General features: G+C 44.2%; 1 protein-coding gene across 1 annotated transcript; it reads left to right on the forward strand.

Moving 5' to 3' along the window:
• The first annotated feature begins 24,796 nt into the window (after positions 1-24,796).
• On the forward strand, positions 24,797-109,851 carry ARHGAP31 (Rho GTPase activating protein 31). The gene is made up of 12 exons (XM_033146528.1): positions 24,797-24,917; positions 79,609-79,711; positions 80,714-80,858; positions 86,869-86,951; positions 88,302-88,409; positions 91,895-92,040; positions 93,754-93,952; positions 96,304-96,428; positions 97,427-97,486; positions 98,781-99,401; positions 100,804-101,093; positions 104,763-109,851. Exons 1-12 carry the CDS (start codon positions 24,818-24,820, stop codon positions 107,181-107,183), a joined length of 4,401 nt encoding a protein of 1,466 aa, XP_033002419.1. The 5' UTR covers positions 24,797-24,817; the 3' UTR covers positions 107,184-109,851.
• Positions 109,852-112,604: the final 2,753 nt, after the last annotated feature.

Raw genomic sequence — 112,604 nt, forward strand, 5'->3', positions numbered from 1 at the left:
ATGACACAGGGCTGAGGACCACGGAGGAGAGCTGCAGGTTTCCAATGACCCAGTTAGCGAAAGATGGAGCCTTTTGAAAGCACAGTAATTTGATAGAGAGAACCTACTAAGGAGAAGGAAATCAGATTCTGAAGCAGATGTCCGATTCAATATTATCTTCCATAGACACAAAATCAAAGATGGGGGGAAAGCCCTGGACTGAGTCTCCTTCTGAATACGTAAGCTCCTTTTCACTGCCCTTGCTGCTGTAGCTAACACAGATAAATGTGACAAGTAAATCTTTGTGCTTAGCTTCATGGCAGAAAAAGCTTTCGTTTCACAAAAGGAAAGAGGATGAAGAAAAAGCTGGCTGTTTTTAAATGGACAACAGCAGGGGCACCAGGAGGAAAAGTCACTGCTCTGTGTAGCAACCCGAGCATGGACTACGAGTTAGGAATGGGTACACTGTGCCAGGACCCAGGAGTCCTGACTATTAGCTCATCCTATGGCTCTTGGCTCACAGGTCCTGGTTCAGCCCAGACAACTGTGTGTAGGTTGGCCCAGCGCTGACACACAGAGACTGAGTAAAGCAGGGTGACATCCCATAGCCTGGGTAGGGAGTTTCCGATTTTACATTGGAAGCTTTTTGCAGCGGCCTTTCAAATTTATTTTGTATTTTGAGGGCAGGATAATTCCCCACACTTTCTTATTGCGTTGAGATTAGAAAACCAGTACAGCATCCTGGTGGACCTGCATCCTGGTGGACCTGCGGGCCACTCACAATTGCTCTTTTAAATCTCTGGGGCACTTTTTAATCCCATGTTTGAACACAAATCTCTGGGGCACTTTTCAATCCCATGTTTGAACACCTGAGTTGGCACATCATATCGTGTGTGCTGTGGCAGCAGCTGGGACAGTCCATCTTAAGTGCCCATCTTCTTATGCAGCAAATCCTAGCATTGCAAAGCTCATGTGCACTTGGTCAAAAGGCCCAGAAGCAATACAATGCTCACCCACCCCAGTTACCACAATAACTCTGCATTGTAGGACACTGATGATTTTACAGATGGGATATCATGGAGGGAAAAGATTCCCTTGCGTATTAAAAGACATGCCCTGCATTCTACTACTGCTGCACTTAAGAGGGATTAGTTTCGTGTCATTGAAAAGACACTATCCAAACCACCAATCTTTTATTATAAGCCACATTTTCTTTTTCTTTTTTAAAGTGCCAGTGTGGTAGTGGTTGGAATGTTGCACTAGGATTTGGGAGACTAGAGGATAATTTGCACTTGACCCTGAAGTTCATTGGGTGACCTTGGGCTAGTAAATTATCTCTCAGTTTAGTCTACCTTACAGGATTGTTGTAAGGTTAGGTAAGAGGGGGCAGGAGTATTTGGTGCTCCTTCGAGGAAAGGAAGCATGTAAAGAAATTGTATAGCTACATATAGAAAGGTTGCCATCTAATTTTATTTAAGGTTCAAGGAAAAAGCAAGGAGATTCAACTAAAATATACAAAAAGCTTACCACCACTCTGTTTTCTAGTCAAGATTGCTGTCACTGGCAGTGAAGATTCTGGGGGTTCCTTCCAAACTACTGCTTTGCTTTTTTGTGGGTGTCTTCTGTTCTGTGATGTTTCCCCAATGCTACCTCATTCTTGCTGCCTAGAGGGGCAGTACCAGCTGCAGTACAGATCACATGTTTAGAGCCCATTTTTATATACAAGGCTTACCTGCTTCATGCCATCTATATACACATTCTATTGGTCTAAACCACTGAGCCTCTTGGGCTTGCTCATGGGAAGGTTGGCGATTCAAATCCATGTGACAGGGTGAGCTCCCGTTGCTCTATCCCAGCTCCTGCCTACCTAGCAGTTCGAAAGCATGCCTGTGCAAGTAGATAAATAGGTACCGCTGCGGCAGGAAGGTAAACGGCGTTTCCGTGTGCTCTGGTTTCCATCACGGTGTTCTGTTGCACCAGAAGTGGTTTAGTCATGCTGGCCACATGACCTGGAAAGCTGCCTGCGGATGAATGCCGGCTCCCTTGGCCTGAAAGTGAGATGAGTGCTGCAACCCCATAGTCGCCTTTGCCCAGACTTAACCATCCAGGGGTCCTTTACTTTTACATTTTTTACACATTCTGTTGGTTGGGGGTCACATCAGATGTAGAGAATCCTGTGCAAAAGTCCACACTTGGGAAGATAACATATTGCCAAAAGAAGCCCCACACTACTTTGATCTTGCATTTTGCTGATATTGCAGCTGCGCAAAAAAAAAAGGTTTTAAACACAATATCAGCACTTCCTCAGCACTTTCTGTACTGAGATGTGTTGATATTGTTACAGACATTGGCCAATAAGTGCTTGCCCTCGTTTGATTTTCTCCTTTTCATAGTGAACCATGTTAAAGACTGCAGAGCCGGCATTTTCTGTTGTACGGCAGAAACAGTATGTGTTGTTTTTTTTGTAGTACAATGCCACCAGCATCACTATCAAACCACCTTGCTCTGTAAAAAAAATTACATTTGTTTTCATCCTAACTGAACTTATTACGAAATCAACCAGTGGAGAGAAGGTCAGGGCCAAAGCAGAAATTTCTCAACAGAAGCTATAATTTGATTTATTTCTCCATAGCCTATTGTGTCTCCAACAATATGGTTCAGCTAGTTTTCACCCAGCTGCTGCACTTTACAAAGCTGGCGAAGGAGAACAATTCTAAGGTGATTGTTTTGGGTGAAGTTACCTGATCAGCAAATCACCAAAGGCAGTTCTAGTGTGCTCCTGTTACAGAGTTCATGAGTTGGACTCCTAGCATACCGGGGGTGGGGGGTGGGGAGGGTGTTTTGAAAATTAGCAAATCAAACATGAGACTTCATTTTCTTTAATATATTTTTGAGTTCAAAAGTATGTCCTTTTAGAACTCTGACTCCAATTAATTCACTTTGGCAAACTCAAGACTGTTTAACTAAATGTCAGTGACTCTGACTGCACTTAATTTGATTCTCCCACTTTAATAAAATCAAAGAGAACCTTTTGTCTTTAATGGACACGTATGCACAAAATTGAATTATTTGAAGGTATTGAGTGCAGCCTGGGCAAGCCACAGGTTATTTAAACAAAGGTTCATAACCCAAACTTCATGAATACCAAATAACATATCACAAATTCATGAATGCATCACATGAATTATAAACATGTATGCAAGAAAAGCTGTGTTTAAAATTTAACCAGTAGTCCATTATAATACATTTAGAAGTAATGAACTGATCAAATATTTGCAGATTGTGAGTCCCTTTCAAAATATCACAACATTTTTCCCCTGTCTCCTATTCGTTTTAAACAACAAGCCTAGCTACAGGTTCTAGGGGTATTGCTATTGTTTAGTTTTGTTAACGCTTAATTTCTCCAGTGACAATTGTGCCTCTAACATATTTCTTCACCAGATGGGTGACAAAAAATTTCAGTTCATTGTCTCAATCTAGTTAGCATCTAAATCTGGCATTGTTGTTGTTCAGTCGTTCAGTCGTGTCCAACTCTTTGTGACCCCATGGACCAGAGCATGCCAGGCACCCCTATCCTCCACTGCCTCCTGCAGTTTGGCCAAATTCATGCCAGTCGCTTCGAGAACACTGTCCAACCATCTCATCCTCTGTCGTCCCCTTCTCCTTGTGCCCTCCATCTTTCCCAACATCAGGGTCTTTTCCAGGGAGTCTTCTCTTCTCATGAGGTGGCCAAAGTATTGGAGCCTCATCTGGCATGGAACCCCTCAAATTTTCAGCCAGGGACAAACACTGTCAAAACTCCAAAAGCAAACACCCTAGTCATTAGGAAAACTTAGCCCCAGATGCTAAAGTTGCATTATCTGAGCCAATTTGGACAGTCAGTGGCATTTTGTCACCCACCCCTCAGTGGTGACACCTGGGGCGGCCCATGCCCACCACACAACCCTTCCTACTCCCCTGGTTGGAGTGTGAGAAGAGGGAACCAGAGATGGAAGCAAGCAGGTAGGAGGGCTAATGGGTAGGTGGGCAGGTGGCCCAAGTAAGCGGACAGACCAAGAGAGTGAGAGACCAGCTACGTGAGCCAGACAAGCAGGCAGGTGAGCAGTGATGCTTTAGTGAGGTCTAAGAGGAGTGGGAGGGTTTTTTGGGTAGGCTCGGGGAGGAGGGTTCAGCAAGGTGTAAAGGGCAAGGGGTGGCCGGTAGATGGAGTTGGCGAGTAAAGCAAGCACGACCACAGACCTTCCAAGTGCCCCTATTTTCCAGGAACATCCCTGATTTAGAGAAGCCGTCCCAGTTTCTGATTTGATCCCGGAATGTCCCACTTTTCCTTAGGACGTCCTTATTTTCATTCGATGTAATGTTGGAGGGTATGGAGCTAACCTTTGCATTCACACATTGCTTCTCTCCATAAATTTCTTAGCAAGTTTGGCAGACCAGACAAAATGAATCTCCACCCACCCACAGGTGCATTCCAGAAGTGTTTCTTGTTGTGACTAACTCTGAATACTGGTTGCTTCCCAGTGATCTCCAGGCCACCCAGAGCCTTAAGGGGAACTAAAAGAGGGAAACTTCTTGCATAATAAACCAGCTCAGCTCACAGCAAGCCCTGAGGCGATCTGTCCATAACAACATTGTATTCTGAGAAGCAACTGCCTCAGCCGGTTTCATCCATGTTTCTGAACTGTTTCATGTTCAAAGCAGGTAGGCCCAGTTCATGGTGACTCTTTGAAATTTATCACAATTCATTTTTTTCCTGGGGAGATTTCTGAAATTTTCTTCCCCTCCCTACTTCACATAGAAGAAGGTTGCTTTGCAGAATTTCCTTAGTGTATTATTCATAATTTTTTTGGTAGTGTAGCCGTTGTGCCTCCCCCCACCTTGCCACAATGCCCCATAAGAAGATTTGCTCCAGAGCAGTGGTCCCTAGAGTTTCCCCCTCATGGTACACTTTAAAGATGTTGAGGGTCCTGACAGACCACTTAATGATTTTTCTGGCAGTTGTAAACAAATTGCAATGTTCTGTGCCGGGTGGTGGATGATTTCAGTTGCATTTAACTGCTTCTTTTGTTTATTTTTCAAATGTTATTTCATTGTATTGTAGTTTGCATTCTGCAGAATTCAAACGGTAGTGCAATATGATAAAGTACAGTACAGTGTAAGAACTAAAAGAAGAAGAAGAAAAAATACAACCAAAGAGCAATTGATGCGCAGCCTTCTGTCTTCAACAACAAATCCACAGACACACCATGGACCACCTGAATGGAGCTATGCTACTCCCTCTGCTGCTGGTGGACCCAACCCAATGGAAATGGATGGAGAATTTCTCCTCTCTTTGAAGAAATCTGGTGAAATACATAGATCCCCCAATTTCTCTGTCCACAAATAAGGTGGGGAATTTTGAAAGGACATTTGTCTACAGCTGTAGCACAGGGTTTGTTTCACAGCATCTTCCGTGGCTAATTTCCCATGCTCCATGTGCAATCCCTACAGCGCTTGTTGCCACTAGGTGTCAACCTCTGCCCCAGTTTCCCAGTCTCCCTCAAGGAGCATCTTAGGAAGAGTCTTCCTGCTTCTGTTGTTGCCCTTTCAGTGAAAGGGCTGATTCCGTTATATTATCCCAGCAGAAAGTGTTTGACATGGTCAAATGGCTTTAGTTATGGCTGCCAGTGCCATTTCTGTGCAGGCTACAAAAATAATAATAATTTAATCATGCCCCTGCTCACCTCAGCCAGCCATTCCTCAATTACGCTCTGCAGTGGGTTCTGTTGATGCCTCCAGTTAAATTCCCTTCCCTACTCCAGCAAAATAAGAGGCAGGGGACATTGTAGAGTCTGCAGCCCAGAGTTGTTGGACAGAACGAACACACAGAACGTCAGCTGCTCCTGCAAGCACTGGAAACACACGGATCCTGGGAGCATTTTAAAAAGATTCGCACCTCATAATTAAATTTTGAGAGAATTTCCAAGTTAAGTGGAGTTTGGAGAGAGAGACTTTAAAAAATAGACAAAGACAGGGGACAGATCTGTGGCATCTATTATTGCCGTTGTCATTATATTATTATTATATATTATATTATTGAATGCCTAGATAGCTCAGTTGGTTAGACTGTGGTGCTGATAATGCCAAGGTTGTAGGTTTGATCCCCATATGGGACAGCTGCATATTTCTGGATTGGAAGGGGGTTGACTAGATGATCCCCAGGATCCCTTCCAACTCCACAGTTCTATGAGTCTTTACTAAGTGAGTGTCTGAACATAGGTACTTATCAAGGATTCAATAGTGCTGAGCCCATAGGGGTTCCTTTGCAGACTGAGCACTGGGCACTTAATTTAAATAAAAAGCTGGCATCAGGCTGTGTGACTTAAGTACACCTTCTCCCCATTCACATGTTGTAGGGCAGTTTGATAGTGAAGACAGAGCAGGGAGAACTTCAACAAAACAAAACAAAGCAAAACAAACCCGGGCGTTTTCTGCTTAAGGGAGATGCACTAGACTATGTGGAATAACAATTGCTTGATGTCATTCAAACTTAGTGAAAAGAAACCCAGATGCGTGCTCAACAAACAGGTCATCTGGAAGAGCCCTATGTGTGCACATGCTTTAGGTGTGCCAAATTGTGTACACACAGGTGGTAAAAGAAGACATAGATGACTGAACCAGGCAGAAGGCCTTCTCGGTGGTGGCGCCCGCCCTGTGGAACGCCCTCCCACCAGATGCCAAAGAAATAAACGACTATCTGACTTTTAGAAAACATCTGAAGGCAGCCCTATTTAGGGAAGCTTTTAATATTTGATGAATTATTTTATTTTAATATTTTGCTGGAAGCCACCCAGAGTGGTTGGGGAAACCCAGCCAGATAGGCGGGATATAACCAACAAATTATTATTATTATTATTATTATTATTATTATTATTATTATTATTATTAACCATGGATATTTCCAGTTTTGTAACAAATGAATGTCACCTCCATACATTTGAAGCACTCTTATACCACTGGGAGCTGTAGTTTGTGAAGGGTACTGAGAACTCTGTGAGGCTAGCACACTTAACAAACTACAGTTCCCAATAGTCTCCATGGCTGCTCAGGTGTTAGGGTTGGTGCTTTAAACCAGTGTTTTTCAACCTTTTTTGGGCAAAGGCACACTTGTTTCATGAAAAAAATCACGAGGCACACCACCATTAGAAAACGTTAAAAAATTTAACTCTGTGCCTATATTGACTATATATAAAGTAATTTTTCAATTTTTCCCACGGCACACCAGGCAACATCTCGTGGCACACTAGTGGTTGAAAAACACTGCTTTAAACACATGGCTGGCGTGAATGTGACCTCAGTGAGGTCTGAGAGGAACACTTGGGAGACATAGTCCAACTGCGAGCTTCTTTGCTCATATTCTAGCAATAGTTAGTTCTCAAACTCTGTCCCTTGCTTGACCTTTGTCCTTTCTGTCCTACTTAGATTACAACAATCTCAGGATAGGGTCCTGCCACTTTTGTCTCATGTACAAAATCCTTCACACTGTCAGCACTAAATGGCGAGGGTGGCAGTAAGCAGCAAGACTGCATTCTCACCAAGTGTCATATTGTGCTACCATGTGGACAAAATGTGGTGTGGATGAGCCCAGCGCATAAAATACAGGATGAAACGGATACCTGACAGGAGACTGGATGGGCTATGGAAGTTGCTGCTTACAACTGATGCAAGTGGCCTTTGCATCTGCAAAGGGCACCTTTTTGTGGGGGGAAAACTCGCAACATCACAGCTTTTGCTTGGTTATTGGGGGATCCAGATGCCTGTCCTCAAAGCTGCAAGAAAATATCACTTACCCAATGGTTGCTTAGGAAACATCTGCTTCTCTTACATTCCACTACACACATTGCCCCTTATCTCTCTTTCCATCCCTGTCTCATCTATTAAACTGTAGGCACTGTTGATAATAATAATAATGAGTTTGGCCAAACTGCGAGAGGCAGTGAAGGATAGGCGTGCCTGGCGTGCTCTGGTCCATGGGGTCACGAAGAGTCGGACACGACTGAACGACGGAACAACAACAATAATAATTAGTATACCTGAAGGAGCGTCTCCACCCCCTCATTCAGCCTTGATACTGAGGTCCAGCTCTGAGGGTCTTCTGGCAGTTCCCTCACCGTGAGAAGTAAAGTTACAGGGAACCAGGCAGAGGGCCTTCTCAGTAGTGGCACCCACCCTGTGGAACGCCCTCCCATTAGATTTCAAGGAGACAAGAATCCCTCATTCCTAACTCCAATTTTATTTTATTTTTAAAACTGAATGAAGAGTAGGATATAAGAAACAAAGGGAAAATAGAATGGAATTTTAAGAAAATCAGTGTTAAGAGGCTTGCTGTCCTGCATTAGTAGGCTAGCTTTGACTTTTACAAACCCCAAATGGGCCAGGACTTGGGTATCCAGAGTGCCAGGAGAAAACTGTCCCGGTCTTTTATATTTCAAAGGGTCTTTAAATAAATATTTATTTAACATTTGTTTTTAACATCTGGCTTTATCATTTACAACCTTAGCTTGTTTTTTGTATTGTGTTTTAAGGTCTCTCTCTCTCTCTCTTTGCTTTTTGTATTGGTTTTAACTCTTTACTAGGTTTTAAATGAATTGGTTTAAAAACTGCCTTGAGGGCTTTGGAAGTCAAAAGATGTGATATATTTAAATATAATAGTAGACATAGGGAGGGTGTGCGCGCCTCCCAATTACTTCAACAGCGATCCATTTAGGATTGGTAACTGCCGTCATCTGCGGATATTCAACTGCTCAAAAATGTGCCAGTGCAAACTTTCTCAGAGAGAGAATTTCTAAATGCTGAGAGGATTTATAGAAACCAGCTAATAGCGTTACACACAAGGGTACATTCATCGAGAAAAAAACAACCAGTTAAATCTAACTGGAGGCCAGCTTAAACAGGAAATGGCCAGCATTCAGCAGTCCCACGCACGCACACACACACACACAGGGGAAAAAAATGCTCCTGTGAGTAATTTCAAATAAAAAGCACAAGGAAAATCATACACAATCCCGTTCCAAATAATCAGTAGCAGGAGGATGCCAATATTGGTGAATCAACACATTAATGCAACTTTTTTCTGGACTTTTCGGAAGCAGAAAGAGAGTGATAAAGTATGGAACTAATACTGCAATCTTGCTTCCCATTTTATTTGTTATTAATCAATCAATCAATCAAATTTCCATCTTGCTCTTCTTCCCAAAGGAGCACAGGGTGGCTGACAACAGCATGATACAATAATATTTTATTTTTTTTAAGATTTAAAAATATTAAAGATGTCTAAAAACATTTTAAGACAGTCATATATCCTCATAGCCAATAATGTCGAAGTATATTTCAGCAATCCAATACCTTGGTGAACAGGACTGTTTTTAAATTCCTCCTGAATGTTCATAATGAGAAAGTCAGATGCACCTCAACAGGGAGGGCATTTCATAAATATAGAGCCACTACAGAGAAGGCTCTGTCACGTTCAGTGCACACTAGTGCAATTATCGCAGAAATCTCACACATCAGGGAAGGGAGAGGCAGGAGGGTGCCAGCATGGTTAATTGGCAGAGGCAAGAAAAGGGGCAAGTAAGCTTCTGACGTGTTGCCAAATTAGCAGAAGGTACACAAACTTGAGGGATGTGGGTGGCACTGTGGGTTAAACCACAGAGCCTAGGGCTTGCTGATCAGAAGGTCGGCAGTTCGAATCCCTGCGATGGGGTGAGCTCCTGTTGCTCGGTCCCAGCTCCTGCCCACCTAGCAGTTCGAAAGCACGTCAAAGTGCAAGTAGATAAATAGGTGGGAAGGTAAACGGCGTTTCCGTGTGCTGCTCTGGTTCACCAGAAATGTCTTAGTCATGCTGGCCACATGACCCGGAAGTTGTACGCCGGCTCCCTTGGCCAGTAACGCGAGATGAGCACCGCAACCCCAGAGTCGGACACGACTGGACCCAATGGTCAGGGGTTCCTTTACTTTTACCTTTACACAAACCTGGGCGAAAGAAATGCAAACAAAACAATATAAGATGCAAAAGGACTCTCCAAATCTGAATAATTCTTATTATATGTATATTTTATGCATATCCATTCCAGGTTTTCTAAAGTAGCCAGCACATAAATAGATACATAGAATAATGCACAGAACTGTATAAAAAAAACCTGTGCATGAATGCTTCATTACTTATGAAGCTGAAATAAAGCAGTACTCTTTAATACAGCTATGTATTATACATTGAGTATACATATTACGCCATATATATTTTAGCTGGTTTTTATATACCGGTAATTAGTTGGCTTAGCAATACGAAAGTGACTCAGACATAAGCGGGCACTCAGTGCAAGAGGTCTGATATGGACAAAACCCAGCCGGGTCAGATCCATCACATTCTGTATATAAAGTTAACCATGTTAGTTAATAGAAACCCTGCAGACATCAGTATGAAATAAGCCCTACCCTCCGCAGCAGGAGAAAATAAGCTTGCTCCATCTTCCATGTGACAGCCCTTGAGGTATTTGAAGATGGCTATCAAATCTCCTCTTGGTCTCAGGGTCATATGACATGATATGAGGCAGCTTCCTGTCTCTATCACATTTTCTTTACTTGGCTCTAAAATAATATCCAGAAAAGCAACAAGAAAGCTCAGAACTGAAGCTAGGGAAAAATAACAAACCTATTTGTCCCATCCCTGCACCCCCCCTCAGCCTTAGGATGTCAGGAGCCAATCATGGCTTATTGTTATCACCTGATTTCTTATGTGTATTAGTGTTTTGCTAAGATGTTTGCTTTTCTCCCAGGGTATTTTGGGGGGGGGGGAGTTGAGGGGTGTTTTTTTGTTTTGTTTTTTTGTAAGTCATCACTATTGTGCTCTATACATTGTCTCTTGAGACCCACCCAAGGACAGCTTGAAAAGTTCAGACACTGACTGCAGTAAGAGTATTATTGGCACAGAAATGGAAGCAGGAAGAGCTACCGACGAAAGAGGAATGGCAGATGAAATTGATGGACTACGCAGAATTGGATAAGATGACAGGGAGAATTCGAAACCAGCGGGACCAGAAATTCTTGAAAGATGGGAGTAAATATACGAGTTATCTGAAAGACAATTGTAACCAACGGACTACACTTGTAGGACTACAAGAAGTTTCGTAAGGAGAACTATATGAAATATTGCAGAAAAGATTTTTGAGAATTGATTTTAAGTGATGGATTATTAAAAGTAACAGTTAGGATAAGAAATGTAAGATTAAGAGATGAGGTTTGAAAATCATTAGATGCGGTTGATGGAAGTCTCAGGCTAAAATAGCCAGAATGTTGTATAAGATGAGATGAGATGTTCTGTTTGGAAAATATATGTAAAAACTAATAAAAATGTATATTAAAACAAGAAAAGTTCAGACACTGGAAGCACTGAATCAGGAAAAGGTGAGGAGGCACTCTGGCACAGGCAAAAGTGTGCAGTGTCTGCACAGTGCTTAGCTGGGCATTGAAAAGCAGCTATTCATAACAGCACTGAACTTGAGGTCCGCCACAGACATAGACATGATTCAAGGCTTGGGTGTACTGAAGAAGAGAGTCAGACTTTCAGACTTCTTCCGTGCTCTTAAATGTGGTATTCTAGACCAGATTAAAAGAAAGGGAAGACTCTCAATTAATCGAGTCTTCCCTTAAAGAGGGCACGTATTCCGGTGAGACCTGGCAACCAAACCCCTGTGTTGTGGGTGGGAGTGATTGACAGCAACAACACCCAACCAGTAGGTCCCTCAATGCAGGGTTCAATCTGACCAATGGGACGCAAGCTAAACGGATCGAGGGACCTATAAATACCCATGCATGTGACCCAGAGCTTCCTCTTTCGGTGCGTGCATTCGGGACACCCACCCACCTCTCCCTACTTTTAGGGCTTGTGCGCTTGACCTTGCTATGCTGTTGTGTGTCGTCTGTCATTGGGACAGGGGCACGTCAGGAATTCCCCCTACTTGGCTGATTGGCTGTACCCATTTGGGTTTTCCCTGCCGTGTAGCAAATCGTCACAACTTGTAAGGTTGCAGATAGGCTCTGGTTCAGGTGATAGGGATGGGAGAACCTCTCGCCATCCCTATGTGAAGGGTATTCTGTTAAAGGAATCCAGGGACTCAATGGTTTGGTCAACCCCTGAGAGGGGGTTCTGCCCGTGCCTGAGTCCAGGGGGACATTTGGGTGGCGGATAGAGCATGTCCCCGGCTTTCCGCTTATCCAGGTGTTCACCCTTGTCTGACCTATGCTGGAACCCTGGGTCAGCGCTATCTGCGGAGCAGGGAGCTAGTTGAACCAGAGCCTATGCAACCACTCAATTGCTGTAATCAATAAAGTTGTGGCCTAAATTCTGCCAAAAACCAAACCAAAATTTGAGTCATGTCTGAATTTATTTGGGGTGAGGTTAAAAGGTCTGAACACGCAATTATTATTTTTTTGTGTGTGGAGGGAATTCCTACCCACTGCCTCCTGTTTCTGTACCGATTCTTCTTCCTTTCTTCAGCAGTATTTCCGAGAAGAGAGTTTCAAATGGCCTGAGTGAGTATCTTTCACAGAAAAACACGTGTGTTTGAGGGGACATGAAGTGCTGTGGAAGTTCTGTCAGTGGTCTTGCCCCCATGAAGTCCCAAGACGGGTTACAACAGCACAGCATACAGTTATAAAAACAGACATAGCCATTACGGTCCGAAAACTGTTCCAAGTGGAACAGAAGAGCATACTTAACATTTCAATCCTATTTCATACTACCTTGGGGGTTGCAGAAAGCTGTCCGAGGTTTGGCAGCTGACAGCTCCGCCATCAAGGCTGGCTGTTTTCCAAGCAATTCTTTCAGGTCTCATTGTTTGGTAGGAAACAAACAAGGGGAACAGCATTGGGTGGGCACATACGAGGGACTAAAAATAGAGAGGCAGCTTCAGGGAGCCAAGCTTCTCGGCTGCAGCTTCCTCCACAGATAAAACCCCACTGCTTTTTTTTTTTTTTAAAGGAAGCTCTGAAGCAGACTCAAGCAGAGCCCCAAACAGCTGCAAACCCAGCCCAGCTATCTTGTAGAGGTTGACTGTGAAGAAAGGCAAGAGCAACACATGATGTAGAGGGTAGATCCACACCGCACATTTAAAGTACCACCCAGTGCACATTTAAAGCACATGCCTTGCCCCCGAAGAATCCTGGGAACTGTTGTTTCCCACACACAGATCTGCAACCAACAGTATTCTTAAACTACAGTTCCCAGGATTCTTTGGGGCATGTCATGTGGTTTATATGTGCATTGGGTGTTCTTTAAAGGTGTGGTGTGGATATGCCCAACTAATTTTTTTTTTTGGCACTCTTTTGTGGAAATGCCACCTCAGCCATAGATACACTGGTGCAAGTCCTCCATTCAGTCCCCCCAAATGGGGCATGGCGAGAGTGGGACTTACTCATTCCAAACTCTGCTCAGCTCAGTCACATGATCTAGCAACTCAGCAGAAGTTGCACTGGCCGAAAGGGTGGAGCAAATCAAGCTCTGTTTTAAAGGCTCAGACTTAGGCCAGTTTAGCTGGAATAGGGGTGCGTTACACTAGGATAATTTACCTCAGCAATACATTATACCAGCTGCCCATAGTTTGTATTGCTCTGCCCATCATACTTGAGAGTAGATTGGTAGAGATTGACAGCAGCTTCCTTAGTCCTACCTGGAGATACCAAGGATTGAACCTTGGGTATTTTTGGTATGCAAAGTATGTTCTCTACCACTGAACTACAGCCCTGTTGTGATGTAGGGGGAAGGGCTAATATTTTGTATGATGACCAAGGCAGGAAGAAGAGTGAAATGATCCACCCAGGGGTGGCAAACCTGTTCTATGTCTCTCAAAAACTTAATGGGCGGCCAAGCTGAGGCACATTTAGCCCTGCCTGTGGATTTATTTTGTTTTGTCACGATCCAAGCAGTTTATTGTGGTGACATTCCCCACAGAATAAAACGGGAGTGCTTCAGCCCTCCTTGTGTGCAAGAAATCAGCTGGAGGCTTTCACCCCAAACTTGATACCATTCTGGGAAACAGGAAAATGGTTTCAGCTGGAGAAGACGGGAATGCACCTTGAACGCAGAGAATCATAGAATCATAGAGTTGGAAGAGACCACAAGGGCCATCCAGTCCAACCCCCTGCCAAGCAGGAAACACCATCAAAGCATTCCTGACAGATGGCTGTCAAGCCTCCGCTTAAAGACCTCCAAAGAAGGAGACTCCACCACACTCCTTGGTAGCAAATTCCACTGTCGAACAGCTCTTACTGTCAGGAAGTTCTTCCTAATGTTTAGGTGGAATCTTCTTTCTTGTAGTTTGAATCCATTGCCCCGTGTCCGCTTCTCTGGAGCAGCAGAAAACAACCTTTCACCCTCCTCTATATGATATCCTTTTATATATTTGAACATGGCTATCATATCCCCCCTTAACCTTCTCTTCTCCAGGCTAAACATACCCAGCTCCCTAAGCCGTTCCTCATAAGGCATAGTTTCCAGGCCTTTGACCATTTTGGTTGCCCTCCTCTGGACACGTTCCAGCTTGTCAGTATCCTTGAACTGTGGTGCCCAGAACTGGACACAGTATTCCAGGTGAGGTCTGACCAGAGCGGAATACAGTGGTACTATTACTTCCCTTTATCTAGATGCTATACTTCTATTGATGCAGCCCAGAATTGCATTGGCTTTTTTAGCTGCTGCATCACACTGTTGACTCATTTCAACAGAGGTATCCCTTCCTGTTACTGAGCACCTGGGCTTTGATAGGGAAGGGAGGGGCCTCAGCCAGGAAGGAGAAACAGATAGTCATCTTATGTAGAACCTCAAGGTGGCCAACACGGTGCCCTCCAGATGTTTCTAAAGTACAATTTCCATCAGCCCTACCCAGCATGGCCAATTGCAAAGGATGCTGGGAGTTGTAGTCCATCCCCAACCAGAGGGCACCATGATGGCTACCTCTGTGTAGCTTACTCTTCACTGTTCCAAACCCTCCAAGTGTCCCTATTTTCCAGGGATGTCGCTGATTTAGAGAAGCTGTCCCAGTTTCTGATTCGACCCCGGAATGTCCCACTTTTCCTCAGGATGTCCCTATTTTCATTGGAGAAATGTTGGAGGTTATAGAGCTGTCTGAAGGCAATTCTGTGTAGAGAAGATTTTTTTTAATGTTCTATTAAGTTTTTTTTATATGTTGGAAGCTGCCCAGAGTGACTGGTGCAACCCAGTAAGATGTGCGGTGTATAAATAGTAAAAATATCATTGTGGAATGGGACGCCCCTGTTTTCATTGGAGAAATGTTGCATACTGTTAAAGGATTGAAATGCCTGTTCCTGCAAGGAGAAGTGAGCCTGCTTACATGCATCACTTAAAAACAACTTCAACTGCCTCTGCTTTCATGCTTTGAAGGCACAGTAACACTTTTTTCACGAGGGTTATTAAAACTACAGTGGACCACTGAGGAAGACTAAGGCAGCCGAAACATTAGACATGAGAGTGTGTTATGAAGGAAGTTACTCATATTGATTTGCCTTAGAGGGCTGCCCATGGCTGTTTGCTTTCCATGCAGCAATTTGTGTATATTTACTGCTGAGTGGATTATAGGTAGCTCGTTTGCTTTTTAATTTTTGTTGTTATAAGAACTTTTTTTTAATGGATTCTTAAGTGTAGTTTTGCATTTGCTTAACATTGTTTATCCCTATTTGTTCCCTGTAGTTTGATGCCCTGGTGATACGCACAGGCCAGGTTCGCACACATCACTAAGCCGAACGATGGCTGAGCGTGAGCAGGCAAATGCTTGGAATCATGGAGAGGAGGATCACAGGTGAATCTGAATTGGACACTGAATTGCCAGTTTAGACATGAGCATCGGCTGAAATGGCTATGAAAAGTTGCATGTAAAAGATGGGTGCGTTTCAGATCTTTCAAAAATCGCAAGCTGCATTCAGAATAAAACTGGAAAGCGAAAAATAAAAAAGCCACAATCAGTCTGGTGATTTCCCCCAAAGGACTAATGCGGCTGCCTTACTGAGGCAAAGAGGGAGCAATTGGGGTGAAAAGGAATTAACAGCCTTTATAAAGTCATAAGAGGGGTGTTTAGAAACTGTTGTGCGTCTCTAAAATCTTTATTGTTGTGCTAATTTGGAACATGAAAAGGGTTTGAGGGTGCACATTTGGATTAAAATCACTGCACTTGTTATAAATTGTATCTGGTTTTTAAAAAATCCACCCCAGCACGGTATAGATACTTGGACTGTGCAAAGCACACACCGCCCATTTTATTGAAAGCCTAAGCATTTGCGTAAAGCTAGAGGCATAGGTGGAATTAATCAACAACACAGAGAAAATAGAAGCAATTCCTTAAGTGAGAGACAGTGTGGCATATTAGCTCGAGCAGGGGTAGCCCTTCAGCTGCTGCTGAACTACAACAGTGGTGATGCTCGCTGAAGCCGATGGGAGTTGGTGCCCTGCAACATCGGGCTGCCCCTCAGCTAGAGACTTGGGCTTGATTGTGGAAAACACAGGCTTCAGTCCCCTCCCGGTATCTGTCAAGGATGCTCCCCAGCCAAAGGAATGCACATGGCAGACAGTTGCTTAGACTAAGCATTAGGAGGATCTTTAGAATGTTATTTGTAAACCACTGAGAGGGTTTCTGACGGGTAGGTTCACCCCTCACAGAGTTACAAGTCCCAGCAACCCTTGACAAGCTACAGTAACCAGAATTCTTTGGAATGGGGGAATTTGTTCAGAATGTGGTTTAAATGTACGGTGTGTACACAGTGTGGTCCCTTCACTGGTGTGGGTTTGGACTAGAAGATGGCCTTCGATGTCATATCCTCCACTATGAGCCGTTTAACCTTGAACTGTGATGTGGCCAGTTTAAGAAGATTCCATTACGTAAGCCTTATAGCAGAAAACTGCTTTGTCCCTAAACTGCTTTGTTGCTACTGGGAATGGCAATATTTCACCTGTTGTTGACTTTCACTTGGATTTTATACAGTAAGCCCACAACTTATTTGCATTTAACTTGTGTGCATTCAGTTTTACGTGCTTGGCAAAATAACGGGGGGGGGGAGAATAACTAAAAGGGGGGGAAAGCATCCCGTAAACAAAGACGTTGACAACCCCACCCGCCATTGAACCAAATGTGTTTTGGCTATATGCGATTTTGGCTTTAGGTGAGGTCCCCTTGTAAATTGCAGAGTTACTGAAGATAAGTCGTTCTTTGTCTTTTGTGTGCGACAGATATTTCCCCAATCCCAAATATTCCTTTAGTTTGTAGGAAGTAAAGTTGCCTAGATGTAGGAGGCGTTTTAAGGACCCAGGTGGCACTGTGGGTTAAACCACAGAGTCTAGGGCTTGCTGATCAGAAGGTTGGCGGTTCGAATCCCCGCGACGGGGTGAGCTCCCATTGCTCGGTACCAGCTCCTGCCCACCTAGCAGTTTGAAAGCACATTAAAGAGCAAGTAGATAAATAGGGACTGCTCCAGTGGGAAGGTAAACGGCGTTTCCGTGCACTGCTCTGGTTCGCCAGAAGCGGCTTTGTCATGCTGGCCACATGACCCAGAAGCTGTCTGCGGACAAACGCCGGCTCCCTTGGCCTATAGAGCGAGATGAGCGCCGCAACCCCAGAGTCGGACACGACTGGACCTAATGGTCAGGGCTCCCCTTTACCTTTACCTAGGATGCGTTTGAGAACCCACAGACAATGCCGATTTTAATTTACTCACACTTGTCATCCTGTGGTAGAAGCTGTAATGTGATTCGGGAGTTGACAGGAAACTGAATAAGGTGTGTAGGGGTGTGTGAGTGTGTATAGGCGGAAAAGAAAGTTGGGGGCGAGGTTGAAAGAGGGAGGTCATGTGGAAGGGTCTAACAATGAACTGTGTGTGTGACAGGAAAACAATCCTCGCAGCAGAGCTATATTTAGGGGAGTTCTCTCTTCTTTTTCCTGTAGCCTGGCCCCTCCCACTTCTTTTCCTCAGCCTGGGAGGTAGGTGAAGACTTAACAAGTCATAGATGGATATGAGTAAACATCGAATGCTTCATGCTGTAAAGGAAAAACGACAGGGGAAAGGAGGATGACGCTGCCCCAAAATAGGTTTGGGAGAGTGCCTTCCCTAGGCTCCAGAGGGGAAAGTCAGATGCCAAATTTTGCTCAGTTTTGTTCAAAACAGATCATCAGGCCTGCTTCCCTGTAGATACCTAGGCTGGCAGATTGGCTTATTGGGTCAGACTGCTGCAATTATTAGGGGGTGTGGTGTGGATATGCCCAACTTTTTTTTTTTTTTGCACTCTTTTGTGGAAATGCCATCTCAGCCATAGCGACACTGGTGTAAGTCCTCCATTCAGTCCCCCAAAAGGGGGCATGGCGAGAGTGGGACTTACTCATTCCAAACTCTGCTCAGCTCAGTCACATGATCTAGCAACTCAGCAATTATTAGGGTAGCTTGGTGCCAGGTTGTGTTCCTACGATTAATTCACTCCAAACTGCAGCATTGCAGCCCATAGTCTTGGCTTCTACCTTAGCAAGTTACTGATCCAAAGCCTCCAACATTTATCCTATGAAAATAGGGATGTCTCATTCCATAATGATAATTTTGCTATTTCTACCCCACATATCTTACTAGTTTGTCCCAGCCACTCTGAGCAGCTTTTGGGGACTGACTGCTTTTAATGAGATGACTGGCACTGTGCTCTTTTTACTGTAATTATTTGTGTGTTGTTAATATATATATTTTAATGTATACACACTTTTAATTCTATCAATGTTTAATTGTTTTTTCCTATGTTTGAAGCTGTTCTTATTTTTATCTGCAAGCATCCTTGACTCTCTGTCAGGAAAAAAGGCGGGGCGTAAATAAATACATAATAACAATAACAATAGCAATAATAAATTCTGGTTCATGGGTAGTTCCATGGTCCATACAAAAGACCCTTGGCATTTGACATTCATGAGTTAATTTAGCCTTTTGATAAAAGTAGGCATTCTCTCAGCTGTTTATGAATGTGAAGGGCATCCGAGATATGCTTATTTAACTGGCTTGAGGGTTTTTTTGTGCCACCTGAAAACAAAACAAAACACTTTCTTATCCACAAATTGGACCTTAGGCTGGTTTGAAAACAGAGGCGATACTGGTGATTATTAGCTTTATTCAGAGGCAGACATCATTTGCCAAGTTACCGGTAATTGTACTTTAGGTCCCATCATTTTTAGTGTGACATACATTAGTTGTGAGTAATTTTACACTGATTTCAGTGGTATCAAGTGGGACTAACTTGATTTGGATCAAACCTTTTGACCTTTCAGGTCAGATATTTGACCACTATGCTGATACATTGACAAACCAGCTTTCGGAACTCTTGATGATCTGGTTTGGCAGGTGGGCGGGGCCAAGCCCCTGATGTCACTGTGATGTCAGGTGATCTGTTTTCCTTTGTCTGTGTGGCATGAAATGAAACTGTTGCGGACAAAGGCACAAAATGCCGGTGATCAGCTGATTGCCAACAACTGCAAAACCTTGCAAGCAACATCAGGACAGTAAGTTCCTCTGTATTTGAGAGGGATTGCTCCCTAGTGAGTGTTTTATGAGTGTAGTTTTACAGAGCAATCTTCTACTCCAGTTCTATACACTGGGTGGCAAAACATCACCACTTCGCCTGTAGAAAAGCTACTGCATTCTGTGTGTGCCCTGTTCACCTCAGGAAGGGAGCGGGAAGACACACAACCAGAAAATGGTATACAGAAGGCAAGTGTATCCAGCGTATCTCACACTCAGGGTTCGAAACTCCCATTGTTCTAGGCACATTTTGCGACAGGGAATTTCATTAGTGCAAACAGTCTCTGAGTTCTGGGCACAGTACTGCGCCTAAGATTTCAGATTAAAACTGCAGAGTGACAGGAAAGGAGGACCTTTTTTCTGCTTCTCCACTTCCAGCTACTCTCTGAAGACTGCAGAAGAGACCCTCTTAAGAATATTGGGTGGGTGGGCAGGGGAAGGACTAGACCAGGGGTCAGCAACCTTTTCCAGCTGTGGGCCGGTCCACCATCCCTCAGACCATGTGGTGGGCCGGACTATATTTTTTTTTGGGGGGGGGGGGAATGAACGAATTCCTATGCCTCACAAATAACCCAGAGATGCATTTTAAATAAAAGCACACATTCTACTCATGTAAAAACACCAGGCAGGCCCCGCAAATAACCCAGAGATGCATTTTAAATAAAATGACACGTTCTACTCATGTAAAAACACACTGATTACCGTACCGTCCGTGGGCCGGATTGAGAAGGCGATTGGGCTGCATCCGGCCCACGGGCCTTAGGTTGCCTACCCCTGGACTGGACCATGTGAAAAATGAACGTAATATTTTAGCTGCAGTTCATTCATTTTCAGCTTTGTATTCTTGTTATAAAAAGCACGCCTAGACATTCTGTTGCTGCGCCCATAACCTAGGCTTAAGGTGCCATTTAGCTCCTAGCTTTTATATCTCAGTTCCTAACATTTCTTGCCCTCTGTTGGATTCTACGGCCTCTCAGTCATAGTGTAGGATTGCACCATATACTACCCAGTTTGTAAAAGCACTGGTTGGGCTAAAAAACAGCTTTTTATATATATGCCATTTCCAAATGCTTAAGATGGCTCTAGCCTTGTGGAATAGCCTTCAATCCCAATGTTATGGTGATGTGATTCAACAAGAGTTTGTTTGTTCTTTATTGTGTTTACCACTGTTGGTGCACATTCCTTTTCAGGCTCCCACCAACCCCGCAAGCCCTTAGTGATTTTACATGCACACACCCATATCAAATTAGCAATTTGGAGACATGAGCAATCTGTTTCCATAGAGCCTTATTAACTGTCGCACTTAACTTTGGAAAACTTAATGCTTTAAAAGAACTACTCTTTTCTTCATCACTTCCCCCCAGTTTGTCAATGAAACCTAACTCCTGTCTCCTGTAATTTTAAGATGGCTATCAGTCTTTTTTCACGTGGTAGTAAAGCAAGAACCCCAATATTAGGTACAAACAAGTGGGGCGAAATGTTGCAGTGCAAAACGCTGCAGAATGCCATCCATCCTTCTCTGCCCTTTTCACAAATATTCCATTCCATGTCCATCCACACAAGTAATCAGCATTATGTGTGGCTGCTGAGCATGTACATTGGGCTACTTTTGGTGTCTGTTTGTCCCTCCTTAGATTTCCCCTTCCAGTCCTTTGGTGATGCTGTTTTAACTAAGTAAGGACCAGCATTTGGACAACTGGGAACACAATTACTATATACAAATACTGTAAAGCCCTCCCTGCAGCAAAACATTGCATGGGTATGGTTGGTGGTTTCTTAGTTTGCCAAGATGCAGCAATTCTCTCTCTCTCTCTCTCTCTCTCTATCTCTCTCTCTCTCTCTCTCTCTCTCTCCATGGTGGGAAGTAAGATTTATTTGCTGTCTTACAAAAGCAAGTCTCTGTCTGGCTGCTATTATTTATTTCTTTTTTAAAAGAAAAAGCTTGGAGCAATATCTGCTTCTTAGGGCTCTTTTGTCTGAATCCGACGTCTGGCCTTTTTGAAGTTTATTCCTGATCAGTTACAGTACAAGAGAGACTTCCCACTAGAATGCTGTTTCACCATCTTTGGTGAAACAACCATCAGTGTTGACATTGTATGTCATAAGGTCCGCGAGGACTCATGTGATTGCCCAACATGGTTGATTTAAGAAGCTCAAAATACCCAGACTCTGACATGTTTTGCGCAAAAAAACCAAAAACCCAAGGAAGATGGTAGCAATGGTGGAAACCCCAAAATTCTATGTTGCCAGATGTTTAGTTTGCAGAGTGCCTTACTGCCACCCTATCTCTGACTTCTGAGGAGTGATTAACAGGAAAAGAAAATGTGTCTGTAGAGTCATACCTGTCTGTGAGCATGAAGATTGCAAAGATGAATAAGAAGACGGTTCATGTAACATGTATATATATATATATATATATATATATATATATATATATTAAAAGGTTTGGATGTCTTAATGATAACATTTCAAGCATTTGGTATCTTGGTAGTTTGGACATTGTAAGCTGCCTTGGTTTTAATTTATAAACACAGATGGGATAGAAAAATAATTGGACTAGTAGTAAACAATGCAGCTTGTAAGACAAGACTCTTTGCCTTCATGCCCACAGTTATGAAATGAAGGCTCTGATGCTTGGCCCCACCTATTGAAATGTTTTCCTGCATTCTTCAGTTAAAAAAATAAATACAGAAATGCATTGTTATGAGTTTGGGGTGTGAGTGTTAAGCTGTATGACAGATGTCTCTGATCCCTGGATCTAGCAAGTGTTAAAAGGTAATCAAGCCTTCTAATTCCTAGATATAGTCAAGCTAGCTTCCTGGTGACGTGATGGGTAATTAAGGGGCTCAGCATGAGATGGCAAAGACAGTGGTACCTTGCTTCTCAAACGCCTTGGTTCTCAAAGACCGAAAACCCAGAAGTAAGTGTTCCGGTTTTCAAATGTTTTTCGGAAGCCGAATGTCTGCGCCTTGATTTTTGAACATTTCAGAAGTCAAACGGACTTCCCGAACGGATTAAGTTTGGCGCTTTGTTTTTGCTACTTATTTTGCATTTTTGTTTTTGAGGCTTTTTTTGGTTAATTTTTTATGACTATGTGAAACCCAGTTCAGCTATTGATTGATTGATTGATTGATTGTGTGACTGCGAAAATGGATAAAAGCCCCCCATCCAAACAATGGCTATCATCAATGCAGGTAAGTTTTTTTTTTTTTTTTTAAATATTTTTATCATCTACAATACTGTTTTATTTATTTTATAGTGCAGAACATTGATTATTGCTTTCATTTTATGGATCAATGGACTCATTAGATAGTAAAATTCATGTTGTTAAATTGCTGTTTTAGGGGTGGCTTTTAAAAGTCTGGAACGAATTAATCCATTTTGCATTACTTTTATGGGAAAGCGCGCCTTGGTTTTGGAACGCTTTGGTTTTGAAACGGACTTCCAGAACAGATTAAGTTTGAGAACCAAGCTACTGCTGTAGGTGGGACCCCCTTACTCAACAGAAAAAGCCAGAGTTGAGAGCAGAGAGTAAGTAGTGATGTGAGCTGGCTGAAAAGCAAGCTGGAGAGAGAGAGTCAGAGCAATGTTTGGTTTCTGTTTGAATCCAAGGCTGCAGCTATGGAATAAATAAGACCTTTTGGGGGTGTTGATGCTGTGAACCCCTCCACCATAGGCTCATGTGTAAATAAACCATATATCATAAAGACACCACAGTTTCTGCCGTGCCTCATTCCCAGAGGAAACACAAACCCTGGTTAAGCACCAGGAACCCCTGGAATCTTGCACCGCTCGGAGGTTGTGCTGGCGTGCAACAATATAATATTATTGTTTGGGTGCCGAACATGCTTTAGAAAAGTGAGGATGAAAGCTGTGCAGTAATATCCATACTTTTTAGAGGGTAGCAGATTGCTTCTTGCTAACTGATAATTTTTTTACACTGCATCCATACTGCGGAGGGGCAGGCTGTGAGGTAACTGATGGCTGGTTTCTGATCTGAAGGAGTGTTGCGGCTGGGGGAGGCACTGGCCATTTACCTTTCTCTTCGCTTGTGCCACAACTCTTTTTGCTTGCCCGATCCCCTTTTGCACACTACTCTGCCACACGCAGGAGAGAGAAGAGCACTCTGTCCAAAGTATGAAGTAAGATGCGGTGCTGTGGCAAAACAACAACAACAACCCAATTAGTAGAGCTGGGCATTTATTGAAACCAGTTATGCTCTTTCTCCCCCCCCCTCTAGCCCCTCCCTAGGCCTTTTTCAGAGCTGACCATTTGTGGAACAGGAAACGTCAGAGCTCCGAGCTGCTGCGGCCCGACTCAGTGAAATTATTTCCTTTCAGGCTGTCCCGTTACCTTTTAGTTGGCAGGACGTCCCCGCCTCTCCCTGCTCTGAACAGCCCCCTTCACTCTCTGCCTCTTCCCCCACTCCTACATCTCTCTCTCTCTCTCTCTCTCTCTCTCTCTCTCTCTCTCCACTGCCAAAAAAGTCCATCCTCCGCCCCCTCCTCAGCTAACTTCCTTCCAGCATTTCCTGAGCTGGATAATCCCAGGATTTGTAAAAACAGGGGAAAGGGGAGAGCGAGAGTGAGGGCGCTAACTTAGGGAACTCAGCCCTTGTTTCTCCTAACATTGTCCAGTGGCTGCAGGGGTGGGGGGAACACCAGGGGTGTAAAAAGTAGTTGACTTGGCTTTCTCTCTGTCATTTTGCTCTTTCCCCTCCTCCTCCTCTGTCTTTTTACAAGTTCATGGAAGAATCATTTTGCGATCTCTACTGCCTGAAGGACCCAGCTTGATATACATTCGATTGCCGGCTTGGATTGGTTCTGGAGGTTCCTGGGACCTGACAGCGAAGGAAGAGAGAACTTGAGCTAACATCTGCCCCATTGCTACCAGTCTCCCTGGAGGCATTCCTTCACCACCACCACCCACCTCCCTCTTTGGAGAAGCCTCCTGAACTTGGGCTATGATCTCTCTGCTGCTGCCTGCTGGAGATCTCCGCATTGTCCTGACCTCTCCCTTCTGCAACAGAAGCAGCCGCAGCAGCAGCAGCAGCTTCACATCTGGTGGGGATTAATGTGGAGACGTCCAGCTGGAAGTTCTTCTGGACTTTCGATGTGGCTGACCGGAAGCGGGACACGGGCGACGGCGAGGGTCTGAGGGAGTGGGGGAGCTTTGCACTTGTCTGGTGCAAAGCGAGGGGGGTGGGGGGAAAAGAAGGAGGGGGGGCAAACGCTCTTTTCGGAACCAACTCATGAAGAACAAGGGAGGAAAGCCGAAAGTCAAGAGGAAAGGAGCCACAAACGTCTTCGGCTGTGATCTGACAGACTATCTGGAGAGCACTGGACAAGATGGTAATATTTATTTATTATTATTATTTTTTTAAAAAAAACCCCCACCAAAACCAAGGCCTTATTCTTGCTTTGTCTAGAGATGGGTCTATTGCAGTGCTTTTTGAATGGGAGGATTAATTGTCTACAGAAATAAAGCAGGGAATGATTATCTGGTGTGGATAGGACTTTAGTGCCTTGTTCTGTCAGTGGCCAACTAGCAATGTGCTTAGTTCAGGGAAACGTTTTGCTGTGTGTGAGAGAGGAAGATTAACGATTTGCCACCAAGTCTCTTAACTTGAAGCACACAGAGAAAGGATACTTTTCAGTTACTCAGAGGTGGGGTGTGTGAGCACGAGGCTTCAAGATTGCTCCTTAGGATGTGGCCCTTCCATGTTCCGCAAGACTTTCCCTGCCCCCAGCCGCAGGATGCCACAGAATCAATGGAAACGGGAGACGGACAACAGTTCTCAGAATAAAGGTTGTAATGAAGATGTAACGGTGGCTCTTAGGCCCAAGCAGGGCTCTCCCCAAATTTTCTCACTTGTAAGACAAGGATGTGGGAGAAGGATCCGACAAAGCGGGAGCACAGAAGCTGGTGTTTCTTACTAGAAACCTACACCCTTTGCCTACAATCCTTTTTCTCAGACGAGCATATGATGTGTCAGACCGTGGGAGGTGGCAGTGCCAATCTGCTTTTCAAGCGGACGAGATAGGAGATAGGAGAGAGAAGCAGAGAACATTTCTTAAAAGTGGGCTGGGTGACGCAAAACATATTGCCGGGTCTTTGGAAGGTAGAAGGATTCCTCCCACCTTCTTCTTGGAAACTAATATTTGATGAGAAATTGCTCAGGATTCTTCCCCTCCTCTGCCATCTGCATCCACATGACGTTCCCAGTTTAGATTTATTTGGTTTCCTAAATCTCAGACTTTCCGGGCGAGGCGGCTCCTGGAGCAACATTATTAGGGTGTTTATTCAATAAATGTGGTGACAGTCATTACAGATGCCTCAGAAAGGAAGTGTATTCATAATAAACTAAGGGACTTTGCTGTTACTCAGTGTTGTGGGCTGCCAGAGTACATGACGTTGTTCTCGTGTTTCCACTCTTACACAGGCACATTATACAGAACATGTGTTCCCTCCCCCCCAGATCAGTCCATCAAGCTAAGCTTAATTCATTTGACAAATGGTCATGGCATTTGTGTCGTTGTGTACATTGCAACTGGTGCCCAAATGCAGCCACTTTTAGGTTGCTGTTTTTCTTGTTTGGCTGTCCATAGCAATGCTTCAGGCCCATTCATCGAGGAACCTGAAGGATGAACTGTAGGTTCCCCAAGTTTTCCCGTCAGGGACCCACAAAATCAAGCTTTGTCCACCAGCCATTTTAAATGTGGTATTACGTGATTTGCCTGCCTACTGCGCTCTTCATCTGAGGTCTTGCTTCAACTCGGGATTAGAGTCAGGGTCTTTTCAGTTGTGGTCCCTGGACAGCAACAACAGCAACACCCACACAGCAACACCCCAGCCCCATCAGCCAGCAAGGAATGATGGGAGGTGTAGTCCAGCTACATCTGGAGAGCTCAACATTGCTACCTTTTGTGTGTGGGTAGCAGTAAGCTAGATAGGCCAAAGGCAGCTTTCTATGTGAGTATTTTCTAGCTGGCTATGGTTTTTAGTTCTCCGTTGTTGTTTTGTTTGTTTGCTTATTGTTATAATGCATTTCTTTAATGGTTGTAAGCTGCCCTTGGGGCTAAACACAGGGAGAAAAGTGTCTTAATAAATAAATGTATTGTTTACTGTGTGACGCCCACCTCCTCCCGCCCTGGGTCTTTGCAGTCTCAGAAGGGCAGCCGATACAGAAGATTTACTGGTCCCTTGTGGGCCACCATACATGGCTTTGTGGGTCTCCAGTTGCGCTGCCTTGTTCTCGATTCAATGTAGCCAGGAAAACAGGAACAAGAAGGCAGCTTTTATTTATTTTGAAGAAAGGCGTGATGGGATCCTGTATATTCTCCAGCGACTGCAGACTTTGTCATCTGCGTCTTTTGCAAGATGGCTCGGTCTACCAGCATGGTCTGTTGTGAGGAGCAAAAATGGGCAAAAGTGAATTCCTTTTCATGTTTGCTGAAAGGCATGTCCCATTGGCCAGCAGTGTGTGATCTAGTAATGAAAGACTCCATTGTTACAGGAGCCATTAGAAGGATGTGAGTTAGATCATAGGGTGTAGGTTAAATCTTAACGATAACAAGCAGCAGAAGAGATGTGGGAGTTTTTATTCCTTTGTTCTGCGGCAAGGCAAGGAGGTGGAATAATATTAAAGCCAAATCTGCTCTCTAGGTAGCTGTGAGGGCAGGCGGGGGTCAGATGTCACTAGCATGAGACTTGGAAGCCTCCAAATTACCCTAATTGGAGCCCTTGAGTTGAAATGGTGTCATTTGTGATGGGCAACCATCTATCGGGGGAACGCGTTTGTTCAGACCCTCCCCACCAATGGGAGCCAAGCAATAACCTTGAAAGTGGGAGCGTTCTACCTGTTATAGTTATTCACTTTGCCTCCTGTGTGGAAAGGGTGGACAATACAGATGGATCGGGCCACTACTGGTTTGTTTGTTTTTTTTGTAAAAAAAAGGTTTTAGGATTCCTTTGAGATTTTGTTTCTTCAAGGAGCAAACATTTGATATGGGGCTAGAGCAGAGGTTCCCAATTAGCTAAGCACTGCAAACCCCCTATTTCTCAAAAGCCAAGCCATGGACCCCCTACTTTATCTCTGCGGTAGTTTTTGTTAATGTGAATGGTGCCACAGACCCACCAATTGGACCACCCTTTGGGAACCACTGGGCTAGAGTGTTTCCTCTTCTTATTCAGAGTAAAGCATCCAGATGTGGGGCTCTGTAAGGAAGAGGTGGGGAACCTGTGACCTTCCAGATGTTGAACTGGCATCACCCCTGACTATTAGCTCTGCTGGCTGAGCCTGGAGGAAGTTGTAGTCCAACAACATATGGAGAGTCACCCCCTTACTTCTTGTGAAAGTGAGTTTCATACTGAAGAGGTACTTTCTTTTGCCTCTCCTGAGTCTTCCACTCAAACCAGTTTCTCCCCTTGATTGAGTTGTGCACTGATACTTCCAGCTCTCATTACAACTTAGGGAAGGGCACTTACTAGTTTGATGGCTGGGAGAGAGATCCCGACTAAAACAAATATCTAGATGCAGTCACAGGAAGTGGTTTGGCAGCTCTATACAGCTTTCTTCCTTCTAGGTCATCTCTTAGCAGTCACCCTTGGCTTATGTAAAGCGGCAAGGGGGGCGGGAGGAGACTGGGTTGCTAGAACTGCTTACTTTGGTCTGAGATGTCAATCTAACCTCATGCCTGCTCTGCCGCTGAAGAGCACAAATGTTGCTTTTGCCCCTGCTGCAGAGGCTGATGGGCTTTTCCACGGTGAAACTGTTTGAGGCAAAAGTGGGGCTAAACACAGACTTGTTTCTCCTGCTCTGATGATTGGCAGGTGAAGGAGAAGCGCGACCAGCAGGCTTGTGGAGGCTCTCGGAACAACTGAATGGCGCACAGTCATCTGAGCTGTGCTTCCCATGAAACTACCTGCCTGCTATCATGACTTGCTCTCCTGGAATTTGAGCCTCCCATAGGAAAATAGTTTGTTCCTCCTGAATTGCATCCAGACAATCACCACGTTTCACTTTTCTTTGTTTTTCTACCTCTCTTTTTTCTTTCATGTGCATCTGTGGGGTGCACAGAGATTTCTCATGTGATCTGTGCAGGGAAAGGGGCAATTTCCTCCTCATTGCTGCCAAGCCCAGCACTGAGATGGGAAGCAAAATTACACCCTCTCTGCTCTTCAGATAATAGTCCTGAAGAGTAAAGGTAAAGGGATCCCTGACCATTAGGTCCAGTCATGGATGACTCTGGGGTTGTGGTGCTCACCTCTCTTTACTGGCCGAGGGATCCGGCGTACAGCTTCTGGGTCATGTGGCCGGCATGACTAAGCCGCTTCTGGCGAACCAGAGCAGCGCACTTTCCCGCTGGAGCGGTCCCTATTTATCTACTTGCAGTTTGATGTGCTTTCGAACTGCTAGGTTGGCAGGAACTGGGACCAAGCAACGGGAGCTCACCCCATCACGGGGATTCGAACCGCCGACCTTCTGATCGGCAAGCCCTAGGCTCTGTAGTTTAACCCACAGCGCGTCCCACGTCCTGAAGAGTAGAGAGGGCATTATTTTCCTTACCATCACAGTGCTGGGCTGAGTGCAGAGCATTAAATGTCTCTTCACCCAGCCCTGCACCATGATGTTGCCCGCCCTTATGAATAGCCAAGGAAAGCCTCTCCTCCTCCTCCTCATTCTCCTTCTTTCCTCTTTCTTGAGCATTCCAATGTTTCCCACATCCTGGGAATGACTAGATAGTTGCTAGGAGAAGAAGAAGGAGAAGGAGAAGGAGAAGGGGAAGGGGAAGGGGAAGGGGAAGGGGAAGGGGAAGGGGAAGGGGAAGGGGAAGTGTTCCAACCTGCAATTTTCAAGTGCCCAGGGAACAATGGAGCTATGCTCCCTGCTGCAGCTGACACACTGGTTCAGGAGCCTGAATACTTTATGTTTAAGGTGTTGCCACTGCTGATGCCTCTACACTCCACCCTGGTAAAATGGGTGAGGATCTGGTGGCCCAGCAGAAAAGTCTAGTTGGGCCAGAATGGCCCACGGGCTGATGGTTCCACACTTCTTCTGTAAAACATGTTCTTACTACATGAAGCTCAGCCCTGCCACATATTGGCTGCTAGCAGTGTGTACCAACAGAGAACGCAGCCACTCACCTGGCTGTTCATACATTACAAAACGTATGAGTTACAAAAGGAAGAAGAGAAACCAATGAATGTGAAAGGGGGCTTCAAAAGTGGAAGAGCCAGAGGTTGGGAAATCTAGAGCGCCTCGAGAAGAGCTTTCTTTCCCCTCCTTTTTCCTTCCTTGTAGGAAGTGGCTTTTAAGCTGGCACCAAGTACTTGCTGCTAGCAAGCTTGGCTTTGAAGTGTAGTTTGGGGTGTTGTGCAGTGTGAAAAGGAGTGTGCACACAACTCACCACAAGCCAGCCTTTTCTTTTTTGCACTTCTGGTGCAAATTATGTGCAAGACAGCAGCTGTGCTGGTAGCCATGTGTCTTGCCCATGGAGGAATGTTAAAATACGCCCCCCACACACACACACAACAGCAGAAGGGTCAAAGGGAGGCATACTGGTTATGCCACAAGTGAATCCACTCTCTCATTTTCTTTAAAACCATGTGAACTCCCAGAGGTGTTTCCCCTCACTATTTTAGGGATTTCTTACGGCGACTTAAAATTTTATGATGATGAAAACACCTTGGCACCTCTTCCCCACTGCTTTCTCCTTTAAATGAAAAAAGGAAATTTCTCAGCTCCTTTGCATCCCTTGTGGTAGCAGATACTTTCTCAAGCTTTCTTTTGCAACCGGAGATGGAAACTTTGTCAGTTCCTTTTTTTTAAAAAAAACCCCAAACAAAAACAAAATGTTATTAATCCCTGACATCAGCAATGTAAACTGGAATTCCTTGTTCTGCAGCTTACACTGGAAACAGCGCATTTTTTTTCTTGGGCTGCCTTGTCCGCTCAGAGCCAAGCCCACAATTTCTTCCTCAAGCAAAGGGAACACTTACTTAACTCTCTGGGCATTTATGCTAAGTCAGGCTTTTAGAATTTGGTGGTTGGATGATGACTGAGCAAACAGACACACACACAGTCCCATCCTATTCATGTTGGCTCAGAAGTAAATCTCATTTTGCATAGCCTGCAGCTGCACTGCTGTGTGCATTTACTTGAGAGTAAACTTCATTAGACACAGGGGGTCTTCTTTCTGGCTAACATTAATAGATTCCCATTGTATAGTTTTGAAACCCAACACTGAATGTAAACTGAGCTCAGCCTGAAACAGTTTAATGAAACATCAAGGAAGAGAAGGAAGAGGCATTCACAGCCACAAATAGAAAATGGGATACCAGCCAGATTTTAGCACTGCCAAAAAGGATCCAGGGTCTTTGATGGATCACAAACTGAAGGCAAGGCAACAAGGTTACACTGTCTTGTAAAACGGCAAATGGCATTTATCACATAAGCTTTTTTGTTAGATAAATGAACTCCTTTATAAGGTACGGGAGTCTGCATTGTAACTTTATTTCACTGGACAGAGAATCGTTATGTTTTGAAAAATCATACAATTAAAATTTTTATTTTTATTTTTTAAAAATACTGTAAAAAACTATTTCTCTTGAGAATTTTCCAGTTGACATGAATGTTACTCCAGCCAACAACCTTTCCTGAGTAGGCTGGACAAATCTTGACAGTTTCGGATTTCTTATTTTTCTAGTCGTAAGTTCAGTTTGCATTTTTTTAAAAAAACTTATTAAAATTTGTCAGCGTTTTAGTGCAAAATTATATTAAATACGCATTTTTGCAAACAAAATTAGACCAATTTATGCATTTATGTTATTTTCACCATATATACATTTTTAAGGCACACTTTCCTCTTCATTTACATATTTTTGCACACATTATTTGGTTGTCAGATTGCATCACAAAATTCACAGAAGTGCAAATTTCAAAGTATCACTGTGCTTCGGTTCTCATATTGTTTCAGAAGTGCGAGTTGGGCAGTTTTGCATTAGAATTTGAACCAAACCAAATTTCTCCTTCACCCATACTCCTAAGTATCCTCTCCTGTGCTGTGGAGCCCAAAGGACACCCTGGTTTTCTGGAGAACTTTGGTCAATGAACCCAGTTCAACAACGCCTGGGATGCAAGTGGTCGAAAGCTCACAGCGAACACAACTGAAGATAAATTAGAGTACAGTAAGCCCACAACCTATGCTGGGGTTATGTTCTGGGGAAGGCCAAAATTGTGTATAGTTAAAACACATTGGGTGCAATGGTGGGTGGGACAGCGAATGTCTTTTTTTCCTGGAAGCCCACCCCTTTTCCAGCCCCCTTTCTATTTGTTTCTATATTTTTTGCCAAGCATGTAAAGCTGGCAAAAGCCCATAAATTGTGGCTTTACTGTACATACTTGTGCCTCTTGTGTGGTGGTGATGGCACTGGAGAAAGCTTGCCCCTCCGCTACTATTGCATCCTCAAGTAGCCACCCAGCAGAGCTGTTTAGAGCAGTTAGTGGGCTGGTGAAGTCTGGCCCTAAATTGGGATTATCTGGATGGTCAGAAGCCTTCAGTTCACAGACTCGCAATGTGCTTGAGGATAAACTCATTCAACGCTGCCCCAGTCTCGCTGCCGTAGTCAGTACGGTTTCAGAGGAGGCGTCTTGAGCACCATCTAAGCATGCTGTAGGAGAACTGTTTTGGCCATTGTGGCCCCCATACTGACTAAGGACAAGACCACGAAGAATAATTTTCTATTCCTGAGAACAGACTCTCTCACTCACATATAGAAGAAAGAATGCAAAGGTTCTGTTGGCATAATTATAAAGTACTGTGCCAAGATAAATCAGGGGCATTGGCCAACTGCCACATGTATTGGGGAGGGGGTGCACCAAACCTTTTCTTCCCCAGTGCTACAAATCCCTTAACATTAGGGAATGGACACCATAGCTCAGTGGTAACTGCATGCAAAAGGTTCCAGGTTCTATTCCTGGCATCTCCAGGCACGGCTGGGAAAGACCTCTGTTTGACATCCTGGAGAGCTGTAGACCACCCTTCCCCAATTAAAAAAAGGTAAAGGTAAAGGACCCCTGAAAGTTAAGTCCAGTCGCGAATGACTCTGGGGTTGAGGTGCTCATCTCGCTTTATTGGCCAAGGGAGCCAATGTTTGTCCACAGACTGTTTTTCTGGGTCATGTGGCCAGCATGACTAAGCCACTTCTGGTGAACCAGAGCAGCGCACGGAAACACAGTTTACCTTCCTGCCGGAGCGGTACCTATTTATCTACTTGCACTTTGACGTGCTTTCAAACTGCTAGGTTGGCAGCAGCTGGGACCAAGCAACGGGAGCTCACCCCGTCGTGGGGATTCAAGCCGCCGACCTTCCGATTGGCAAGCCCTAGGCTCAGTGGTTTAGACCACAGCGCTACCCACGTCCCAATCAGGTGCTCTCCATATGCTTGGGACTGCAACTCCCATCAAGGGATGGTGGCAGTGTAGGACAGTATTGAGCTAGATGGATAATTGGCATGACTCAATATAAAACAGCTTCCTATGTACCACCACAAATTATTTATATGCCACCCATCTAACTGTGTTGTCCCAGCCACTGGGCAGCTTCCAACAAATTATAAAACATCAAACTTAAAAACTTCTTGATACAGTTGTTTATCTTCTTGACATCTGATGGCAGGGCATTCCACAGGGTAGGCACCACCACTGAGAAGGCCCTCTACCTGGTCCCCTGTAACCTCCCTTCTCTCAGTGAGGGAACCACCAGAAGGTCCTTGGTGCTGGACCCCAGTGTCCGGGCTGAATGATGGGAGTGGAGATGCTCCTTCAGGTATACAGGGCCGAGGCTGCTTAGCGCTTTAAAGCTCAGCACCAACAGTCCCCTGTGCGACTGATAACATGATGAAAATGTTAAAGGTGCCCTTTGTTTTTGTTTTACATATGAGGAGCATAACACTTAGTGCCAGAGAAATGTAGAATCCTGCCCAGGTCTCCAGCTATTCCTTCACAAACGTTCCTTGGGAGAGATCTTGAAATCTGGGCATTGGGCACACGTGAGAAGGAAACTGGGTTTTCATGCTGTTTGCTGCATAGTTTGTACTTTTGTTCTTTGTTCTGCCGAACAGTGATACTTTCTGTGGAGTCTGCATTTTGATTTGAGGAGAAGCTTTCTTTGAGCCAAACTCCAAGCCTGCTGTCCAGATGTGAATTTGGGTTGTCTCTATCGTGGCTCCCCCCCTCCCCTAACTGCATGCTCGCTCATGCCTGTATTTTCATAAACTTTTCGTGTGAATGTGAGATGTTCTTCTCTGGATACATACTGTATTTGTACGAGGGAGTGAGTGCATTTTGAAATTTTCCTTGTGTACATACATCATTGTTGTATTGGGTTGTTACACAAATAAGGACAGAGAGACTTAAATTTAGCAGGTAGCCCAAAGTGCACTTAGCACAGTTACAACACACGTAGCAAAAATGTTTTTATCAGGCAATCATACCAGGCGACTGAATAGGAAAGTAACACACCAAAATAAAGCCACATGTCTTCAGACATTTTTCCGCCCCTCTCTTACACACAGAGCTTCAATTAACTTCCTGTCTGGAGCCAGGTATGTAAAGCTTTGGAGAAGCAGGGTTGGCCGAGCAGCAGACCCCTGCTGCTCTTTCTCTCTTAGTCTGTCCCTGACTTAAAGCTGAATTTGATGTGTGCATATTGATAACATCCCAAAACCTGGAGACCAAGTCCTATAAGGAACAGCTGAGGCAGCTGAGTCCTATGAGGAGAAGAGGCAATTCAGAGGTGATGGGATAACCGTCTCCAGAGATTTGAAGGGCTGTCACATAACAGGACTCTCTCCCTCCTGTAGTTTCCAGCAACTGGTATTCAGAAGCAAACTTCCTACACCAGTATGAGGCAAGAGCTGACTGGTCACCTGGCAGGGATGCAGTAGTGGCAGATTTCCTGTATTGGAAGCGGGTTTGTCCAGGTGACCTTTGAGGAACCTGCCAGCTATCAGTCTTTGATCTGTATGATTCCATGCCGATTACCTCTCCTGCTCCCCAATTCATACTGTGGGCAGTACAGTGGTACCTCGGGTTACAGATGCTTCAGGTTACAGACGCTTCGGGTTACAGACTCCGCTAACCCAGAAATAGTACCTCGGGTTAAGAACTTTGCTTCAGGATGAGAACAGAAATTGTGTGGCGGCAGTGGGAGGCCCCATTAGCTAAAGTGGTACCTCAGGTTAAGAACAGTTTCAAGTTAAGAACAGACCTCCAGAACGAAATAAGTTCTTAACCCGAGGTACCACTGTATAGTGGCGGAATATTTTTTGCATTATAGTGCTACAGCACCAGGCTCCACACAAGCTATGCAGCATGTGGCACAATCAGCCCTAAAACCTCTTATGTAGCACGCAGTGGTGGTGTTTCAGGCTAGGGGCACTTCTCCTGCAGCACGTTGTCCAGCCAGGCCTAGACCGGAGGGCCATGACATGGGCCTAGAATGGGTGAGAGTTCAGGGGAAATTGAAGGCAGAGGGTGCACACCTACATTTGTGCATAACCTGATCCTAATCTCAGCTCCACTCATTCCCAGATACTTTAAAGTTTAAGGAACATAGCTCAGTCAGTAGAGCATAGAATCATAGCATCGTAGAGTTAGAGGGGACCTAAAGGTCATGAGACTCTTAGAGTCATGAGTTTGAGCCCTACGTTTGGCAAACAAATCCTGCATTGTTGGACTTGGGGCTAGATGAGGCTTATGGTCCCTTCCAGCTTTACAATTCTGTGATTCTAGGAGTGATAGGCTCAAGTCCACCCAGTGAGCATCATGGCTGAGTGGGGATTTGAACTTGGGTCTCCCAGGTCCTAGTCTGACACTCTAACCAAAACAGCAAATGATTGCTGTAGTAGCTTGGTTTCTTTGGCTTCTCTTTTATTTAATATTCAAACTAAAATTTTCTTGCATATTTGGGTTTCTATCAGATATGCAGAACACCCTCCTCCCCCATGCTTGTGAGACCAGTTTTGCCACCTTGCTGGTCACCATGGTGCCACCCGCTTCACTGTTAGAGGGAACGCGATGTGATGAGCAAAATGCCCAGGCAAATGAGTCCTTATTTATAGAATGTAGCAGGCTGCAAATAGCGGCGTATACTGAAATAAGCATGGTCTGTAGGCGTATACTGCAGTAGATGATGGCATACGTGCAAAATATCTCTGTAAGTTCATATATGTGGCTTTTTTTCTTGCGGGGCAAAAAACAAACAAATGAAAAAAACCTGGCTTGGCTGTTTGAGCTTTTAATAAACTGAAATTGCCTAGCTGAGTGTTTGCTAAAGTTGGAGGCTCAGGATAGTTTTAGGCATTCTGGCACTCTAAGCTGGGCTTGCTGTGAGCCAGAGTTCCCTGCAGTTCATTCCTGGTAACTGTATTTGTGCTGTGGAACAATGCTAAACCAATAAAGAGAGTGCATCTGAGCATACAATCATAGAATTGTAGAGTTGGGAAAACCCTGGGGGTTATCTGGCCCACCCCCCCCTGCAATGCAGGAATCTCAACTAAAGCACAAGATTTTATTATATTCTCCCTCCCTCCCCCTCCCTCCCCCCCTCCCCCCTAGCCCTATTTGCATATCTTTTGACCGGAAGGAGACAAAATGTGTGCACAATACCCATATTAAGAAGCTACAAATATTTATATGACTATGTAGGTGTGACTGAATGTGAACTTAGTAATGCATTATAATAAGTGACAAGTTACAGGTAGGTAGCCATGTTGGTCTGCAATGGTCGAAACCAAAGTAAAAAAAAAAAAAAAATTCCTTCCAGTAGCACCTTAGAGACCAACTAAGTTTGTTATTGGTATGAGCTTTCGTGTGCATACACACTTCTTCAGATACACTGAAACAGAAGTTTTATTTGCAGCATTCGGTCTTTACTTTCTGCTGCACTAAGAGGCACCCACTTTTTAAAAATGTGCCCCTAAGCAGCCACCTAGATTTGCCTTGTACTGCGGGCAGCGCTCAGAAGGCAAATGTGAGGAAAAGTTATTTGGAAATAAAATTCTCTGCAAGACTGAAGTTCATAAAAATGAACCTACTCAACAATTACTACTACTACTACTACTACTACTACTATACCACCACTACTACTTTACTTAGCTGAGAAGGTGGCAGCAGGGTGGTGGGTGGTGGTTGCATATGTAACTGACAAGGGTTGGCCAATTAGCACTGTCCACAGCCTTGCTCTGAAAAAGGGGGAGGTGGCTTTATGACTCACACTAGGAGCAGCCAATCAGTGCTGTGCAAAGCCGGCTTCTCCCGAAAGCCTGAAGCACGGGTTTCCCTTGTGGGCTGTACGTGTGCTTGAAATATGGTGGTTGTGTTTCCACAGCAGCCTTCTGGCTAAAATTATGTGCATCTGTCTGCCCTCTTAGCAATATGTAGCACATCAGAGCGTGTGTTATCCCCTGATGTACACAGAGCAGTATGCCTGGTCACCTGGAGGGACTGGCCCAAGGCAATCAGAGATGTACAGCTATTTACAGGCCCGCTATAATTAGTGCATGAGAAGAACTGCTTGGCGATATTCAGAGATATCAGGCATTCAGTTTGGGGGAGTGGGGACTTCAGCGCTTTTCTCAATATCCACAGGTGCATGAAATCCACCCTTCAGTCTTTGCAGAGCGGCAGAGAACAAGAATCTATAACAGCACACTGTGCCTCTTTCCCTCCCTCCACCCGCCCCCTTGTCTTTCGCTAACATCTCCTCTGGAGATTCAGCAATTTGGTTACCTCAAAGGGAAAACTGACAAGCCCTGTCAATCAGAGCCATGTATTAACACTGATATCACTGGGAGCGGAAGCCATATGTTTGCTCTTGTTCCTTTGCTGTCCCTTCTCGTCTGAGATTATGTTTTCATTATTTCCTCAATCTGCTGCTTGTTTCCTGGGAGCTGCGGCTTATTGTCGCTGCAGCCGAACATTCGTGGTGCTATCACAGCTCTCGGCTTTGTTTCTGCGTTTCCTTTAGCAAACTTAAAACAGCAGCAACAGCAACACAAAACGATTCACTCTGCTGCATATCCTGTTTTACATTTTCCCTCTGCAGTCCTTGTGTGAGGCACACATCTCATTCAAATGCCCTGGGCCCCCTTCTCCTCTTCCCAGGCTGCTAAACAAATCACATGTTTTCGGCGGCATATTCTCCAAATCAGATTTTACAAGGATACAATTTTTTTGCAAAGGGAAGGCATTTCCACCCCCATCTTTTCAACGGTTTCTTACAGCAGATACATGCTGAGTTGGGGTGGGTGGGTGTGTATTCTGGAGCATGCAGTATATTTCAGCTGTAAAAAGTACAGACGTTGTAGATGAGTGAAGGCAGATACATGAGGCAGAGAAGTACAGTAATGGAATACTTTGTGGCCTGATTTCATTCTCCAGCCTAGACTTCAAAGCGATTCATGGTTTTACCCTGGAGAGGCTGCGAATGCAACTTATTTTTATTTATCACTATTATTATCAGCGTGGAGTGCCCGGCACTGCCTGTGAATTTCTAGAAACCAAAACAACAACAACATTGTGATTTTGAAATGGATAGTGTGTAATTTGTGAGCCAAAAAATTAGGTGAAATCACACCGAAGTCATGTTTGGGTCTGCCATATTGATTCAAAATGGCTCTCCGAACCCACACGCCGATGCACACCCTCACCCCCAGTTCAGCATCCCTCATACTGAGTACGATGACAATATCTCAAGAGGCAGCAGAACCTTTGCTAAAAAAAAAAACTGGTGGAGTCACACCAAAGTCATGTTTTGGTCCACCATCGTGATTCAAAATGGCTCCAGGCACCGAAATGTCAACAGCTACCTCCTCTTCTTCACTTGAACATGACTAGAAGCCTGGCACAATCAGGAAGGTCCATAGCTCAGTGACAGAGCAGTTGCTTTGCATTCAGAAGATCCAGGCTCTGTCCTTCTCATCTCCAGGTAGGGCTGGGATATAACCCTGCTTGAAATCCCAGAGAGTTGCTGCAAGTCAGGGTAGACAGTACTAAGCTAGATAGGCCAATGGTTTGACTCAGTATAAAGCAGCTTCCTGTGTTTCTATGGACCCTGGTAAAACAGAGGCTTCTACTTGTGCTCAATAGGAACATGAATGGAAACTCCTGTGTAGCTTCCCAGATTGAACACAGGAAGATTGGGGACTGAGCAGACAGGGACACGCCTGGTGGTGTGTGCAGCCCTATGCTTCCTACTTGTATTCATATTTCCTGTTCAGGTATAGTACCCATGTTATCTGCCATGAGCTTTAGTCAGGAACCCAGTCAGTGATGTGAATATTCCTGTTATTCTGAAACCTGTTTTTTTAAAAAAAACAACAACAAAAGAAATCTATACAATATTCACTGGTACTTCTGGCATAGTAACTTTTTCTTCTCCAGGGTAACTGCGCTTTACTGTCATAGTAGTTTGGGTGCCAAACACGCTATCTCCTTATTCTTCCACAACCCCTGCACCCCTCTCCATTCTCTGATATTTTGCATTTTCCTTGGCAATTAATAGCCCATTGATGCAAAAGTTAGAAAGGATTAGCATAAAGAAAATGTAAAACTGTTTTGCACTTCATTAAAAAAGCAGCCATTTAGTTTTCATATTTAACTGACTAAAACTCCCCATAATGAACTCAGCATAAATGCATCAGATTTTCCAGACTGCTAAACCTGTCACTGGGGAATTGCTTTGCAGATGTTTTCTTTAAACAGGGTCCAGCATGAAGTGGAATCCAAAGATTCTCATCTGCAGATTTGGTCCGAGAGCCATCTAAGGGCCCGAGTGAAAGGGATGAAAGAGAACCTTCAATGGATCTCCCCATTCCATAAAACAAGTGTTTTATCAGTTCAGAAGATACCGTGTATTCTGTGGTTCCTGAGCAACTTGTATTATATCATGCCAACACCCCCCCCCCATTAAATGGATGTCTTGGCTCAGTAAATAAATATTTAGTAGTTGGTCTCCACAGTCCAGTTAAGATGGAATGCTCTGCCAAGATGGATGGATTTGCCAATTTAATGAAAACAAATTAGGTATTCCAACTTGACTGGGATATGGATCAAGCTGCATGGGAATTCAAGTTATGTGGGTGCTATGATCTTTTGCTGCCAAGAGCTGCTTTTATCATTATTATATGCCCAAAATTACTGCTTGCGTGTGTGCTGTATGAGCAGTTTCCACAATGAGCAGCCTTCCCCAACATGGTGCCCTGCAAGCATCAAGGAAGGGTGACACAGAACAGTGCATGAGTCTGCTCTTAGGACACCTCCAGATGGCCTGTTTATTGAGCGGTCCTTTTTTGCTTGCAAGGACATTGGCCGATGTTGACTATGCAATGAGTGTTCATTCTGATTTGTTTGTGCAGAGGTTAGATGGCATTTTGTCAAAGCAAGTGTCATCCCACACTTTCTAGTGACTTTCCCTATCACTTTCCTTAATTTTTTTTTTTTGGGGGGGGGAAGCAGATTAGTTGCATCAAAGCTCCTAATTATCTATAATTGCGCAACCTGAATTTGCTAGCATGTGTTTGAATCCCACCCCAAAACACCCTTAGTCACCAAATGTGCTGAAACTTTGCAATGGATTCTTGAATAAGGGGCTCTTGAGTCCTAAATCCAATGGACGAGTAGCCCACCTCTCTGTTAATTCTGCAGCAGCACACACACAGATGGTGGTTTTTAAGTTACTGACCTTAGCGGTTTTTAATAACAATTGAAACGTTCCTTTTCACTAGCAGCTATATTAAAAGATGTTTTCCTTTCTTGAGCACCCCACTGTATGAAATAACAAGGAATGGCAGTTTGTGAAGTGGGGAATTCCAGTGTTCCTGATGGGAGAGGCTGGCCATCGTGCTCGTATTTCACTTTTATTCTCAATTTAAGAGAAATAAATGGTACAGCAGCTATTTAAATGCGGCACGCTTCAAAGACTTGAGCCGTGGTCAATATGTCATGCTTCACAAACTTGTTCGGGCTTCCACCAAAGCACACGCACACACACACACACACGTACGTGAATTTCAGGCAAACAATGTGCGATGCCTGCACCACCCTCCCCTCCCAATTAGTCGTGGATTTGTTTTCTTCTCTGCTGTAATGTGATCCTGGGCATGCCTGCATCTAATACAGAGAGTTCAGATGCTCCTTTGGAGATGCTTTGTTATATACACCATGCTCTGCAGAGGCGAGAGGGGAGGCAGGCAGGAGGAATGTCTGTCCTGCTGTTGGATTCTCAGCTGCCTGCTGAGGCTCGGAACTCTGCCTTTGCATCTGAGCAGAGTTAACTTCCATTCATCCTCAGCTCCCCCCCCGCCCCCCAATACCACACAACTGCCCTCCTCCCCTCTCTCACTCCTTGCCCTCTTCCATGTTCAAGGCTGAGCAGCTCCAGCCGCCTTCAGAGATACCGTTATCCAATATGGTGTTTCAGACCAGCGGCATCTGTCGGACTTATCAACAGAATCAGGGAGTTTTAGCCATTCTCTTTAAATAATACATGCACCTTAAAACAACAACAACAACAACAACAACAACAACAACAACAACAACCAGACAAAATTACTTTTTAGTTCTTGGGCTAAGTCGCTGCTCTCTCAATTATGACTCCGTCAGTCGAGGTGTTTTTGGAGTAGGGCTGCCCCTATGATAGAATCATAGAAGGGACCCCAAGGGTCATCTAGTTCAACCCGTGTTCTGGAGGGGAAATCTAGGCAGGATGCTGACACTCAGCCACAAAAGTAGAGTGGTACCTTGGTTCCTGAACGGCTTAGTTGTTGAACAAATCGGTTCCCGAATGCCGCAAACCCGGAGGTAAGTGTTCCAGTTTGCGAACGCTTTTCGGAAGCTGGGTGTTATGTATTGAAGTTCTCACCCTAGGCCACTAGGGGTGTGTGTATATAGTTCATTCTGCTGCAGTTTTCACTCAGGTCCGCATATGCAAAAGAAGGATTGTAAAGTGACGTTCAGGGATTGGTTAATTGCGGAAAGTTGTTACTGTTGCTTTGTAGCTGAGTTCTATATAAGCAGGCTGCTGAGGCCTTCAGCTCACTTCTGTTCCAGCCTGAGAATAAACAAGAGCTGCTTGGAAATCACTGTGTCATCTGCTGTGTCCACCCACAACTTAACACTGAACATCTGGCACGGCTTCCAATTGAGTGCAGGAAGCTACTGCAGCCAGTTGGAAGCCACGCCTTTGTTTTCGAATGGTTTTGGGAGTCGAACGGACTCCCGGAACAGATTAAGTTCGAGAACCAAGGTACCACTGTAGTTGTATAGCAGGATTGGGGGTCTTTTCAGGTTATCATTCCTTAGCACAACAAACATGCTGGTCATTTTGTATGTTGGGGGGGGGTGAGGATCTGAAATGAGCACCCCTTTAGTGAAAATCTGAAGGAAAATTGGAACCTCTTACTTGGGAGAAACACCCTAGGAATCTTGGAAGGTACTGTCCCCAGAGATCCCCCTGAAGAGGCATCTGGAAATTGCAGTTTTCTGAGGAAAATAGGGGGTTCCCAAACTTTCATCAACTTTCAGAACCCTTAACAACCCGCAGCTCCCAGAATTCTTTGGGGGAAGCCATGACTGTTTAAAGTGAGGGAACCATAATGCTTTAGATGCATTGTATGAATGTGGCCTTAGTTATCATGTTTCACAGTGGGCAAAATGGAGGCTTGTACTTTCATGGTTTAAACATTTTAAAATAAAATACTGAAGTTTTGCCTAAGAGTGATATTTACTTGACCAAGTGATAAAGAGGTGTTGCGCAAGACATCTGTTCAAAATAACACTGATAATTAAAAGCCCTGACCTAACTGGGTTATTAAAATCTGAGTGTGCAACTGTTGGAAATAGGCATTTGGCTGCAGAAACAAAATGGCTAGGCTGTGCTCAGGTAAGGAGATGATGGAAGTAGATGTCAGAGCCTGTCCACTGAAACACCACCACATGTGACAAACCACCAACCAGAAAAGATGTGCTTATGAGCTTACACACCAACTGTGATTGCAGATGCGTAACAGGCTAGTTCTACTTAACCGGGTTTTGCGTGGCCAGGCAGAGTCCCCCCGAAGCCCGGGCAGCCCCTGAGGGAAATAACAACACGTGACAACGTTCTATGGGATTAAATCGGCCACAACTTTATTAATATTCAGATGTAGGGAGACCTTGGCTCAGGCATTGGGTGTTTATCCTTCCCAGCCCCCCAGGTGGGGTTCTGGGTAATTTTAGGGTTATCCAGCATGTGTGGGGAGTGGGCTAGCTCTGCAGAACATATGTTCAAGCAGATAGCCCGCCCCCCTTTTCGCCGCCGCTGGAGGGGGAGGGCAGTGACGACCTCAGGGCGCATGGTCAGAGCCTCCCCCTGAGACCCCTTTAATGGGAACCCTGTTATCGATGCCGCAATGGGGGCGGGGTGACCGCCCCCCCAATTTTGTAGATGACTAAAGGATTCCGCCCAAGGCCTGCAACCGCCAAAGTTATGATGAATTGCTACGGGAAAGGCAAAACCTGCCAAATGCAGGGGAAGTCCTTTCCGGCCCTTCAACAGCTACCTTGACATAGCAGCACCTGCATGCCTGTGTGGCTGTGGAAAAAGAATGTAGTTAACTTGCGACATAAACACCAGTTGAGGGAGTGGAGGGTGGGGAAGCTCTGAATCCAACGGCCGCTTCCCAGGTATGACTCAAGTTCTATTGTGCGTACTGTATAATCCCTCCTTCTACCTGGCCAACCCCCCCTGGCAACACCTCCCCAGCCGGGATTGGGCGGCTGCTGGAGTAGGTGGAGTCCACAGGTATCCAACCTGGGAAGGTGGTGCCAGGCCCAACTGCCAGGAGCTGCTCCGTGATCCAAGGGGGCTACTCGTGACCATGCAAAATGCACACCCCATTTGATGTGGGGAATGTCCATTCTGCAGTATGAGGATAACTGGGTTGAATGTTGAAAAAGTATGGGCTGGCATTTTGATGATGACATCATGAGGATGTAACACACCGTGAGTTGCCCTGATTCCAAACTAAACTTCTATCTGGAAGCACCGGAAGCCAAAGTTTCCCCAAGAATTGCAGTGGCTCAAGGAACAGAGCTTCAGCTCAGCTCTTGGAGCCCATAATTCCCATGCATCCACCCAGTGAATGGTGACCTTGATGTCTTTGCCATCACAAGAGTACAATATTTTTCCCCTCTTCTGCAGGTTGGAAACTGAAGCCAGATAACATTTATTGGAGTGTAAAGTGACTCAGAGCGAGAGACAAAATGGTTTGATGAGGCATTGAAAGAGGGATAGAAAATCAGCCTGGTCATTAGAAAACGAGAGGTCATTTCAAGCACGGGGGCAGATGTAAAAAGAAGACATGAATTCCAAATGTGCTAATGCTGACAGGAATCTTTCTGAATGCTGTAGAATACTCACACTCACACACACACACCTCTAATACATAATTTCTCCTTCCTGAGGCTGCTGTTTTCATCTCAGTACAATTACTGGCCAGGCCAAATCTTCTGTGAGGTTCTTGTGCCAAGGGCAGATCTAACAGGAGAAATGAGAGTGACAGGTTGACTGTGTCAATGTCTGCTGCTGTCATTTTCTGAGGAATCAGGTGCCTGCCAGAGACTGTTTTAGTGTTTATGTATGTGCTGTCTGGAGATGAAAGAGCAAGATATATGAGGCGTGGGATTTGGATGAGGAGACTCAAGACAGCAGAGACAGGTTTCAGTATGGACTTTCAAAGCTAGGACCAAACAGTGGCCTTTTCCATCCAGGCCACATTGTTTTGGATAAAGCCGCATCACTTCACATTGCCAGTGGAAACAGCGACTTCAAATGGCAGCCAGCCCCCTCCTTGACACTATCAATTAGGGAGCTTCAAAGGAGGAGAAGGAGCTATCTAATCTGCAGACAGGAAGGTGGCGAATTCTAATTAGGTCTAAATTTTGTCCCACTTAAATAGCAGGCTGCCACTCACTCTGTCAGAAGAATCAGCATAAGGGAGATTAATGACCCCACTCCGACATGCACACACAAAGATGGCAGCGCCGTAATCTGGAGGCTATGAAGCGAGCAGCGCTAGTTATACAAGCCACGGCTGGTTGGTCCTTGGATGGGTGTTCTCTAAGGAAAAGCAGGAAATAGGATGTTGATGACTCAGAATCTTTCTCCTTAGCATAATGAGAGCATTCGGAGGTGAGAATGTCCCTTTGCTGTAGGGAAAACTATAATAAGCATTTGCAATCAATTAAACAAACTCTCCGAAAGTATGTCTTTCAATAATGTTTTTTCCTGATAAGCTTCTGGTAAGCTTTAAAATCTTTATAATTATTTGTAAGGGCAAACAGAAATAATTAACAAGAAAGAGATTAGTCCTAATATGTTTTCTGTTCCTTGCGGCCCACCCACCCCTCTGCTGCACATTTCATCCTCCTTCTAAGACGGCTATCAATAGTGTGATATCTAGATTGACAGAAAGGGAAAGAGATAAAACAAATGGAAAAGAAAATGACAGTATGGGAAAAGGGAAGAATGGTAAGTAAAACAGAAAGGGAAGCTGGCAATAAGGTCTGCAGGCAACTAGTCCTTAAGAATTAGGTTCCAAAATGCTTCACAGATCTGTATCTGAAGATTTGGGAGAGAAATTCTCTATATCTATCCCAGTAGCCTGAAAGGAAATGCAGGGTTATCCATCCCATTCAGTGCTAGCTGGTGCCCATTGGATCTGGTAGGGTGGAAGACAGGCAGACCTACAGTAGATGGAGCCAGAGCCAATGATAGGTGGACCCACCCAGTTCATTTTCTCCTTATCCTCTTTCCTGCTGAGTTCTACAAGGGCAGCACTTAGACCAGAGTTTCCCACACCTGGATCTCCAGCTGTTTTATGGACTACAACTCCCATCATCCTGAGCTACCAGGACCAGTGGTCAGGGATGGTGGGAACTGTAGTTCAAAAACAGCTGGAAACCCAAGTGTGGGAAAACCTGACTTAGACTAATGAGGAGGAACCTGATAGGCAGTGCCACCCCCTAAGGTGGTGGTAAGTAAGAAGGAGGGAGGTGGGGAGTGACTTAGAGCAGACTTAGAGCCCCCTGTGCCCTAATGAACCAGTCTCCACTGGGCCCATTGCAAGCAAACAACATTTTCATGGGTATTTATTTATCCAAGCAAAAACGGTCAAAAGCCAAGGCATCTGTTGCAACTGAACCCAGTGTTCATCATGGGGACTATTGCTGGAATTATAACAAAGCAGCTAAGAGATTCAGCTATAAATTAAGAACCCCGTAATTCAAATCTTACTTCCGGGATGGACTCACAGAGTGGCTTTAGCCATGGCACTGTTACGTATAATTGTTTAATTGCACACTGAAATGGAGAATGCCTGTATGTATATTACTCGGGGTTTAACTGGAAATTTCCACTGAAGCTAAAGAAGAGCAAAAGGAGCTCTCTTTAACTGAGTCGATACTTAACTGTTGTTGCTCTCTGCTAGCACTCACGTGAGTGTTTCACCTTAGATCATGTGAGGGTATTCAATTGCAGATCGCCATCTTGTAGGGAGTTGCCTGTTGAGTGTTTCTCAAGCGGCTAAGACAAAGGATGCGATAATGAGGTCTCTCCTAAAGGGAAAACTTCTCCAGGCTGTAATGGAGGCTGTGGAGAAAGGCAGACCTCTGATTTTAGATCCATGTGGAGTATTTTATAAGAAGCTGACATGCACATGATTGTATGGAATTATTTGGATATATCATTGATGTTTTGTGCCTGTTTTTTTTAAAGTTCTGGTTAGTAAATCTTTGAACAATACTTATGGTTCTGGACAACGTTTTATTCCAGTTTTTATGCATCCAATTGCTTCAAGCTGTGCAATATTAATATCTGCAATGGGAACTCTCTCAGCATCCTGTCCCCACTCTGTCTGCAATATGGGGATGATAATAATATCACAATCTACCTTTACAGTGTTTGCTGCCTGCTGGTGTACTGTGCGCTAAACATTTTTGACACTCAGAAAAGCACTACATAAATGTGAAGTACTGTGTTGTTAGCTATTAATTTCTGTAGCCCGGCCTGTGAAGTGCTATCCAGCTCTCCACTTCCAAAATTCACGTTCTGATTGTAGGAGCCAGTTAACATGCTTATGCTGTTTCTTGCCCCATTTTGTGAGGAAGCAGATCAAGCCCAGTGAGACTAAATGAATGAGAAATGCTTCAAGGGAGATGAAACTGCAAGGCTTATAGATTTGCCAAGAAAAGTTTGAAAATGAAATTAATACTGGCATAGATAGACATAATGACTTGGTTCAGAAATAATTAGAATGAGCTTTGTGCTTCTCTGTGTCCTCCCCTCCCACTCCAAAGGGATAGTTGTGCTGCTGCAAAAAGAACAGGGAGTATTGTGGCACCTTAAAAGACTAACCGGTTTATTCTGGCATAAGCTATCATATGCATGAAGCCACATCAGATGCATAAAGGGTTACACTGAATGATATATAGTCACAGTGAGGTCATAGGGAAATGCAATCCAGAAAAGTACAGACAGTAATTAACAGAGAGTTATATCCAATGAAGGCATCCAATTAGCGCAAGGTCTTCTGCCTGTGCAATGGGACTTTCTTAACCTCTCCTCTCTCCTTATGCTCCCCAATCTTTTATGAGGTTTTCCCAGTGATACTTCACATAACAGTTCTTGGTAACACAGACATTCTGGCACTGGTAAGCAAATCAACACATACAGTAAAAAATACTCTGTCTTGGTTCAGTTCACAGTTGATAGCACTGAACTTGATGTCTCGTAATTCAGCACTTTAACATCGCAGTCTCACTTTGCCAGAAAATTTGAAATTGCAATTTTCACAAGGCCAGCGGTGAAAGATTTCAAGCTCACAGGCAACTCTGTAAGGGCTTATCCAAACTTACCTTTCCTCCACTCTTCCCAGGCATGGCTTGAGATTTAAAGCTCCATGTCTGAGCACACCCTTTCTTTTGCCCCAAGTTTTCCTCACAAAAACCTCACCCTTTAAAGCTGAATAGGACCTAATGTCTCCATTTGCTCCGATTCAGCTTTGAAGAGCAGCCTTTCAGGGGGAAAGCTTGGGGCAAAAAAACCCATGCTTGGACACAGAGCATCAAAAGTGCAGAAAGAGCAGGACAAAAGATAAGTTAGAAGTCAGGATGGAGCAAAGGAACTACAACGTGGAACTGCTGAAATATGATTTGCCAAGGGGTTTGATGCTTTTGTTTGTGGACTGAACCTGGATGAAGGATTCTCTGCATGCTGAGTTTTGGGGAAAGGCAGAAACTGAGAAATGGTCTCTTTGCAGCAAAAATTGAGAGAGGGTCAAAAAAGCAGCGAGAGGGACTTGCATTGCTACTGACATTTTCCAAAGTTCTCACCACAGGAGAGGCCAACCCTCCACCCACCCAACCCTTCATCCTCTGCATAAGTTGATGACACACACACACACACACACACACACACACACACACAATATGATTGGATCATAAGTCATGCAAAAGTCTGTGCAGCCTTTGGTGAATTTGCTGTGGATTTTGAGTGCCGGGCTTCCGGCTAGCAAATCAGATGCCTCTGAAGCAGAGAAATAGAGCATATTTCATAGCGGCATTCCTTCTGCAGCATCAACAGGAGCTCTGGTTACATGTATAATCCCCCTCTTTATTATCTGGAAACAGGAGGAGATAGGGCCTTCTCTGACCTGCTCCTTCCTTTAGCGGTTTGCATGTTAATTAGCTCAGCTCTACAGCAGGAGCACACAGACCTACAGAGCGTCAATTCAGTAACTAAACAATGTCCAATTATCCCAGCTTAGGGAGCAAGGAGCAGGCTGCTGGCGCGTGGACACTGCAAACGCAGCCAAATGGCTCCTTGAACTCGCTTGGCTTGGGCCAGCAATGCCGCTTGGGGGGAATTTGAGACGTGTCAGCAATTTCAGCTGAGCCCCCCCCCCCCAAGCTACCAAAAGCAGAATTGCCAGACGTGTTAGGAGCATCTTCGCTCCCAGCTAAAGCACAGCTATCCCTGAGAACTGAGCCGAAGTGATGGAAGGGGTAGCAACAAACTTGGATCAGGCTTTTCCAGCCAACAGCAGTTGGGGTTTTAAGCCTATGCTAAGTTTTAGAAGAAGACTCCGACTGTACTATGCACTTAAAGCAGCACGATGCCACTTTGAACAGCCATGGCTTCCCTCAAAGAATCCTGGGAACTGTAGTTTGTTAAGAGTGCTGAACGTTCTTAGAAGACCCCTTATTCCCCTCACAGAACTACAATTCCCAGAGTCCCTGTGAAGATGGATTGATTGTTAAACCACTCTAGGAATGGCAGTTCTGCAAGGGGGATAGGGAGGTCTCCCAACAACTCTCAGCACCTTTTACAAACTAAAGGAATCCATGACTGTTTAAAGTAGTATGATACTGCTTTAAATGTATAGTGCAGATGAAGTCTGATACTGGTATGGATGGGGTTTTGACATTCAGGTTGCTTTCAGGTGACCTAAACATTCATTCTGATTTGTTTGTGGGGAGTTGATATGATGTTGCATCAAGCAAGCGTTAAGCTTTATGGTGCATTCTCCTGACACTTTCCATATCATAGTCCCCACTTCCCCTGATTTTTTTTTTTTTTTTGAGGGGGTTTGTTGCACAGGAGTAGCAAATCTGAATTTGCTCGTTCCCTGAAAACTGAATCCCTCCTGAAAACAGTGACAGCCTGGAAGTTGCAAACTCTATGCAGTCGATTTTTAAACGATTATCTGTACAGACTCCCACATCTCTCAAACTGGTCCCTTTCTAAGCTTTTTCTGCCATCAGGGAATGCCTCCCTTTGCAAAACACCAGTGGTAGCACAAGAGAGAGAAAAAGCATAGGGCAGCCAAGAGGGGAAACTTGCATTAGATTTTCTGAAAGAGAAATAACGGTATTTTTCAAATTAACTTCCCCACATAAGCATACATTTCTCGATAATGAAGTCCTGTTGATTCGGATTGCGTTAACTAAGCAAGCACACTTAGGAAACCGTAGTCTTGTTTTAATTTTCATCTGATGATTCATCTATAATGTAAACATGAAAAGTGCTTTTTCTAGTAACTCGAGGCCTCCAGCAACTGGGGTGGGTTGGGAGCTACTTGTTTGAGGCGGAGGGAGTCTTTCTGCCCTCAGGGACTGCCTGTGTCCCCCATCTAAAAATGGCCTTCTGTTTATCTGGGGGGGGGGGAGTGGAGAAACTTCCTGACCATGGTGTGAACCCTGCTGTTCCATGTGAGAGGAATTCTGAAATGGGGCAAATGGATATTAAAGTTTGTTTTTGTGCCAATTTGGCAGGAAGGCGAGAGTGGATTAAAAATTAAGTAATTAAATAATTCAAGTGGGAGTGCTACCTCATTCCCCCTCGTCCCCATCACCCTCCTCTCTGTTGCTTGGCAACGGGGCCTTCCAGCAGCTGATCGTCCCCACAATCCCACAATTCATGGCTGCCCAGCTTAGCCAAAAGGCAGCCTATGACTGAGGCAGAAAGTCCTAATGGATCCCGGCATGGCTGTAAACATCTAATTAAAAAAGTAAATAATTGAGAATTTGCTTCCATTCAACAATATACTGAAATACTGTTGCTTTGAGACCAGGGATGATCTCGCCATACCTTATAAGAAGGGCCAGTCATGGCTTTAAAATAAAGTTTTTAAGAACGCTAGAAGAGCCTGCTGAATCAGGGCATTAGCCTATCGAGTTTAGCATCCTTTTCCTACAGTGGCCAACCAGATGCCGGGGGAAGCCCACAAGCAACAGCTGACTGCAACAGTACCCTCTCCTTCCTGGGGTTTCCAGCAACTGGTATTCAGAAACATGCTGTCTCGAACAGTGCGGGAAGAACATATCCATCAGGTTTCGTGGCCATAAATTGTCTAGTCCTCTTTTAAAGCTGTCCAAGTTGGTGGCCCTCATTGCTCTCATGGCTGTCCAGGCATGTATGTGTATACGTGTGTGTGTGTGTGTGTGTGTGTGTGTGTTCAGAGGAGAGAGCTGAATTTTCATTAAAGTACAATTTGTTGTTTTTTTTAATAAAAATTTATTGGAATTTCCACATAAAGAAAGCAACAAATAAGCAACATCCATTCTACAAATAAAAACAAACACATCAAACAATACAAATAACATTGAAATAAAAACTAATACATACCTCACACCCTGACACTGGAACACACCAATTCTTAATTATGATCTTATTTCAAATCTTATTAAAGGGGGACTTCCCCCGCTCTCTCTTCTGCGTTCAATTCTAATTTACTTTAGTAACTTTGTAACTAGTTTAACAATCATACAGCATTATTCTTAATCTTCAAATAAACATCTTATGCATCTTATATCCTTCCACTTATTAATATCACATAAAATCCTATTCCAAATTTTAACTTCTTACAACTTTTTTTTCTCTTAACATAGTAAAGCTATTGCTGTTATTACTTCTAATTCCTACCTTAAAAATAAAAATTATAATCAACACATTATCATAAAAGCCTAAATATTTCTTCCCTTCTCCAAATCACTTATTACCCTCTGACGTCGGAGTACCATGGCTAGCCTTCCTAATAAATCTCATAAATTCTTTTACCCCACCCCCCTCCTCACCGCTTTCCCTCTTCCCATTTCAATCTCCCACCAGTCTTCCCCCCAACATTTTCCCAGTCCAGATCTTCCTTCCCCCACACCAATTTCTTCTTTCCAAATGTCACCTTTTCCTTGTTCCAGAATGTCACTTTTCCCTTGATACTTTAGGCATTAAAGTACAATTTGCGGCAATTGAACCAATGACTTTTGAACACATCTATTAAAATAGTGCCTTTCTTTGTAAATAAAAATGCTCAGTAGCATACAAGCTAACTTCAACTGGTCATTAAAAAAATTAAAATGCTTGATATGTGGACTTTTGATGCACATTTCATGAAAAAGAAACCCCAACAAACCTGTGTTGCCTTAGCTTTATCACTGATCATTTCAAGGGACTGGCTGTATCGTTCTAAGGTTTTACTCAGCACAGGATTTCATACCACCTCTCTTCCAAATTAATGCGGAGAATTTCTAAAACTACTTGTACAACTGGTGTATGTGTGCAGTTTGTTGCAGCTTTCATTTCCTTCCGTTTTTGTCTCCGCCCCCTCTACGCTCTGCATAGGTAAATAAAACAGCATTTGCATGGACAGGCGGAGTCCCCCAAGCCCCAGGCGACCCCTGAGCGGAATAATGACACAAGACAATGTGCTATGGGATTAAAATTGGCCACAACTTTATTAAGATTCAGATGTAGGGAGACCTTGGCTCAGGCAATGGGCATTTATCCTTCCCAGCCCCCAGCCGGGGCTCTGGAGAACATATGTTCAAGCAGAGAGCCCACCCCCCTCCCCGTTCGCCGTTGCTGGAGGGGGAGGGCAATGACAACCTCTCTGCATATGGTCAATGCCTCCCCCCTAGACCCCTTTAACGGGGAACCCTGGTATTGCCGTTGCATTGGGGGCATGGGGTCAATGCCCCACCCCCCACCCCATTTAGGAAGATGACTAAAGGATTCCGCCCAAGGCCTGAAACCACCAAAGTTGTGACGAATTGCTATGGGAAAGGCAAAACCTGCCAATGCAAGGAAATTCCTTTCTGGCCCTTCAACAGCTGCCTTGACATAGCAGTGCCTGCGTACCTGTGGAGAAGAGGTTAACCTGCAAAATAAGTGTTAATTGAGGGAGTGGAGGGTGGGAGAAGCTCTGGAGCCCGACTGCCGTTTCCCAGGTAAGCTACGCCTTCTATTGTGTGGGCTGGATGGTCCCTCCCCTTACCTGGCCAATCCCCCCGGCAATGCTTCCCCCAGGCGGGATTGGGCACTGGCTGAGGTAGGTGGAGACCACAGGTATCCAACCTGGGGAAGGCAGCACCAGCCTGAACTGGCAGGAGCCACTCTGGGATCCAAGGGGGCTGTGCGCAACCATGCAAAAGTTGCTCCCCATTTAATGTGGGGCACGGTCATTAAAGTCACACAAGTGCGTGATCCGAAGGGCATGCCATCTAAGATGGGCATACAAGCACATGCCGATTGGTTTTTTTTATACTTGTTCTTTATCCATGCCCACAGATGTTTGTGTGTGTCGCTAAGGTAGTGGGGTGAAAAGAAGGAAATTAAACCTGCAGAGAAAGGGTGCACATGGAGCAGTTTCTACAAATTCTAGAATGGTGAATTCTACTGGGAAGAGTTTTCACGAGAAGCAGCTCCTGTTTTCACAGGGAGCAGCTTTCCTTATCAGGAAGGGCTGGAAGCATTTGGGACTTTTCCGTTTAGAGAAAAGACAAGTAAGAGGCGAAATGACAGACATTTGTGAAATTATGCCTGCCATGGAGAAAGTGGATGGAGAAAAGCTTCTCTCCATTTCCCGTCACATGGTAACTCACAGGCATCCAGTGAAACTGAATGTTTGATGATTCAGGACAAAGACAAGAAATACTGCATAGCTCTGTTGGTTAGAGCATGGTGCTGGTAATGCCAAGGTTGCAAGTTCGATCCTCATACGGGACAGCTGCATATTCCTGCATCGCCGGGGGTAGGGCAATCCTCAGGGTCCCTTCCAACTCTGCAATTCTATGGTTCTATGCAATGCATAGTTAAATTTTGGAACTCACTCCCACTGGAGGCAGTGATGACCACCAACTTAGATTATGGGTATCGGACGGATTCATAGAGGGCAGGGCTATCAGTGGCTACATGGCTATACTGTACTCTGCCTCCACAGTCAGAGGCAGTCTGCTTCCGAACACCAGTTGCTGGAGAGCTAAAAGCTAAAAGAGAAGGGAAAACTGGACACAGGGTTGCTCTTATCACTAGCATCTAGTAGCATCTAGCTCTCTCCCCTCGAATTCTCAGATTCACTCTCCTTTTACATTCAGCATTGGAGAGGAGCTTATGGGAAGCCGACTGGGACAGACTTAATAAAGACCTCCTAATGGAATCCTTTTTCACCTTCTGGCAGTCAGTGACTGCTCTGAAGCATGACAAGGACAGAGCATATTTTAACTCAAAGAACTGCAAGATGCTTCACAGCAACCTGGCCTATAACATTAAAAAGAAAACCCTCCCAAGTGTCTTAAGTGAAATAGCAGAAGGAAATTCTTGAATTTGGGTTGAGATGCTTAGTATTTATTATTTTAAACTCTATTTATAAGTCACCCATCATTACGTAGTAATGACACTGAACAACAGTGTTTCAATGTTTTATCCCCCCCTCTCTCTAACATGCACACCACTTCAGTGCCTTTATACTGTGAAGCTGTCAATGAATTTGTTCTTTTAAAAAATGAAAAATAAAATAAAAATAACACACTAAGCCAACCACTAAGCAATTCCAAAAACCAGTACGTACAAACAATTGCAGGTGAGCAGACAAAGCCTTTGACCATTTACAACCAACCAACCAAAAGCCTGAGAAGTTTTAACCAGGAGTCGGACACTTAATAAAGTTGTAGCCACCTGAGCCTCCAGGAGAAAGTGCCTTCCACAGCCAGGGTGCCACTGGAGGGAAGGCCCTGACTTGTGTCACTGCATAGGGAGCCTCACCTGCAAGTGATCAAGACCCTGCTTGCTCAGGGTGGCCTATACAGAAAAAGGCACTTCAACAAGTATATATTATAAGCCTAAACTAACACCATAAATTGGGCCTGATAACATTTAGGCAGCCAGGACAGATCCTGCTGAACACAAGTGTGTGCCAAAATATCCGTCAGCACTGTCAAGGCAGCATTATGTTTGCCTCACCTCTTGCGAATAGGGAAGGTTTTCAGTGAGCGATATCTGGTTTTTGTCCACTTTACAATATTAAGGGCTCCATAGTGATAAAGGGGCTGTGGTTCAGTGACTCATCCAGATGGGTTGGTGCTGCTGAGTCACCCAGAGCAGTTCCTGGATTTTTCTTCGAAATCTCCTGCCTAACCACTAGGACCAAGTTGAGTCATTAGTGGCAAAAGCGGATGAAATCCCAAACAGTCAAGCAAGCAGGGCTGATGGAGAGGGGTGAGAAATCTGAAGACTAGTTGAAGAAGAAATGAAAGTGGGAAGAAACCGAGCGTGAACAATCTGGCCAGACAAAATGCTAGAGAACCAACCAGATGTTGTTGTGCGGTGGCGGAGAGGAAGAGCCTGATTTTGTCTTGTTTTAAAGCGAGGCATGGAAGGCCTCGTATTAGATTTGCGAAGTTTGTAGATCAAATCCCTGAAAATAGACCCCAATCTGTTAAGAATATGGAGAAGATCAGAGCTTAGTTGCTTGCAACTATTTTGCAGTGCTGTGTCTAGAACTTGCATTGATAAAATACTGCCTCTAAGCATATAAAGACCAGGATATCTTAAGGAACCTTCCCCCCACACTTTGATCATGGGCACAGTTTCTGCTCCAATTACAACAGTCTTCAGAAACCAGAAGAGTGGTTCCAAGGAACAGGGCCTTCTCAGTAATGGCACCTTCCCCATGGAATTCTGTTAGCTGTTTGAGCATTGGAAAACCATGATTTGCACTCAGTAGGACTACTTCCTGGGAGAACACCTAGGCAGATTAGTGACCGGTGCATGTATTATTTTGGGTTATGGACTTTTAAGAACGGACAGGAGTTGCACATGCTTAGTGAGGTTTTTGTCTTCAGAGGGCTTCTGGAGTTTTATTCACTGTTGTTGTTGTTGTTGTTGTTGTTGTTGTTGTTGTTGTTGTTGTTGACATCAGGCCCAGCTGAAGTGTAAGCTTAATCCATAGGGGGTGGTGTTGGTCAGTGAGGAGCTGTGCGCCTGTATAATGCTGCTCCTGTCACCATCCCCCAGTCAGTACGGAGAGCATGAGACCTGCCTTTTCCTCATTTGCTGTGTAGATGAGTACTGTTCCCACTGACTGTCTCTAGAAAAATGGCTGTTTTCCAATGAATAGATAAAAATAATAAATTGCTGTTTACATGCAACAGAGAAGTAAAGGACTAGCTTTTATTACAGCAAAATCCATCATTTGAAATAGCTGTCGAATTTTAAATATGATTCTGGCTCCAAGACTCCTTAAAGTTTGACATTGTTTTGAATGCTGGAAGTATGCAGTGCTGTGGAATTTCTTTCATTAAATGCATCAAGTGTAAATCTTTCAACATATGAGGAAGCTGAAGCGAGATCTTTGCATTTTTTCCTGCAACATCTTCTCTACGTCTCTCTCTTTCTCTCTCTATATCTAACTGCAATAGTTTTTAATGTGTCTATGATGCTGACAAACAAATAAAAAGGTGGGGTTTTTTCCCACAGTTGCAGGATACACACCAGAGATCTGTTTAGAGTAGGCAAAATATACTCCCTCCCCTCCCCCCCGCCAACCACGACATGCATTTCAGGGCATAGAAAACCATGTGTTTCTGGATTAGCAGAGGATTTGCGTGGTTTCAAGGTCGTAACCTTTTCTCTTTTTTTAGCAGCTATCCCGCCCTTACCCTAAGTGTCTGTGCATTTTTAGGTCTTAATAAGAGACAGGAAAAAGATCTCCAAACAGTTGGCCTTTAATCAGAGAAAATGCATCAGTCAGCCTCTGTCAGCTGGGGCCTTTCCAGAGTTCAAAAATCAGCACACACAACAGATGCTCCTTTCACGTTGTAATGGAGGGGGACAAGCCCAGATCTGCCTGCACCAAGGCAGTTTTCTTGTATTCTGCTGGCAGCATAATGACCCAAAGTACAGAGGCAGCCATGTGAGAGAGACTGTTTATTTGTGGATGTTGAAGCAGTTGGCAACCTATCCGGTTTCAGAAGCGTTTAAGACAGTATGCAACCTTTCCTGTACAACAGAGCTCTCCAAACTGTGTGTCGCGACACGTTAGCATGTCGGCTCCAGTACGTAGCTGTGTCACGCGAACGCTCCCCACGCTCCTGCCGGGGCTGGAAAGGGGTTAGTTTAACCTCCAGTTTGCTAGAAAAACCGAATTACTGTGTCACGAAATGATGCAAAACTGAATTACTGTGTCACGAAATGATGCAAAACTGAATTACTGTGTCGCGAAATGATGCAAAACTGAATTACTGTGTCACGAAATGATGCATGTCTAAAAAGTGTGTCACCAGCAGTATAGGACGGTACGCAAGTTTAATAAATAATAACAACCCCCTTCAATGCAGGAATCTCACCTAAAGCATCCATGGCAGATGGCCATCCAACCTCTTCTTTAAAAACCTCCAATGAAGGAGAGCCCATCACTTCTGAGGGAGTCCATTCCACTGTCAAACAGCTCTTACCACCAGAAAGTTCGTCCTGGTGCTTAGATCAAATCTCACTCTGTTATAAATGAACTAATTGCTGTAGGGAAGCTGCTGTCTCACAGCATCAGCTCCCATCTCATCTCTTAAGAGAGGGGTAATAACACTGAGAGATTTCACTATTTTGGGTTCCATGATCACTGCAGATGGTGACAGCAGTCACGAAATTAGAAGTCGCCTGCTTCTTGGGAGAAAAGCAATGACAAACCTAGACAGCATCTTAAAAAGCAAAGACATCACCTTGCCGACAAAGGTCCGTATAGTTAAAGCTATGGTTTTCCCAGTAGTAATGTACGGAAGTGAGAGCTGGACCATCAAGAAGGCTGATCGCCGAAGAATTGATGCTTTTGAATTATGGTGCTGGAGGAGACTCTTGAGAGTCCCATGGACTGCAAGAAGATCAAACCTATCCATTCTCAAAGAAATCGGCCCTGAGTGCTCACTAGAAGGACAGATCCTGAAGTTGAGGCTCCAGTACTTTGGCCACCTCATGAGAAGAGAAGACTCCCTGGAAAAGACCCTGATGTTGGGAAAGATGGAGGGCACAAGGAGAAGGGGACGACAGAGGATGAGATGGTTGGACAGTGTTCTCGAAGCTACTAACATGAGTTTGGCCAAACTGTGGGAGGCAGTGAAGGATAGGCGTGCTTGGCGTGCTCTGGTCCATGGGGTCACGAAGAGTCGGACACGACTGAACGACTGAACAACAACAACAACAACAGTAACACTAACACTGACCTGCCTCATAAGGTTGTTGTGAGAACAGGGACACATGAGAGAGAATCTCAAAAGGAGCTTCTCCTGTGTGGTTTGCAGAGGGATAAACATTTTGATTCAGTAGCTTCACTACACATACAGTCTTCCCTGGAACCTGGGATCTACACATATAGTATATGCATTGCTGCTGTAGACACCCATTCTAATGCATGGATGTTAGGATTGGGGCCCGGGGGGACCTGTGCAGCCCACACTGTTTCTTGAATGCATGAGCCCTTCGTCATTTGAGTATCATATGAAGGGGACTAATATCAGTAGGGCTACTGGCACCATCATCCCAGAAAGAAAAGTACCGGTAGTTGGATGTTTTGTAACATTAGATTTTATGGGGAGAGGGAAGGAATCACAGGGATGCAGTTTAGGTGGCAGCAATGACCCTTTATGTGTAAAACCAGGTGGGTTCCACCCCCCCTTTTTTGCACTGCGATTAATTGCAAGGCTTGTTTTACTTTTTGAGGGGAGGAATGTCCAGAATATTGAATAAATTCTTCACCGACTGTGCCTGTCAAATTGTGGCACTCTTAGGTCTTGCATGGTGGGGGAAGAGAAAATTCCTGACCTAACTTCCCTTAAGAGCTGAAGTACACACAGCGTACTTCCTTCTTGAGCACTGCATTCAGGCATATGTTCTGAATGCACAAAGTTGATGTATAAAATGTAAAACTTTACAGGCTTTAAATGTCACCCACTAAGCATATAATAGATGTTCTCTGGATTTTTATTAGCTGTTGTATTCTCTCAGCCAGCGTGGCTTCTTTGAGGTGATTTATGGCGCAGTCTTGGGTCACAGGCAGCAATGCCAGATTCATAAATTCCTGGGATTTCCTCAACTATTGTGTTGTCTTTTACAACCTCAGGGTTCATTTCTTGGTCCACTTCTGTGCTTATTTGTTATATTTATTCAGCAGTTGGGAAGCGGCACCAATAGCAGCACCTGTCAGGGACAATTCAGGAAGAGCAGATAGCTAGCTCCTTCCTTCTGAATCCTCTAGTTCAGCCTTTCTCAACCATGGGTCCCCAGATGTTTTTGGCCTACAACTCCCATCATCCCTAGGTAGCAGGACCAGTGGTCAGGGATGGTGGGAGTTGTAGGCCAAACAAGGTTGAGAAAGGCTGCTCTAGTTCCTGATCTGGTATTCCTTGCCTTGATTTCCAGCACTGTTTTGAAAAAAAGAGAAAGGGGGCCTCCAGTCTTAAAAATACATTTAGACACCTTGTGTACCAACTTCTGAAAGAAAACACTGCTTCGTTCCAAGATACTGTGATGGCTTCTAGGATAGATTTAGTTATGTCCCCAAATTTTCTCAGTTATCTGATTCAGTTTACCGATTATTGGGACATACAAGTGGGGAGACTTGCTGTTGCTGTCAGGTCCCTGACAGACTCCAGGCAACTTACTAATGAAAATAAGAACTGCTTAAAAAGTAGAGAGCAAAAATAATTTTTTTAAAAAATTAAACATTGATAAAATTTAAACTATAGACATATATAAAATATATTAACACTTCCTATAGGCTTCCTATTGGCATGTGGTTGGCCACTCTGATAATAGGATATAGGACTAGATGAGCCTTTCATCTTATCCAGAGGATCTCTTCCTAGGTTCAGTGCAGCTTGTAATGCTCACATGTATTACAAATTGAATGCCGATATCTGTGGGATAACCAACCTCATCTAACCAACATGCCGAAGTCTAATTAATGCACGAAGGGGTTAATACCATAGAGTAATCTGTCCTGCTAGGCTTAGCTATGTCCACCTCCCCTGATGAGGAACTAGGTAATCAAGCCTTTGGTCTCCTTCCTGTCTACCTGAGACTGTGAACTAGGTGACCGAGACCACCTGACACAAATAGCCCTTTGTTCAATGAGTATGTTTTCTGGTTGAGCCAGCTAGTTGCCTTGATTGCTTCTTGCTGCAGTTAGAAGAGTTAAATTTCCAGCTGGATCTTCTTCTTAGCTGATGTCATGTGATGGATACAGGGTTTATGAACAATGAATGAAGATCTGGAGTAGATTAACAGCCAGATAAAACCTTGGCAAGAAACAGTCAAGGCAACTGATCGGCCCAAAGAGAGCAGATACCGGTACTAAATACATAAAAGACTGGTGGATTGGGCACTCTGGTTGCATAGCCAACAGCAATTAACAATACTTACATCAAAAGCAAGGATATATATATATATATGCGCACACATCTGCAGCACAGGTTTGGGTGCCTGTTCTGGGTGAAGTTAGTTTCATCTTCAGTATTCAATATGACTTTTTAAAAGGACTAGACAAATGCTTGGAAGCTAGGCCTATCAGTGGCAATTTTCTGTGACAGCTAAAATGTCTACTTAATATCTAGGAAGGTTTTGGGTCCTGATCCAATTCCACTGGAGTTTCCTAAAGCTGTTCTGGACTGGTGAGCCATTTCTTGGCAGCTCTGTTTACAATAATTGATAAAACTGGCTTAATGCTGGGCTCTTGGACCAATGCAATGCTGGTACCATTATTTAAGAAGGTGGCCACTCACTACCGAGCAATTACCGCCCTATCAGCCTCCTCTCTATTATAGGAAAACTCTATGCCAGACATTTGGTCAATAAACTTATAATATGGATGTCTGAGCACAGTATTTTGCAGCCCGAGCAGATAGGTTTCTGCAATGGGACAGCTAAAATGCAAGTCTGTATTCAGCAGAAGTATAGCCTACCCCTGATTTCTCAGAGTTGGGGGCCAGCTAAAAGGGATGGCTGTCCCCACCTTGCTTTGCTTGTGTGCTTCTAGTTTGGCCACTAGACTAGGTTACTCTAAGTTCTTATCCCACACTGAAATCTAAACTTTTTTCTTGTTCCTGAGTGTCCATATTTGTGTAGCAGTTAAATTTCTCCTTAACTAATCCTATCTAGCAGATACAGGGCAAACATCTACAAAAAAAATGCAAATAGTACACCCACAAAACATTTCCTACAAACACATGGTCTGTGTGCATACCATATACAGTATTTTAAGCCCATGACTGTCACCGAAGAATCCTGGGAACAGTAGTTTGTCAAGGGATCTGAGGATTGCAGCTTTGTGATGGGTAAACTATAGTTCTCAGGAATCTTTAGAGGAAGCCGTATGCTTTCAGTGTGTGGTGTATACGCAGCCTAAGTCTCCTTCTCCTCCTTTTTCTATTGCACACCTATTTTTTGCATTTACTTTCGTTGCTCCTTTAAGTTTTAGGTCTTCACAGCTTCAGCCCTCTGCATAAACAGCTTGGTATCCTGTTTTGCTTTTCTCCCTGTAACTGCAACTAGACAGAACACTGGGTTAAAGGATTCAAGGATTTTTCCATTAATAATCCTCACACCCGTTTCCTGGCCAGTATGCTGTTTAAGAAGGGATTGAGGTAATTCATTCAAGGGTAGGGAACAGTACTAATAAGTAAGGAGAAAATCTGAGAGTGCCAGCAAAAGGAAAAACTGAGTTTCTCTGGTAATTGCTGGTCTATTTTTGTGGAACGTTTTTTTTAAAGCGTGTATGTACTTTCTCTAACAAGGAACAAGAATGGCATGGCTTCCTGGCCTTGAGTGAAGTTTTGTCCTGTAGGATCTGAGGATGCTGTCAGGGCCCTGATCAGCAGAATTCCTTTCTGTACAAAACCTGTTAAGTGGTGTTACTGAACATGAAACACTGACATTGTATCCAGTGCAGAACAAAACACAAAAATATCAGTGGAAGGCTGTCAGTTGTTCAGAATTAAATTGCCCTACCTCTTTCCCAGTATAGCAGAGGAGGAGGGAGGTATGCATGTGTGGGAGGGAACACAGTGCAGGAATTCTGTGTGTGTACCCACAACAAAATAGCATATGCAGGGATGGAAACAGGATGGAGACCTTTAAGCCCACTGGATCTGAAATATCTTCTACTAGGACCAACTAGTGATGTCAGCATCCCCTTTCCTCTTTGTAGACACAAGTGGTTCTCAAGCACATATAACTGTATTTTGGGGCCTATGTTTTGGTGATACTTAGGAGATCATAGGGCTGTTTACAGTAGCTGACATCATGTTAAAGAGCAGACAAATTTAGATTCTTTTGTAAAAATTTCCTCCTCAAAATGGTTACAAATTCTTTTTGTTTTTCCAGCATTTATAATTTCTATGTCTATATATCAGTAAGGTTTTATAGTCATCCTGAATTTTTAAAAATAATAATTGGAAGTGCCAATTTCCAAATAATGAAAAGCAAGACAGGGATGGGTAGCTGGCTGCCTATGAATGCGATTTTTCCCAGTGAATAATTTTGATCTGGCCAGTGGTAACTCTGGCAAATGAAATTTTTGCCATAGCTTCATGTATAATGGAAATAAAAGTTTTCAAAAGAGATCCTCTTTTAGCTTTGCAATACTGTCATTCATACCTACTAGAAGCAATGAGACATTGATTCTGCCTAGATGTTATGGGAAACCTTGGTTCTGAGATGAATGAGCAATGGCAGGTTTATCCCCTGCCTTCCAATTCTACAAGAAGATTGAAAGCTTTTGCTTTTAGTTTAAACCAGGGGTTGTCAACCTGGTCCCTACCGCCCACTAGTGGGCGTTTCAGGATTCTAGGTGGGTGGTGGGGGGTTCTATGGCACAAGCTGAATCCTCCTTCCATTGAGCACTGGTGGGTGGTAAGGAAATGTTACCATCAAGAAAGATGCATTAGTGGGCAGTAGGTATAAAAAGGTTGACTACCCCTGGTTTTAACTAACCATAGTTTAAAGCTATGGTTCAAAAAGCAGTTTAAAAGCACACCAGTGCAAATAGATAAATATGCACCGCTGTGGCAGGAAGGTAAACAGCATTTCTGTGTGCTCTGGCTTCCGTCTCAGTGTTTTGTTGTGTCAGTAGCGATTTAATCATGCTGGCCACATGACCCAGAAAGCTGTCTGTGGACAAAAGCCGGCTCCCTCAGCCTGAAGCGAGATGCATGCTGTACCCCATAGTTGCCTTTGACTGGACTTAACCGTCCAGGGGTCTTTTAACATTACCTAGTTCTCTTGAGAACAAGTCAACATGTAACCATGGTTTCAGATCTTAGCTTGTTCTGAAACCATTGTTTAAACCAGGGGTCCCCAAACTAAGGCCCTGGGGCCGGATGCAGCCCAATCACCTTCTCAATCCAGCCCGCGGATGGTTCAGGAATCAGCATATTTTTTACATGAGTAGAATGTGTCCGTTTATTTAAAATGCATCTCTGGGTTATTTGTGGGGCATAGGAATTTGTTCATTCCCCCCCCCCAAAAAAAATATAGTCCAGCCCCCCACAAGGTCTGAGGGACAGTGGACCGGCCCCCTGCTGAAAAAGTGTGCTGACCCCTGGTTTAAACAATCCACAGTTCTTCAAGCTCAGATGTTGTGGGCAACTGTGGATAGTTTGAAACCAAAAGCTTGTCTGCTTCATGAAAGAAGAGAGGAGCCAGCAAGCCTGTAGCCTCACAATGGCTGTTCACATAGTGGGAAGCCATCATTTCCTGTTTTGTATGAACCAAGCAATTGTATATGTTTCATATACTTTTATCATATTGCTTTCATGATGAGGGATAGTTCAGTTGGTTTAACATGAAACTCTTAATCTCAGGGTTGTGAGTTTGAGCCCACATTGGGCAAAGGATTCCTTTACTGAACGGGGTTGGACTAGATGGTACTTGTGGTCCCTTCCAACTTTACAATTCTATGATTAGGTGTGGTTGGAAAGCTGGGTGGGTAATATGGTTGTTACATAAAATAATGATCCAGTTCTGTGAGCCAATGTAAATCCATCGTTGTCAAATGCTGGGTCTGTTAGAACAATTTACTAGCAGATTGGTAGAGTTAGAAACTCATAAACCCCTTGCACAGCATCTAGTGGGCTTTTCTGTCTCACAGTTTTGCTTGATAAGCATAGTAATGCATCTCCCGCCGAGAAGGGCAAATCAGCGCTTGTAATGTCATAGTTTAAAAGGTTCTTGAGGAGTTGGCAGCCTGGCAAAAATTAAGAGTTGCTTTGCTGGAGCATACAGAGTTCATCGAGTTCAGCATTCTGTTTCTAATAGCAACCACCGAGAAGCTTAAAAGCAATGAAAGTGATTCCATTCCCTGTTGTTTATCTCTAGTTGCTTTTTCGTAGTGTTGGCACATAAGTCCTGCCTATTGTACATAGATTTATTGACATAGTAGATCTCTCTCTTGCTGAAGTTTGTCTTCAGCCTTGGCATCAAAAGTTGGCATGATTGGGCACATGTTGATGTTCCTGGGACTTAGAAGGAGACATCAGGTGAGGCCCTGGGGTGATTGTGCAGTCAAGTCCAACCCCACTCACCCAAACACTGTGGACCACCACCTGGCATTGCAAAGGCCATTGGGACCATACCATGTGCTGCTGCTTGCTACCACCAGCCATTCACCCATCAGAGCTGAGTGGTGGCTTTGTTTCCTCCCACCCAAAAGCACCACCATCCTCACTTCCGGGCATAGCAGGTGAGTGACAGGCAGTGGCAGCGAGCAGCAGTGCTACCTGGGGATCTCCAGGGTTGCAGTCACTCACCCTAGCGTTTTTGGGTGTGAACTGAGCTGCTGGTGGGCTCTGCTGTAGGCAGTTCCTTCTTGGGTTGCCCAAAATGCCATGCCCAGCCCCAAGAACAGCAGTTTGGGCAATCTAAGAGGATGACGGCTCACAACAGATCAGAGCAAAGGCCTGGCTCCCATTCAAACAATGTCATCACATCTGCCAACCAGATAAATACATCTCAAAGAAGTGTGTGAAAAGCCATAGCAGAGGACCAGAGGTCTAGAGAGGCATCTCAGTCACCACTGGCAGTTTTTGAGGTTCCCTCTCCACTTAGGTTTCTCCCTCTAAAGATGTGCCATACATCTGCTAGCCTCGGGGCTCTCCCAAGTCTGCTGATTCCAGCCTCTTATGGATAGAGGGCAGTGATGGATGAATCTGTCCATTTCTGTTTTGCTCAGTTTCTCATTTTTCCAGTCTTTAGTTCAGTTCTCCATATTTCCACATCAGTTTGCATTTTTTAAAGCAAAAAAGTTTTCATCAAGAGCTTGGACAGCTGAGTTGGTTAGAGCATGGTGCTGATAATGCCAAGGTTGCAGGTTCAGTCCCTGTGGGATGTCTGTTTAGGGAAGCTTTTAATGTTTGATGGATTGTTGTATTTTAATATTTTGTTGGAAGCCGCACAGAGTGGCTGGGGAGGCCCAGCCAGATGCCGGGGTATAAACAATAAATTATTATTATTATTATTATTATTATTATTATTATTATTCCTGCATTGCAGTGGGTTGGACTGCATGATCCTCAGGGTCCCTTCTAACTCCTCTATGATTCATCAGCATTCTTGTACAGATTCTCCTAAGATGTGTATGTTCCTATGCAATTTGGCCTAATATGCAATTTTCGCAAAGCAGTTCCGTATATTACTTTCACAGATATATGCAATCTATGCACAGTTTAACCCAAATGCATGCGTTTTTGTACATGTCACTTGGCTGGAGAACTGCTCTGCAAAATTCAGAGAAGTGCAAATTTCAAAGGATGCCTTGTTTCGGTTCTCATATTCTTTCAAAAAGTGCAAATGAGGTATATTCGCCTGCAAATGCAAACTGATTCACATTTCTCCCCCAACCCTACTGGCTGGTCCATGTTGGGTACATAAGATACAGCACTTACAGCCTGAACATCAGCAATAGGTGAAATAATAGGTGACTGTTCCATGTTGGCATCAGTCTTTTTTAGGACCTGCTTATAATAACCATGGGAACTTTAGAATTCAGTATTTCCCAAACATGGATCTCCAACTGTTTTTGGACTATAACTCCCATCACCCCTAGCTAGCAAGACCAGCGGTCAGGGATTGCAGTCTGAAAACAGCTGGAGACCCAAGTTTGGGAAACACTGGCTTAGATGATAGACAGGGTTGTTTTGGGGATAAAAAAGGGGGGAGAACTATGTACGCTTGGAGGAGAGGTGGGATTTAGATGCATGCATGTAGAATTAATAAACAAAAATAGTTTCAGGTCCTCTGGCTTAGATGCCTGGTGTCCCAAGCCTCACCAAAGTAAGGGGGAAATTAGATGTTGGTGGAGATGTGTGGCAAGCTCTGAAAAGGCTTCTGCTCTTAAGTTTTCAACCAATGTAATAGAACAACTGGATAATAACTTTGTGTGTCATTTAAAGTCTAGCCAGGTTGGAGTACTGCAGTCAATTTTACCTTTCTACCATATATCAGGAGTAATACAGTACTTCAAGCACCTGTTAGGGAAGCTAAAGAAATGCGGTGCATTTTGACATGGGGCAGAAGATGATGAAGGAACCTGCAATGGGTTTTATCAAGTGCGTGTTCCTTTTCAGCCTTAGAAGCCTTCAGAACCACTTCTAATTCAGTTAGTGTGAAGATTGATGTATCGTTTGCATCCACACTTGGCATCCCAATTGCCTCTCTCAATTTACCTTGCACTTCATGATTGATTTCCTTGTCTGCTTTTGTTCATGAAATCAGCAGTAGCCCTATCACCAGTAATTGCACACTCTCGCTTTCCCCAGGCTGGGATAGACCATTAGTCATTTGGAATTTCTGTTGGGCCTGCTTGCTTGAACAGGTCACGTCAATTGTTTTAACAGCTTAAAGCCATCTCTTTATTCTGATGGAACCTAGATGCTGGATATGTACTTCTGTAATGACTTTGGATACTTCTGGTGTTTTACCAACTAAATTCATAGTTGCATGTTGGGGTGGCGGCAGACCTTAGTTTTTTCAAAGGGTTCAAGGCACTTTGAACATGGTGTGTATCTACACTCATCCCACTTTTCCCACTTCTGTGCAAAAAATCCTGAATTGTTCCAAAAGTGTAAAGCCACAGAATCACATTTTGCATGCTTTGAGACTTCTGAAATATTGCTATTGCAGATGCAAACATGTGTAGGTGAACGTTATTCTGCACACTTTTCAACGTGGCAACATGGACACTAAAAGCATGGCAATGTATGGCCTTGCTCCCTGCAGAACTGTGCATGTACTTTTAAAGCCACAGAATTGACTGGCAGCCTTTAGAATGGTCAGATAACCTATGGCCTTCCAGATATCCTTGGACTCCAACTCCCATCAACCAATGCTCAGGAGTGATGGGAGCTGTAACCCAACAGCAACCGGGGGGGGGGCAAATACTCAAAACAGTGATTCCCAATTGGTAACCCTCCCAGGTGTCCATTGCACCATTCACACAACAAAAACTGCCACAGACATATCATAGTATTCAAAAGTAGGGGACCTATGGCTTGGCTTTTGAAAAACAAGGCTTCATACTTCTTAGCTAATTGGGAACCACTAGAGAATTAGTCATGCTAGTAAAAAAACAACCATACATGTAACACTAACCCTTTGGCTGGCAACTCTGTTATTCCTGTATTCTGTAATAGCGAGGAATCAATAACTATAACCAGTCTTTGATGTAGACTCTGCATCACAGGAAATCACTCGTAAGCACGGGTATCACAGAGATATAGCTGTTCTGTTCTGGATATATTATCCTTTTCCCTTAACAGGGGGGAGCCATCAATTTCCTGTGAAAATGTAAGGCAAGTCAAACCTACCTACTATTTCCACTATTTCCTTTCATTATTTATTTATCTCCTCTGCAGGCAAATGGCTCTCATGGAAAAGGTTACATATGCTAACAGGAAGTTCCATTGCTTTAAGAGGAAGTGGGACCTGACATCAACAGGAAGCCCTGGGCAGCCCAGCTACTGCTGCTTTAAAGAGAGAGAGCTCTCTGAAACAATGTCTGCCAGCAATTTAGAGCTAGCTAGCAGGAAATGAATATACGCTGCTGTGTGTGGTAGAGAGGAAATGATAAGCGCTACCTGGTCTGACATGGAGCAGAGATAGAGGAGAGAGAAAAAGGCCTTGTTTTCCCTTATGATAGATCTTGTGCCTGCGTTCTGCGAAATGGAAAACAAAACAAGGAACAAATCACAGAACATAGCAGTGTCCAGGGGAAAGCAGGGATTTCAGTGGGAGAAAAGCTGGGCTTCATACTTCCAAGTATTAGGTATTCAAATTCTACAGTGAAAGTTTTAGTATAGATATGTTTCAGAATGGTATATTTAAAGGTCTGGCTATGCATGTAATTGAATGGGGAAATACTGCTTTTCTTAAATTTCCAGAACTATAATTTTCCCTGTTCACTTTTGCTGCTTTGTATGTGCATTTCCATTTACAGTGGTGCCCCGCTAGACGAATGCCTCGCTAGACGAAAAACTCGCTAGACGAACGGCATTCGTCTAGTGGAAGCTGCCCCGCAAGACGAAAAAGTCAATGGGGCTGCTTCGCAAGACGAAAAATTTTCATCTTTTTTTTTCGTTTAGCGGAGTGCGGCTGTCATTGCCGTTTCGCTAGACGAAAAAACCGCTAGACGAAAAAATTCGTACAACGAATTATTTTCGTCTAGCGGGGCACCACTGTATTTTTTTGCTGCTTCTTTCTGTGATAGCCTTGGAAGTTTAAAATGAACTCAAGTATCATTCTGAAATTTTATCAGAGCAAGCCTTCCTAAGTTCTGTAATGATGCATATCAATGGGATAATGCATGTGGGAGATCTGGTGGGAGGGAGGTACAGCAACGATGGGTCACTATGGTGACTTAACCGAAAGGAAGCAATGTACATGCAATGATAAAAAGAGGAAGTGGTCTGTTAAGAGTGCTTGACACAAACAGGTGATGTAAGCAGAGGCTGAACTTAGGCAAAGGAATCAGTTAGTGGAAAGGAGCAGACATTTTGGGGAGAGCGTCCATAGAGCTCTCCCCAGCACAGTTCCTTTAGGCCTGCTTCATAGCCTGCCAATTCTGACTCTAATATATCTGAAATGTGCCCCAGATGCACCCAGTGTGAGTGTGATGTGATGACCCAAAATGTAGCATCCAGGCTAATGTGTAGCACAGTCATCAGCATGTAAAGTACGCCCCACTGAGCTTGATGGAGCTGAAACCCCTTGGAATCATGCCTAGGGTTGCACTTTCATGGTAAAAATTTCTTCTCATTTATATATTTATTATTCATTTACGAAAAGCGCATCAGCCACACTCTTCATTGTGAACAATTTCAGAGCAAGTTTCAAGTTAAAATGTAGAGCGTCTACATAAAACACTAGAAACCCCAGGGCAAATAAAAATACAGCCGGAATAACAACAACAAGTGATTTGTCACTAAATACCCATGAAACCTAGTAGGATGTCACCAGGAGCAAAATCCAGCACATCCTGGTTCAGGATGGGACAGGGCTAAAAGCAGATTTACCTTGTTTGCATACAGATTAAGAGGAGAAATGTGCACAATTCATTAATGGGTTGCAAAGTGGCCTGAGGGATCCTTCTCCAACTCTGTCTTCCTGGTTCCCTTCAAAAGCAACTGCAGTGGCCTACAAGTGCCTAGCTAGTGCTGCCACCACCACCACACACGTTCAGAACGATGTTATAGCAAGTGCCTCTGGGAACAAGAGGACTTGATGACATGCCATCGTTCCCGGAGGGAGTTGACGGGGAGGACATGGCTGCCCCCATGACCTTTCTGCCGGAGACTCTGAGAAGGAGGTTAATCCCCTGAATCTTCCGGTCAAGAAAGAGATGGGTAAATCTGTCAAACATGGGCTCTCATATTTCCAATCTTCAGTTCTCCACATTTGCACATCACATTGCTTTTTTAAAAAAAAAGCCTTCATGAACATTCACCAGCATTTTGATATGAAATTCTCCTCATATAGACATGCTTGTATGCAATTTTGTCCAGCCCCACATTTGTGCAAAGGCATTTCCCCTTTTCACGAATGTATGCCCTTTCATACACACTTTACCCCATATATGCATTTTTGTACCCGTTGCTTGCTTGGAGAACAGCATGGCAAAATTGGGAGGTGCGCGAATTTTGAAGAATGGCTACCTCTGGGTCCTCAGATTGTTTTGAAAAGTGCAGATCAGGTAGATTTGCCTTTGGATTTGAACGGCATCGAATTTCTCCCCTATTGCTAGGGCAAGCCCTGAGAGCCAATAAAGTACTTGAAAATGTCTGCTGGTCATTATTAGACTTGTGCTTTAAAAGAACTTTGCTGGTGGAGCAGCAAGAATTCTAACACTTGCCATCTAAGTATTGGGATAAACGGCTCAATTTCCTTTACAGAAAGCCTCGCGGTGTTGTAGCAACTTGTCCAACAAAAATGAAGTGGGAAAGTGCAGGCGACTGATGCAATAGTACCTGCTACATAGATAGTCCAGGATCACAGCAGTGTCGACCTGTCTGTTCATCTTCCAAGCAGCCAGAGTGGAAGTGAGCGTGGAAGTTTTAAAAGGGAGATTCATTTTTAAATCCGTTTGATGTGGGTTAGCTATCTCCCTGTTCAAACACAGGTGCCTGGGACTTCCAGCAGCCCAGCCATCCTAGCCAAAGTAAACATTGGCAGAGGAGGGCTGCTCCATGTTATTTTCCCCCCATTTCTTTTAGAAACTAAATGCAGTGCTGGTGAAAGGTGTTGGTTTGACAGCTGTGGAGAACGAAGGCCTTTGTCTACATATGGCACTGTGGAGCAGACATCCGCTCGCACTGTTCTGTTGACATGTCTCATCCTCTCATCTCAGTGGGTCTGTCTAAAAGGAAAACGGGACATATCCAGTCCTTAGTAGTCTCTCATCTGCCCCATAGGGACCTTTGCTATGTATCTTCCTCCCAAGTGTGTGCGAATCTACAGTAGGTAAACATACACCATAAACAGGCACACCAAATAGCTGAAATGCACCACCTTTTATGGGGCAACTCTGAAGGCCTTTCCAAATAATTTGTTCTAGTACAAAAAGGCATAGTTGTCTATAGGTCACCAGTTCCCTGCTTCATGCAATATACAGTACCTGATTTGCCTCATTATAGAATTCTGCACTTTTTAAATGCATTGCACACTGTGGGGTGTGCTGTCTTAGTATAAGACCAAAGGTAAATTTTCATGACAATTCTTGGTTAAACTGTCCAAGGACCTCCAAATTAGGAAGTAAATATGTGAAGTTTCCAGCTCTAGCTGATGCAATATTTATTGCTTGCAACAAATTCCTGTTTTGTTCAGAAAGAAAGAAAGAAAGAAAGAAAGAAAGAAAGAAACTACAACAAGGAAGTTGCTACATGTGCAGTAAAATGGATGTATATCATCTTGGTGCAGTAAACTGCATAAGAAAATGTGGAGATAACATTTTGTTTGGAAGCCTGCTTCCTAGTTTCTCCTACAAGGTTCTCGTCCCAAGGTTATCATCAATGGGCAATAAAGGTTTGATTTATGTCCTACTGTAAGTGTGGGTGTGGGTGTTTAGATTTTGGATGAGAGAGCTACAAGGATGTAGGCCTGATTTCTCAAGCAGGGCTTGTTACTCAAAGATGGCACACCAATTGGTAGTAGTAAGTGGAGGTATACTTCATAACCAATAAAAGTTTTTTTGCACAAAAGCCACATTGACTTAGAGCACATTATAATATAATTTGAAATGTCAAGGCAGGTGCAATATTGCAGATGGGAGACATGAAGACTAGAAACTTCTTCTGAAACTAAAAGCTGATTTATACATATATGCAACAAAATACCAAGGAGACAAGAACGACTGTATGCTGCCGAGCTCTGGCTTAGGTGGTATAATTTTCCATGCTTTGCTGGAATTGCTTAACATTAAATGTAAGAAACCTGGATCCTAATGAGATCATTCAGATGCTTAATATTTTGCACATAGTTTATATGCTTAATATTTTGCTCAGCTGCCCAGCCAGGGCCTAATCAAATGCAAACTCAAATAGGCATGTCAGAGAAGTCTAATGAAAACTGAAAAGGAAGTAAGGGGAAATTGCTGCAGTTTATGCGTTTGTGTGTGTGTGTGTGTGTGTGTGTCTACAGTCAGGATAGAAATTGGTCAAGCAAATATGATCAGTATTCATTCACAGCATCATAATTGTTGTTGTTGTTTCTAAGTCCACAAATGATATACATTACTTTTTAAAACAATGTTTTGACATTTCCTTTACACTGAGAGGAGTATGACCTGGGCAACCCAGCCAGATGGGCGGAGTATAAATAATAAAATTATTGTTGTTATTATTATGCCTACATTGCAGGAGTCGGACTAAATGACCTTTGGGATCACCTCCAATATTACAATTCTATTGTTCTATGACTTACATTCCCCTTCATGGATCACTGCCTTGTCGTGGCGAAGGGGCTTGAATTACTCAGGCAAGCTATGGACAGGTCAAGATGGACAGGTCATAGCGGAGAGTTTGGACCAAACGTGATCCACCTGGAGAAGGAACTGGCAAGCCGCTCCAGTATCCCTGCCAAGAAAACTCCATGGACAAAGACAACAGGCATATAAAAGATATGACGCTGGAAGATGAGCCCCTCAGGTCGGAAGGCGTCCAACTTGCTACTGGGGAAGAGCGGAGGACAAGTACAAGTAGATCCAGAGCTGATGAAGTGGCTGGGCCAAAGCCGAAAGGACGCTCAGTTGTGGATATGCCTGGAAGCGAAAGCGAAAGGAAAGTCCAATGCTGTAAAGAAAAGTATTGCATAGGAACCTGGAATGTAAGAACCATGAACCTTGGTAAGCTGGATGTGGTAAAAAATGAGATGGCAAGAATAAACATTGACATCCTAGGCATCAGTGAACTAAAATGGACAGGAATGGGTGAATTCAGTTCGGATGACTATCATATCTACTACTGTGGGCAGGAATCCCGTAAAAGAAATGGAGTGGCCCTCATAGTCAACAAAAGAGTGGCGAAAGCTGTACTGGGATGCAACTTCAAAAATGATAGAATGATCTCGATACGAATCCAAGGCAGTCCTTTTAACATCACGGTAATCCAAGTTTATGCACCAACTACCAGTGCTGAAGAAACCGAAATTGATCAATTCTATGAAGACTTACAACACCTTATAGAAATGACACCAAAGAAGGATGTTCTTCTCATTATAGGGGATTGGAATGCTAAAGTAGGAAGTCAAGAGATAAAAGGAACAACTGGCAAGTTTGGCCTTGGAGATCAAAATGAAGCAGGGCAAAGGCTAATAGAGTTCTGTCAAGAGAACAAGCTGGTCATCACAAACACTCTTTTCCAACAACACAAGAGACGACTCTACACATGGACATCACCAGATGGGCAACATCGAAATCAGATTGATTATATTCTCTGCAGCCAAAGATGGAGAAGCTCTATACACTCAGCAAAAACAAGACCTGGAGCTGACTGTGGCTCAGATCATCAGCTCCTTATAGCAAAATTCCAGCTTAAACTGAAGAAAGTAGGAAAAACCACTGGGCCAGTAAGATTCAATCTAAATCAAATTCCTTATGAATACACAGTTGAAGTGAAGAACAGGTTCAAGGATTTAGATTTGGTGGATAGAGTACCTGAAGAACTGTGGATGGAGGCTCGTAACATTATACAGGAGACAGCAACGAAAACCATCCCAATGAAAAAGAAATGCAAGAAAGCAAAGTGGCTGACCAATGAGGCCTTACAAATAGCGGGGGAGAGAAGACAAGCAAAATGCGAAGGAGATCGTGAAAGATACAGGAAATTGAATGCAGATTTCCAAAGAATAGCAAGGAGAGACAAGAGGGCCTTTCTAAACGAGCAATGCAAAGAAATAGAGGAAAATAACAGAATGGGAAAAACCAGAGATTTATTCAAGAAAATTGGAGATATGAAAGGAACATTTCGTACAAAGATTACCACAATTAAGGACAAAAGTGGAAAGGACCTAACAGAAGCAGAAGACATCAAGAAGAGGTGGCAAGAATACACAGAGGAATTATACCAGAAAGATAGGGAGGTCTCATACACCCCAGGAAATGTGGTTGCTGACCTTGAGCCAGACATCCTGGAGAGTGAAGTCAAATGGGCCTTAGAAAGCCTTGCTAACAACAAGGCCAGTGGAAGTGATGATATTCCAGCTGAACTATTTAAAATTTTAAAAGAGGATGCTGTTAAGGTGCTGCACTCAATATGCCAGCAAGTTTGGAAAACTCAGCAGTGGCCAGAGGATTGGAGAAGATCAGTCTACATCCCAATCCCAAAGAAGGGCAGTGCCAAAAAATGCTCCAACTACCGCACAATTGCACTCATTTCACACGCTAGCAAGGTTATGCTTAAAATTCTACAAGGCAGGCTTAAGCAGTATGTGGACCGAGAACTCCCAGAAGTGCAAGCTGGATTTCGAAGGGGCAGAGGAACCAGAGACCAAATTGCAAACATGCGCTGGATTATGGAGAAAGCCAGAGAGTTCCAGAAAAACATCTACTTCTGCTTCATTGATTATGCAAAAGCATTTGACTGTGTCGACCACAGCAAACTATGGCAAGTTCTTAAAGAAATGGGAGTGCCTGATCACCTCATCCATCTCCTGAGAAATCTGTATGTGGGACAAGAAGCTACAGTTAGAACTGGATATGGAACAACTGATTGGTTCAAAATTGGGAAAGGAGTACGACAAGGCTGTATATTGTCTCCCTGCTTATTTAACTTATATGCAGAATACATCATGCGAAAGGCGGGACTGGATGAATCCCCAACCGGAATTAAGATTGCCGGAAAAAATATCAACAACCTCAGATATGCTGATGATACTACCTTGATGGCAGAAAGTGAGGAAGAATTGAAGAACCTTTTAATGAGGGTGAAAGAAGAGAGCGCAAAATATGGTCTGAAGCTCAACATCAAAAAAACTAAGATCATGGCCACTGGTCCCATCACCTCCTGGCAAATAGAAGGGGAAGAAATGGAGGCAGTGAGAGATTTCACTTTCTTGGGTTCCATGATCACTGCAGATGGTGACAGCAGTCACGAAATCAGAAGACGCCTGCTTCTTGGGAGAAAAGCAATGACAAACCTAGACAGCATCTTAAAAAGCAAAGACATCACCTTGCCGACAAAGGTCCGTATAGTTAAAGCTATGGTTTTCCCAGTAGTAATGTACGGAAGTGAGAGCTGGACCATAAAGAAGGCTGATCGCCGTAGAATTGATGCTTTTCAATTAAGGTGCTGGAGGAGACTCTTGAGAGTCCCGTGGACTGCAAGAAGATCAAACCTATCCATTCTCAAAGAAATCAGCCCAGAGTACTCACTAGAAGGACAGATCCTGAAGTTGAGGCTCCAGTACTTTGGCCACCTCATGAGAAGAGAAGAATCCCTAGAAAAGACCCTGATGTTGGGAAAGATGGAGGGCACAAGGAGAAGGGGACGACAGAGGATGAGATGGTTGGACAGTGTTCTTGAAGCTACTAACATGAGTTTGGCCAAACTGCGAGAGGCAGTGAAGGATAGGCGTGCCTGGCGTACTCTGGTCCATGGGGTCACGAAGAGTCGGACACGACTGAACGACTGAACAACAACATGACTTACATTAAATAGCAGACAGCAATAGGAATAATGTAGTATTTGGCAAGAACCAAACTGCAGCTGAACGGAAGTAGCACCGATGGTGATGAATGCAGTTCAGAACAGAAATTGCAGCCTCCTTACATCCCTGCACTCTGAGCTTCTAGAAACTGGCAATTCAAAACAGATTTCTAGCAGCTTACAGAAAGTGCTTTTATTTTTTTGGATATAGGAGGGCAACAAGTGAAAAATGCTATCTAACATTGTTAAGCAGGGGACTGAAATATTAAATGCACCCATACCACAAAGGAGATGGGAAGAAGATTGACAAGAGTGGGAAATGTTCAGGTTTAACAGGACATATTAATGATACATAATAGCCTAGATGGGGGGGGGTGTTTCCAAGACACTTGGTCAACTTTTTGATTTGTTTTTAATAAAAGAAAGAAATGTTATAATCTTAGCATGTTTTCATTGCAACTCATTTCCCCCCTCCCTCCCAGCTGATGCCTGGGGTCCACACTCTCTCTTTCTTCTACATATGGTTTCTATTGTAATTGTAAAATGAGGACATTTTGGCTGCCTGGCACAACTAGCAGAAACTGTGTGACACCAGTTGCCTCTTCCAACTTCCAAGCCTTGAATATGGTTTCAATTATAGACATGAGAAGATTGGGACATCCATCTCCATCCCTTTCCCTCCCCACTGCCTACATATGCTTTCCTCCTCCTTCTTCTCCCCCCCCCCCCAAGAAACAACTGAAAAGTTCTTATTCAAAGTTCAAGAATTTTCCATTTACATTTCCACACGTATCATGTGCGGATCTTGTTGCAAATGGATGTGAGTTTCGTTTTCTTTTTGCACAGGACCTCTGCAGACTAATCAGAAGTAAATTATCTCAGGACCTACCATGTAGTGATTACCATCTTAACCCCACCTCCTGCTAGCACTACCTAATGTGTCAGAGAGCAAAGCTACTTCTGGATTTCGGCTCCCCTGAAAGAGAATGTTTTTTGTATTCTTCGTTCGTACAATCAATGCACTGAGGAGCTGGGCTCTGCAGGAAATTGATGCATAGCCCTTTCATCTCCAGGGACCTGAGGTCAGGACTGTAATTTTTGGTCAGAAGCAAAAACGAGTCCCTGGTGGATTTTTTTTCTTTTTGACATCACAAAACCACTGCATAGTCTGACAAAATAGGCTGTTTTCTGTAGAGTTCAAGGACTGGGAGAGCAGGAAATGGTGTGTGTGGAGCTAGGCGAGGGAGTGAGCTGTTGTGGTGTGGGAAGTGTAGAGCTGGAATGCCAAATTTGGCATTGCAGGTCAAGGCTGTGGCAAACTAGAAAGAAGATGGGTAAAGGATGATGAAAGCAAAGTAAATTGGCACCAGAACCAGAACGACAAAGATCTCTCTAGTTGGGTTGGAGGGGAGCAGCAACCATGATGTGGAAAGTGTCGAATTGGGGAAAGGAGAATACAATTTTTTTTTGTGTGACGCCATTCTAACCCACCCAAAACTTGTGGTTCCAGAATGCTTCAAAGATGGGCCACCTTCACATCAGGCATTTAAAGTGCTATGATACCACTTTAAACGGTCATGGCTTCCCCCAAAGCATTCTGGGAGGTGTAGTTACAATTCTCAGGACTCCCTGGGGAAAAGGTTTGATCGTTAAAGCTCTAGTATTGTAGCTATCTGAGAACAGGGATCTTCTAAACAACTCTTAGCACCCTCAACAAACAACAGCTCTGATCATTCTTTGGGGGCAGTGGCTTCTAGCTGGTTGCCCAGGAAAATATAAAGACAAGGAAAAGTTTCTTACAGTCTTTTTTATTTCAATCTTTACAGAGAGAGGCTTCTTGGATAATGGTGTTGTCCTAAGTGAATCTCTACCCCCACCCCCGTCTCTCCCGCTTCCTCATTCGTCAATCTCATCAACTCTCTTACGGGTGCTGCTAAGTGCCCTCTGTCTTCAAGCTCTTTGCTCTCCTACTTTTAAGGCTCGCCGGGTTCTGGGAGATGGTGGGTCTGGAATATTTTCTAATGACAACGTGTCAGCCAGGTGTTGCTCTGGCTCTCTCATGATTTCCCAACTTTTCCCCTCATCTGCCTCTGAGCTATGACCTCCCTCAAACCCCTGTTGTAATTCTATACTGTCTTCCTCTTCCTCCTCCCTGGAAGGGTCAGGATGAGGAGGTGGTCTCCACCATTCCTCCTGTGCCCAGTCCCTGACAGGTATCATTGCATTTTAAGTGGTATCATAGCATTTTAAATATATGGTGTGAATGCGGCCACAGTACCCTTGCCTCCGTAACGAGGCCTAGTGTAGCCTATAGGTTGTGCCAGGCACCTCCTGTGTCCCTTGATGCCAAGATTAGTCCCTGCAATTTTGCTGCAAAAGCCAATATCATGTCCTTTCCCCATTCCACTTACAGAAGGCAACAGGACTGGCAGCTGAATCTTACTTCTAGGTTGGTGACAGGATACTTTCTTCCACTGAACCTGAAACAGCAGGATAGTTCAGGGCTCCAGACCAGGGTTTGTGGCATATTTAAGTGTGCCCCCCTAACAGAGATCAAGTTAGGAAATCTGGCTGGTTTTTACTGAATGGGAAAAGAGGAAAATGCAAGCATCTGAAAGAAAACTCAAGGAAGGAATTTGTATATTTCACCTGGCTCTTACCCTGGTTCTGTTTGTAGGGTGAATGAAAATAGCCTCCTTAAACAGGTTTGTGTGAGGTTTGTTCACACTGTTTGAGGGTATTGTTGACCTAAGTTGGTTCTTAAGAGAATATGTGTTCTGCATAAGATAAAATAAAGAGGTTCCAGTATTCGGTGTAATCCCCTTTCCTGCCTCGAATTTACACTCTCACCGAGTAGTCCTGTAAGGAAAGAAATGATTTGCAACGATTTCAGATTTGTGACTGTTATTTTTCTTTCTCGATAGCCACATTATTCGGATGACAGGTTTATGGGCAGTAGAAAACTGTCGCATGTAGATCCTGTCAGTTTATAAAATGTACTTTTCAGGATTTCTGAGCTCTTAATCTGTAACTGTTTTATCTTCAATGGAGCTGACCTACTCCATTTGTTTCGTTGAAGTCTGAAATAAGAAGCTAAGGTCTACAGCTGCAAGATTATTGTTTACCAGCAGGATATAATTTAAGGATGATTTTATCTAGCAGTTCCCCCCCCTCCAAGCATATCCCAAGACCTTTGACTCAAATGAACAACCTGAACTCATTTCTGTCCTGCCTGTGGCACAGATGTGGGAAAACACAGATTTTATGCAGACAGCATAAACCACATGCGAGAAGAAACGATGTGAGCATCCATATTGCACCATCCATACTTCACATCATGCTAGATCCCATATTTGTAGCTGTGTGGCAAAGCAAGGGTGCCAGCGCTGTTTGGGGATTGGGCCATCTTACCCCCTCACATACAATTTGCATAGGCTTTGTAACATAAGCAAATTTGTGTCCTCTTTCGCAGGTGGAGTGGAGGATCCAAATATAAACCAGCAGCCATGCATGTAATAGAATGCCTAAATGTGGATGGGTGAAGCTTTCCCCATAATTGTATTTCCTTTTTAGAAAAGGCTTAGCCTGTTGAATTTCTGCCTATCACACAGCTGCTAAAGGCTCAAGAGCTATGCTTTCCCCAAATGCCAACCGTAAACCAAAGCCTAGGTTGCCATTCTGTGCGGCTTCACCTGGTAGCAAGCCCTATTAAACACAAACAGAATTACTTCTGAGTGGACGTGTATACCACCGTACTGCAGGTTAATTAGACAGGGAATTCGTAATGAGTGCCTGGAGACATAAGCCTCTTTGCAAAGTTTTCACGTTTTTATTTTGGTATTAATTCATATTTATGTATGATGGACAGGTGCAAGTGTGGATATCTCCTTAGATTTTACAGTTGTTGGTTCAATGCATGTGTATGTGTGTATGGAATAGTGTATAAGAGACAGGGGAATGAGTAGGCTTCTGTAAATAAAGTATATTGCTGGAACCCTCAGTTGGTTAATCTGTTTCAAATTGAACGTTTTCTTCATTTTTACCTCAGTATTTGGTTAAATAGGAAATAATAGTTTTGTTGCAAGATAGTTTTGCTTGTTTACCCCATGATATGATTGTTTAGTTGTCTATTGGACCTGCTTATATGATTTTGTTATTTTGTATATTTTTTTCTGGGTTTATTTCTATTACTTTAATAAAAAAAAATTGATGAAACGTGGGCTATAAATACTGCAAATAAATACCCCCCCCCTTTATTGGAAGCCACTCAGAAATTGCTCTGTTCTTGGGTGGCATACGAATGCAACAAATAATAAAGATTTATGTTCTTTACTCATCAGCTTTTGCCCATTGTAAATGATCATATTATGGCATAAAAGGTAATTCAAGATGAGGACCCCAGGGAAAGACCTCCATTTTGTGCTTAATTCTTTCTTTCTTTCTTTCTTTCTTTCTTTCTTTCTTTCTTTCTTTCTTTCTTTCTTTCTTTCTAGTTCCCCCTGTACTGAAGAGCTGCGCAGAGTTCATAGAGACGCACGGAATTGTGGACGGAATCTACCGGCTTTCTGGAGTGACGTCCAACATCCAGAAACTGAGGTGAGGTGAATAAGAGAACCAAATGCAAGAAAGTCCCAGTGTCAAACATCCATTGCGTTAGAACAGCATATGAACATGCCTGGACTGAGGGTGGCTCGCTTTCGGTGGATAGATAGCAACCCGGCTATGGCAAGCCAACTCCAGAGCAGCCTTAAAGCTCACGATAAACAAGTTTATAACAAGAGCTAAGTCATTTGAACTTTACAGGGCACTTGCAATGCAGATTAGCAATGTGTCCAACTTTTTGAGAAGCCCTCCTGTGCAGATGGACTCTGGATCATAGAGCGAGGGCTTTGAGAAAACTCATCCCTTCCTTCAAAGCTCATTTTGTTATTTTTGAAGATCTACCTGAGGTTTATCCTCATGGCTTCTGTGTTCTATAGGCATTAGGCTATGGGAGTAAGTCTTGCCCCACTCCTTTCCCCCTTATAGTATAACTAAGGCCTGTATATGTACGTTACAGGTTAAACCCTCACTCTTGCAAGTTTCCTGCTGCAGGAAAGGGGGTGAATGGATGATGATAGACGGTGCTGACTTGCTTATGAATATATTCAGCTAGGTCTCTCTCCATTCCTCTTAAAATAAAAATGGCGTGGGGAGAAAGAACACAAATTGAACGGGCTGTTCCTGCAAAGGCGCTTGTGTACAGCGTGTGTAATTGGGCCTTCTGTGAACCAGCCCTAAAACCATTGCAAAATTATGGCCACCAGCTCTGCGGTGGCTTATCGTAGATAATCTTCATGCAAATGGCAGTTAAAACATGGAAATGATGTCTAACTAGCATATGCAGAATCCATACAGCCCTCAAGGTTATGATAGGTTTCCATGGTGATCCTCGGTGCTGAGCAGGTTCCCCGTCACTGAGGTAATACATTATCAGATCTTTGCTGCCCAATCAGTACACCTTTTTTTAGCCTTTGTCTGGGCAGAAATCAAGATGCAAATTGATTCCATCTCTTGCTCGTTAAACCCACTGTACCTCCTCCATCTCTGTTGTTTCAGGCAAGAGTTTGGATCAGATCAATGCCCAGACCTGACAAGGGAAGTTTACCTCCAGGATATTCACTGTGTGGGCTCACTCTGCAAGTTATACTTCAGGGAGCTACCGAATCCCCTCCTCACGTATGAGCTCTACAAGAAATTCACGGTGAGATGTTTCCTGCTATGTCTCCGTTCCTGATAGGCCTCTTCCACTCTTTGGCCCACACCACAATTTTATCACCTGTGGGCTTTCCTATAGGCAGTACTGCCATTTTGGAAGTCCAGGGCCACGTTCACGCAGTGCAGTTAAAGCACTTTAAACATTCATGGCCTCCCCCAAAGAATTCTGGGAGCTGTAGTTTGCGTGGAAGGTCCCGACCCCCCCCCCCCCGAAGTTGAATAAAGACACTTGACACCAGTATTTTAGGTTAAGGGGCTAAAAATGGCCACAACTTTATTGGTTACAGATTGTAAGTGGTATTGGCTTAGGCATTGAACCTAACCAACTATATCTGACTCCTGCCTGTCTGCAGGGAGTCCTGGAAGCGTGAAAAGGGGAGAGCTCCCACCTGCGTCCTGCTTAAACTGAGCAGGTCATACCTCCTGAGCAACCCGATTGGTCACCTGGGCAGTGACACAGCCAGGAACCCCCCAATCGCGTGAGACTGTCCACACCCCCTCCCTCGTGCACGTGGATGGGCCGTGAGTGCCCGCAACCCCACCTTAAGGCGGAAGTGGCCTTGTTAAAGGTGCTGGCAACCACACTCACAGAATTACAATTCCCAGAGTTCCTTGGGAAGAGGAATTGATTGTTAAATCACTTTACACACGTGTCATATACATAAAGCATATTTAAAGCACATGACTTCCTCCAAAGAATCCAGGGAACTGTAGTTTATTCCTCATAGAGCTGCAATTCCTGGCACCCTTAACATACTATAGTTCCCAGGATTCTTTGGACAGGATTCTTCTATAGGAAGAGTAGCTCAGTTGGCAGAATATAATACTCTTAATCTCAAAGTTGTGGGTTCAAGCCCCATGTTGGGCAAGATTCCCGCATTGCAGGGGGTTGGACTAGATTTAAAAATGAAATAAAAATTTGGCTCCACACATTTTTTGCAACTAGAGCCATCTTCAGTTCTGGGAATTCATAATACACTATTTCTGTTCGCAATGATTTTCCAAGCAGGGCTTGGGTAACTTCTCTTTTTTCAAAAAAAACCCCCTTTCTTTCACAATTCTTATACCAGTGGATTCTTATTATAATTTTATCAGCAGGGGCTTTTACTGTCACTTAATCCAGTGCAAAATGGGTGAAAGCAGCATATTTTCTGGTGCCACAGCTACTTTCTCCTCCCTGCTTAGGCTGAAGTTAATGAGTCAAGGTGCACAGCAGTGGAAAATCAGGTTCAAAATTGTCATGCCATGAATGCAGAGAGTGGGTGTAGGTGGAAACTGTCCAAGCAGAAATCTTCAAACAACTTTAATGCAAAATGTAATGACTTGATTCAGGAGGGGGGGAAATGAGTACAGATTAGCTCCAAAGTTGTGAGCAGGTTGGAGGAGCCGTAGCAATAGGCCAGGAGTTCTGTTGTCAAATCTGCACTGTGCAGCTGTTCCTTGGTCCTGTAATGGGGTCAACAAATGTAATAATTATCATAAGTATTACAGAGGCAAGATGTCAATTAGTATGGTTGTTTGAGCAGATGTTTTCTCAGCCAGGAACTCACTCAGTAGAGTCCAAATGCAGTTTGGATAACCACCTTCCAAGAGATCTCAGAGATAAGGGCATAATTTGAACCCTTCTGCCTCCTTCCATTCTCTACTATCCTGTCACTGAGAGCAGCATTCCTTCTTGTCATGACTGACCGTGCAGCCCATCGCCATAACATCAGTCCCTTGGAGTGACCTTTCCCTTTCAAGGCCCCTCTCCCAGTGGAGGCTGGTTCATCACAGGGCAGATAGGGCACTGCCACGCCAACATTAGTTTACCTTCAGCCAGCTCCTACTTGCTTGCTTTCTTCCTTACATCCAGTCCAGGGAGTGGCACCGCCTGCCTGCCTGCTTCCTTCCCCTGAGTCTCAGTAGTGCCCTTGTAGAAGATGGGGACAAAACTAGAAATACTTGGCTCTGCCACCTTCTGCTAGTCACTTTCTACCTTGCCACTCCTAATGGGCATCAACCGCCACTGCCATTCACTCGTCACTTCTGAATTGACCAAGGAACTGTAAACTCATACCACTTTGGACTTCACCTTGTCTTACTGCTACCAACTCTTAAGGCAGTTGTTGCACACCAACCCAATCTCTGAGAGGTGCGAGATTCCAGGTGCCCCAGATGCTTTGTTGTTGTTGTTTAGTCATTTAGTCGTGTCCAACTCTTCGTGACCGCATGGACCAGAGCACTCTAGGCACTCCTGTCTTCCACTGCCTCCCGCAGTTTGGCCAAACTCATGCTAGTAGCTTCAAGAACACTGTCCAACCATCTCATCCTCTGTCGTCCCCTTCTCCTTGTGCCCTCCATCTTTCCCAACATCAGGGTCTTTTCCAGGAAGTCTTCTCTTCTCATGAAGTGGCCAAAGTATTGGAGCCTCAGCTTCAGGATCTGTCCTTCCAGTGAGCACTCAGGCCTGATTTCCTTAAGAATGGATAGGTTTGATCTTCTTGCAGTCCATGGGACTCTCAAGAGTCTCCTCCAGCACCATAATTCAAAAGCATCAATTCTTCGGTGATCAGCCTTCTTTATGGTCCAGCTCTCACTTAACCATAGCTTTAACTATACAGACCTTTGTCGGCAAGGTGATGTCTCTGCTTTTTAAGATGCTGTCTAGGCTACCTAGGGTTAAATTTCCTCAGAATGGTTTATTTACACATATATGCAGCCTGAGCCTACGGTGGAGGGACTCGCAGCATTAACACCCCAAGAAAGTCTTGCTTCTCCCGTAGCCACAGCTTTGCATTCCAGCAGAAATCAGGCATGGCTCTGTCTCACAGGCTTCAGCCTGCAGCCTGTGTCCAACTTCTATGTTACACACACCAACTCTCAGCTTAGTCTTTCTAACCACTTCCTTAATGGCTTATACTTAGAGGGCTGTTACCAAGAATCGTGTCTGACAACTTGAATCCTTCCTTAGATTTAAACACTTGCTGGATCCAGAAATTAGAAGGGTCCCAGGCATACAGCCTACCCTCAGGCATAATAAGAGCAGCCTTTGCCAACCTGGTGCTCTCTAGATGTGTTGGGTTAAAAACTCCCGTCAACCCCAGGAAAAAGAGGCTGGAGTGTGATGGGCATTGTGGAGGGTATCAGGTTGGCAAATGCTGCTTTAAGTAGCTTGGTTTTCTATCTTATTTATTTATTTATTTATTTATTTATTTATTTATTTATTGCAAAGGTGACTAATGTATACTGGATGTCATACGCAGATTAAAAACTAAGGCTCGCAGTGTTGCAGTCAGGTTCACCTGCATCTGCAGAATTGCCTCTCTACCAGCAATGGCTGATGCCCATTGAGTTTGTTGGGATCAAAGGCAGGAGACCAACAGCAGGCAGAGCCAAAGCCAATGGCAGGCAGAGGCTACTAATTCTTTCCCCCCCCATTTTTGTCCCCATCTTCCTGTCAGTCTCCCAGCACTGCTGTGCTTGGCCAAGTCACTGGTTTATCCCGTGTCATCACATCTGTAAAATGGGATTAAGGGCTTGCCTTGTGAGAAAACTATGAGTTTTGTCAAACTCTGGGAATATTGAGTAATATGGGATGCTGGGAGACGTGTGTGGGAAGCAGAATGCACCACCTCTGTCAAACTATACAATCACGCTCCTAAGGTGCTCCTTACAGCAAATATCTCCAATCTTGTGCCATACAAATTACACTACCTGCATACAGCTGCCTAATTATGGTAGTGAATATTTAATGCAGCATAGATTTCTGCTCCCTTTCATTCCGACACACTTTAAAAGAGAGCTCATTGAAAATACAGAAAATCATTGCAGGGTGTTCTTTTTTCCTGCAATGCTCACAAAGCTATGCATTGCTCTCTGTTTGTGTTGTTTCCCCTTCTGTCCGCCTCTCATTTTAGCAAACATACCAGGTTTTGAAAATGACAGGAAACAAAGAGAGAAAGAACTGATAAAAGAGAGAGGATTTACAGAAGTGAATTTTTGCAAATAAGGGACTGTCTCTGGGCAACCCTCCCCCCCCCCTAAAGTGAAAGGTTCAGTGTGAGCTTCAGTTAAGAAACCAGCATCTTCTTATTAGCACCAGGTGGGTGAATCATTGGTCTGGCTTGGCACAAACAGCATTTCCCATGACTGCGTTGCAAGGGACGTGCTAATGTACTATGAGAAATTAATTAGGAAACCCAAAGTATCCACCCACAGCGGAGCAGCTATGAGTCAAATATGATGGACCTCTAATCACAACTGGTGCAGAGAAGCAGCAGAATTGCATGCCCTCAGGTGTGACTGCCACCCAAGTATCTGCATGAGTCACTGCTTTGAGTGTGCCTTCTTCCTAGCAGGAGACATGCTCTGAGAACAGCAGTTCAGGACCAAACTAGGCAGGATGTGAGGTGGCACCTTTGTCTTTAACGTGCACATTCCTTTAAATGCAAACAGCATTCACAGGGGAGGTAAGTGGTAAGTATGGGGAAGATGCCTCAAGAAGGGGGGGAAATCCTTCCTCTGAAGCTGCTATTTGCATAGCCCCTCTTTATCCTGGCTTTTGACACCTGAGATGTGGGTTTTCAGGGACCACACTATTCGTGTGAGTAATCTGTTTTGACAGTTATTAATTTTAAATTGCTGTAACCTGTTGTAATTATTGGTGAAGGGCAGAAATAATGATGATGATGATGATGATAAAATCATAGAATTGGAAGAGACCACAAGGGCCATCCAGTCCAACCCCCTGCCAAGCAGGAAACACCATCAAAGCATTCCTGACAGATTGCTGTCAAGCCTCCTCTTAAAGACCTCCAAAGAAGGAGACTCCACCACACTCCTTGGTAGCAAATTCCACTGCCGAACAGCTCTCACTGTCAGGAAGTTCTTCCTAATGTTTAGGTGGAATCTTCTTTCTTGTAGTTTGAATCCATTGCTCTGTGTCTGCTTCTCTGGAGCAGCAGAAAACAACCTTTCACCCTCCTCTATATGACATCCTTTGATATATTTGAATATGGCCATCATATCACCCCTTAACCTTCTCTTCTCCAGGCTAAACATACCCAGCTCCCTAAGCCGTTCCTCATAAGGCATTGAGGATGATGAGGAGGAGGAGGAGGAAAATCCCCTATTGGTACCCTAAGTGGGGGTTCTTGCCACTTCTCTGGAGAACAGCCATAGCTCAGTAGTAGAGCAAATGGTTCCAGCTGCAGTCCATGGCATCTCCAGTTCATAAGATTGATTGGAAAGATTTATGCCTAAGACTATAGAGAGCTCTGCCAGTCGCAGCATACAACAGTGAGCTAAGTGAACACGTAATCCATTGAGTTTCCTATATTTGCTACTCAGCGGGTCTCCAAATGGAAGGTGCAGTGGGCGGGGGAAGTTGAAGAAGCTACAGAAGATGTTGACCACATTTAGGCAATCACATCTCAGTTTACGAGGCCTTTTGGGTATGCACCCAATTCCTACCCTCCTTCCTTGCTACAAGTGAACAAATAAGTTAGGAAGTTTTCCCACGAACTGGAACTTCCCACGAACTATCATTTTATCATTTCAGCAAAATGATGGTTAGAAGCCAGGATAATAAACCATGGTTTGAAGATGGCTTAACATCCTGTTGTGTTCTGAAGGCATTAAGCCAGTGTGGTGTAGTGGTTAAGAGCGGTAGACTCGTTATCTGGGGAACCGGGTTCGTGTCTCCACTCCTCCACATGCAGCTGCTGGGTGACCTTGGGCTAGTCACACTTCTCTGAAGTCTCTCAGCCCCACTCACCTCACAGAGTGTTTGTTGTGGGGGAGGAAGGGAAAGGAGAATGTTAGCCGCTTTGAGACTCCTTCGGGTAGTGAAAAGCGGGATATCAAATCCAAACTCTTCTTCTTCTTCTTCCTGGTTTAGACATAATTGACTTGTGATTTTTGCTTTCAGGAAGTAATGCACTGATTAACCCTTGAAATCTTTTTCAGTCGTACAGGTCTTTGACTTTATTGTTATTATTATTATTATTATTCAGGAGGCAGTATCGTGCTTCCCAGAGGAAGAGCAGCTGGCCCAAATTCAAAATGCCATCCAGGAACTTCCGCCATCTCATTACAGGTAAAAGAGAAACCTGGCCTCTAAGCCTTGGCTTCTAAGGTTTAGGGACAATCTTAGTAATGATTAATGGTAGTTACCTGAATTACCTAGGGATTCACCTGGTGAGTCAATTACTTTATTTTCACCTTTCTTTATTTATTTGCATTAGGCAGACTTGATTCACCTGTTCAAGGAAATATGACTATCTTTGAAGCTTCTTCTCCCCAGAAACCCACAGAATGCACACGGCAAATTGTGAACGAGTTCTGTGCAGTGGCCTTACCTATAATAAAGGCTCATCTTATGTTTCAGAGCTACTCAGGTGTTAGCAGTTCATAGAATCATAGAATCATAGAGTTGGAAGAGACCACAAGGGCCATCCAGTCCAACCCCCTGCCAAGCAGGAAACACCATCAAAGCATTCCTGACAGATGGCTGTCAAGCCTCTGCTTAAAGACCTCCAAAGAAGGAGACTCCACCACACTCCTTGGTAGCAAATTCCACTGCCGAACAGCTCTGGGAGGCTACTGCTGATTTCATCACACCCACTTATAAGATGCAGTAAAGACGTCAGGGACCATTTTATTTTATTTGTATTGTAGAACTCTGTTTTGTAACCAGGAGCTGTGTTGGTGGGGGAGCCACAGCCATAGCCTCTGAACAGCAATGCCACTGCCACTTACCAGAAGAGGGAGTGGTGAGCTTGGAGCTGCATGCATGGTGCACCAGTGGAGCCAGTCCAGCACTATCACCAGCCCCAACCTTGCTGCCCCTTCACTGTCTCGGTAGGTGGCAGTAGTGCTGCTGCTGGGAGGCTGTTGCTGCAGCTCTGCCCCACTGGTAGACCTGCTTCCGAGTTTCACATCTGTAGACACTGTGGCGGATAGCAGCACTAGCAGCTGGCCCCATGTGACTTCCCAGCAATTCAGGGTAGATGATCTTTGCTTCTTCCTTACCTCCTTTCGAAAACACGATACGATGTGACTCCCCAGCAATTCAGGGTAGATGATCTTTGCTTCTTCCTTACCTCCTTTCGAAAACACGATACGATGGAAAGAGTCGAGAATTGTGAGAAGGAGCAACATGGTCTTTGGGCAACTTGGTGAAGAGAGGAGATAAGGGGGCACAGGTGGATTGGTAGGAGGAGGAGCAAGGGATAATAGAGGGGAAACAGGGATGCAAGTGGGGAGAGGTTATTGGGCTAACTTGAGTGTCATGGGTTGCAGCTCTTGACTCATTTAAGACATTTAGTGTGGTGCTTGGGAATGCTGGGCACCTGTCTTCTCTGAACAGAACCAGTTGGCCAAGACATACCCGCATTTGCAAGTCTCAACATGGGTGTTTTTTTTTATCTTTGTCGCACCATTGCAGGACCCTGGAATACCTGAGCAAACACCTAACTCACTTAGCGTCCTTCAGCAGCACGACCAACATGCACACCAGGAACCTTGCTTTAGTGTGGGCACCTAATCTCCTCAGGTACAGTAGATGCTCTTATTCTTTCACATCGCAATGCGGGGAGCACTAAGAATGTCTATTAGAGTTTGCAATAAGTTTAAGAACTGGCTGGAGTGATCCAGCCAGTGGTGGCTTGCAAGGGTGTATGGAAGCACTGGTGTTTTCTCAGTGACAGCAGCGCTGCATTGGTTGGGACAGGAAGGGGGCAAGGTCAGAGGTGCTTGGGCTGATGGAATCTGTCATGCAGGTGGTGGCACCTACCACCAGCCCAGAACTCATCTGACCTCACCAGCGCCTCACTCTAACAAGATAGCACCAGCCGGATGACAACATTGCCTCCAACCCTGTGCATGGGCTACTGCTTAATTCTGCTCAATTCAGCTACTGCTTAATTCAGCTGTAAGGTAAAAAGGTGAAGACCCCTGGATGGTTAAGTCCAGTCAAAGAAGACTATGGGGTGTGGTGCTCATCTGGCTTTCAGGCCAAGGGGGCTGGCGTTTGTCCACAGACAACTTTCTGGGTCATGTGACCAGCATGACTAAACCACTTCTGGTGCAACGGAACACCGTGATGGAAGCCAGAGCTCACGGAAATGCCATTTACCTTCCTGCTGCAGCCGTACCTATTTATCTACTTGCACTGGCATGCTTTCAAACTGCTAGGTTACCAGTTCAACTGTAATTCAACTGTAGTTTAAACTGACCATGGATTGTCCTGGTTAGGGTGGAAGAAAAAGTGTGATTGGTTGAAAACAGAACCAGATGGGTAGCACTAAACTATGGTTTGATATTATATCAGAACTCAACCAGTTCCCACAATTAAGTTTTGCAATGTTTTATGAAAATAGAAATATCTGGTCGGTTTTTCTACTTATAACAACCCAACACAATAAATGAGACTCACATGTCATATTTGTTTCAACTGGTCTTATGGACATGAAGTTCCTGGTCAATGATATCCATAGTGTATGTGTAACAGTCATTTGTGAGCTACTGCTAAAGACAGCTCAGCTGTGGAATCCTGGTTCATTTATGAGATAGCCTGGCAACTAGAATAGCAGAAGAAAAAATAAGGAGCATTGTCACCTAGCTGAATAACAGATAATAGATAAACTTCCTCAGTGTTTGCAGCTTTTGTAAACTGCTTTGAGGTGCTTCTTAAAAAAATCAAGTGGTATATAAATTTTGTTAATAAAAATAAATAGCAAAGAAAACAGCTGGTCCTGGGTGGATAAACTCTCTCAATCTTTGCAACTGCAAACAAGGCAGAAAAGGTTCCATGATGACTGCAAGAGATGTTAAATCTACTGAACACCCACAGCTCAAAATCTTTCATTCTATCTATTGTCCTCTTTCTTTTTTTGATGGGACTCTAATTTCCTTTATAAATATAGGTCCCAAGGAGAACATGAAAGAAGCAGGAGGCACAGCTGTAGTCTCCTTACATGGCTATCCCACCGGCAAAAGCCCCCTCTGTGCTTTATCTCACACTGCAGCCATTAACTTTACAAAGGATTCGCTGCCCAGAGATAATGTCTTCAGTAACACTTTGGCATGTCATGATAAGGAACAGTTTGTCTGCTGCTCTGTTTGGGGGCGGGAGGGGGGGTGTGGGTGGAAGGAGAGATTGGTTTGTCCATACCAGCGAGGCGATGGAGAACAAGAAACAGGCATTTGGGAAAAGCACAAGGCCCACAAAATTCACCAAGAGGAGTTGTGATGCTCACAGTTGATGCTTTCCCTCTTCCATCCCCACTTGATGTTGTTTGATGTGATGGTTCTACTCAGAGATAAAGTAAATCCTAAGGATTAGCTTAAGCTGCCCCAGCCCCAGCTGTAACTAGCACTGCTGCAGCTGAATCACACCATGCTTTGCCTGCAAAGTGAAATGGCCTGCCAGGAAATCTCTTGGCAAGGTAGGCTAGTTGTGGTGGGAGCTGGTATCTGCAGCTCCCGTGGACCCAGCCCCTCTGAAAGTCCCTTGTGCCAATTAGGGACGTGGAGGAATTCAGTTCAGTTTGTGTTTTAATGCAAATATATACACCTAAGTGTGGTGTCATGGTTAGAGTGCTCGACTAGGATCTGGGAGAGCTAGGAAGCTCACAGGGTTGGTTTGGGCCAGTCGAACTCTCTTAGACTAACCTACCTCACAGGGTTGTTGTAAGGATAAAATGGGGAGAGGGAAAACCACACATGCCATCTTGAGTTCCTTGGAGGAAAGGTTGGACACAAGTAAACTAAAGAAAGCAAATCAATCAATCAATCAATACATAAACTGAAATGCAGTCATGCTCTGAAATTTGCACTTCTCTGAATTTTGCATTGCAGTTCATCAATGACAGAAATGCATGCGTAACTGCATTTATTGTGAGAAAATATGCATAGAAATGCATACATTTGTGAAACTGTCATACAGAAATACAGAATATCAGGCTAAATTACACACAAAAATAAGTATAGTAAGAGGGATGTGCAGTAAAATGCTGGTGAATATTCATGAACTTAAAAAAAATGCACAAACAGTTGCAGAAATGTGGTGAACTGAATTTAAGATTAGAAAAAGAAATGGACACATTTGCCCTTCCCTAGTCCCAATGCCCTATGTCGCATCGGTGCCTCAGAAAACACCAGGTCTTTTGAGGGTATAAAATGCCTCCTAGACAGCTTGCAGCAGTATCATTTGCAGAAAGAGTGTTCCATTGAAGAATCTCTCATGCTTCCAGCCAGGCTTCCATTCCCTGCTCTTCTCGTTTTCCCCTGGGGTTGCTGTCCCACCAAAATCCATATACACTGCTTTGCAATGAGATTCTCCAGAAAAGTGGGATAAAACAAACAAACAAAAATCTATAAAATAGTAAAAGAAATGTGCTGCAGTCTAAAGATCTCTTCTTTGGTTCATTGCTGATAAGTCTGGGTCATAAATTTCTGTCTTCAGTCGACAAGTTAAAAGAGTGCTGTTCAGATAAGCATTTGATCAGAATACTCTTTGAAGTAATCTGAAATGATTTAGGCCCGTGCATTTGTTTCTGCTGATATGCTGGTGGTTCTTTTTCATTAGTTTTTTTTTTTTGGGGGGGGGGGGTTCTTACACTATTTTATTTGTTTAGTGTGTTTTAAAAGAACAGCTCTTCTTTATTTATTTATCATATACTTGCATCCCACCTTTCCTCTGTGGTGCTCAGCGTGATAATTATTAGCCGCACACTCACTCACATACTCACATATACACAGAGTTTGCATCTTTTAAAAAAACAAACAAAGCTGGATGTTAAATGAAAGGATGCATTTAACATCACATCTAGTTTGTGGGAGATATTGTGTGTGTGTGTGTGTGTGTGTGTGTGTGTGTGTGTGTACATACTAGGTACAGAGAAGACACTTCACTAGATGACCCTTGATGTCCCTTCCAACTCTACAATTCTAGGATTCTGAGATTCTTTGATCCTGTTCCTGACAAGCAATGGCTTGGGGATTGCTCTTCCAACCTCCTCCTTTACTGTGTCACAGGTCCAAGGAGATTGAGGCTGTAGGCTGCAATGGAGATGCAGCTTTCCTGGAGGTGCGAGTCCAGCAGCTGGTGTTTGAGTTCATACTGAACCATGTGGGCGAAATCTTCAGCGACAATGTCCCTGCCAAACCGAAGGAAAATGAGGGTGAGTCCTTCTGAGCTAATCCTTCCATGTCAGAAATGACCAATTCTGCATCCACAAGAAGCCACCCAGAGAACATTATGTTAATGGGGCAGCATGAAAACAGTCTTAATTTAAAAAATAATACAGGCATTTATTTATTTATTTATTTAGATTTCTTACCCGCTATTTCCCATTGGGTCCCAGGGTGGGTTACAACCATAAATACACAAATATTTTAAAAAAACCAGATGAAACAGTTTTTTTACAGCCATGAAATAAGAAAAGTGTAAATAGCGTTTAAAAAGCAAGTCTACATATAAAAAGAGTTGTATTTAGTTGCAATGCAAGAAGAAGAAGAAGAGTTTGGATTTGATATCCCGCTTTATCACTACCCGAAGGAGTCTCAAAGCGGCTAACATTCTCATTTCCCTTCCTCCCCCACAACAAACACTCTGTCGAGGTGTGTGGGGCTTAGAGACTTCAAAGAAGTGTGACTAGCCCAAGGTCACCCAGAAGCTGCATGTGGAGGAGCGGAGATGCGAACCCGGTTCACCAGATTACGAGGCTACCACTCTTAACCGCTACACCACACTGGCTCTCAGATGCAGACTGGGAGAAAGAGCTCTACTTAGAAGACTTGTTGAAAGAGGAAAGTCTTCGATAGGCACCAAAAGGCAACAGAGATGACACCCATCTAATATGTAACATATTACATATTACATAGTGTGGTGGCACCCAAAGGCGAGGTGCCATCATACTAACAGCTGCCTTGAGTAGCTAACTGAACTGGCTTTTGTGTGGTGGCCCCAATAGCATCTAAACAGACCCTAAGTATACTGTAGTTGTTGTTTTCAATTTATAGCCCATCGTGACATTTATAGACCATCACACACACACACACACCGTTTTTCTGCAAGGGAAGTTGAGGGGGTGAGTTTGCTTAACCATTGCTTTTCCTGTTTATCAGTGACTACTGTTGTTGTTAGTGAGAAGTGCTAAAGTACCAGCTCTGGAAAATGGCCTCCACAGAACTTTGGGCTTATTCACACTTTCTCTTGCCACACTGCTTTTCCCTTGGGGAAAACTGTTCTTTAGCCCTTAATTGGAGCAAACAGCAATTCAGGTTTTCTCTGGATTGATGTTTGCTCTGATTTAGCACTAAAGAGCAGGTTTTCCCTGAGAAATTAGTGGGGCAAGGGAAAAACAACATGGGCACATGCTTGGAAAGTGCTTTTTAGGCACAGAACAAGTGGAAGTGTGGTTCCCCCCCCCCCCCGTTCCAGACCTGGCACTTTGACACTTCCTGCTAACAATAGTTGTCATTGCTTAAATAGGAAAAGAGGCAGCAGTTTTCAGAACAAAATCCCCTGAAGTGATTGGGAGAGGAGGAGAAAGTTCATTCATGTCAAAGTTTGGAGCTGGAGCTGAGCCATCCTAAAGTTCAGTTCAGCAAGGATCTTCAGGCCTCGCATTTAGAAGATATGTGCCAAAGCACTATGGAGTTTGGCTCGTGACCAGGGACCTGCTGGGGTGGAAGGCAGGGGCAATGGATTAGATTGCTATGTAAGAGGAGAATTCAACAAACAAGCACGCTCCCCCAAAGATGTTTTTGCTGGAAGGGTTCAATCAGAAAAGAAAACGCTTGAGGGGCCCACTGAGAACCTTCCGTTCTCCCCCTCCGCTACTCTTAAAGCAGGCTGGGCTCTGCAATTTACTATCTCTGTCTCTTTCCAGAGAACAAGCCCATTATGAAGAGCTTGACGCTGCCCTCCACCTCTCTGCCAATGAAGCTGGTGAGTCTGGAAGAAGCACAGGCCCGGAGCCTGTCCGCCTGCCATCCTGCCCGCAAGGAGCGGAGGGAGAACAGTTTGCCAGAAATTGTGCCAGTCACAGGCTCCTTCTTCCACACCGTCCTCGACCTACCTGACAGCAAGTAAGTGGCTTCATCTCTCCGTTATCTGAAAGCTGGACTCAAAAGCTGGACTAGGCTTCCCTTTGTCACGTGAACATGGGGAGTGGAGACCAGAGGCTCTTCTAGCCAAGCATTGCTTCCTGTGATCCTCCGTGGCACTTCTAGTTGTTTTCCATTCTTTATTGCTTATCGGTGGAGACTTGGGGCATTATGGATGCAAAGCATGTGTGTCCCTACTGAGCTATGGCTCCCCACCAGTGTAAATGTCTCTTACTAGTCAGAAAAGAGAGAGACGAATATAGGCTTGTTTTGGAGAAATGGCTTTTCCCACTTTCCTTCATTTACAAGTTTTGATGAACGTGAGCTGAATGGCAATTGGTTCTTGAGACGTCTGTCGTAAGAGAGCCACCTGCTGGTGACCTGCCCCAATGACACATGCTGCATCTCTCTTTCTCGCTCGCTCGCTTCGTACCGTACCTCACAATTGTTCTTGTATGAGAAGGGCAGCTGAGAGGCCTACTTCTCATTCTGGGTGCACAATGCGGAGACTCTTGCAAGATGGCAGAAGTGCTAACGTGAGCCTTATGTCATCCGGCCTCCGTGGAGTTGTCAGCGCTGCTTTCAAGTTACTTAAATTACTGTGCCCAGGGTATTCAATCAAATATGTGGTGTGCAATAACTTACAGCCACTGCATAAGAAACATCTTTGTAAGACCATCGCAGGAAACTTATTAATCCAAAGAAGCATTAGCTTGAATGAGAGGCTGTGATGAATTTAGTCCTGAGAGGCCTGAGGTCATTTCACCTTATTTTGTGTATTACATTTCTATCCCGCCTTTCCTGCAAGTTGCTCAAGGTGGAAAACATGGTTCTCCCTCTCTCCAGTTTTTCCTCACAATAGCCCTGTGGGGTGGTAGTATAGGCTGAGAGAAAGTGACTGGCCCTGAATTGAAGAGACCAGTTGCCTCATGGGAAGGAAAAAGACAGAGAGAGGCAGGCAGAGAAAACATCAGGGCCTGCGTGCTCCAGTCAGACTCTCCTTCCTCCCACATGGCCAGCTAAGCATTGTATATCAAAACAGAATTGTAGAGTTGGAAGGGACCCCAAGGGTCATCTAGTCCAATGCCCTGCAATTCAGGAATCTCAAGTATCCATGGCAGAGGCCACCCAATCACTGCTTAAAAACCTCCAGTGAGGGAAAGTCCACCACCTTCCAAGGGAGTCTTTCCCACTGTGAATGTTAATAATTGGTATCTGAAGAAGTGTGCATGCACACGAAAGCTCATACCAAGAACAAACTTAGTTGGTCTCTGAGGTGCTACTGGAAAGAATTTTTTATTTTGTTTTGTTTTGATTATGACAGACCAACACGGCTACCTACCTGTAACTGGAAATAATTGGTATGTTGTAGAATATATTAGCAACTTCACATACATTATCATAGAAATCCTTATGGAACGTCTTGGCAACTTGTGAATAGGGATTTAAGGAGGTACTGGTTTCTGTTCTGCCCCGTATTCGCTGCATGCAGCTGTGTTTCTGTGCCACAGCAATTTGGCTTCAGACAAAAACCGCACTATTGCACTCGCTGTCCACTGTGCCAAAATTCTACATAATTTGTTGCATTATCATTACCTCATTCAGCGCCATTCATTTCAGTGCAAAGGAAACACAGGGCAAATGGGGGACAGGAGAAAGTCATCGACAACGTATGGTTTGCAAACTACAATTGATTTTTGTTCCAGACTTGGAATGAATAAGTGAACATCAGCAATTCCTGCTCTTGTTTTTGTCAGAATTCTCCAATATCTCTGCTGGTGACCCAGCAAACTGAATGCAGCCCATCAGCTATGTGTTCTCTGTGCGCGGCCCCTGCAGGCAGCAAAAACAGGAGGGTTATTGAGAGTTCCTATGTGCCACTATTCAAAACTGATAGGCTGCCTTCATGTTACATAGCCCTGCCTTATGACAAACAGCCCTGCTATGTCTACTCCAAATGTTAGAAAAACCTGAATCCTGGAACTAGAATAAAATATGCTGTAAATCTAATAAAGAATAATAATAGATATAATATGCAAATGTGTGCAATATGTGTGTGAGAGAGACATTCTTGATGCCCTGGTGTAATATTAAAGCTTGAATTTTTAAAGGCTGGTGATGCCTATTTCTGATTGAAAACGATGGGGCAAGTTGGCTCTACTCTTCCCTATATAAGACATGGAATATATATATATATATAGAGAGAGAGAGAGAGAGCACAAAGGTTTGCATGTTTGAATGCAATAAATAAAAAATGGAATGGAGACATCTGCAAGACAAATACATTGAGCCTACTTGCTTTTCTTAGAAATCGTAATAAATTTCTCTTCCAGAAGAAAGTTATCCACAAAATCCAAGAAGTGGAAGTCAATATTCAACCTGGGCCGGTCTGGATCAGAAGGCAAGACCAAACTGAGTCGAAATGGGAGTGTGTTTGTCCGAGGACAGAAGCTCTCTGGTAAGGATTGTTTGTGGCCCTCGCTGGGGGGACTTTTCCATTAGCTCAGCCTTGGCTCTCCTTCTTTGTGTAGTACAGAAATGTTCCACCACATTGCAAGGGGGCATTCATGCTAATAAAGCTAGAAGGATTTCAGAAATGGCATGAAAGGCTTTTGAAGGGAGCAGAGGGGAGATCGCATGTCTAACCTCATGCGTCATACGGAGTATCACTTCAGTGGGACAATGAGAGGCAGTCATAGCAAAAGACTCTGAATACGCCCCATTATAGTACTGGGGTGAACATGCATCTCTTCAACCAGCTACATGCAAACAGCTAGAGAGGTCAAATATTTGTGCCAGAGCTCTGTTACTAGGAATATGTATCTGCCAGTCATTTTAGCAAGGATTGGTCCCAAAATATACTGGGGAAAGTTGGTGGAGTCTGCACTTTGTATTGATTTGTGCTCCTGATGAAAGATCTACTTACGGGGAAATTAACATCTCATTAAAGCTATACTAGGTCCCCTACATTGTCCCTTGCGGTGAAATAGCAAAGAGATACAACTGATATTATCTGCATGTTTACAGTTACAGATGTGTGTCTTCAGTAAACAAAAGGTGTCCAAACAGAAGCTGCCAAACTCTTTGAATGGTGAACTATGCACCATTATGCAAGTTTGAGAATTAGTGGTTTGGAAAAACCCTATAAAAAATTCACTTGTATTTGGGCAGATAAACATGCCAAACATGTAATGTCCCTTTTCAGCAAGGTAGGAAAATAACTGTGGAAATACAGTAACAGGAAAGAGTTCATACTTCCCTAGTCTGACATTCTTAGCTTCAAATCACAGATGAAGCTGCTGTGAGTTTTCCCTGGAGAATAAACCCTTTTCTACATTGCTGCTGCACTTGGAAAAGTTAGTTTCCATGTAATTGCACTGTATTCTGGAGTTACACTTCAATCTCCCAAAAACACATAGCACTAAATTAAGTGTGTTATAACCTTTCTTCCTACAGAAAAAGTCACCATTCGGCCAGCTAAAAGCATGGACTCCTTGTGTTCACTTCCAGTAGAAGGTGAGATTTTGTTGGCATGCACATGAGAGGTTGTTACAGCTGCCTTTGTGGGTTTTTTTTAATGTATATGTTTGTTCACAATAATATGTTTGTTTATTTAATATCCCAAGAGTTTTGCATGCTCTTGTGTGTATGCAAATGTGTTTCTGTTCACAGAATCAGAGGCTTGGAAGGCCACCAAAAGACAGCCAGTCCAATCCCAGCCAAAGACAGTGTGGGGCCAACCCCTTGCCTCCCCTCCTGCTCATCACCCAACCAGCTTGCTGCAATTAAAAAGCAACACAGTTGTATAATAAAAATACAAGAAAGCAGGACAGAACACAATTCTGAAAAATCTAACATGCCTGGGCAAATAGAAAGGCACTAAAAGGTTTGCCGTGCCAGCACTAGATGAGCCTAGATGGAGGGCATTCCAAAAATGGGGCACCAACACAGAAAAGGCCCCCTCTTCTGTAGAAGTGTAGTGTAAAGGTAAAGGTAAAGGGACCCTTGACCGTGAGGTCCAGTCGCAAACGACTCTGGGGTTGCAGCGCTCATCTCACTTTACTGGCCAAGGGAGCCGGCGTACAGCTTCCAGGTCATGTGGCCAGCATGACTAAGCTGCTTCTGGTGAAGCAGAGCAGCGCACGGAAATGCCGTTTACCTTCCCGCTGGAGTGGTATCGATTTATCTACTTGCACTTTGACGTGCTTTCGAACTGCTAGGTTGGCAGAGCAGGGACTGAGACGGAAGCACGCCCCATCGCGGGGATTCGAACCGCTGACCTTCTGATTGGCAAGCCCTAGGCTCTGTGGTTTTAGACCACAGTGCCAACTGCATCACATAGAAGTGTAGTGTACCTCTACTAAAAAGGGAACCATGAGCAAGGCCTCTTCAAAAGGTCCTAAGGCCTGGGCAGGCTGCTATGGGAAGAGGCACTCCCTGGGGTATTTAAGTCCTATGCCATTTAGGGCTTTTAAAGGTAGTTACCAGCACCTGAACTCGGACTTCGAAATAAAGAGTCAATGCAGATCTTTCAAAATAGGTATCCCCTCAATCAAAACCAGGGTCTCTGGGCTGTACTACCCAGAAGTAAAATTCCTCCCTCTTCCAAATAATGGAAGGTCCTTTCCTACCATTGGCCATCGTAGGAAAGGGAATGTTGGCCTTGATACCCCTTTGATCTGTTCTGGCTGGGGGACCCAGAAGAACTCTATCTGACTGATGGCTCTCGCCCCGTCTTCCCCAGATGTTCTTGGAATAAGAGGGTACCTTTGGCAATACTCTGTGGCTTTGCTCTCTCTCCCTTCTGCAGGAGATGATGAGAAGGGCCACTTCAAGCGCACTGTTGTGGCTGGAGGGTTCTTCGTTCCAGTGATGAAACCACGGACAGGGGGCCCAAGCAGCTCATCAGACCTCAGCAGACAGGAGAGCGAATGGGATCCAAAGGGTGCTGTGAAAGGAGCAGAAGGAGGTTTGGAGGATGGTGGGCAGAACGATGCCACCCGGTCTACTCATGTCAGACCACTTCCTGAGCAACTGAAAGTGGTCCGTGCCATAGAAGACCCAGAGAACGAGCAAACGTCCCCGAAGATGTGCCGTATGTTCTACACTTCCAATGATGGAACAGCTAAATCGGGGTTCCACGGGACCCTCTTCCCCCTGGAAGCCTCCCCTCGCCACCAACGCAAAGCCCTGAACATTTCAGAGCCCTTTGCTGTGTCGGTGCCCCTTCGGGTGTCTGCCGTCATCAGTATCAACAGCACCCCTTGCCGCATGCCTGCTAAGGAGAAGCCCGCCTTCTCGAGCCTACAGGAATCTTCTTTCTTGGGGCTGGACAGCGCCGCTTCCACAATCCCAGAAGCAGACAGCCACACCAAGCCAGAGCATACCACCCTCAAGGAAGAAAAGAAGCCTGAGTCCAAAGCAGTAGAAGGTAAGTAGAAGGCTGCAGCAATTTGAGCAGAGAACACCCCCCATCATTCAGCCCAGAGACACTGAGGTCCAGCTCCAAGGGCCTTCTGGCAGTTCCCTCCTTGCGAGAAGTGAAGTTACAGGGAACCAGGCAGAGGGCCTTCTCGGGAGTGGCGTCCGCCCTGTGGAACTCCCTCCCATCAGATGTCAAGGAAATAAACAACTATCTGACTTTAAGAAGACATCTGAAGGCAACCCTATTTAGGGAAGTTTTTAATGTTTGATGTTTTATCATGCTTTTAATATTCTGTTGGGAGCTACCCAGAGTGGCAGATGTACGGGGTATAAATAGTAGTAGTAGTAGTAGTAGTAGTAGTAGTAGTAATAATAATATATTATTATTATTATTATTATTATTATTATTCCCACATAGTCATTAAAGGACTTTGAAAGAATCACTCCCAAAAGCATACTAAGAGAAATGGTTAAACATACTGATATATGACAGTTTTTGAAATAAGGATGGAGCTATGTAGAGGCATTGACTGGCTTCATGGTTTTTCCCACGTCGTGATTTTTGCTGGTGCCGGCTCTTGTGATTTGCTGTCCCCTGTAGGAGGCAGGGGAGAGCTGAGGAGGCAGAATTAACAGGGGCTGCAGGAATTGAGAGAAGCATTGGTTGGCTTCATGATTTTCCCCACATTGCGATTTTTGCATAGCATGTGCATGCATGCACACGCACACACCATGGTTAAGTGATATATTCCCAGGTCAAAAATTATGAAATTGCTATCGCAATATGGACTTCAAACTGGGTTTGGACGATATATCGATACATTGCCCAGCCCTAGTGCTTACAGACAGTATTGTGCAGCACCCACACAATGTTGGCATCAAAATGTCAGCCCATATTCCCACCCCCACCATGTTTAATCCAGATTCAACCCCCAAGCAGCTTGCGAATTAAGCCCCTGTCTGGAAGAACCCCGTGCTATGAATGTACAGCTGTCTCTTGTGAAACACATCACTGAACAGAACACTCAGTTCAAAAGAGGTGCAATAGACCCAACCCACTTATTTAGGAACACTCACCCATTGAAATTAATGAGATTTATTTCTGAATAGACATAAGTGTGCTTAAGCCCATTGAAATCATGGTTAGCTCTCATGTAGGCGTGTGGCTGCCTTGGCTATTGCAAAATTTTATTTGTATAAATCTCTTTTTCTTTTTTTAGTCTATTTTGAACTTATTGCAGTAAAAATAAAGAAAAGAGGGGGGAAGTCAATGGGAGCTATGGAGAGAAGCCCATGCTGAAAGCTCAGGCCACCTTGTGGCAATCTTCACCTTTTACTTACACCATTTCTGGGTCCACCACCCCATCCCAATGAAATTTTTAAGGCTCTTCTTTTTGCTTCTGATACAGATTCTGTTACTGAGGAACCAACATTAGCCAACAAGCTGGAGTCCACAAATGCCTCTCAGCCAACAATGAAAACTTGGGAGGCAAAGAGCAATGGCAGCAGCTGCAGCCAAGATTCAGAAGATAAACAGGGACTGGAACCAAAGCAGCAAATCAAGATCCCAACGAGCCAGCCACAGGCAGGCCAAGCAAGCCAGGACCAACCAGGGATGAAGGACAAGCCAGAGCAAGACTGCTGGATGCAGGAAGAGACAAGGGATAAAGTGGAAAACACCTCGCTTTTAAAGGAGCCGGTAAGAAGGTGTTCAACCTAGGGGTGGGACAGTTTTCAGTTTCAGTTTCCCATTTTCCCACTCTTAAATACAGCTCCTGACATTTCACATCCATTTGTGAAAGGAGATTAAGTCCTCCCCAAAATTCATCAGCATTTTAATGCACATTTCTCTCATTTTAAATACGATTTTGCCAGTTATATGCACATTTTTGCAGGCAATTTCCCCTGATATGTGCATCTTTGTGCCCTCTTAGTATACTGTGGTGCCTCTGGTTATGAACACTTCCGGTTACGCATGCTTTGGGTTATGAGCCCCTGGTTGTGAACTTTGCCCCGGGATATGAGTGGAAATCGCACGCCAGAGGCGTGCGTGCAGTTGGAGGCCCCATTAGCAAAAGCACGCCTCAGGATAAGAATGGTTTCAGCTTAAGAACAGACCTCTGGAATGAATTAAGTTCGTAACCAGAGGTACCACTGTACACATTTTAAATAGACATTTTGTTGGAGAACAAAATGTACAAAATTTGTACAGTGGAAGATTCAGAGAACTGCGAATTTCAAAGGATTTCTGTGTTTTGGTTCACGCTTTTTGTGGGAAATGTACATTAGATAGACTTGCATCAAATGCAAGCTAAACCAAAATCCCCTCCCTCTCCCTTTGCTGGAGCCCACCCCAGCCCCTCCAGCTGGTGGTGCAGCAATAAAACTGACGGCACATTCACAAAGCTAAGCAGCATCTGGTATGGTTGCAAATTGGATGAGGGACTGCGTGTTTGAGATTCCTGCTTTGCAGGAACTTATACTAGATGACCCTTGGGGTCCCATCCAACTCTATGATTACATGATCATCTGAACTGGTTGAGAAATGTCTCACCACTTTGCTAAGAAGCTTGTTTTCTCTGCAACTCCCATTGGCAATACCTTCTTTTTTTATTGTACCACCTTCCAGCAAACGCCTGTCAACTTTATAGTTCATTGTTTTGCGTGTACCCCTTACCAAGCAGTCCTAGACCTGTCTCCTTTCAGTTAAAAGCCTCTGTAAGCCTCCTTGGCTTAAAGTCTTCCTCCAGTGCTCCCTGCTACAATAGCTTTACTTACCTGGTGCTGCCTCCACTCTTTGGATTGCTGCATTGTCCCCAGATGTGGCTTAAAGTCCCATTGAGAAAAACCTCTGGCTGAACCAAGCAGGTCTGGGTCTGGCCAGTGCTCGGAAACTGTTAGCCCACTTGGTAGAACATGAGACTCTTAATCTCAGGGTTGTGGGTTTGAGCCCCACATTGGGTAAAAAACAAATTATTGCATTGCAGGGGGTTGGACTAGATGACCCTCATGGTCCCTTCTAACTCATCAATTCTATGATTCTGTGAATGCCACTTTTGAGTTCCATGGTGGAAGAAAGGGAGGGTATAAATGTAATTAATCCATTTTTCAATAATTGTGTCTTTAGGTTTTATGCTTCCAGCTGATCATTTTATTATTATTTGGGAACCAATGCATGTTAATTATCCAGATTAGTCAGCAATGCATGCTAACTGTCAGGTGGTTCACACTGTCCTAGCCTAATGTTTGTCTGGAAACTGCTGTCTCAATTCTGCTGGCCCACATTTGGAAGTTAAGGAAAGAACTCTCAATCACAAAAGAGCAATTGAATATGATTGGACAAACCATGCAAGCTCAAACAGAAAGTCTAACACTGATCCAAAAACAATAACTTACAATGAAAAGTCTAATTATTTGCCAATACTGTGGTGCTGTGAGTTAAACCACAGAGCCTAGGGCTTACTGATCAGAAGGTCGGCGGTTTGAATCCCCACGACGGGGTGAGCTCCTGTTGCTCAGTCCCAGCTCCTGCCCACCTAGCAGTTCGAAAGCACGTCAAAGTGCAAGTAGATAAATAGGTACCGCTCCGGCGGGAAGGTAAACGGCGTTTCCGTGTACTGCTCTGGTTTGCCAGAAGCGGCTTTGTCATGCTGGCCACATGACCCAGAAGCTTTATGCTGGATCCCTCGGCCATTAACGCGAGAGTCGGACACAACTGGACCCTTTACCTTTACCTTTACTGTCTGACTCCGACTAATATTAGGGTCAGCCCTGTCAGGATTTGTGTTGGAGTCATGGCCTGACACAAAAGACTGCCTGCTTTCTGTCCATCCTAGGGATCATTAGGAAAGTAATAGAAAACAAAACTGCTGATATCATAATGCCATTATACAAATCTACAATACAACTGTACTTTGGGTACTATGTGCACTTCTGGTCGCCTCACATCAAAAAGGATATTGTGGAGTTGAAAAAGTTTCAAAAATAGGCAACCAAAATGATCGAGCCACTCCCTTATGAGGACAGGTTGCAGGGTTTGGGGGTTTTTAGTTTAGAAAAGAGGCAGGTGAAAAGTTTTTAACATCATAAACAGGTGACTGTGGTGCAATTATTCTCCCAAGTTGCAGAAAAAGGTAGATCAGGATCAGTATATATGCATTTTGGAGGCTGTGGTGGCAGGTGGTCACAGCTGCCCTTTGAAGTAATTTTGGGGGAAATGATTTCAGGGGTGTGTGGGATGCAAAACTTATTCCTACCTCTCCAGAGCTCCCCAACATGTCTTGCGTTTTTAACATTTGGTTCCAAATTGAGCAGCATAGACAAGTAATTAAGATTTCTACCGTCAGTGGGCATGAACTTCAATTTGTCTGTATTTACTTAATGTGATGTTTGATGCGCCATGTTTTTTTTTGCTTTTGTTTTTTGAAATAGAAAAGGGTAATGCAACGCCTGAAGGAAATTTGTTTTTCTTTCAGCATGGTACATGCTTTAACTGCTGTGCTGCTGTAAATTGCATTTGAAAATCCGTATGTTAAAGAACGTCTAGTTTTAACAAGATGGTGTGTGTTCAGGGCCGGCCCTACCATTGGGCGACAGATGCTAGGGATGTGGAATGGTGTTGAAAATCAGTGCTGTGTATGCCACACAGCCTACCCTGCATTCCTTAAGCTAGCTTGCTTCCATTAGGTGCTATAGAAGATGCTGCCCTATCCAGCATGCTGAAGTAAGATCCAACTGCCAGTCCAGTCAGCTTCTGTACATAGAACAGGCACAAGATGGGCACCATCTTGTTTTCGCACCTCAGGCAGCAAAATGTCTTGTGCCAGTCTTGCATGCGTGATTTAGTAAGGTAGGTAGGTTTTGTACAATGATTAAAAACAACAGAACTGTACCACAGTGACAACCATAATAAGCTTAAGAGACAACCAGCATTAAATGAAAATACCCCAAGGAGCACAGAACTACATCAAATACTTACATTAAAAGCACCAACCACGTCACAGGGACATAAAACCAGATCTTAAAAGACAGAAAAGTCTTGCGTTGGTTCCAAAAAGCCAACAGTGTGAAAGCCAGGTGAGTTTCCCAGGGAGGGCAGTTCTGTAGCCAACGCTATCACTAAACAGACTTCATCTGAGCTCCATCTTGAGGGGAACGTGAAGAAGTATTTCTCTAGTTTACATGTATATGTGTGTGTAAGTATTTGTGTGCTTCTGTATGTGCATGTGCTCATATGTGTAGATTAACTTATTTATTACCCAGAATGCAGCATGTAGGAAAGAATGTGATTGTTTGTGATGAAAGGGAGAGCAAACTGCCAAGAGGGAGAGTTTCTGATAATGCTGGTTTTATTTTTATTTCTGTTCAGGTTCATGGCAGTCATCCCAGTGCCTCAATGAAACCTCTGTGGCCAGAAATTCAACAAGAGCTGAAAATTGTTGAATCTGAAGAGGAGCTGCCACTTGCCCTGGAGACAGGCCAGCAACAGCGCGACCTTAAACCCAATGCTTCACTGATTTCAACCTTGGAAGCAAACAGTTCTGGGCTGCCTGTGACGCCACCAGAAGAAGAAAGCATGGTGAGAAATCCACCAGTCGCACCTCACATTTATTCGTTTAGTGTTCCCTCCAAAGGATCAAAGGACTCACCTGTTTGTGATTCTGAACTATCCCCAAAGCAAGATGGTGCTTCTTCCACTTCATTAAAACTGGAAAATATCCCATGTGGGAAACCTTGTCCAAAGGACTGTTTAGAAACAGAGGACATCAGGTGTGTCCATCCATCTCAGCCTGACGATTGGAAACTTCCATCAGATCCACAAGAAAACGTGTCTCTTTTGAGAGATGAGTCTTCGTTTGCTGAAGAAAAGTGTCTAGACCAACCAAAGTGGGAAAGTAGTGAATGGCTTCTTCACAGGGAGAAGGAAGGTCCTGCTGTGACCCAGGCAGCAATAAATGATCAAGTGCTTTTAGGGAGCGGAGGCCTACAGAGTTCAGTTACCTTAAGTGGAGTTGGAGCCCACCAGCTCAAGGAATGTAAACTGAAGAATCGAGCTCGAGACTCTCTTGACCACCAAGAGGAAGATACATGGGTGGACCATGTTCAGAGCTTAGAGTTGGTGGAGCCATGGGAAGAGCACCAGTGGGTCACCAGCCCACTCCATTCCCCTACCTTCAAGGACACCCAAGGAAAGGCACTTCATGAGTTTCAGCCACAGAATCAAGGAGGGACCAGGAGCCATTTCAAGAAGCCATGTTTCAATCGTAGCTTTTCCTTAGACAGTAAAGACTTTGTGAAGAGGCACCGGGCTATCCAGCTGCCTTTTGAGAGCACAGATGTGGAGCATCTTTGTGGTGATATCCGATTAGGGGTCAAGCAACCCTCACAAACAGAGTGGAGAGAAAGTGACGGAGGAGAAGCTTGGCTGAATCGTCCAGAGTTGGTTTCTAAGCCACATGAGACAAGCAGGAGACTTCTGAGCCACGAAGCAGGCTTTGCAGCCAGAGAACTGTCATCCAGCCATGACAGGGTCAACCCTGTTGCTCACAAAAAGTCAGGTGAGAAGGAAGCATACGAGGACAAAGAAGACCAGGGATTTTCAAAGCCTGAGTCCCCTTTGCCACAATATAATACTGAGAACAGTTCCTTGAATTTAATCAGCACAGAAAAAGATGTACCCAGTATTCAACAAGCTGATAGTCCTGGAACCTCTGCCACAAAAGATCTATGTTCTGTCAAGGAGTCACAGACCGGTAAAGGTGAAGACATCCCACGAAAAGGGAGGCCAAGGCCTTCTTCTCTCAATTTGGATTCCGTCCTACCCGCAACCAACCTTTTTAATTTTGAGAGTCTTTCTGTGCCCACCCCACCCAGGCACTTCCTGTGTGGGCAAAAGGAAGTTAAGACGAGTGACTCTGTGCCATCACTCCCTGTGGCCTGTCCAAGCAAAAACAAAGCTGACCTTTGGGGTTCTCACTTTGACCCCCAAGACGTAGACCTAGACTACATAATGATGGCTCATGCTACTACTGGTCGCCGCAACTCTGCTCCAGTGAGCGTCTCGGCAGTGAGAACCTCTTTCATGGTTAAGATGTGCCAGGCTAGAGCTGTGCCGGTTATACCACCTAAGATTCAATACACACAGGTCCCGCAGCCCCTGCAGACACAGAACCCCAACTGCAGGACGCCAGAGAGTAAAGAAACAGAAGCCAATGTAGGTCAACGCAAGTCAACTGAAAATGCTCAGGGTCAGCTGCAACCTCCAAAGAGTCCACCAGTAGAAAGGAAGGGGAAGGAAAATAATAATGCAGCCTTTATAGATTCAACGGCAAGTAGAAAGGCAGAACCATCCTTTGCCAATCATAATTCCACGCAGGATGCACCAGTTTTTCGTCGGAAACGCAGCTCTGAAGGGGAATCTACAGGGGACAATCCCCAGTCCTCAAAAATGGAGAGGTCTTCAGGGGTTTCTAAGCCTTCTTATAGATCTAGACCAGGAAGGCCTCAGAGTCTTATATTATTTAGTCCTCCCTTTCCCATCATGGACCATCCTTCCTCCTCTGCAGACTCCAGAGTGTTGCTTTCTCCCATAAGAAGCCCCTTACAGACCCCTTCTCCAAGCCCCATTTCCAGTGATTTGTCAGGGACAGCTTCAGAGGGGGTCACACTTCGGAACAAGATGACCATTCCAAAGAATGGCCAAAGACTAGAGACTTCCACAAGCTGCTTCTACCAACCCCAGAGGAGGTCTGTGATTCTGGATGGTAGAAGTGGGAGACAGATAGAATAAGGCCTATTCCCTTCACCTCTCTTCCCTGGTGGATGAGATGGGGTGGTCACACGGAGAACTGTGATTATTGTTAAACCCATACTACTCAAAAAGTACTTCCTTTGTCATTTCCAATAATCCCTTATTTTACTGATTGTCACTTGGATGATTGATAGAATGTTTAGTCGGTTTGACCTTGAGTCTACCTTGGCAAAAGGTGTGTCAATGAAAGCAAAATTATGTGGAAAGAAAATAAGAGATCAATCCTTGTTATGTTAGCCAAAGTTATGCCCTCCAGACTCTTCCTCGTCCTTTCAGCTTTCCAGCAACAGAGAACAATCACAAGAATCATCTCAGCAACTAATGCTCCGTTCCTCACCGTGTTCCTGAAATGGCTTCCTTGTTGATCTTGATTTGTCGTATTCCTGGGGTTCCAGTCCACATCTGTATTAAAAGGTTATAGGCTTTCCCTTCCCTTTGTACTTGTTTATGCACAGACTTACTGTAATGAGAGTTATGTGCTCAATGGGCACTCAGCTAAGTGGTTTAAGAGGAATGATGATGCATTTCAGCTAAAGCTTTCTTTGATAGCCTGCCATTGCCATTAAGCACCTGTTTGTGTCTACAGTCCTATTCCCCTAGCACCTGTTTCTTCATAATTTTTGATAATTTAGAGCTAACTGCAGAGTTCTTATATTAATTGTCTACAAGGATTTGTGCAAATAGCCATGTAAGCTACCAAATGACACACAGTGATTGGCAGAGTTAGCGATGCAGTAGCTGGGACAGATCCCACCATAGTGCTGACTCTATTGACCCTATCCAAAAAGCACTGCATTTCCCCCCTCCTGCTAGTTTTTCTGCAGTATCAGGCGCAGGTCTTGGTAGCTGCTGAAGCAAGGGGTGGACAGAGCAGTTGCAATAAGCTGCAACCTAACTGCATTTCCTGTATTTTCATAGTGTGCTGCTCTTTATTTGAAGACATCACAGCATGGTTCTTCTTCTCTCTTTCAAGAAGTGTTGCTGCTGCTTGCTCAAAATAAGCTTGTTCTTTAAGCTGCCACTCACTCTGCATAATCAGGGCTGTAGGTGGTGAGAAACAGTTGTAGAGTCTGATTAGCGAAGAAATCCCCATGCTAATTCGCAATTGTGAGTCACTAAGTTGGAACTGGGAGCCTTGAAAGCATCTGAAAGCTGGGTGAATTAAAAATGTTACATTTTGTTTTCTCATAGATCAGGGCCCAGGTCACAACATTGCATTTTCGAGTTACATTTTCCCAGGGTGCATTTGGGTTGGATCTGTGACTTGGCTACAGGCAGTAAAAATGTAGATAAGCTATGTTGTAGTGAGTGTTGGCATGCAAAATGGAAGTGGCAGCATGATGGAAGAGCCTTGCTTGTACTGGAGAGCGGCACTTTGTGCCAAGATTCTGTAGTGACAGGGAGGTGCATGAATTATCTACTGTGATGCACGTGCTTCTTCCTAGAATTTCCAACCCTGATGATGAAGAACTGAATTTCACGATGGCTGCTTCATGAAACACAATGGGTACCTCTTCTCTGAGGCTTCAGAGATCTAGATGTCATTTGGGGTACCCTAACTTTGCCTTGCAACCAAAACTTTGTGGGAGCACTTGAAAGATTATGGTAAGAGTAGATCTGAGCACCATCAGTCCCAGAGCATTGTTTGCCTGTTTGTAAAGAAGGAAAGGTCCGTGCTGCCTTTCCTTTTTGCTCATTTTTATAAAATGAAAATGATCTTCTTGGCTTGACCATAAAGAAACTCGGCTAAACAAATACTAGGTATTATGGCTTTTTAGATCGATCCACAAGGTAACTCAAGGTTGTTTGTGCATTGAGCATAAATGTGGGGGGCATCTGCTAGGGGTTTTGTATCCTCCAGTTTGGTCGGGCCACAGTATGCTGCTTATAAGATCTGGGAAAGAGGGTGAAGAAGAGATGGAATTGTTTGGTTTTTGCTGCTGCTGTTTATTGTAGCTTAAGTAGTATCATGAGGTTGTGCTCTTTGGTAGAAATAAGGAAGGATCAGTGTAGGAGTGAAACAGGTGGTCTGAACAGGGGGAAGTGGGTTAGTTTATCATTCCACTATCTGAATAGTGGGAAGAGTTCACTGGTTCAAATTGTGGCAGAAGAGTTACTTATCTAAATGAGAAGGGACGTAGAGCAAAATTCGTCTGGTTGGAAGGAATCGTCCCTTCATCTAATCCAAAGGTAGCCAGCATTGTACCCTCCTTATGTTGTTGCACTCAACTCCCATCACCCCCTGATTATTGGCCATGCTGACAGGGGCTGATGGAAGTTGTAGTCCATTAACACCTGCAGCACACCACCTTGGTTTCCCCCTTGGTCGAAACGAAACCTAGGACTTGCATAAAACCTAGAGCATTGACTGTTTTGCCAAGAGCAGAGAAGTTTTCCAAAGCAGTGTTTCTGTACGTTAAAATGCTTTTGAGTATTTCAGGTAAGAAAATGCAGAAGGGTCTGAGCAGCTTCCCACTGACCAATCCCCCCTCCTCTGCCCCACGGAAGTTGCAACCAAAAGTTATAGCTGGCTTTTCCTCTCTTCAGAGTTTTAAAATAGCTGTATTGATTAATATTATGCTAAATTTATATATAAACAGAACGTATATAAATATATTAAAGTGTAATTAAAAACTAAGAAATTGTCTCCGAGCAGCATTCGTTACACCTGCAAATCTTGGGTGGATCCAGTGTACAAAAATGGCTTTTTTGTTGTTGAAAACTCCTCCTGTGCAAGTTTTCCAAAACTTTTCTAAAGAAGGCAAGCAATGGGACCACAAGACCAACCTTTCAAGCCCCCCCCCCCCCCCCGTCTCTTCTCCTGCATTGCCCTTAATGGCAGTTTGAGCCTACCAAGCAGCTGAACAGTAATTGAAGTTTATCATCATTCTATTGAATCTATCATCTATTGAAGTTTATCATCAGCAGTTGTATCCTGGAAGGAGAAGTGCAAGTTACCACATGTCTGCACACCAACATTTCCCCCTCCCAGTGGTTTTCTGCAATGAAATGAGAGCACATTTTTCTTAATGGTAGGACAGTGTTCACAATCCTCCCAAAAGATGCAGCATAGGTTTTGCTGCAATTTCTTGCCAAGTTCAGTACTCGAGAATGAATATTTATTGATGGCTCAACACTGCAACACATTTGATGGTTCAGGGTTTTCCTTGCCTTTACAGCTCTATAGGAACACAGGAAGCTGCTTCATACCAAGTTAAACTACCGGTATATATCCATCCAGTTTAGTATTGTTTACTCTTGCCTGGCAGCAGTTTTCTAGGATCCCAGGTACAGTGCTCTTTTACATCACTGCCTTCCTAATATTTGAACACACACACACACAAACACACACACACACACACACACACACACACACACACACGAGATGAAGTGAGGAGGGGTAAACTCAAGAGATAAATATATATCTTTATTCCAAGAAAAAGGTGCTCAAACCTATGGCTTATCCACACTTCCTCTTTTCCCACTGCTTTTCCCTGGGGGGGAAACCTGCTCTTTAGTGCTCAATCAGAGCAAACTGCAAATTAGGTTTATCTGGATTAACATTTGCTCTGATTGAGCTCTAAAGAGTGGGTTTTCTCTGGGAAAGGAATAGGGTAAGGGGGAAACTGGTCTGACCCATGCTTTCTAGGCACAGAATAAGCAGAAGTGTGTAGTTTCTCCTATATCCATTAAATTCAGTGTAGGGAGGGGGAGAGAGAGAGAGAGAGAGAGAGAGAGAGAGAGAGAGAGAGAGAGAGAGAGAGAGAGAGAGAGAGAGACCATCACAGTGTGATGAGGTCTGGAACATGCATGAATGTGTTGTGTTTTCATTGGTAGCCCTGGTGGGTATTGTTTTCAAGGTTCGTTGTTGTTCCTGTAGGCTATCTATTTCAGCGCTTTTATTGCTTTAGAGTTTTGCTAAGTCTCAACCATGAGATTAAACTGGAGGTTTTTTTTTTAATTAAAAACAACAACATATGAAATGTGTCCTTGTGGTATTTGAAGATTAGTTATTTGTTGCAATCTCGGTGAACGCAGAGAACTGCTTCTGTTGAGGTCTCTATTATTTGACTAGCTAGCCCAAAGCACCATGGGATTTGGAACTGATCCATCAGTAGTTATATAATACAAAAAAACTGACTCCAGATGTTCAGGAACCCAGCTTTCTTTGGGGGGGGGGCGGCGACAAGGTTTGCATGTGTCTGGAATTTGTAAATAAAATAAATGGGTCTGAAGCAATTATCATCTCCCTAGAAATAAGCGTGTGTGTGTGTTGCATCTTGGGAAAAGTAACGTTCCAGAAATGGGGCTCTGCTTCATTTGGGTGTTTGGAAAAAGTCGTTTGTCTATGCAAAGTTAGGCAAGGAAGCACCTCCCCCCTCAGCCATTTCACTTTCCCTATATTCACAAAACCAAATATATGTGGCACCATCAGAAAACTTTTTCGGAACGAGGGCAACACCTCTTGTTCTCATTTGTGTTCCACTTTGTGCCATTGTCATGTAGGGAAATTTAAGAGAATGCAGGCTGATGTGATGCCATCACTCTGCATGGCCCCTGATTGGTTGGGATTTTCCTAGGGAGAATAGACAGCTCTCTGAATGTGAAAAGAAGAGTACTTTGGAACAGAGTTATTAGCCCTGAACAGTGAACAGAATGCTCGACCACAGAGATGCATTGTGGTTCATTTATTCAGACAAACCTGTGGGCAGGAGTCCAAGAAGGGAAAGTCAATTGGTCTGTGTGGCAATTCTGCCGCCCTTTGCGGACTGAGGCTCCTTGTGGTACCCTGGCTCCCTCCGTATAGTCCCCTGAAGGAAAATTAGCAGCATGTCTTTCGTCACTGTTTCCACAGCAACCTGAATAAATCGAATGCTACATTCTGTGGTAGCTGATCCTCACACCTTTATACAAAGCATCCATCTTGACTGCTGTCACACCAGCTTTTGAATAGGAGTGATTTAGTGCTCTCTAATCTCTCTTTCAGAAGCTGCCTGTTACTTTTCTGAAAACAAATGCATTCATTGGTGTCTTGCTTGTGTGCTTAATGCAGCGCTGCCACGGGTGTGGGTGGGGAGAGTAATTCTACAAAGGCTATTGCCCTGGATTTTTGGGTGGGAAACACCACAACTCTGGGACCACACTTGGAGGGTTAGTTTAACCTCCTTCCTGAAATCTTGCCAGCACTGGATTTAGAGTTGCCATGTGATGGGGGGGGGGCTGGCCTTCTCTTGTACTCTTGTCAGATGTAGGACACTGCTAAAGTTCCAAGATTTGAAATGAGCCAGGGCTTCTGTATTAGGGGTGTTAAACCTGTAGTCCTCCAGATGTTGTTGGACTCTGCCCTTTGGCCATCCTGACTGGGGTTGATGGGAGTTGTAGTCCAACAATGTATGGAGA

This window comes from Lacerta agilis, chromosome 4 (assembly GCF_009819535.1).
Source record: "Lacerta agilis isolate rLacAgi1 chromosome 4, rLacAgi1.pri, whole genome shotgun sequence".
Lineage (NCBI taxonomy): Eukaryota > Metazoa > Chordata > Lepidosauria > Squamata > Lacertidae > Lacerta > Lacerta agilis.

Bases quoted from the DNA above. Each gene is read 5' to 3' on its own strand.
- ARHGAP31 (XM_033146528.1), top strand. From the start codon at position 24,818: ATGAAGAACAAGGGAGGAAAGCCGAAAGTCAAGAGGAAAGGAGCCACA. The intron at 79,712-80,713 runs GTGAGGTGAATA...CTGTTGTTTCAG, and splicing joins TCCAACATCCAGAAACTGAG to GCAAGAGTTTGGATCAGATC. The intron at 101,094-104,762 runs GTAAGAAGGTGT...ATTTCTGTTCAG, and splicing joins CCTCGCTTTTAAAGGAGCCG to GTTCATGGCAGTCATCCCAG.